The 144,179-nt window shown below is 41.4% G+C and overlaps 1 protein-coding gene, 1 long non-coding RNA gene and 1 pseudogene across 3 annotated transcripts; 1 reads left to right on the top strand and 2 right to left on the bottom strand.

Annotated features, from left to right (window-relative positions):
- Positions 1 to 52,741: 52,741 nt before the first annotated feature.
- On the bottom strand, positions 52,742 to 126,552 carry LOC149282336 (E3 ubiquitin-protein ligase RNF144A). Of its 2 annotated transcripts, none has more exons than XM_089498293.1 (8): positions 126,472 to 126,552; positions 87,216 to 87,361; positions 70,106 to 70,210; positions 69,843 to 69,903; positions 66,372 to 66,579; positions 64,923 to 65,070; positions 62,568 to 62,657; positions 52,742 to 57,522 (listed from the first exon to the last, which is right to left on the bottom strand). In XM_089498293.1, exons 2-8 carry the CDS (start codon positions 87,348 to 87,350, stop codon positions 57,391 to 57,393), a joined length of 879 nt encoding a protein of 292 aa, XP_089354419.1. In that variant the 5' UTR covers positions 87,351 to 87,361; positions 126,472 to 126,552; the 3' UTR covers positions 52,742 to 57,390. The 2 variants fall into 2 exon arrangements, with proteins under 2 accessions (XP_089354419.1, XP_089354418.1); XM_089498292.1 differs by lacking the exon at positions 126,472 to 126,552 and adding an exon at positions 88,657 to 88,858.
- Positions 99,150 to 113,345, top strand: LOC149282337 (uncharacterized). The gene is made up of 2 exons (XR_016277968.1): positions 99,150 to 99,502; positions 112,709 to 113,345. It is a non-coding gene; the product is annotated as an uncharacterized LOC149282337 (long non-coding RNA).
- A 7,095-nt stretch (positions 126,553 to 133,647) lies between the features above and the next one.
- Positions 133,648 to 139,694, bottom strand: LOC149282335 (S-adenosylmethionine-dependent nucleotide dehydratase RSAD2-like; annotated as a pseudogene).
- Positions 139,695 to 144,179: the final 4,485 nt, after the last annotated feature.

The raw sequence follows: 144,179 nt of genomic DNA, 5'->3' as shown, positions 1-144,179 counted from the left end.
CAATATGGCAAGTTGGATCCTTGTACGGAATATCTTTTAAAGGTGTTTTTGGCACAGAGTTCAGGAGTCAGACTGTCTTGACCAACACTTTCCCAGATGTGCAGGATTAGGGGATCTATCTGCTGGAGCCTCTCACCATAGCAATTTACATTCACAGCCACACCTGGTTTGAATATTGCAATCAGCTCTATTTTCTCTTTATTTTTTTATCCTCTCCATACCATTTTCCTAATTCATTCATTTTCATTTCTCCAGCAATCCTCTTCCCCCACCCCAGCTTTTTATCACTTAATACGTTTTTCTCATTATTGGCATCTGGGCGACATGCTCCATCACAAACACCAAAAGACCAAATCAAGATTAGAAACAACAACAACAAAAAGAGCAAAAAAATTATATAATTCCCATTTCAGATGGAAGAGCAGATGGCGCTCTTGGCACTTCAGAGGATTTAAACTGACCCTCTGCACCAAGCTGGGGAAAGACAGACTGTCACCACTGACTGGGAAACACTAAAGGGACCTCATTTTCCCATGCAATGTACAGTAACCATTTTCTGGTTTCTTCTGTTCTCATTTGTGCAGTGTGTGTGTGTGTGTGTGTGTTTAGAGGGGGAAAACTTTCTGTTTTTAAAAAAAATCCAGATCATGCTACTTTGCAATGTCCTGATATCACTTTCAGTCTTTGCTCACAAAAAAGCAGAACCACAATTTGAAATCCTATGTATAGTTAACATCAGAATATTATTAGGAAGCCTATATGTTAAGAATTTGGCAGGTACTACAATGATGTTTTTTGCTACCAAAGTTATTGATTTTTTTTTTATACTAATGGCATACTGGCTAGAGTTTTACAGTATTTGCTGTAACACTGTAAGGACAGCTCTAGTTTGTCAGCATACCAAATACTGGCAGACTAAAAAAAAAAAGTGTGATTCTGTGCACAGTTACCTGGGAGTAAGTACCATTCAACTCAGTACATCTGAGGGGACAGATGTAGGCTTGCTTGTAAGTTCTGAAATTTCAAATAAACTGAAATAGATAAATAGATAAATAACCAAACAGATATTCTTTCATTTTCAAGAATTAATGTCTTAATTGTTTGTTGTTTCTAGCCCATTTTGTACTCCAGTGTCTTAGTACCTCTGTTCATTGCTGCCTACTGCAGCAGCCCCTCCACACCGGGTGACACCAAGAGTAGTGACACAACTAATTGTGACACATAGTTTGTCTTCTCTGCAGATTACATTAGGGTCCATTTATATTATTAACAAAGTGTTTGGCTAAATTAGCAGACATCTCTTCATACTGTTTAGATTGCAATGGTTATTTTATAATACACTAGTTTATAGATGTATATGGTTTTCTCTGGGGACAGTTAGGGCTTGACTTTTTACTGCTTTTTGTCAGAACTGGAGATAACTGAAGTAAGTGAAAATAACCCATATCCTAAAAGGGGCAGGAAGATAGTAATGCAAAGTAGAAGTAACGGGCCCTACATGAGCTACCTTGCAGACTGCAATATTTTCCAGGTCCCTCCATAATGTTTAAATCACACATTGTTCAGCTTGACCTTGAGCAGAGGGACACTCTAATCCAACTAAGCATAGGGCTGTGTAAAAGAGGCTGGGCCAGAGCCATTATTCTAGGCTTCAACTCACCACTTTCATTTTAGTTAGAGATACCATTAAGCTTGTTGCTGTTGTTAAACAAATAAAGCCATGACCTGTTCGACCTTCAGTTTGGACATCTGGCTTTTTCTTGGTGGTATACAAAACAGGATTCATAAAGAGAATCTTCGACCCGTTACAAACGGGCCTTTGCAGCACCCCTGTCATGTGCTAGGGGTTGGCCGAGGACCTAGCGTCCATACCGGCCTCACCCCTAGCACGTGACAGGGGCATAATAATGGCGGCGCCCTATACACACGGGCGCCACCATTTTGACGTATTGGACGCATAGCGTCCGTACGTTGCGCCCCGGATGTGATGCCACGAGTGCGCGAGTAGCGCTTCAAGGTGTCCCATCCAGGGCGCAAGAAGAAGTGTCATTTTGGCGCTTCTTCTTCGCTGGGTCCGGGAACCACGTGGTTTGGCTGCTGCGGTTCCCGGATGCAGCAACCGGTGGTGGCAGCAGAGCGCCGCTTTTCGGCGGTCTGTAACCCGCCTTTGAATCATAGAATCGTAAAATCATAGAGTTGGAAGAGACCACAAGGGCCATCCGGTCCAACCCCCTACCATGCAGGAAATCTCGACATCCCCGACAGATGGCCATCAAGCCTCTGTTTAAAGACCTCCAGGGAAGGAGAAGGACCACTTCCAACAACATGAAGAATTTAGTACTTCACGCTATAGTGATAACTAAAACAGATCCCTTCGCGCATCACCTGGATAACATAGGAGCTGCTTTTCCGTTATTAGCTCTCATATGGCTGTGTAATGTTTAAATGAGTCCTAACAAGTATAGAACCAATACTCTACCAAGAGGTGGGTTCTTAACTCTCTTGGAATAAACTACAGCAGACTCTCCACATTCACTGGGGCTAGGGGCACAGGACCCCCTGAAAGTGGAAAAACTGCAAATAAAAAAACGCTTTATTATTACCTGAGAGAACATCTCTCTAGGCATCTCTAGGTCCTCCAGTGCAAATCTATGATCTGTTTCTGCCAGAAGATGACTATAGAATCAAGCTGGAGGACCTATAAATGCCTAAAGAAGTGTTCTGCCTAGGAATCTCTAGGTCCTCCAGCATTACTCTATGACCACCTTTCAGTGGACAATGACCATAGTTGACTGGAGGTCCTATACATTTCTAGGGCGATCATAGTAATCAAATCCGCAAAAATGAAAGTCACAAATGTGGAGGGCTGACTGTACCTCTTTGCTCTGCAGAACTGGGTCATTTGAAAGTAATTCCCATGCTGAGGGGAGAGTGGATGCCACAAAGCTCAGTTACTACTGTATATCAAGAGCATCTGAAATAGGATTTTTTTTAACAAAATGGTAACTCAAAGAAGAGAAAGACGTTTAACTAAACAGAAGTCTTTCAATGGCTAATAGATCCGCAAGAGGGACTCTCCTCTGTATCCCACCACTGAGGACAATAAAAAGTGAGAGGACATTAGAGAGGACTTTCTCAGTTGTGGCACCCTGGTTCCAGAATCTGCACCAATATTGGTTTCCAGCACCAAGCCAAACCATGGCTTTTTATTAAGGCCTTTGGAGACTAGTTACTTCAAAGTATACCTGTACGTGGTATTAAATTGTAGCTTTTCAAGTGGTTTTAACTGTGGCTGTGTTCGGAAGTGTCACTGGGGTGTGGGGTGCAGAGCACACCAGGTGACAGCCTAAGTGGAGGGTGACACCACTGCTCCAAAAACATCCACCTTTTGACAAAAATGGACTGTGGTGTTCACATGCTTCCCTTTAAAATGCTTAAGAGATGGTGTTAGTGGGGCAAGGCTCACTGGGAAGAGAAAGGTCTTAGGTTTAATTTTTTAATTTTTATTTTGAATTAAAACATTTTTTAATTTTTAAAAATTCTTTTAAATTTTTATTTAAAAACATCACATCTTACCAAATGTTCACTTTAACCACATAAAACAATTTACATGCGAATACATTTAGGCCATGCATGATATGCTAATTTAAAGGTATAATTTAAATTTTGTAAGTTGTTCATGTCACCACTTTTGCAATTACATTCAGTGATATACAGAAATTACAATTTATAAGTAACATTAGTACTAGAAACATTACTAAAGATTCTATATGGTGTAGTATGGGAAGAGGTCAACGAAGTGGTTTACACCATGAGTTACCACACTGGGTGATGCCAATCCTAGTGATGCCAAGGTAACCCTGTGATAGGCTTGCCATAAGTTGAATATAACTTGAAAGCATACAACAACACAAACTTTTGTACTGGAACACGCGTGCGTGCACGCACGCACACACATACACACACACAGCATAAAAGTAGATTTGAACCAATATATAGTTCATAAAAGTTTACTCCTTTATCTATGTTTCTTCCTATGTCTTCACAGTAAAAGACTTTGGGAAACTACACTTAGTGTAATATAGGTGGTTGGGTCCAACATTTTCTCTACCAATGGGTTTTCTTCTGCTTGAGGGGCTTGACAGACCAACCCAAAGGGGCGGTCTGGAGCCACGCATTTTCCCTATGGAGGGAGCCCACAGCAACCAAACCGCGCGGGCTCCCTCCACAACAAAAAGAACCTGCTAAAAGCGGGTTCTTTTTGACACGCATGAGCACCACCATCAGTGCACCACTGCGCACTGTGTCACGTCAATTATGCAAGCATGGCACCCGCTTGTGTCATCATGGTGGCCCTTGTATGGACAAGAGGCCGCCATGATGGCAGCATCCATACGGACTAGAGTTCGGGAGTGTGTGGTTGCTGCACACTCCCGAACCTTAGAATTGGTTCAGACACACCTGTTCCTGTCCATCTGTCTCAGGCCCGTGTTGAGTTCTGCTCAGGATGCTGGAGCTAATTCTGGCTGAGCAATGGTCAGCTGTTTCAACATCTGTACCCAGTATGGCTATAGTGCTCTGACTATGCCTTATATTGCAAAAGTTCGTGTTTGGGATATATTGGTCACCACAATGTCTTTTTAAGAAAGGTGATTTAAATCAGCAAATTGTTGGAGATGTAATACCACTAATGCTTCCTTAATGCCTATGTTTTGGAGCTGCTCTGCAGTTGCCTCATTCTGTGCAGAAGTAATTAGATGGATAAACTTGGAAACCTGGTGGCCCCATGGTTAAATGCCAGTACTGCAGCCACTCACTCGCAATCTACAAGGTTGTGACTTCAATACCAGCCAGGGGCTCCAGGTCAACTCAACCTTGAATCCTTCCGTAGGTCGCTAAAATGAGTACCCAGTTTTTTTGGAGGCAATTAGCTTATACTTTGGAAACCACTTAGAGACTGCCCAGTGTTGTATGAAGTGGTATATAAATAAAGCTAATATTGCTATTAGTACATCAGTAAGAGGTATAGAAATGTATTTGCTACTTGCTATAAAGTTGGCATTGGAAAGTTCATTAATATTTAGGGGATGTTCATGTTCTTTTGAATTACTTATCTGTATCTTGAAAACTAACAATGTGCCAGTGGAAGTGGATTCTACACACTCTTTTTACTGCAGAAAGATTGATACTTTGATATTGGAAAGATAATCCCTGCCCCCACACTTGTGCTCCAATAGATATAAGATTTAACAAAACTTGCAACATTTGAAAGAATGATGCATAGACAAAACCTACAAATGGACCTATATTTGGATATTTGGTCAGCTTTTATAGAAACCTATCACCAGTATGGCTTTCTTTTTCTTCCTGTACTTTTATTTTTTGTCTTTATTATATTGGATATATCATAGTAATATTAACGGATGCTGAAGTTGATGAGATGAGAGGGGATCTAGGTTTAACCCTCCCCTTGTAGTAACCACACAGCTGTGGAGGATCCCCCAACTTTCCAGAACAGATTATTTCATTCCACCTTTAGAAAAACTCCACTGGATCAAAGGCCTTCCATGAGGAAAAGGAGCCCTTCCAAATAGTGAAGGTTGGTTCTGGATTCAAGCAAAGTACATGAAGATTTTTAAAACTGTATTGCTTTACAATCTTCTCTAAAATAAGAGGAGTCTCTAAGATCAGGATATTTCAAACAGTTGCCCCCTTTAAGAAACATTATAAACTTCACTCACACTCCAACTCATTTCTGACTTAGTCTCATGCCATGTTTTGGCAAAGTAATATGAAATTTCACAAAGAATGTTCTTAAAATGCCAACAATTGTTTCCCTCTTTGTTTGATGGATGGAAATACTTTTTTTTCTCTTTCTCTGGCTTCTTCCCACCTTTTTTTTCCTTTTTTGCTTATTGCCATTCACACCAGCTGCTATAAAACTGCTATAAAAATACTCCCAGTACAGATCTTGACCGTAGATCACTGCACCTAGACCCAGCTGCAGATGGATGGAGCAGCTGGTCCAAAGAGGTGCTGTTTCTGTCACACACATGCGCACGCACACACACAGACATATACACACTCGCTTGTGATGCATGAAGCAGCACAGTTGCTCCCTAGCCTCAATTCCTGTTCAGGCACAGATTTATGAAGTAATGAGCCACCTACCAGAAGGGGAGAAGAGAAAGGGAGGGGGAGTTAAAGCTCTCTGGCATACTTTCAGTAAACATGCATGAATATTCTTTGACGGTACAGAACGGTTGTTTGGACTTCAAAAGTGTAGCTAACACTTCTTACAAGAATAAAGCTGACCAACAAGTGAGAGCCAATATTATTAACTGGCAAGACTTCCAAGAAAAAAGAGGATAACGTGTTCTGTTCTTCAACTGATGCTTTTACTCCCCTTCCTTCCCTCCTCACCACAGTTACAGAGACACAGACACACTGGTTTGGTCCCTCTTTTTAAGTCATCCGTTAAGAATTTTATTCAAATCCACCATTTCCCCTCCAGTAACATGAAAGTATTTGCAGTGGTTGCTTTTAATGAGCTACAATCCATTTCTGGACTTTTTAATGTATGAGGTAATAAGGCTTACAGATTCTCGCAGATTACTCATGAGACGCACTCGAGTTCTGGCAGCAGGAACTGGCCAGACTTGGTGGCTTCCATTTCAAAAGCCATCAAGCCAGGCAGAGTTGTTGGAGAAAGGACCCACAGCTGGCCTCTGGCATTTTGGCACATGAGAAAGTGGGTCCTATGAGTTCCAGGACCCGCAGCTTTTCATCACACATCCCTCTCAAATTTGCCATTTGCCACGCACCAAAAGGGCTTTGGCCAGTCCATACTTTCCTCGCACATCTATGGTTTTCATCCCTATGATAATACAGTCTCATTTATATAGCCATTAGCTGTTTATATATATTATAGTGAAAAAGAAATCTAAATATTAAAAGAAAACACCATCATCCCTATCAGTTCAGGTTTCAAAGTAGGTTTCAATGGAATGGCACACTGTGACTTTATATTTTTAAAAAGCTTTAAATGGGTATGTAAACACTGCAAATATTAGATAAAATATGCTGCTGTAAGAATACCTGACCCACTCCAGACAAATGTGTGTGCTTCTTTTCGACTGATTTATATATCTTATTAAGTTTATAGCTATCATCTATAAAACAGCTTTATATTATTTTCTTTCAAGTCCTGATACAAAGTCATTTTGGGTTTTTTTCCATTGAATTTTCCCACTGTTCCAGTGTTATGGTATCATCAATATCTAATGGCCATTTAACCATAGTGTCACTCGCAACATCTTTCTCAAGATCTAGTGATAAAATAATTTTATATAATTTTGCAGTTTCATGTCTTTTCTGTCAGGATTTTATCAATTTCTTTCTCTTCAATCTCAAAATCCTCAAGTTTCAGATGTGTGTGCTTCTGTAGGTCAGGATGGGGAAAGTACAGCCACTGAAGCCCACTTTTCAAGTTCTTCAAGTGTTCAAGCCCCTCACCCAAAACAATTCATGCAGTTTTCTGAAGAATTTATCAATGGAAAATATACTAAAATTGCCCTAATACATGATGGTCTGTGTCTTTCTCTCCAATATCTTTTAAAATGGCCACAAAGTGTCCAAAATAGTGATTTCATATCTACTATGTGAACTGATGTGCTCCATTCTTATTCAGTTGCCAACCTCTCCTGACCACATTAATGAGTGGCATTGGAGGGAGAATTTTTTTAATGAAGTCCAACATTTTGAGTTTCCCAGAAATAAAAAATCAACTCCAAGCAGAGCTTGAGTAAAACAAAGTGGATGCTGCTCCAGATCTCTCACTATCCTCTGCCAAAACGGGTTTTTCCCATCCCAGGAAAAAATGCACAAATAAAACATCCATTTTTGAGGTGGGTAAAACAGTAGAGATATATTCCTGGTCAATTTTACATGGGCCTAGTTGTACCTCCATTGGGCCCTTGGTATTTGCAGGGGTTTGGTTCCAGGAGCCTCCATGGATACAATATGTTGTGGATACTCAAAGTCCATCATAAAAAACAAAGTAGTAAAATGGTGTCCCTGATATAAAATGGCAAAACCAAAGTTTGCTTTTTGATTTTTTAAAAATATATTTTCAAGCTTCGGTTGGTGGGATCTGTGAATGAAGAATCCAACTCTATTACTGAAAATCCAACTTGAAGCATTGAATGATGCATATCAATGGATGGATGGCCCAAAAAAATCAATTTAAGAAAATAGGTGAAGGTGGGATCTGGAAAAAAGATAATAACAGCCTCATTAATACTAAGACAAGTGTCTGAAGTTACTGTTTAGGTAGCTTTTTTTTGCAATTGAAGAATCTTAGGATTTTAGCATGATGAAACAACACATTGCACAGCTGTCTTTTCCTACTTTTCATTTAAGAAGAAAATATTTTTTGTTAAGAAAAAGACAGAAGTAGTGGTAGAGAGACACAGAATAGCTACAAATTGACGATGATATTTGAACACATTGAAAGGGACCTCTGCAAATTTGCATGAGTGAGGCAAGGTGATTGTAGGCAAAAGTACTGTTTGGTAAAACTTCCAGTCTTTGTAGGAAATGTCAGGGATTACCAGCTGCAGATCTGCTACACAGGTTTGGTTATATCCAATAGTGACATATGCTTAGAAATGCATATAAGAGAAGATTTGAAAATAGAACTGGATATGTGTTGCCCTGTAGAATGAAGTCACTGCTTCTTTATTATCTTAAAATGTTTCTTTTTGATAAAATCCATGATTGAATTACTTTTTTAAAAGGAAAACCTTAAAATTGCATGGCAGATACTTGAAAATCATCTAGTACTCTGATGAACTAGTGCTCACCAATTTAGATGATTGCTAGAATCTGATTCTGTACCCACTCAGTTGAGAGCAAGCTTCTTTGCTATCACTTATTTTTTAGCATGCATGCACAAGATTACAGAGCACAAAACAAAGAACTTCCTCAGAAAACCTTACTGAACAATGGGGTTTATTTATTAATTGTTGAAATACTGAATTTGCACTCAAGAAAAGGAAGACCAAGATACTACTGATCTCGGCTTAAAAATCTGGCCACAACTTTAACAATTGGGGTTACAATAATTAAAGAGAGGAAAGCGCCTGTAGGCCACTTCACTCTAAAATGTTTGTGTCAGGGGAGCTAGCCTGCTTTCCCATACAGTACCAATTCATCTTAACTGCTAAGACTAGTTTAGTTGTCAGGTTAGACCAGGTTAATTCACTTTGTCAATTGTCCCAAATTATCTGTGTAGCTCTCAAGCTACTCTTGCTGTTCTCATTGTTATAAACTGCTCTGTTAATCGTTGGTCCTCAGGTTAATACCTACCTTATGAAGAGGTCAACTTTCGCCACCTATTTCATCCCACAGGTCCTTCATGGAAGGAGAGTCTTCCAGTGAATCCCTCTCCTCCGCCAAAGTTTGGTGTCCACTGGAGAGAAGGATGCACAACTTCAAGCTGAACCTTTAGTGTGTCTCCCAGCTCAGACAGTGGTACTGTGACCACAGATCCATTCTACTATAAGAGAGATATCTATAAAAAGAAGAAGATAAGGAGAGGAATATTTATTGTTAATCTTGGGAAAGGGCTCCACAGAATGGGCAGTTGTTCCTTCCCCTCCAGATTCACAGCTCTCCAATCTTGCTGCTATTTGCTCTGGAAACCCTCAATTTCCATCTGCTTTCTTTCCTGGAAGCGAATGCTGGAAATGAAAATGAAAAGGAGTAGAATCTGCCTACCTTCCAAGGCTTCATAAATCCTGTAGATCCTCACCAGAACTGATACTAAATCATGTGAAACTGAAAGTGGGATAAGGCATTTACTGCCACGAGATTCCAGATCACTAGTACATGATGAACTATGTATAAAATATTAAAATACAGCAGTCAAGATAGGCCAGCACAAACCTCCATGCCAAAGTCATACTCCGAAGCAACTCAGATATTTACATTTTTACAATGTGCACTACCTCATTGCATTCATTATTACACAGAAAGAATAATGTCTAGTTCAGGAATCCTGCATATGCCCCACATATAGATCTCATATATATATCTGTCATTACCCAGCCCACCAGTATGGCTTCTGTATGCCATTCCGCTATCCAAAATATGCTCAAACTTTGCTCTTATCCTACTTTAGAGTGAAGCTGCACACCTATCTTGCCTACCAGACACTTTCTCCCAAAAGATATTTCTTTGTGTTTCCATAGGCTGTTTGAATGTAGTGATGCTGGGCAGTTGTGTTCCTGGTGATCTTGTGGAAACACAAAGTACTCTAGGGCCATTAAGTATCTTAACTCAGGAGCAAGGCTTGCTGTTCTAAATCTACACCCTCTATGCAGATTCATTGCATGTCCCAATCATTCTGATAATGGCATCAGACAATGCTTAAAATTGCTAAAGGAAACAAATGTGTTGATAACAGCGAATTCAAATATACTGGTAAACATACAGTCTTATTTAGATATAGTGGGCCCTTGGTATCCGCTAGGGTTTGGTTGCAGGACCCATCATGGATGACAAAATCCATGGATAACATGCAGGGGTAGCTGTATTAGCCATTTAACAAATCTATGGGTACTCAAGTCCCATTAAATGCAGTGGCATAGTAAAATGGTGTCCCTTATATAAAATGGCAAATTAAGATTTGCTTTTTGGAATTTATATATTTTAAAAATATTTTCAAGCCATGGATAGTTGAGTCCATGTTTACTTTACTGCTACAATAAAATGCTATAGAATCTTGGGTTTTGCCATTTTGTGAGATATTTACACTTCACTGTCAGGAACCTCTGGTGCCACCACAGTTTGCAAATCTCGGGATTCCATAACATTGAGCTGTGCAGTGCAGATGCAGCTATAGTGGTACAGAAAAGACATGGATATGCCAGAATGGGCAGCATTGATTCTACCACTGTGTAAGTTCAAGTCCTTTCCTATTTATTGCAATCTTCAGGCAAATTGACCATAGGGGTTTCTCTTAAGTCTTTTTCAGAAGGAGTTTGCCATTGCTTTTCTCTAAGGCTGAGAGTGTGTAACTTGCCAAAAGACACCCAGTGGTTTTCCATGCCCAAGTGGGGATTTAAGCCCTGGTCTCCCACAGTCCTAGTCAAACACTCAAAACATTGTAATATTCTGCCTCTCACACTTCAAATATCTGGGAAAGCTATGGTTTTTATGCAGCTTGCAAGTTTTCTTCTACTCAGCTTTTTATGCAGCTTGCAAGTTTTCTTCTACTCAGCTACTGGTGGAGTTACTAGTCTGGGATTACTGTGGCTCAGCTATCTTTCTCCTGACATTAGCTTGCTTTGACCAGTGAAAGATTTAGTCAAAGGCTATGGAGGCTGGAGCACTTTAGGCCTATGCCTGCAGCAGTTGCTAAACACTTATTTCCACATCCTTTGACAAGTATTCTCTTCCTCTGGCTCCAGAGAAGTCTTTTCCCAAGTAGATCACCACCAAATGCTTTCCAGCATGGGAATGCTCAGGCATGGTGGGAGTTATAGTCAAAAGCATCTGGAGCGGAACAGTTTAGGGATGGCTGTCATAGAATGCCTCTATGAACCATGCAGGAGCACCTGCACTATAAAGTAAATCCCCTCATAATTAACTAATGAATATTTTAGATGTAGTTATATCTAAGAAATCTTCCAGGCAATGTGGGGAAATGCAGTTGGGTCAATATCCATAAGAATGGCAAAGCAGAGGTTTTAGTCAGTTCCCTATACAGCATTCTAAGTAGGCATATTTTATTGATCATATAAATTTTAGCATGTTTTTAATGTAAATAGAAATGCAATAGCTTTCCAGTCATACTGGCATTTCTGCATATATATATATTTTTGCATGTTGTTCCTGTTACACTGAAAGGGCTAACAATACTTATCTGTGGTAGCTGAAGGCACCTAAGTTTTCTCTGTATGTACTGCTTATTTCAGCATCCTTATTTTGTCTGTGTACAGTACATAAACTGTCACCTTACTTTATAGCATTGTGGTTTTGTTTCATCTTGGTCTTTTCTGATCCATGCTTGGCTGGGACCAGCGGCAGAAATAAAGCACTTTGGCACCACCTTATCTCTTATGGCTCCATCCTGTAGAATCCTGGGATTTGTAGTTTGGTGAGGGATTCAGCCTAGCCTGTCAGAGAGCTCTGGTGCTTCACCCAACTACAAATCCCAGGATTTTGTAGGACAGAGTCATGGCAGTTAAAGTGGTGCCAAACTGCTTTATTTCTGCAGTGTGGATACACCCTTGTTCTCATGACACGGTATAGATTGGTTTCCAGTAATTAATGAAAAAGAGATACTCAGTCATAATATACCATCTAACTCAAACCTACAACCACTACAAACATGCACACAAATCTACAATCCACTCTATTTTTTTCTGCCTGGCTGGCAATTTCTTTATCACCCATCAAAGTACTGGATGTTGGAGGCTGCAACTGCCTGGAATTCATTTTGAAAACAAAATAGCAGCCATCAGAAACAGGAAGAAAGTGGGACAGCCCCACAATGCAATTGGTGCAATTGTCCCCTAAAGGCATGTGAAGTGTTTTACAGTTAGGAAAGAGCTTGGAAAAGAAGCAACACAATTTTAGCAGCTTCAGAGGAAGGTGACAACAAAGAATTTGGTTGCTTCTTTTAAAAAAAAAGGAATAGTAGAATAAGTCTAACTACTATGTATACATTTATAGTCAAGACAAATTTTCTGTCTATTCTGATAGGTAGCAGTTCTCTATGTTCAAACACATCCTAAAAGCAAGTGTTGCTCAAAAGTGGAACAGTCCAACTTGCGGGATGATGGTCTCTACCTCTTTCTCAGTTTTGGGAAGAAAAGATAGCATCAACTGCATTTATGTGGTAGCTCTGCCTTATCTTAGCTGCCAAGTGCCATCAGAATCATGCTGTCAGAGAAAGCCAGAAGGAGGAGAAATGGTCATGCTGTGATTGAAGTCCAGGAACAAAAAGAGAATAATGTTATGTGTAGGAAGATTTGGTGTTTATCTTACCCAAAGTGCAGCAAGACCAATGCAATACAAGTTTATGGTTGAAACAGGAGTAATTACCTAGTGTGCTCCAGTAAGGTTGAAAGCAAAACCTAATGTTTATTGTCTCAGGAAATCCATTTTGGGAGAAGAAAGGAGGTAGACAAGAGTTGACCAATACTTAGCTACAAGAATTCCCTTGTGTAAGGGTAAGCTAACAATGTCATGGTTGCTCCCTCACCAAACAAAGGAAACAAAGAAACTAACTTCTTGAAGAAGGGCTCATGATCTCAGCATTAAGACAAAATCAGAAGGATAAATAATATATATTTCCCCCATTGCCTCCTCCCAAGGATTATTTATGCAAGCATCTTTCTTTCCAACATGAGAGAGGACCAGGAGAAAAAGAGTACATGATGGAAGAGAGAATGGGGGACAAGTTTGGAAGGAGAAGGGAGAGAAGAAATGTAGTGGGATACATGGGGAAAGAGATCTAGGAGAGGGGAAAGCATACTGTGAAAGAGGATCAAGGACATACTTTGAGGGTGAACTAGGATATGGGGAAGGCATCATCTGAAGATAGCAGAGGAAGGCACAATGTGAAGAATGGTTGGAAGTGGGAATGGGCATGTTGTTGAGAGATCCAGGACAGTGTGCCAGCAGGAAAGGTTCACAGGAAATGGAGCATACTGTGAAAGAGAACCAAAGAAAGGACTACTGTGAAGGAGTCACATACATTCGGCCTTTCTTATACACAAATTTTTAATACATGGATTCAAGCATCCACGGTTTGAAAATGTTCAAAAAAAGTATAAATTTCAAATATCAAACCTTGGTTTTCCATTTTTTATAAGGGACACCATTTTGCTATGTCATTATATTTAATGGGACTTGAGCATCCACGGATTTTGTTATCCACAGGGGATCTTGGAACCAAACCCCAGTGTATAACAAGAGTCCACTGTACTGTTTCTTAGAGACAAGAGGGACATCCATGATGGTGGGCACACAGAGTTGCAGCAAGGAACAGAATCTGCCTTCAGATCTTTCTCCTCAAAATTGGAGAAAGGTTGGTAGCTGAGGAAGCAGGGACATTGAGAGTGTAATCTGGCTACTTATTCACATAACCTCCACACTTTTAGCTCTGGCGTGAGCAGGACAAATGCCTGTATGGGTCTGTGACCACAACAGCTGAGTGTGAACAGATCCTCCTGAAACACAGCAGTGGTGAAGCCTCTAGTTGTTTTCTGTGCAGAAAATGGAGCCAGCATGGTGTAGTGATTTAAGGACAATGTATCTGTGCCGAAAATCATACCTTCTGCACAGAAAATAGAATTTTCCACACAGAAAATCATGTGTGTTTTTCACAGAACAAACCCTGAACTGCAAATAGTCCTAGAAATGTCAGGAGAAAAATTGTAAAATTATTCATTCTTGCCTGGAAGAACCATCTTTAAAAAAGATTAACATGCCTAGTTATTAGCCTTGTCTACCTGCCAGGAGGAGCTTGTACTTCACAGTCAGAAGGTATGTCTCTGAGCCAAGGGAAAATGCAGTAAAGTACTGAAAATAAAAATAAAAGGGATTTCACAAAAATAGACACCTAATTCTGAGTGATAAGGCAATATTTCACTTAACCTGAAATGAACTTCATAGGCCTCAAATAATTCCTTTTTAAATATAGGGCATGCATCTCCATCCATTCTACATTCCCCAGTCACCCAAAAGTCTCCTGACCCCCTACCAGCAGCTCACCCATTTACCTTCAAAAGAAAGTCTGAAGAAAGTCTTGTAAACCAAGACGTATATGGCTTCTTTCAGAGCATAAGTGGGAATCAAGCAGCCTTGCACATCCTGCTGGATTACAGCACCCGCCATTTCTTACCATTAAGCATGCTAGCTGGACTCCTGGAACAAGCAGTTCAACAACTTTAGTATGTTTTGTACTTTGGTATGCTATAGACACTCAGTAGGAACTGCATTCTACAGAACAGGGTGGGAATTGTGAAGTTGAAGGCTTTTACGGCCAGCATTCATAGTTTTGTGTGAGCTTTCTGGCTATGAGGCTGTGTTCTAGAAGAGTTTATTCCTGACATTTTGCCAGCAGCTGTGGCTGGCATCTTCAGAGAATGCTGGCATGAACGTGAATGGGGTTATACTGTTGCCTGAGAGGAAGCGATTTCCATGTTAATCTGTGTGTTGTTCTGTTGTTGAATGGCAAGGCATCAGGGTGTCTATTTAATTAATGATCCATTGTCTGCTGGGAAACCCCCTCACCTTGGGTGGTTTTCATTTAGATGTCCTGGTCATCCTCAAACTGAACCAACGGTTGGGACACACACTATACAGAAAACTTTCTTTTAGGTACTTTGACCTTTGCCCAATTGCAGGCTATTTGCTGTGTTTACATGGCTTAATTTACTGTAACTAGTCTGTTCAGGACATCTCTGTGTACTGTACATATATTTATGCACTTACAAAGCAAAAGAACACAGCTTTACCTGGTTTAAAACCCTTAGGCCAGTACAGTCTCTTCATTTTTTCTTTTCTACCAAAACCATTTCTATTTTTTATTTATTTTTTGAGCTGGTCTTTATCTGTCTCCAACAGGTATTTCCTTAGCTTGTACCAGTTCTGCAGGGTTATTACTCCCTTCTCTCCTTCACCCCACTGCTGTCCCTTTTCACTCCTGCTTCAGTCTTTTCTGCGTCTTATCACTGAACTTTCCCTTCTCTCCTGGTTTTATTTTCCATTGCTTAACTATCCTCCTCTCAAAAAAGACCCTCTTAAGCCTGAAACAAGGTTGCAGGTGACCAAAAAATTTGGAAAGCCTGTATGAAGGTGGTCTCCACAAGGCAAATGTCATCCTCTTGATGTTGGGAAGCTACCTCTCTCTGTTTTAGCCCTTCTTTTGCTGGGCGTACAGGTAAAGGGGGATGAGTAAGATATTTTGTTCAGTTTACACTTCAAGTTCACATTTCATTGAAAACTGACTAAATTTGCACTTTTCAAAGTGAAACATGAACCAGAATGCATCTACTGTAGGTCTAAGTGGTTTTCTAAAGTTTCCAAAACAGTATTTGATGTTAGAAATGTGTACACAGATCTGAATACATGTATTCTATATTAGTTTACATAAAACATATACTTTTGACAAGTACATGCCTAAAACCTTATATTTGGGGGAGTTGGTAGAGATAGGCACAAAATGCACATTTGGAAAAGTAAGCACAAGAACATATACTTCTAAAAAATGCACCAAAAATGAATATTTTTGATGTGTAATTTGGGATTTTATTAAAATAAACTTATGCCCTCTACAGAATGCAAACAAGGGTTTTCCCCCCAATAAAACACATAAAAACAGGAATGAATTTTGGACCCCTGAAAACTGTTTGCAATCTGATACAGAAACAGGATGGAATGAACTTAGCATTGAAAGTCCTTCTGAAAGTCCTTCCCATGATCGTACAGGAAGGATGGGAAAGGGCCGGGACAAAGATGCCAATATAACAATAGATGGACAAATAATCCATCCTGCCATAATGAAGCCACCCCTCAAAGACTCAAGCTTGACAGATTCATTCATTCATTCACTGAAAACCCACAAAGAACTGTTGCTGAGTCAGAGGAGATTATCACACAGAGATTGCTCCCCCATCCTTATTCCATCCATAGCAACAATTATGCAGAAGCCTTTCATAATGTAGAGCTGATCCTGTCATTATCCTGTCATTCAAGTGGCATTGCATTAATGTGAACTCCTGTTAATGCAAAATGCCAGGCAATGCCACTTCAGTGACGGGACACTGACAGGATTAGCATGATGGCATATGAAAAGCTTTTGTGCAATCACTGTCACTCACATTTTCTGGATTGGATAATGTCTGGATAAGTGCAACGTCATCTGAAAGTCCTTCCCATGATCGTGCGGGAAGGATGGGAAAGGGACGGGACAAAGATGCCCCCCATGTGATAATCTCCAGAGTCAACAATATAACAATAGTTGGACAAATAATCCATCCTGCCATAATGAAGCCATCCCACAGTCCTCAAAGACTCAAGTTTGGAGCAGCCAGCCAGTGGTAGGGGAGGCCCTCCCTCCATTTACACTGAGGGGAGTATTGTCTTCCAATCTTTCCTCCTACTGCTTCCCTTCTCTTCCCCTGCTGCTGCTGCTGCTGCTACTGCTGCTGCTGTGCTTTCTCATCTCCCCTCTTCCCCTTGCTTATCAATCTTGGACACTCCTTGCATGGAAAGAAGCACTGGAGAGGCCAGGATATCTTTATGGAAAGAACTGGATCTGCATAAAGATGTTGCAGCAGCTACTTTCAAGGAGGGCATTCAATCAGTTACTAGGAATGCAAGCAGGAATATGAATGGCAGTGTGGGGAGGAAGAAGGACTGCAATAAGGCCATGCTAGCTGAAAAATGAGAAACAAAGCAGAGAGGAAAGTGATGTGCTATCAGTTATGGAGCCTCCAAGTGTGGAGGTGCATTTGCCATTCCTCTTGCTCTGTCTCTTTAGGCAGCTTCTTCAGCTTATTGTCGTAACCAATGCTGCTGCCACAGGATACCACAGTATTTTATTTACATAGGGAATAAGTATTCTGGGAAGCAGGCAAAAGCAATGGCAATCTCTGCCCCTTCCTTCTGAAGCATCTGTCCCAATTCACCTGTAGTTCAGTTCTTGATGGTGCAGAGCTCAGTTGGTCACAGCCGGATACAAGCAATCAAATGATCTAGAATTGCAGAGTTGGGAGCTTATCGCACAGGTTTTATAACGCGATTTACCACTCCAAAACTGAAGCCTAATTTGGGCTGCATCCTGGTCCTATCACATTTTGTCTCCAAATCTGCCATCTGAGTACAGACAGGATTCGAATCCCAGTTTGGCCACCGAAATCCACTGTGTGACCTTGGGCAAGTCACACACTCTCAGCCTCAGAGGAAGGCAATGGCAAACCTTATCTGAAGAAACTTGCCAAGAAAACATCATGATAGGATTGCCTTAGGGTTGCCATAAGTTGGAAATGACTTGAAGGTACACAACAGACAGACAGACAGACAGACAGACAGACAGGATGACATTGGGGAAGTGTAGCCCACTAAGCTGGAAGTTGCTCATTCCTTCATAATGGCCTTCTTGTTTCTCTGCCAGAACAACAACATAGCATCATTTCTGGTTTCTTCATAGATTCTTTTAGAATATTTTCAAAGTTTTAATTACATTTTCTTTTCATTTACAGACACATATATTACTGTGTACCTAGGATGCAGAAAACATAAGCCACAAGATTATTTTAAGGCCACTTCATTTTGATTCCATACTCCAAGAGGTACTCAACCATCAAAGTTCACTATTACAGGAAACTTATGCTGGTCTGTGGCAATTGTCTTTCCCTTTCCACACTTGGATCAAGGGGCCTTGAAGATTGTCAAGAAGCAGCCATGAGTACAAGTCTATGCCTCAATAATGCAAGCTTGAGATTAGTAGCACGCATGTGTACAGTTTTCATTTACTCATGTATTTAAGGCAACCCTTACATTTTCAGCCATAAGACATTGGTTGGGGAGCTGGAGACTGCATGCACACAGGCACAAATATGCATGAGATTGCATACATGAACACAAGCAAGCACACACACACTCTTCTCCTCACAAGTAGATATCTCAATGCACTGTCATCCCACAGAAGTCACCAACACGATTGCTCTTATATACTACTGGTTAGTATATAATAAAATTTCCCCCCTGTAGCCCAGGTGAGTATCTGGACTGTGGAGAAAAGAAAATTGTTTCCTGCTCATGGGCAGGTGTAGCCAACTGCAATGAAGATTACAGATTGTGTTCCCCTAATCTAACTATGTCATCATAGTATATGTCCAGGATTTGAAACAACTCCATATATATAATAATATATTTCAGAAGAAATGGTGGGTAGAGTCCAAGGAATTAACAAGAATGCAAGCATCCTTTTATTCTTTTATTCTTTCTACAGTTTCCAAAAAAATATGCAGAAGAAAGTGCTGTACCTCCATCTTCTGGCAAATCTGCACAATTACATGGTTAGTGTTGTCACAGTGTTTTGTAGACTGCCATATTAAATCTAAGTACTTCTATTATCAGATGCAGATTAAAGGATCCTATCATCCTTTGTGGACATGGAGACCAATAATCCAAAAACCCCTACTAAGGATAAATTCTTTATCTTCCCTTGTTATGGTAAACAGGACTCTGACTATAAACCCTATATCAAACTCCACACTCAGTTTTCTTATCCATTATAAGCTAGTTTATTTTTATCTGTCATCCACTAACAACCATTTTATAAGCAATGTTCAAACTGTACTGGGGGGGGGGGGTAATTTGACAGAACAATTGTACAGAAGTCAGAGTGGGGAAGAGTACAGCATGAAGAATCCCATCTCCTATGTTCCCATTTCTACTGTGTTCACGCTGGCCAGAACAGAAGATAAGAAAGTCAGTTTCTACCCTGCCCTCCTTTCCCCACTTCTTTTTTTCCTTTTCCCATTACTTTTTAAAATACTTCTTCCCTATTTCTTTTTGGTGTAGCCAAAGCCTCCCTTGAACTGCCCATAGTATGCCCCTGGAATGCCCACCTTTTGTTCATACTACCTAAGGTAGACACAGTAGGACAATCATGGCATCCGAGCTTCTCTCTGTGCCCAATAGAGGACTTCCACTCAGTAGATACTCCTTTTTCAGGGTGGACTTCCATGTCCATCTGCGAAGGTGAAAGTCCTATGCCTCTGAGAAGCTCTCCTAAGTGTTGGGGGGTCTGCATTCTAAAGTTACATATATAAAAATTTGCACAGCACACTAAGAAGTAATAATTTTAATTTAGAAACAAAGCCTAAACATCCTGAGAAGCAGCTATTAATACAAGACACAGTTGCATAGAGTTTAACAACAGTATCAAAGCACAGCATACTAATAAGAGATTTGCAACATGTTGTTATTTAAGGACCATTCTTGAGGATGAGGGCAAACAATGGGCTGTCTTGTAAAAGGAGGGGATTTAGGTAATTGTGGCAGACAAGAACATTATGTGACCCACAAAATCTCACACAGCATTGTATGTAGGGCCCAGTGTAGGAGTAACCTCCTGGTTTCACTGTTTGAGACTGCAAAAAACAAAGAGATTGTCAAGCTGCCACACATATGGTTGATGGGTTGGCCCCTATTTAATGAAAAATTTTATTTACTTGTTATATATTTCATTGTGTTGTACAGAAGCAGCTGAGCGCATTTTATGACATTTTAAAGACTCCCCCTCCCCTTTTCTGATTATTTTAAAATATAAACTGTTTTGTTTTGAAGCTTTAAGGAACATTTTAAAGCTATTTAGGGCTCCTCCCATGGGACAAATGTGTTGGGAGGTATTGGTATTTGTTTCTGTGATTCTCAGTTTTTGTTTTGTTTTTTAAAATCTAAACAATGTTCTAATGGACTATTTTTGACAATTTCTGGCACAAGCGGTAACATTTTCCCACCCTTAAATATGTTTCTTTTTTGTTCCAAAGCATATTAGAATAAATCCTTCTCTTCTCCACCTTCCTTTCTCTCTCTTTTTTTTTTCTTTTAAGATTTATCATGCTACAGTGCATTAGTGTAGTGGAAGTTTTGCAGTATAGTTCTTTCCAGTTCTAAGAGGAAAAAAATTAGCGAGGAGAAAACTTGCCATTCAGAACCATAGGACTACCTCAGCAAATCATTTCCTAAAACTTTTGGAAGAGCTTCAGTGTAGATCCAAGAAATCACTACAGTCTGGTCCCCAAAAGAATGGAATGAATGGACTACTGACAGAAATATGAACAAAACCTAGTGAAAGACATGAAGTTATATTGCAAGAAATCATGCTTTGTTAGACCAGTTTAGAAGAGACTTTAAAACATTCCAATGTCCATCTTTAATACTTTCACTCCATCTAGAAAGCTTTTTCCTCCACAACACAAAACTCCCATCCATTCTATGCTTCCGATCCCAACCAATGTCTAAGCCCTTCTCTTAATTTTTTTATTGCTTGACCAGCCTTACCTATATTTCTATACATTATAGGTTCGTGTTTCTCAGGCTACCTGATATGAGGGGACTGGCAGCTATTTTTTCCCCTGGTGTGCCTGCCCTTTGGATACAAATATTTCTTTCTTAGAAACTTGCCATAAACTACCAGCCAATGACTCGAGGGCTGGCACTGGTCCAGAAACCACCACTTTGGGAAGGACAAAAAGCTCACAAAACTACAAATCCCCAAATTCCATAGCATTGAACCATGGATGTTAAACTGGTTTGACACGCATTATTTCAGCTGCCTAAGAAGGAGGGAGATGCAGGGAGGGGGGGTGATAAGATGAAAGATAGAGCAGAGGAAAACGAGACTATGGACATCAAAGAAAAGCAGTGACAAATACTCACATGGGCAATACAAGAATTAGTTGAGATGACAGAAGAAACTGAAAGAAGAGAGAGAACAAGAGAGAAATTAAACAGCTGGGAAGAAAGAGGTAATAGCAGGGGTTGTAGGTAGTATCATAGATTTTCAATATTTTACTATTTCTAAAACTGGGCAGAATTAGAGAGTCGTATATTAAACTATCTTTAGAGTTGTCTGATTTAGGAAGACCATCCAGTGCAGTTGCTTTCAAGAATTTGTTAAAAATCTATTTTTTAAAAATTTGATGATAACACAATGTAATCTTTTGTGGGTTTTTCGGGCTGTGTGGCCATGTTCTAGCAGAGTTTCTTTCTGCTGTTTCTCTAGCATTTAGAGAATGCTTTGCCTGGAAAAAGTTGGGTGTATATATACTGTGTGAGCTTGGGAATGCAGGAGTGATTTGCATGTGTGTTGTTCTGTGCTGATGGCTGGCCTCAGGCTGGGATGCTAATGCAAAAGAGGATTAATGTCTGCTAATTGGTGATCATTATCTGCTGGGAAAGTCTCTGACTCTGAATGGTTTCCCATTTGCATTTGCTGAGTCCTTATTTTGTTATTCCTCAGGACTGGTAGCCAAATTTTGTTCACTTTAAGGGTTTCTTCTTTCCAGTTGAAATTGTCCAGGTGTTTGTGAATTTCACTGGTTTCCCTGTTCATCCTGACATGGTAGTGGTTGGCATGGTCCAGAATTTCAGTGTTTCCAAACAGTATTTTATGCCCAGGATGGTTTGTAACATGTTCTGCTACTGCTGATTTTTCTGGCTGGCCCAGTCTGCAGTGCCTCTCGTGTTCCTTGATTCTTGTTTGCACACTGCGTTTGGTGGTCCCTATGTAGACTTGTCCGCAGCTGCATGGTATGCGGTAAACTCCTGCGACTGTGAGAGGGTCTCTCTGGTCCTTGGCTGAGTGAAGCATTTGCTGGATTTTCTTCATGGGTTTGTAAATCATTTGAAGGTTGTGCCTATTCTGTCTGTGACTCCTTTGATGTATGGTAAAAATACCTTCCTTTTGGGTGGCTGCTTGTCTTCACTTCTCTGGGTTTTCCTGGGCCTGGCAGCCTTTCTGATGTCTGAGCTGGAATAACCATTAGCCTGTAGAGCCCGGTCCAAGTGCTTCAGTTCATCTTCCAAGAAGTGGGATTCGCAGATGCGTTTTGCTCGGTCTACCAGTGTTTTGATTGTGCTTCTTTTTTGTCCTGGGTGATGGTTGGAGTTCTTGTGCAGGTAAAGGTCTGTATGTGTGGGTTTTCAGTATACTGTGTGACCCGAACATAGGTTTGGTTTGCGGATGACAAAGAAATCCAAAAATGGCAGTGTTCCTTCCTTTTCTTTTTCCATAGTGAATTGGATGTTGGGGTGGATGTTGTTCAGATGATTCAGGATGGTTCAGGCGAAATGTCCGAAAGAAACTCTGCTAGAACATGGCCACATAGCCCGAAAAACCCACAAAAAACTATGGATGCCGGCCATGAAAGCCTTCGACTTTACAACACAATGTAAATTTGTTTAATGTAAATTTAAACACCAGTGTAAAATTAATTGAAGGGTTATAAACATCCCCTTTTCTACATAATGCAAATGAAAGCACTTTTTAAGGTTTTTAGTGATTAACAGATTGTAAATCTATCTGCCACTAACTTTCCAGTTTCTAAGGACCATTAAGTTAACACATTCTATTTTTTACAATTTTCTGAAGAGCAAGATTGTGATATTCTACTACTCCATCTTATATCATAGGTCACTCGATGGTTAGCTATAAGCTGAAATAGAGGTAATCATGTACATATCTGGATACTTTTGTGGCTAGCTAGTATTCTATTTAGCTTGAACTGAGTTGATTTAGAAATTTACGTCTGTGGTTTTCTTATATTACAGCAGGGAAAATTTTAAAAATCAGCCATGGCACTGAGGCTGTAATTCTATTAACAGAGCCTGAGAGCAAAGTACAAACAGGTTTACTTCTGTATCAATGTGCATAAGATTGCATAATGTGTTCTGCAGCTATTACCTCAAAAGGAGATTGTTTGAAGAGACCTTACTAATTCTAATTCTACAAAGACCAAATGAAATCATGTCTCAATGAAATGTAGTACTACATCTCTTAAGAAAAAAGATTAACTTCAAGAATATGTCATATGCACAAAAAGTCTTCCTATTTCTAGCCTGTGAATACTTTCATTAGGTTAGAAAACACCTGGTAAAAGGGAACAAAGCATTACAGAACCAGAACTGCAACATCACCATGACTAATTGCAATTCACGCGTCTGTACAGTTGTAGATTGTGCTTTAGATGGTTTTCTGTCAAAATTCCAGTGCAAAGAATTTGTCAGCCCCTGCACGTTTTATATATCAAAACCACCTGGACAGATGTTCCTTCAACTGTTGCCATTACCTCATGACAACCAAAATTGCATCCTGTAAATCTCTCTAATACCCATCATGGAGGTAATGAATTATGTCTGAATGCACATCCTCCTGAAGTGCAAGATACAGAAGGTAGAAACTGTCCCTTTGGATTTATGGTTGATTGGCGCTTAGCCACAGTACTCCCATAAAATCCAGAAAGAGCCTTCAGAGATAGAAACAGGGATTTCACAATGGCTTGTAGTTTACATGCCTCTTCATTTCTCCCACACCCCTTAATCTAGTACTTTACTTTCAATATAGTGTTAGAGTTGGCTTTAATACCTGGCAAAAATACATAAATAAGAACAGTTATCCTTCCCAGTAAAGTACATGTGTAACAGATTATTTGCATACATATTTTGCTACCACAGAAATGTGCATGGCTACATATAAAACACATTTATAACGTCTGACCTATCCTGATGTTACTATGAGCCATACAAGACATTATCACAAGACACTGCGGCTTGTATCTCTCCAAGATCGTCATCATTTGGCAGCTGCTTCATATTAGGACATGGAATCTCAATCTAACATTTTTTTGTAATATTGTGCAATAACAACAGTATATGTATTGTAACAGTTTCTTTTGTATGGTTCTAGTGTCATTCTATAAACAGTTGTAAAGTAGAAAAAGATGGATATGTCAGTGTGTGCATTACTGTGGTCACAGGAGAAGGCAAAATGTTTATCTTGTGTTTACGAGGGTCATCTCTTGATACATACACACACACATCCTCTGGTGAAAGGCAAGAGTTTAATCTGCCCTGGAAGCATTGACCCCCTTCTACTCTCTCATCCATCTAGCCTTTAGTATGAGTACAAAAAGATTTGCCAGCTGTAATTTTGTAAGTTCTTTGGCATTGTTTTCCTTTACTTCAACCTTTACATCTTTCATTACATGCCCCTAAGTTTTACCCTTGACTTATCCATGGGTCATATCAAAATCTATAATTTTGGCCCAAACCCTGCTCTCGACATATACATGAGGTTGACTTATAGTCAAGTATATACAGTACATACATACTTATATTCTGCCCTATACCAAAATATCTCAGTGACCAGCACAGACAACAGCAACATTTGACTAATGTAAAACCAGAGCAACACTTTAATGTTAATTAAAATTTCCTGTTGCTCCTTGAGGTGAGGATTAAAAAGAAACCAGTATTAATTAATTTTTAATGAATTTATCCAATAGGTGATCTGTAAGACTATTATTTAGAGCATCCAGATATTTAGGGCTTGCCCTCATCAGGGAAAAAAAAAAACACGTGTGAGCTGCAGATCTGCTCCCATATCACACAATTTTTTTGAATTATATACAAAAAGAAGGGTATCATTGCAACTGCTTATCTTTGGAAAATATTAACAACATAATTTAGTTTTATATACAGAGAAAAAGAGAAATGCATTAGAAAATGCATACATTTGAAAATGTCTGTACCAAAATACACATGATATGACAAGTGATTTCCAGCCTAATATGGGAAGGACTGGAAGAAAATGCAGGTAGGATACAAAGAAATAAAATAAAGATTAAGAGATATTCACATCATTGCCTTATGGAGTGAAACTATTGGCATCTGAATACATTCACCAGAATCCTATATAACCTATTACATATGGTAACTTTATACCTAGCTATGTAGCAAGGGCAACTATGACACCCTTTTTCCTGAATTGCAGAGATTCATAGATGGGACACTAGCAATGCCTTCTGCTGGATATGGACATTATGCAACTGCACAATTCTAATTCCTTCAAACATAAATCTACTTACAAAGATGTAAAACCCCAACAGGACTCTTGACTTGGACATATTTATTTTAAAGATCGCTATATGTGCCCATGCTGTATGATTACTTGGGCTATGGTTATAACTAATATGTGCACACTTCCTATCAAGAAAAATCCAATGAGTATCCTGTGATCCTCCATGTCTTCTTTTCACATTTCCACTTGTGCTGCCAGTCTTCTGTAGTTTTGAATGTAGGAAAGACAAGACTCTTAAGGCTGCAGTATATGTAAAACTGCAGGACCATGTGTGAACCAGATGTAAGTATTATGAGGACCTATGTGTTTCAGAAATCTTGTCTGTTATATACTTCTCCACCCCCTGCCATTTTCTGTAATATGTGTATATATGTCTATGACAGTATAAAACACCAGAAAAGTAATGAATTATGCAGACCTGGGTTTTTCTTTTTTAAAAAATGTAAAATATCATATGCTAAAGATTATAATAAATTTAGTTTATGGACTTGTTCATACACACACACACAAATATTCTCCCTTACTCACTCATGCTCTATTGTGGAAAATGACAGGTCTGTGACAGCTCAAATACTGATAAACAAGCTGCATTTAACAGATATCTGCCTCCCTGGAGGTTAAATCAGCCCATTGCTTTTCCATGGCCTTATTTTAGCAAGGAAAGCCTTAGTAATATTATTTGAACTAACAGGTGCTTGCAGTTTACATGGCAAGAGGGTTCAAATAATTAAATGTAATCTTCTTCCTGTTGATAACCAAGGGTGAGAAGGGGAATGCATTCCTATGTTCCCCAAAAGTTGGACATGATCGTGATGTGCAGATACCAGAACAGTTATATGCAAAGCCCACAGGAGGAATTCCATTGTTTGACTAAACAATGCATTTCCATGGAAAATCCACACGTTAGTTCAAAGGAAATGAAGTTCCATGTCAAATCCAGTCCTTTCTTTCTTTCTTTCTTTCTTTCTTTCTTTCTTTCTTTCTTTCTCTGTGTATAGGCCACAGATGTTGACATATAAGCTTGTTTTAGTGGAGCATGTCCAGAGGAGGGTGACCAAAATGGTGAAAGGTCTGGAAACTATGCCCTGTGAGGAGCAACTTAGCGAGCTCAGTATGTTTAGCCTGGAGAAGAGAAGGTTAAGAGGTGATATGATAGCCCTTTAAATATTTGAAAGGCTTTCACATTCAGGATGGAGGAAGCTTGTTTTCTGCTGCTCCAGAGTCCAGAGAATGGAAGAATCAATGCAAGCCACAGGGAAACAGATTCCACCTAAACATTAGGAGGAACTTCCTGACAGTAAAAACTGCTTGACAGTGGAACACATTCCCTCGGAGTGTGGTAGAATCTCCTTCTTTAGGGAATTTTAAACAGAGGTTGGATAGCAATCTGCCGGGGGTGCTTTGATTGTGTATTCCTGCATGGCAGGGGGGTTGGACTGGATGGCCCTTGAGGTCTCCTCCAGCTCTATGATTCTAGGATTCTATGGTTCCATTCTATGAAATCCTGGGATTTGTAGGAGTGGCACCAGAGTTTTTTGATTGAGAAGGCTACATACTGTATCTCACAAAACTTCAAATCCCATAATTCCATAGCATTGAGCCAGGGCAGTTAAAGCCATGTCGAACTGCATTAATTTTGCAGTGTAGTCTCAAAGTTTCAAGGTCCCTTTGCACACTGATATTCCAGACTAACAGGGCTGTGTCTCTGAATTCTACACATTGTAGGTGCTTGCCCTTTCTCTTCCTCTCCTTCCTGCCCATCTCCTAGGCTGCTGGCAAAGGAGCAGCTGACTCTTGCAGAGGCCTGCATTGTTCATTTCCAGAGGTGTTTTAAAACTTTGGCTGAGAGCCACTGCATATCATGTCCAGGACTTCATATGGCCCTAAGCCCATGGTTGCTCACCCAGTTTCACATAATGGAGCCACCCTTTATTTCTATTATGTGACTATAACATGAAATACACTTTCCAACTGATCTGAGAAGAATGGAGAACATGGTTGGAAGGGGAAAGTTTGAACAAATGTAGGTGATCTGGAATACACACTTTAAAAAGATTTCAAGAAAATATACTGCTTGCTAAGAGACGTGTAAAAACAACACCTTTTTTGATACCAGAGAACATGTGGGAAATTCACTGAAAGTACAGAGGATATTAGTATGACAACCCAAAGGTTCAGAGTATATTTAACATACAAAACTGTGTGAGTTGTTATTTCTGCTTACAAATGTTGGTGTTCAGAATATTGCAGTTAAGTAATTTTAGAGGTGAAACAGATGGTGCCAAAGGGGTGGCATGGAGACACCCCATTTAAGGCTGGATTGGGGCCATGGCAACTGCACGCCCCAATACAGCCAGCTTCCACCCCAAATACAAGAAGAAAAAAATCTGCTCCTATTTGGGCAGAAAAAAGCCACCCCTTTGCTTCTAGAGCTGGCTTTTTACCAACTCCGGGTGCATGGCATATAAACACCATGTCCCCAAGTCACCCAGAAGCCACCTGGCGTGTAATCGCTGGTGCAACTTTCAAGTGACTTGGGGACATGGCGCATGTAAACGCCATTCCTCCAAGCCGGCTTGAACCTGGCTAAAGCTGCTGGTCTGTTCCGGCCCTTAGACACCTGACTTCTTGATCTCACTAGGACCATTTCTTTCTCCTAGTATTAGTTGCCATATTTCAAAATAGGATAATCACACTATTCCATTTCCACCTGCTTTTTCTGCTTGTAAGGGCCTTGGATTTCTATCCAAAGCTCAGCCTTGATGCCTCTACCAGGTGCTATACCTGCACTGGAGATAGTGTTGAGAACTTATTTGAAGAGGTACAAATGCCATACAGTTGTTCAGCTTTGCAAGAATGCAGGAGACTCCTCTAACAATCAGCTAAATGAGAATACTGAAAAGATGAATCTTCATTCTCATTTCTTCTACTCTTTCAGTTTCCAAACACCAGCTCTGGGCAAGATTCCTTCAGTGGCAACTTCCCCCCACCCCAGCAACCCAACCATTGTACAATATACTTATTCACAAGCCTATGACATCTGGATATATAAGTTCAAATCAGGTCACAGATGGGGCCGAATGAATGGGAAGTATTCAGGGTTTCTTTTCTGCTCCCCTGTACCTTCAGGATAGCACAAAGGACCTAAGTGGATTTGCTCTCCCAGCTTTCTCACATTCTCTGATCTTAAGTGCTGAACTACATGTTGTGTTAAATATTTAGCATACAATTTCTGATCACTGCTCGTCTGCTTTCAGGAGAGCATGTGGCAACCCTATCCCAGACAAAACCATTGAACAAGGAAGGAGGGTATCTGAATTCCCCCTCGACCATTTTCCTTCAAATTTCAGTCCAATCCACCCCTGCAGGGGAGCCAAAATCAGGAATCCCATTGACCCCATTAATCTTTCTAACCCCCAAGATGTTGGACTACATTTTCTATCATCCTATGTTGGCTGGGGTGATGGGAATTGTAGTCCAAAGCAAACTTTGGCAGCAGATTGAGGAAGACTGACCTACCGCATCACTCAAAGGAAATCAAGTAAGAATGGTCCTGAAATAGTAGGAAGAGAGTTTAAGCACTAACAACCAGGGAACAGAAGCAAAAATGTGCTGGGTCTTCTCACAGAATGAAATAGATTAAAGAACATAATTTGGGGTGAAATGATTGGATTTTTCTCCTAGATGAGGGAGGAAGCATTTCAGGCAGTCCAAAGGCTGGAGTAAGGAAAGGGGGAGCGACCGGAGGGGTTCAGGGAGAGAAGAGAGATAATGTTCTCATGAACGACACTTGTTGTGCAGCTGGATAGCACCTGCCTAACATTTACACCGGATAGCTTTTATTCATTTCATGGGATAGTCATCAAAAACATGGTTGAGAGATGGAGAAAATTCCAAGTATGTGTCATCACTTTCCTGGCTGGTGCAGCTGTTTCCTAAGGCACACAATGATGTTGTGTCATTAAGGAAATACACTGTCACTGTGCTGGACAAATAACACATTTGGTTTTATTGAGCATCTCTATGATAATGAAGGGAAATAATAGTGCTAAATATACTGTTTATTCAGTGGCAATGAGCTTTATCTTTAGTATCTCCCAAAAAGGGGGAAAAAAAGGAAGCAAAATGAAAAAGAGAGAGAGGTAATAATCCCCAATCACTTTCCCACTCTTATCATTGCCTGTACAACCTGTTTGCTAAAGCTCTTCTTGAATATTTGCTGATCTAGCCAATGATAATTCCAAGATTTGCAGCTGGCCTCAGTAACAGAATTCCACAAAGGTGTCACTGTCTCTCTTCACAGATTGTAGGTTATGCAGGGCTAAAGTGGGACTTCCAGCTAAAAAATAAGCAGATACATTTAGGCATCCTAAATATTTTGGGTTAAGAAGAAATCAGTAGGGGTTCCTGGTGGTTATCAGTACAGTCTTACACAAGTATACTGAGAAGTCATTCCCACTGGTATAAGTGGATGTAGAATGACAGGCTAAGCAGGGTTTGGAAACGTTTGTTTGTTTGCCTACCGGCCATTGTTTACTACCATGGCTGCCTTCTATGGAATCCTGGGGCAGTGGCATTCCCATTGGCACCTATTGGCTGCTGGGAAGGCGACAGCAGCCAAAAGGGTCCACTCGGCCCTCTGCTTTGCCATGGTAGCCATAGTGTCCTCATGAGGAGACCTACATCACTATGGCAAGCTGGCAGACAGGCACTCAGCCTTCACCTTTGCCACAGCAGCAGGTGACTCCTCATGAGGAAGCTGCACCACAACAGCAAAGTTGGGAGAGGGGCTCTTAGCCCTCATCTTTGCTGTGGCAGGAAAGGTTTCCTTGTGAGGAGGTTAGCACCACCACAGCAAAGCCAGGAAAGATGTGCTCAGCACTTTCCTGTGTTGTAGCAACAGAGATTTCATTGTAAATAGATCTGCATCACCACAGCAAAGCCAGGAAAGGGGACTCGGCCCTCCCTTTTGCTGCTGTGGTGGAGGTGTCTTCATCAGGAGGACTGCACTGCCATGACAAGCTAGGAGAGGGCAGCTTGGTCCTCTCGTTTGCCACAGTGGTGGAGGGGGTCTCCTTGTGAAGAGGCCTGTGTCTCTGTTGCAAGCCAGTAGGGCTTCTTCGGGGGTGTCACCTAGTGCAGACTGCACTCCCTTCACTCTGCTAATGATACCACTATCCTGGGATTTTTAATTTGATCCAAGACACCAGAGCATCTCTCTGGCTGAGAATTCAAAATGCTCCTCCCTCCAGTCCCAATTCCAGGATCCCAGAGGAGGTTTCTAGGGCAGCTCTATGTGGAATCAGTGCTGTAGCTGTGGGATATGAAAGGGCCCTACAACTTCTGGAAGAACCCTAACATATGTGGATCCTGGGAGCTGTTTTCTCATAAAGGAACATCTAGACTGCAATGCATAATGCTGCATTATTTATCAGAGGAAGGTATACAGCTGCATGAGATTAACATCTGAAAAAACATGCATGAGATGACATTTCACCTATGTTAAATATTCTAACATGGAAAAAGCTGAAACTGGAAGAAAAATGTGATTTCCATGATTGGAGTTATGTGAAAATGAGAGAGTATGCCTTTAGTGTTGGCCTCCTTCCTTTCTTTCTTGTTGGGAAGCAAAATTAATGGCAGGGTTATTATTTGCTTCCTAGGCAACGTGAACCAATTTGCTTCATAACTTTATAGAAGTTTTTGACTCACTTGTAAGCAAAGTTGTATGTAAGATGACTGAAGACCCATGGTGCACACTGACAAACATACCCTGTACTCTCCCTGTCCCTTTTCCTTTAGAGGACTGTTTGGGATCCTTATCACATTAGGCTTTTCTCCTGCGAAATAGCACTGTTTTCAAAGGAGCAATCAAATTGGGATTGCTGTCTTCCCTGTTGCACATTCAGTATTTTCTCTGGCATTGTAGCTTTCATTCACACTAAAAACCTTATTGCACCAGCATTTGGCACTGCTCACCAAGTACTGTCTCTTTTCCTAGTTTGGAACACATGCACACATACAGAGATTCCCTCCCCAAAATATAAATCAAAAGGCAGTCTTACATTTAAAAATACCATTTCCCTTTACATTTCCAGGTGTGTGTGTGTGTGTTTGCTGCCCCCCCCCCGCCCAATTGTGATAGATCAGACTTCTCAGCAGCCGAAGCGAATCAGCTACTGATCTATCTATCTGATCTATCCCTGTGCAATGGTTAGTATGTCTGAAGAAACAGCCAGAAAGAGACATCAGATATAAATTATTTTATTAAACAGTAAGACTGTTTTGGTTTTTTCTTACATGTCCAGGTGTGCATGTGTTTGTGTATGTAAGTATGAGTGGTATTATAGTGTTGTAGCAACAGAATGAGACTGAGAAAGGACATGTGGTAGGGGAGGAGTAAACAATGTTTTGGCTTCTGACACCTCCCAGGGGGGAAGGGTCATTTGGAAAAGAGTTTGGTTTTGGGGGGGGGGGTTGCTATAGAGAAAAAAAAGTTTCTCTCAGTTAGTTTGACAACTAAAATGTCTACTCTTCTCTTCCTTCTCCCCAATCACATTTCTTCACTCACAGCACACCTAACTACACTTGACCACCAAAAATCACAACTAAAGCAGAATTTAACTGCGCTACAAATGAAACCTCTGCAAATCATAGCAGGACAGTTGTGGGAATTACAGGTAAAAACTGGAATTTTTGAGTCACTGAAAAGAAATGCTTTCCAGACGGTCTTGCACAGGAGAGTAATAGGAGAGCAACATGTATAAGCTCCAAGTGAAGGTGCACTTATTCTGCTCTAGTTTTGATTTACCTGGCTTGTGTGATAAGGCCCTGGATATTGGGGTGGGGGGACACTTATTGTAGTAAAATAGAAGACAGAAGGTGAATATAGGAATAAGTGTTTAATTTCTATTAATTTTTTTCTAAGAATTTATCAGATTTCATGTATTTATTCATATCTGGAATTTCAATAACCTGAGATTTTAAAAAAAGGAATCGGAGAGAAAATAAAACTGACAGATTCATCCGTCCATCCAGGCCAAGGGATTTGAGTGCTTCACTCATGACTCTGGCTTTGAATCCTTATGCATTTGACCATCTGAGTTCCTAGTTAGGATTGTTACCTCATTTTCCCCCCTGACATCATCTTTAACACCTTTATGGCAGGGAGGTATAACACAAGCTTTTCCAGAAAAAAGCTTTATTTATTTTATTTGGCCAGTGCAACTGAGTGAGAATTTTGTTTCTGGACTGGTTGTAGCCTGGTTGTTGTTGTTGTGTGCCTTCAATACATTTCCAATTTATGGTAATCCTGATGTGAACATGTCATGGCGTTTTCTTGGGACGATTTGTTCAGAGAGGGTTTGCCTTTGCTTTCCTCTGAGTCTGAGAGAGTGTGACTTGCCCAAGATCACCAAGTGGGTTTCTACTGCCAGGCAGAGATTTGAACCCTGGTCTTCAGAGTTGTCAGCCAATGCTTAAGCCACCACACCAAACTGGATCTCCATTGTAGCCTGGGTTGTACCATATTGTGGCCTTGGCATCTTCCCTGTACAGCTCCATGCTCCATCCTAACAAGTCCAGAAAATTAACACATTCCTGGCTCCTTTTTATCTTCTTCACAGTGGTATAATGAATAGTTGGTTGTTATGTGACAAGTTAATTCAATTTTATTTTTTATAAATAATCAAGGAAAGCAAGTATGCAAGATTTTTTTTTAAAAAAAGATAGAAATGTTGAAGGACGCAGTCTTTCACTAATCCTTCAGGGCTACATTATTGTGATTATCTTTTTTAAAAAATTCAGTATAACATGAACATCTTTTCTGCTGTCCATTGAATTTGGTGACAGGACACCTCCACTTTTGTTCCTCCAAGCTTTTCTGGTTTCCATCATTATAATATAACCTTGCACTTCAGCTCAGCAATGGTCACTATTTTGGCAGGTAGAATTGCCAATTCTGGAAACTAAAAACCATTTGTTTCTGAACAGGGTGTAGGAACAGATCCCAGTGCAGTTAATGTGGAAGATCTGGGAGGAAGAGCCTAGTAATTCATGTCAGTTCTGGAAGTCACAACCTAACATGTTCATTCTTTCACTGATTATGGAAGAGAGCCTAGTGTTTTCAGTACAGTTGGCCCTCCTTAGCCACGGATTTTTTAAACACGGATTCAAGCATCCACAGCTTGAAAATATTTTTAAAAGTATAAATTTCAAGAATCAAACCTTGATTTTCTCATTTTATATAAAGGACACCATTTTGCTATGCCATTGTATTTAATGGGACTAGAGCATACACAGATTTTGTTATTCACGGGGGTTCCTGGAACCAAAACCCAGTGGATAACAAGAGTCCACTGTATGTACTGAGAGAGAAATAGGAGAGCTTCTGAATTATCTTGAGAGGCATGCTGAGTGCATTGTAATAGTCAAATTGGGAAGTTACAAGTGCTTGGAGTACTGTAGCTAAATTATTGACCCTTAATAGAATACTTTGCTTCTATCTGAACTCATTCAAGAGCTGAAATAGGACTGGAAGCATAATCTTTCTTTACGTTAACGCTCCTAGAATTCCCTGGCCCTCGTTGCCACTGGAAGTTGTAGCAAAAAAACTCAGATTTTCAAGCTTCCACCTATTCTTCCAAACTTCACTGAAATTCTGAAAATATTGCCATCTGTTGGGTTTCTCATTTAGATTTTTCCCTTAGAGGAGCTTCAAAACCAAAGATTTCTGTTTGACTTTTTCCAAGCATACTCACTGTTCTATACAACAGGGATTTGCAAGTGTATGCTTTAAAATAAATCCCTGGTTTGTTTGTTGATTTTTTTTAAAGGCATCACAACTTCTGGGGGAAATGAAACATATAAAGGATAGAGTGCACTTGTCAAAGATCATAATGGACCTTTGTGGCAAAGCTGGGAAGCAAAGCCAGATGTCCATAGTCTTGGATTTCCTGTACATCAACGAACACATTGAGGTTTAAAAATAAGGCGATGGAGAAGGGAAAGCTGCCATCTCTTGTCCCTTAGGGGGACAACGATGTAGGCTTTAATATACTGCATTATGTTTATGGATAGAACAGATATCTCTGTTGTAAAGCAGCCTAACTCACATCTTGGACACAGATCATTTTTGAATCCAACATGCAAGAAGTAATAGACAGAAAACAATCAATATAAAGTCACCTATATTCACTTAAGCTTGCAAGATAATTTTGCCAATTCCAGCCAGTCCTGTGCCATGATTTGTGTGTGCATGCTTGTACTGTATGTGTTGTGTGTGTTTGAAAGAAAGACTGAAAGAAAATGGGAGCAGGGACAGAAAAGATTGTATGAGGATTCTTTCTGCAGTAATATTTTCAGAAGTCATAGTGCTGTAATCAAAACTTATGGGATGCATTTATTTAACAAATCAGGACATGAAGAATGGAACTACATATTACCTAAAACATGAGCCAATCATGCACTCACCCTTTTCACTCTCTTGCATGTTGCACAACGTACCTCATGGACATTTCTCTGCCCTTGTTCCGTGCAACTGTGTGCCAAGAAATGCACACCTTGGTTTTTCTTAGTCTATATATCTGGTTGTACATTTGAGGTCATGGCCATTTAAGATAAGCACGTTTAATGTGCTAATTCCACATGCTGAGATTTATGTGACACAGTCCCAGTATAGGATCTCAGGGCTTGTCCATATGGACTGAAAGAAATGGCTCCACTCCATTTCAGACCTGTACAGATGTGCATGGCTGAAATACCGGGGAAAGAGTCCCAAGCTATACTCTGGGGCTTAACATCAGAGCAAAATAAATCCTGATCGCTCTAGTTCAAGCCATAAAAAATAAACTATTGCGTCAGCATGTGGACTGTGAGGACGGTGGAAGCAGTCAGAAGCAGGCCATAATTTTTTTGGGTCACTCATCCACAAATTGATTGCACAAGCACACAAGTAGTCAGCAACACCATCGACCTATCACATGCCCTGTGGAAAAAAATAACAACAAGCACATCAGGTTAGCAACAATAAAATCTATTTAATAAAAACATTAACAAACTGGCCAGTCCAGCAGGGAGGTCATAGGCGGAATGGGGGTGGGGTATATACAGTGGGAACATAATGGCTAGACAGGCACTCATTTTTCCAGGAGAGACTGGATGCTGACTTGGAACTTCCTGAGCTGGCCCTCTGTGGTGGCAACCCTCTGCTCCAGTTGGTGGACTTCAGGAGAAGAGCAAAATAAAGGGAGGCCTCCATGATCACTCCTCCTTCTTCTAAGTTATCTGTCTATATACACATAAATATACATGCATATAGAGAAAGAGAGATACATGTGTATTCAATTTTTTTCAGTTTGCAGTTTTAATAATCAAATTAGAATCCTATACATATATGTATATATTTCAACATATTTTGGTTTTTTTAAGTGTCTTTATATAAAACAATAATTCTGATACAGCAAAATATTTACCGTTTTCGAGTTTCTTTGGGGTACAATTTTTTTTAAAAAAGATAAAATAACCTGAACTGAATAATAACTTCCTTGTTTTGAAAAATTATTTTAATTGATTTTTTTTTTAAAAAATCCACAAGTCCATTAATGAGTAAATATTGTTCTGGTTTATTAACCCCCCCCCCAAAAAAAAAAACCAGCTCAAAACAAAATAATTTAATTGTGGTTGGATTGTAATCGTGCAGTTCTTAATATTGTGGTCTACCTTTGAAAAAAGTTTTTTAAAAGATATATATATATATATATATATATATATATATATATTAAAAGCAGTTTAAATAATAAATAGATAAATCATTTATTTAAGATGATTTGGGTTGTTCTTTTCAACAAATGTGTGAAATTCCTTTTGTCCCCCTCTATGTTAATTTAGCTATTGACAATAAAACATGAAAAGTGCCATAAAAATGAAAATGCAGCTGATGCTTTCTTTGTTTGTGTGTCTCTTTCTCTCTCAGTCTCTCTCCTGGACCCTCAGTTTTAAATTAGCACGGTCCTGTTTCATTCCTTTGTCAGCAAAACTTTAGGTCCAGCTGGTTCATAAAGCCAGTAGAGCAGTGAGCATGTTGTGGAGGGGATACGATTTGCATAAGTCTTTGTTGCCCCTGGCTACTGGTCCTCAAGAGTGTTCATTGTTCTGTTGTATAATTGTCTAGCTTGCGCACAGCTCCAAGGAACCAGAAGAGAATAGAACACACACCTGGAAAAAAGTGGTGTGCCAGTATACCCGTATGGATGCCATTTTCCCTTTGATCTTATCCCTGCCATAAGGAGGAAGCACTCTTTCAGCTCAGCTTCCAAAGCATCACACTGTGAAGGGATTTTAAGAGCTTCTCCTCCCTCAACCACCCCCTTGCTTGAGATGGCAAACTGAATACAGATTTACTCCTTTCCCCCAAATCAGTCAAGTGATTGACATGCTGATGTTTCCAATCCTGGGACAGGAAAAGATAAAAAAGAATGCCTTAATTCTGACATTAAGGAAGACAGTGTTCTTGTGTATGATCACAAGAATAAATAGATCTTGTTTCATTTCCGTTGGTGCAATATCTGTGTGTGTGCCAACCAAGCTGCCTCTTGCTGCATGGCATCACACCAGCCCAGCTTATTGTGTATTGTTGCAACATTGCTATATTGTCCTTCTTCAGTAAAAAGGTCCCAGATGGCATACAATAAAGTAATAAAAGCAGTCAATGGAGATTATCACATGGGGAAAAGGACATCCTTGTCCCATCCTTATCACATGATCATATGAAGGACTTTCATACAATGTCATGCTTATCTGGCCATTATCCCGACAATGAAGTGCGATTGACCATGATCGCATGAAAGACTTTCTGACAATGTCGCACTGATCCCGTCATTGTCCCATCAGTGAGGTAGAATGGTCCTGTCATTTCCCTTCATTTGTCATTAACAGAATAACCCATCAATACTAGTGACAGGACAATTCCACTTCACTGACAGGATAAGCACAATGTGTATGACAAAGGCAAACCCCTTCTGAAGAAACTTGCCAAGAAAACCCTGTGATAGGTTTGCCTTAGAGTTGCCATAGGTCAGAAATGACTTGAGGGCACACAACAACAACAAGCAACAACAAGTTTTGTTTGAAGTAAAAGAAATGTGCCTGCTTGTTTTGAACACACACACATGCACATACCTTTGCTATTGACTGAGGCATTGTGGTATCAGTGTCACCTGAAGGTCAGGTGGAAAAAAGTACCTGTCCTGTCAGCCATTTGGAGTGATTTTCATCACAATTACTTTAGCTGGATAGTGGTACACTTTAAAATTAATCTAACTAGACAGAGAAGGTGCTGTATTCTGGGAATAATGACGATGGGAGAGGATGGAATGAAATGAGGAGGTCCAAATTTGAGATGTGTCAGAATAAATCTTTCAGCATAGTTTTCCTCTGAGTTTTGCCTTTTTCATTACATTCTATGTCCTCCACTATACCATCTTGCTGTCAAAGATAATTAATAGCTAGATGAATTTTCTGAGCTGGTTCCAGCATTACGCTCCTGCTACCCATATCTTCAAGTACAATAAGATACAGAACTGGATGAAGAACAGCCTACTGAAGGCTTTCATCATGAGAGAACAGTCAGATATAAGTCTGGTGCATGAATCTTGCAGAGCGTCTTAAACAGAGCCAGGAGATCCATCTGTGAAGCTCACGTTTAACTTTTTAAACTTATATACTTGATCAGCTGTTTTTCATTTACTTCTGTACCTGCAGCATTACAGTGTGTTTGATATATGGATACAGAAGGAAACCATGCCCTATGAGGAGAGACTTAGGGAGCTGGGTATGTTTAGTCTGGAGAAGAGATGGTTAAGAGCCCTGTTTAAATATTTGAAGGGATGTAATATGGAAGATGGAGCAAGCTTATACTAATAAATAAAATGTATTTATATCCAGCCCTTCTACGAAATGCAATCGGAGCGGCATGTTTTCTGCTGTCCTAGAGAATAGGATCTGGAATAATGGGTTCAAACTAGAGGGAAAGAGTTTCCACCTAAACTTTAGGAGGAACTTCCTGATGGTAAGAGCTGTTCAACAGTGGAATGCACTCCCTTGGAGAGTGATGGCGTCTCCTTCTTTGGAGGCTTTTAAACAGAGGCTGGATGGCCATCTGTCGGGGATGCTTTGATTGTGAGTTCCTGCATGGCAGGGGTTGGACTAGATAGCCCTTGGGGTATCTTCAATCTCTATGATTCTAAGACAAAAGGACATGAAAAATACACTTCTGTTGGCCATTTGTTAATTTCAAAGAAACAGGTAAATCATACAAAAACATATGCATGTCCCTGAATATCAAGGAACTTTTGAAAACCAAATTTCCTTGTGTGATTACTTCCTCCCAGGTATTGAGTGTTGATGGAGAGTTTCCAGGTCTCTGGATTCTCTCCCTTTTGCTTATAGTTCTTGATCTTTGAACCAGACTTGACAGTTTGTCAGAGGACATCTTTTAAGAGACGACTGTCCTCCATAAAATGTTACACATGGCCATGCTAACATTGCCTTAAAAGGCAGTTAAAATGATGCAGAGTAAGGAAGAGAGTTCTAAATTGAACTCTTTTATACATATGAACCCCTATATCAAGGAGTTTTCCACATTTGGGGATTCCATACTGCATGAGTGGAGCATTATTCAGCACAGGATAATTCCGGCATTGCCTGCACAGGAGGAACCCCTTATTTGCATCTCAGCCCTATAGAGCTTGGATCATGTCCAATTCTTAATTTATTTTAATTTACATTATTTTCCCTTGGGTTCTTCCTAGTTCGCATAGCTTTCACTGTGAAGAGTTTGTCAATTTAGCAGTTTACATTTCAGACAAAAGCAGAAACTGAAAGACAAGAATAAACTGAGGATTTAGCCAGAAATACCTTGGAGATCAAGCGCTTGCCAAAAACATGTTCATGCTGACAGTGTGATCATCCCCTCCCTGTATGCTAATAAAACACCAACTCAGTCTGTGGAAATGTTCAGGAAGAGATAAGTGCCGGTGATAATTTTTACCCAGAGACATCTGAGAGAGAATTATGATCAGGCGCAACTTGGAATACAGGGCTATCATCTAAGCACTCATTCTGGTGCTTGAATTTCATGCACTATTTTACATTTAATATGATTAATTGTTTGAAAAATAATAATGATCCTCCAAAGCCATAAGAATAAAAGATTGCCAGAGTGCTAATCAATATTCAAAATCTACAGACGTATGGTTTCTTTTTATAGTCCTTCTTAGGAAGATTGGCATTCATCCATGGGTATGAAACATTAGGCAGGAGGTGTATTTCTATCACATATTGTTGATTTAAACTTTACAGAGGCCTAAAATGTGCGTATTTTGCAGATTTGAATGTCATCTATACATTCTGAATTGAGGAGTAGAAATGCATGATATCCGTATCTGATGCAGATGGGAGAGGAAGAGATTGAAGAATGAAAGTACTTCTCTTTGCTTAGAGGAAGCAAAGGATTCAGAAGAGAAAAGGCCAGGGGTGTTTCTGAATGGGAAGGACACACCCTGACTGTAGAAATGTTAACAGTAAAGGACTTCAGAGTTGTTTCTTAGTTGGGGGAATAGTGCAACATTGGTGGTTGTTGTTGCTTGTTGTGCCTACTTGTGAGTACATGTCTGGCAGTCAGTGAAAATGCAGAATGCATTGCATTAAAAATTGTCCTCATCAGAGTGCAATAGGGAACAATCTACGTACAGTGCTAACAATGGCAAAATAATAAACAATATATTGCCAAAATTGTGTAAAATGAATAAATAAATACAATGAATAGATCAGAGAAAGAAAGAAAAATAAGAACCTATTCAATGGATACAAATCTGCCTCTAAGGTCTTCTAAGATATATGACGCCTCCAGTACATTACTTTAAGAGCAAAGGCTCTGGAGATTAGAACATACAGGCTTGCAGGCAAAGAAAATCCAAAGCATGCATAGTTACAAGCTTCAGATGTATAGAAACTCATGATGCAACACCAAGAATTAGGAATGCATAATGAAGTCAGCACATTTGCTAATGGTAATAAATTATTTAGAGCAATGAGAAGAAAAAACAGATTTTATAGAGTTCCAAAGGGATCTCTCTAAACTGGGAGAATGAGCTTTAAAATGGTAAAGGGAAAATTCAGTGAAGACAACTGTAAAGTGATGTATATTGGAGTAAAAAAAAAATCCAAACTCTGTACACACTGGCAGATATGAGCTGACAGTAACTGACCATCGTATCTGGAGGCCACAGTTCATATTTTCATATGAAAATGTCCACTCAGTGTGTGGCTGCTGTAAGAAAAGGGCAAATTCCAAGTTGGGTATAATTAGAAAAGGAGTTAGTATAGTTGCCAATGTCATCCTGCACTTATAAAAATCCATGATATAGCCACATCTGGAATACTATACCCTGTTTTGGTTGCTGAATTTGAAAATGAGATGCAAAAGGTGCAGAAAGAAGTAAGCAAAATGGGCAAGGGACTAAAACAACTTGCCCGTGACAAATTATGTTGCCGTTTATAGTATAAACATTGGGGCTATTTATATTAGGAAACAACCAAGTAAATGCAACAAAACAGAGATATATACATTTTTCTGCATGTGAGAGAAGGTTTTTGTTTTCCTTGTTTTTGTTATATTTCTGTTGTTCTAAACCTGAATACGTCAGAACAGCCCTCCCCAAACATGGACCCATTCACCCTGCACAATTATAGTACTATTATTCCATTTTAATTCCCATAACTCCATACTATGGAATCCTAGGATCTGTAGCCTAGTGAGGCATTGGAGATTTCTGGCCAAGGATTCTTCAAAAAACCTCGGCAAATCCCACAATTCCATGTGATGGAAACATGGCAGTTAAAGTGGAATAATTGCACTACAATTCTGTGATGTGAATAGGCCCCTTGTCTTAGCCAGATGTCTTGGACTTCAATCCATGTCAACCATTTCGTGTACCTTGGTAAAGATGTCCAGAGCTTGGAAGTTACTGGTTAAAAATAATGAGTTACCTACAGCTATATCTATTGGGGGGGATCCCAAGGAACAACTAATTACATATGATTAGAGTATGATAAGTAGTGATAACTTCACTCCTTTTGTAATGCAGCTCTTAAATGATTTCACTTATGTTATATAAGCCTTGTCTGCAAAGACCAGGATAACCCAGGCTGGCCCTAGAGTATCCTGGCCCCTGAGCTATTCCATTCCCACCACCCTGTATCTGTCAATGTCAAACATGTGCACCCTATTGTGTTGCTCGCCATCACCATCATGACCATGAGTTGCATCCTTTGAGGGCCAAAGGCGTTGCCAAGCTTTGGTCACATGGCTGGGCACCTCCTTCTGACCTCAGAGGACATGAATTGACCAGCAACAGCAGCAGTTGGTAATGCAACAGGGTGCACATGCAAAATTGCCCACCACCGCTGCATAGTGCTCTAAGTTTTCCTGGAAAACCTGGAGCAAATGATACGTTTATTTAAATCATTTTAAGGCATGGAAGGGTCAGGTTTGTTATGGGACTGCTTTCAAGGCATGTAAACGGCCTGTACTGGAGTTTTGGCCATGCATAATCTGAACAAGATGCCACCAGAGTGGCAGGGGAAAATGGGCCTTTTGGCCTGTGGAAACAAGGTTCTAGTTACATCTCTACCAATGGTCTTGGTGACACCTGCTGTGGGGGCAGTGGTGCTTCCCTCCAGAAGGGACAGGACTTCTAGAAGGAAGGGGTGTGCCTTGGCCCTACTTGCTGCAGCCAGGCTGTGGGAAGGAGCCAGCCTGGCACCTCCACACCCCTCCTTCCCGCAGCCCGGTTCTTCCCCAGGAGAGAACTGGGCTGTGGGAAGGAGGGGCATGGATGTCTGATCAGCCAGCCTGGCTCCTTCCCATGGCCTGGTTCTCCCAGGAAAATTGAGGCATGGCAAGGAAAGGTCGGGGCATACCCCTTCTGGCTGGAAGTCTCTCCCCTTTGGGCCGGAAGCCTCAGCCTTCTGACCAGAAGTTCCTGTCCCTTCTGGCCAGAAGCACTGGGGGTGGGCCGAAGGAGCGTCCAGGTGTTATACCCCTGTGGGGTGTCACCCAGTGTGGTCTACCTCCCACACACACTTCAGTGATGCTACTGAGCTCTACAAAGTTGTTTCTCTATTTTAGTTTGTTTTGAATAGCAAGAAAATGGTGAGCATCTTAGCTGTAATGGTAACTACATTATCATACTTCAAAATACAGTGTCAAAATTTTTATTAAAAAATAACTTCACTTCATCAATGCCTCATTATTTAGTTCTTTGAAGAATGTCTACTATCCATAGATAGCACACATCAACACTGTTGTAGATATCACTGAACTGAACAAAAGTTAGAAAAAGGCAAACAAAAGAATCAAAGAGCTGAAGTGACTGCGCTTTTGAATAATAGTTTTATGTGGCCATGTTCTCTTCTAGAACATGGCCACATAGCCCGAAAAACCCACAAAAAACTATGGATGCCAGCCACTGAAAGCCTTCGACTTCACCTTTGAAAAATGTTTGTTCCTCATTTGCTCAAACACAGAGGGAAGCCATAACAAACCACCTCTGACCAAATCTTGCCAAGAAAAACCTGTGATGGGTTCACCTTAGGGTTGCTATACATTGGAAACAACTTGAAGGCGCACAACAACAAAATTAAATGTGGTTTGGGGACAGTGGATGGGTAAAGATTCTCAGGGGTAGTTACTGGGGATCATGAAGAGTGTGCTATTGTGCTCATACCCTGCTTTAGTCAGTTGGGGATCTGGATTAGATAAGGCGGGATCAATGCGTAATATCTATCCCTCCTTCCTTCCACTCTCCTAGCCAAAGAGATCTGTGGGTCAATCCAACTGTACCACAAACCCTGTCTCTGCTCCTGTGCAATGCCAGGTATGTAAAGAACAAGTCCCACATTATGTATGATCTATTAGAGGAGAAATGCTGTGACCTGGCATGCATTACTGAGACCTGGCTTGGGCCTGGAAGTGAGGTGGTGTGGGCTCAGGCCCTCCCTGCCGGGTACTCAGTGAAGGACCAGTGCAGGTTAGGTGGGCGACGGGGGGGTGGGGGGTGGGGGGTTGCCATGATCTATAAGAACACTCTTTCCTTGACCAGGAACCATTTGCGTCGGACTGACTACATTGAGTGTATTTACCTGACCCTGAAGGCAAGGGACAGTTCAGGGATTCTGTTGGTCTATCAGCCACCCCGTGCGCTAACAGACTCCCTGGCCGAGCTGACACAACTGGTCTCGGAGCTGGTGTTGGAGTCCCCCAGGCTCCTTGTCCTCGGGGACCTCAACATCCCCTTTGGGGCCAGTCATGGTCCAACAGGTGCAGCTCGGGAGTTCGTGGCTACCATGACAGCCATGGGCCTGTCCCAAATAGTCTCAGGGCTCACACATTCGGCTGGTAATACACTCGATGTTCTCTTTTGTACGGATATGGAGACTCCGTGGGCAGAGGTTACTAATGTCTCTCCCTTGTCATGGATGGACCATTTCCTGGTCGAGGCTAGTATCAAGGCTTCTACCTTGGCGGGCCTATTCGGATGGTCCACCCTCGAAGGCTGATGGAACCCAAAAGTTTCCAAGAAGCCCTAGAGGGGTTTATGGTTGGATCTGACGGCGATTCTGTTCATGCCCTGACCAACATCTGGAACACTGATCTCTCCAGGGCTATACACAGTATCGCTCCCAAGCGTCCTCTCAGACCTGCTTCCAAAAAACGGCCATGGTATACGGAAGATCTTTGGGCCAGGAAGCGGATTCTGCGACGGCTAGAGCGCAAATGGCGGAGACATCAGGACTTAGCCGACAAGGCACTCCTAGACTCTCTTTTTGAGGACTACGGAGTGGCGATAATGGCAGCAAAGAATTCGTTCTTTTCTGCACGTATCGCGTCTGCGGAGTTGCGTCCGGCAGAGCTGTTCAGGGTAGTGAGGGAGCTCACGCAACTCCCTCCTCCCCTGAACCCTATTTTAGAACCATCTAAAGCCTGCTGCGACGACTTTAACAACTTCTTCGTGGATAAAACCTCTCGGATAAGGGCTGATCTTGACTCCATTATTAGTTCAGAATCTAAAATAGAGGCATCCAGAGCTTCCGTGGACTCAGTTAAACTGGATCACTTTGAGTCTGTAAATACCGAGGATGTGGACAAGATTCTTCGAAGTGTTAGGAGGACAACTTGCTCACTCGATCCCTGTCCTTCATGGCTGACAGCTCAAGGGGGACCGGTTGTAACTAACTTGCTACACCGTATCATTAATACATCGTTCAGGGATGGGCAGTTTCCATCTACTTTGAAGACGGCCATTGTTAAACCTTTGTTGAAAAAGCCCTCCCTTGACCCCCTAATTCGGAACAATTATCGGCCTGTCTCGCTGCTGCCATTTTTAGGGAAGGTGATCGAGAGGGCAGTTGCCTTTCAGCTTCTTGGATGAGATGGATTATCTGGACCCATTTCAAACCGGCTTCCGGGCGGGCTATGGAGTTGAGACTGCTATGGTCGCCTTAGTTGATGATCTCCGTCTGGGTATGGACAGGAGGAGCGTGTCCCTGTTAGTACTCTTGGACATGTCAGCGGCCTTCGATACCATCGATCATGGTATCCTTCTGGAACGCCTGAGAGAGTTGGGGATTGGGGGCTCTGCTTTGCAGTGGTTCCGTTCCTACCTCTCGGGCAGATTCCAGATGGTGGAGCTGGGGGGCTGTCACTCCGATAGGAGGTCCCTTACATCTGGGGTCCCTCAGGGAATGATTTTGTCCCCTATGCTATTTAACATTTCCATGAAGCCGCTGGGAGAGATCATCCGGGGACACGGGGCGCGGTGTTATCAGTACGCTGATGACACCCAAATAGTCTTATCTGTGTCTCCGACTGATGCAGTAACTAGGGATGGCATCTCTCCTCTAAATGCCTGCTTGGAGTCGGTAATGGGCTGGATGAGGAAAAACAGACTCAGCCTGAATCCAGAGAAAACGGAAGTACTGGTGATTGGCTCTCCTGGCCTGGGTAAGGAAATTGTTCCACCTGTCCTAAATGGGGTCACGCTCCCTGTGAAGGACTTGGTTCGCAGTTTGGGGGTGCTTCTGGACTCGTCGCTTCACCTTACTGCTCAGGTGGATGCAACGGTCAGGAGCACTTGTTATCAGCTTCGGCTGATACGCCAACTGCGACCCTTCCTGGGCCGGGGGGACCTTGAAACCGTTGTACATGCTCTGGTAACCTCTCGATTAGATTTCTGCAATGCGCTTTACATGGGGCAACCCTTGTACCAAACCTGGAAGCTTCAATTACTGCAGAATATGGCTGCTAGGCTGGTTACTGGATGTTCCAGGGCCAGCCATATAACACCAGTTTTAAAAGATCTTCATTGGCTGCCTATTCGCTTCCGGGCCCAATACAAGGTGTTGGTTATCACCTATAAAGCCCTAAATGGCTTGGGCCCAGAGTACTTGGAGGACAGCCTCTCCCCATACAATCCGCCCCGCACTCTCAGATCGGGTGAGAGACATCTTTTAAGAGTTCCAGATGCTAGATATGCTTCATCCCAGAGGGCCTTTTCTGTTGCAGCCCCACAGCTCTGGAACTCCCTCCCCAATGAGCTCCGTACTAGCACCTCCCTTAATACTTTTAAGAAGGATCTGAAGACCTTCTTATTCCGCCAGGCTTTTCCCCCGTGAGCCTTGTCTGTTATTCTTTTCCCCTTGGCGATGTTTACAATGTATTCCACTCTACACAGCCATTTGCTTGGGGTGCTGTTGGTTTTTTATTGTTGTTGACTGCTAATTGTTGTTAACTGTTGTAATTCTGTTGGGGGGGTTGGGGCTTGTGTTGTTTTAACTGTTTTATCTTTCATTGTTCACCACTGTGATCTTTGGAATAGCGGTATATAAATAAATTTTATTATTATTATTATTATTATTATTATTATTATTATTATTATTATTAAGGCTTTTGAGCTGATCCCAGGTCCCTTTCACACAACACAGTTCTGATTCCACTTTAACTGCCATGGCTTTGTGCTACAGAATCCTGGGGTTTGTAGTTTGTTGAGGCATCAAAGGATCTTTCAGGCCAAGAGTCTTAAATGCCTCTCCCTAAACTGCCAGTCCCAGGATTCAATACAATGAAACCATGATAGTTAAAGTGGAGTCACAATGCTTTAATTGTGTAACACGAAAGGGCCTCAGGCCTGGTCTTCTTACACTTTTTGTCTCAGCTGAATTGACTATGCTCTCTTTGGGCTGCTGGAGAGTAAGCAGTAGTTGAGGAAAAGTTTTACTTGTGTGTGAACTTTAATATCAAATTTAAATTTAATTTAATATTAAAGTATATGTTCGATGAATGGGAAGGGAATAATGTACTCCCTCCCCGGGTTGTTGAACTGTAATTCCCAGCATTCCTGGCCACTGGCTATGTTGGTGCAGAGGTGGCAGGTCAACATCTGGAGAGCCATAGGCCACCCCTTGGGCATCTGTGAATGATCTGCTATCTTCTTTTGTAGTGTAATCCAGACCTGGTGCTCCGTATTCAGAAGGTGCTCTGCCCTTCCTCAGTCTCCCATTGTTAATGGTTAAATGTGTTGTCTTAGTAGGCTTAAGAACAACAAAAATTTCTGTATGGTTCTGATGGCTCTGTGCCAGTTTTATTATCATGCCCCCCCCCCCAGATTGTATCCCCCTTGAAATATAATATTTAATTTAATTGTTGGTTTCTCCTAAGAGGGTATCCAAGGCAGCTAGATGGTGCTGTTTCTCCTATGCAGATGGTTCAACTGAATGTTTGCTTATCTTTGGACAGTTCCAGCTTAAGAAAAAAACATTAGTTTGCCTGGCTATAATTGTTATATCCTTATATCTGTGTTTTGGATTGATGCCTTTTTCATAAGGTAGAACACATATCTTGCTAATAGGCAGGAAAGGACATTAAGTAACTATTTTTAGTGACATACTCATGTTTTATTATCAGCCCAAATTATCAGTAATCATTTAGTAATAATGTTTATTCCATTAAAATAATGTTTAGTGCATCAGCACTGTGAGCAGATGATACATTTATTTCTGGGTGATGCATGAGGAATACTTGAGCAAGGGTAGCCATGCTTTAATGTTGTGTGCAAACACTGCACCCTGCTGGTTTTCAACAAAATAAGTGGAAATATAAGATACTTGTAAAACAATACACCACCATTGCCTATGAAGCCTACAGACAGGACTAAATAGTTAAAAGTCAAATTCAGCGGAGTCTTCCGCAATTCTATATAAGCAGCATTGACCAAGGCTAACGTAGATACATGGGCCTGATGCCATTGCTAGTCCCCACTGAGAATAACAGCATTCCTCATCATTGACTATGATGGCCAGGGCTTCAAGAATTTGCAGTGAACAGCAGCCTAGCAGGTCTGTGTCTCTCCCAACCTGACCCAAATGCAAGTACTAGTCAAATTACAGTAGACCCACAGAAGCAATGGTTTTTATTAGTACTGACTCCATATTCAATCACTGATTTACTGAATCTATTGTAGTTGGAACCACCAATAGGATTTAAGTAACAATATTCCTTGCCTTTGCAAGAAATGCTTCCCCACCACCTGTATGTTTGCATTCAGGAAAGGACTCTTTTCCTGGGACGATAGACACATGGTGAGCTTTTCCCATGAAGGAAGTACTCTGGCACAATCAGGATCTCCCACCTCCTTCAGAAGTCTAGGCTGTTACAACAGAACGTGTAGAGAGACTTTTCCTACACTATTCAGTGCTGAACTTTTTATTTGTTGAGACACTGTTGTCATAGCAAGCTCAAGCCAAGATATAGCCATGGCCCTCAGATTATGAGGGAGGAGAACCACTAAACAGATGGAGACAGACAGATACAGCCAAGATCAGAAGTGACTGGTGACATCTCTGATTCAGGGGACAGTGAATCAGTGCTGAAGTTTATAGGTGCTAATTTGGGTTCAGTGAGGTGTTTTGCAAGAGTTATCTAAAGGGCTGACTCTATTTTAAGAACACAGTCAGCCCTCCAGATTTGTGGCTTTGACTTTTGAGGATTTGATTATTCACAGATTTGATAAATATGTTCTCTCTAGGAATCTCTAGGCCCTCCAGCTTGATTCTATGGCCAACATTCACCCGACATCATGCTGGAGGACCTAGAGGTTCTTAGAAAAAACACTTCTCTGGGCATTTGTAGGTCTTCCAGTGCAATTCTGTGGTCAGCTTCCAGCAGATGTTGACTACAGACTTGCTCTGGAAGACCTAGAGATTGCAACAGAAGTGTTCTCTCAGATTAAAAAAAAACCCTAGTGTTTTATTATTTGCAGTTTTTCCACTTTCACAGGGGCCCTATGCCCTTAACCCTAGCAAATGTGGAGGGCCCACTCTACAGTTCAGCCCTCAGGAGAGCTCCCATAATATGCTTCACCAAACCCAGCGCAGCTCCTTTAAAATCCAGTGTTAATTCACTGAACCAAAGTAAAGGAGCCACTAGCTACATTTGGTTGGAATAACCCATTTCCCTCCTCTCCCCCCACACCACTTCTCTCTTTTGGTGATGACAGGAGTCCTATTAAACTTGGTACCTATCAGCATGTTTTAATCCAGCTCTGGGGCATGATGACAGATGTTGTGTTAGTGGGGTGGGTGAGTGAGTGAGGCTGACATATTCTTTCATGAGCGTGTCAGAAAAACCTCCTGATTGTCAAGGTTAACTAGACATCATATTCCACACCATGACAACATGATACCTGCACTAATTGTTGCAATAATAATGGCAAGGGAATTAAGACATCTCTTTTTACCACCCATAAATTTTCCAAGCAATCCTAAGAGAGATTGATATTGATCAATGTCATTCTCATGGGAAACAATTTTTTTTTTCTCCTTGCTGGGAGGAAGTCATAAAAAATACTCAGTTTTTGAAAAGCATTTGCAGTTTAGGGGTTATTCTATTAGAAAGAAATCAGTTTTTATGCAAAAAAAAATAAATAGAAATTTTTGGGCAGAAAACAAAATTCTCTGTACAGAAATTTTATTTTTGTGTAGATGTTTTTTTTCCTGGGCATAAAATGCCTTTTTCAATGCAATCCCATGCCCCCCCCCCAAAAAAAAAAAAACCTTGTGGATTTTTCAGAAGAAATTCTGAACTTCAAAGATTCTCACCCATTTAGAATTCTCCTTTACAGGTTTTCCCAACATTCAAGAAATCTGTTTTTAGCCACTTCATTATATATTTTCTATTTTCCCCTTCTGTAGAGACTAGATTTGTTGTTGTGTGCCTTCGAATCATTTCTGACTTTTGACAACACTAAGATGATCATATCATAGGGGTTTATATTGGAAGACAGTCATTGAAAAGTGAGGAATCAGAAAGCTGGGGGTTCCTATATCATGTGTAATTATTAATAAGTATGGTCTCTCTCACTACAAAATGCTTTTGGACTTTTGCTTTGTTTTGTTTGTTTCCCTGCTTGCTCTGTTTGTGGGTGAGGGATATCATCATTCCTTCAGTCTGGAATGGGCATTTCCAACCAGAGTTCTTCTGTTCAGAAACAGGCTCTTGCATTTGAAAAAAATTAGTCAATTGCATATGCGGTATTTGTAAGTCTATGCTGGCATCCTATTGGATAGTCCTAACTAGAGTCAACCCATTCAATTGTTAAATGGTGGGTCAACATATAGGCAAATCCCACAGATTCAATGGATCTACTCTGCTCAGGACTAACAACTATGGTCTAAAACACCCTGTAGAAATAATCTACCATGAGACCACTTTAACTGCCCTGGTTCAATGGAAGGGAATTCTGGGAACTGTAGTTTTGTGAGGCATTTAGTCTTCTCTGTCAGCGAGCTTTGGGGCCACAATAAATTAAAATTCCCAGGATTCCCTAGCACTGAGCCAGGGCAGTTATACTGGTCTCAAGATTATTTCAGCAGTGTGTTTTGGACCTAAGATTTGGGTCTCCATGTATATGCTCTGATGGTCAGAGCTGTTTGACGGTGGAACATGCTTCCTCAAGAGTGTGGAGTCTCCATTTTTTGGAGTTTTAAAAACTAATGCTGGGTGGCCATCTGTTGGGGAGGCTTTGTTTGTGAGTTCTTGCATGGCAGGGGGTTGGACTGGATGGCCCCTGTGCTCTCTTCCAACTCTATGATTCTATTTCTATTCTGAAATGCATATTTGGGGGGTTATGTTTAGATTGATGTCTGTTGCAAATTTTGAATTTGATGCTGCAAGCAGAATGTCAAGCTTCTTGGGATCCCCATTCCCTGGATAGCTATCCATTTGGAATATCCATATATTTACAGCTGTGATGAGTTATCTCCTGCAGGAAATTGATACAGACTGGATGCTGATTTGGATTACATCTGCTAAATTTAAGCTCTGAATGTGTAAATAATGGGTTCTGGTGATAGATAAAATATAAATCCAAAATAGGAAGTGGAAAATTTCAACATGGCAACCTAAAAGAGGTGGGAAGAAATAGGATGGGTCTTCTGTATCTGGTAAGCATGCATGTGTGTTGTGGGAAGACTTGCTGTGGTAGAAGGGGGAAGACAAACAAGAAAGAAAAAGATGCATTTGAGAAAGAACAGGAAAACCTGAAGGGTGTCACTCCAGTCAAACTGGTACAAGATGGCTGAGGACTAGAGGGAAAGTTCTCTGAGAAAATGGTGGTGGGGTCAAAAGTGGAGATGGACTAACAGGTTTCTCACCCAGGCAATATTCAGTACTTTGGCAAATGTAAAACAATATGTGCATTGTGTTGGCTTCTCCCCATAGAGATGTGTAAACAGAAGAGCAGACTGATATGCTACAAGAACAGGAGGGCAAGGAAAACAACAACAAGGGGAAACAAATTCATTTAAAATATCTATTGAAATTACAAATAAAACTCTTCAATATGATTCAAAGTACAAAACAACATTCAAAGGCATTCAACAGCTCTTTTATACATCACAGTGTTAGTGGCACAAAAATGTAGTTACATTTCAGATACAGAAACATTTTTACACTAATCAAATATCTCATTTATTGTACATCTGCATGACTCCTCCATGCTTCTCCACACAATGATAAAAATACATCCATGGAAAGGGATCAAGGAAGGTTCAGTTATAGGCAACATACCTGTACCTAACATTCCTGCATTCTGTTAAGAAAGAATCAGATACATAACAAAAGAAAAGAGAACCACCACGGGACTTGAAACGCAAATGACACACCATCACATAATGACAGTGCATCAGCAAGTCTGCATGGTTGTGGAGTAATATTTCATGCCACTGTCACCCACAGCTATTTCTATTACAGTTCCATCTACTTTGGATTTCATGGGAGAACCCGCTTTTTAAAACTAACCTGTATGTTGTAGCCCTCTAAAGATTGTGGGAATACATCTCATAGTCATCAGGAATGACAGAAGATGAAGTTCAACAACATCTAGAGGGCCACCTGTCCTAGCATTAGTTAGCCTCTTCTTCAGTTTCCTCCCAGTTGCTTGTTTTTCATGGGTTGGCTGTATCCTGCATTTCCTCAGCCTGTTTCCTGTTTAACTTGGAAAAATATTTACAATTATTTTTGGAACTAGAGTATGGAAAACTGCAGGAGTTTCCAGTTCACCTTTCTCTAGTGGTTCTCAGCCTTGGTTTCACCAGATGTTTGGGATTTTAGTTCCTACAGCCAGCATGGCCAATGGTCAGAAATTCTGGGAGGGGAAGTCCCAAACTTCTGGGGGAACAAAGGTTGAGAGCAACTGTCTACACCACACCATAAGTTACCAGTGTGCATAAATGTATTTACATATTGAGGAAAACAAGGCCTCCAAAAGATTTTAATACGATCACAGCACTGCATGAGCTGTGACCATTTTTGTGCTGAAGCAGTGGGATAACAGGCATACACACTCACATTCATCAGCAGTTAGTAAGAGGGGAGGAAAGAACTGAAGAATGCAACAAATCTTGCATGCATAGTAGTTGGAACAGAGTCCGGAATTCTTTTTTTTTTTTTTTAAATGGAAGAATGCAGGATCAGTAATCCATGTGTGCTAGTCTGGAAATAAGATCAAGTAGTTCAGAAACCCAAATCTTTTGGGGGAGGGATCAGTAGATGTGAACTTTGCAAACATCTCTAAAAATATCTTAATCATTCCCCCTCTGCCATATTTTTCAACTCATACACAAGATATGTTTGTATTTCTCCTTTGGTCCATTTCTAATTCTGTTGCTCTGCTTGCAGGAAGAAAGATAATTGTGCTAACTACTATCCCATTCATTGTACAGTGCCCCTGCATTATAGGCGGTTGGGCTATACGTGGCTTTTAGTGTACATGCTCAAGCCACACGAGGTGCAAGGGGCAGCGCATACCATTCAGGTGAATGGGGCATGCACCCGCGCCGCCATGCACACGAGCCCCATTCAAATGAATGGGATTCCAGCATAGGAGGAATTTGACTTAAGCGGGGGGGGGGGAGGTCCGGAACGGATCCCCCGCATAAGGCAAGTTTCCACTGTACAACAAAGAACTAGTCCTATTTTGTGCAGTCTAAAGGAATACATGCAATACAAGTTTTTTGAAAAAATTGGAATACCCAGCATTTTTCAGGTGGATGAAAATGACAGCTTTGTTTGGTACAGGGATGCAAGTTCAAAACAAGGGAAATAATATCTCAATGCAGGCATATAGAACCTTTTGCCCTCCAGATGTTTTTCGGACACCAGATTCCAGAAACTTGAGCCAGATGGATTATGGATCCAAAACATCTGAAGGACCCAAGACAAATGCTTCCAAAACCTTGCCATAGTCACAACACACCTGAAAAGTGGGATTTGTTTATAGCTGGGAAAACAAAGAGGATGTCAAAATGATTTGACCAAACTTCCATTGATCAGTTCTTTTCTACACATTAAACATAACAAGACCTGCTTTCATGTCAAGGAGAAGAGATACAGCAAGGGTCAACTGGAGATGGAGTGTATGAGTCAAAAATTGTTCAGGCTAAGGGATAAGTTGATATTTATCCTAACAGAAAATTCAAAGTATATTAACTTCCATTAAAAGTAGACTTAAGGCAATGAACTCAAAAGTAAGCAAAAGTTAAAAATTTTAAAAAATGCAAGCAATATCTAGAGATGAAATTCAATTTCATTTGAAAACATTTAGGAATTATGCAAATACATGAATATTTGGTGTTCCCATACTGAAGCTTCACATTTAACATTTCAGTAAGTACATATTACCCTCTGCTATCAGGATAATACTGTCAAACTGGAGAATGTAGCCATTGGTTTATTGCCAGCAAATAATAACTATCCGATTCAAGACAAGGCTCCAAAGGTAAGATACAGAATCGTGTGTCTGATATGCAGAATATTTCAAAGCGTGGCACACTGTAAAAACATTTTCCTAATAAAAGTTTCATTTTTCTTTTTTTTTTAAAGGGATCATCATGTAATATCTTCATATGCTTCCAAAAGATAGGGCCAAAGCTACAATCCAATGGCAAATGAATATTACACTAACTCCACATGTTTCTATGTGACACAAAATTTAGGTATTTGTTGTAATCAAATAGACAAAATATCTCTGGAGGTTCTGTGGGCATAAGCATCCACACACACCTATAGACATTTAAAGCTAACAGGTCAAAGTAGACTTCATGATCCAAGACGTTCTGTTGGTCCTGATCACCACCTCCAAGACCCACCAGTCAGAGAATGGTTGTTCAGGAGGACTATTGCAGCAAAACTGTGAGTTGGGACTTTGGCTCTTTGGAGGACAGAAGCGAATGCCAACTTCCACAACAATCAGAAAAAGACATACAAGCATAAGGTGGACAGTATATACTTGTATTAGGTCGTATGCAGTACAAGGAAGGTTTAATGCATTCTTCTTCCCCTACAATCCTGACACAGATTTCCCCTCCTTTTCCTGTGCCCCAATTAGGAAAGAAGTTCCCATTGGCACCAGCCAAAAATGAAAACAGAAATGAGTGCCTTGCATTGGCAGGTCTCACTGATCCTTGCTGATTGAGCTAGTCTTCACTTGAAGGCTGAGAAACAGGATTGCTGAGTGGAATGACTTTGCTACTACTAGTAGTTAGAACACCTGGAAACATGGCCTAAATGCTGTATGTATGCTTTTGTAAATGGTAGATATTCTAGCTGGGCATACTTTTCATGCTGCTGGCACCAAAACAAAGGAATTAAAATAATGTACAAATATGGATGTCAACAACAACTTAATTTATCCTTGTCTGGGTTATCAGAATAAAACCAAAGGTACTAAAATGAATGAAGCAGGTTTCCTTTCTTCCCACAGTGCAAATGGTAGTGAATGGATTAATTCTTCATGATGTGGGAATGACAGGTGCTAGCTGTGCATTAAATATATGTCCAACCTCCCCACACACAATCTGAACTGCTGCTCTGAATCAGCTTGTTTCACTGGGGTTGTACATATGTCTGAAGCAAGGTTGGGCAAATAGGAATCTGCCAGATGTTGCTGGACTGCAAGTCCCATCAGGACTAGCAAGCATAGCCAATGGTGAGGAATGCTGAGCTTTGCAGTCCAACAACATTTTCAGGACTTTGCCCACCCCACCTTAAAGAAAATGATTTCTGAAACAGGTTACATGTGGCATTACATTTTCAGCGAAAACTGTTCTCATATGGAAATATACATTTGGTGGGGAGCTGCTTACAGTTTTCACCCAAAATAATACCAAACAGTAATATCAAAAATCCATAGTGTGTTGATGTCCTTCTTATACTCCCTTGTGGGGAAAATGTAGCATTTCATTTACACAAGAATCAAGAAAATAATAAAGCAGCAAAATGATAAGGGGAAAAAACGGAGAAATTGATATTTCATAAACAAACTCTGTTGTCAAAGTTTCATACAGTATAAAATATAATTATTTTTACAATGGATTAAATACTTTTGATTTTTAGCAGACTTTACACATTAGCATTGCAGGCAATTTTCATTAACTGAAGTAAAATAAGATAGGGGGGAATCCTCACAACTCACTTGAATTTGCATACTTTATGGCACCCTTCCCCACCTGGCACAGTATAGATGTGCAAAATCCACAAAACTGTTCAGGTATCACTGTTTTATTAATTTTGGATATTACCAAATATGAATGTGGTGAGACTACAACCCACACCATCCCCAATCAATATGAACACACTAGTTGGGGATGATGGAAGTTTTAGCCCAGCATATCTGAAGGATGCCAAGTTGGGGAACATTGCTTTGTAGGACGAAATTGCTGGCTGCTGTTATCAACAAATCCAGAACAGTGGGACATTAGCCTTCTGTATATCTGTGCACTGGGATGAACAGGCATAAGGGCACTCCATTCTCTACTTCTTCTTCTAGTCCTAGTATCTGGAACATACTAGCTATTACAAGTAATAGGAGATCTATTTGCATGCACATCAGTTACACCCCTCTAAAAAACCCTGGAGGCTTAAGTAATGTGAATGAAAGCACCAAGGAAGGAATGGCATGCATTTTAGGCATCCTATTTTGAGCAGTAGTCAGTATGTGCACCAAAGGATGTCTATTAACTTATAAGGATGGGGAAAATGATGTGGGAACCTGGGTCCCATGGAGTCCAAGGCCTGTTCCTTTTCATTCACAGAGTAGTGCCCATGTCATTAGTGACCACGATAATAATTTCTTCTCTGCTATAACAACAGATGAGTCATGCACCCCCAATATTCACAATATTTAAGAGAACACCTATTTGCACATTTGGTTTTAAAAGAATTCTATCCAGATTTATATATGTACATAAAAAGATACCTGATTGGAGGTAGCCCTATTAACATAGCAGATAGTTAATAAACAGGTAAAACAAGACCGGGGAGTGGGGAACCAGAATATGTTCAAGGAATAATGGTTTCAAATAAAGCCTTGATTTAGGCAGGCCAGGTGTGGCTCACACACTTCAACTTCAAATCTCTGGGAAAAAATGAAACAAAAGTCCTCCCCCAAATCAAAATCAAATGTGCATCCAAACACATAACGCAACCACTTTCCAAAATGTAAGCAGCAATGGCATCTGTCTTTGAAGTATCAAAGGAATAGAGTGGCCTACTTGTATCTTACCAAATCTGCAATTATTTTAAATTTGGGAGAGGCAGGTGCAACATAGGGAAGATGCTCAGATATTTTCTTACAGCAAATATGAACCGAAACCTTGTTTTTAATAAACATATATTTACCGTCATACCTAAAAGGGGAAGGTTTTAAATTGGTACACTGTCCTTAAAACACATGTTTAGCAGTAAAACACCTCAATTTAATGCAGATAGATGTGTAAAAAAAAAATCATTCTGATGGTGGTAATATGTCAGTTCCAAGTCGATCCATGTAGCCTTTAAATGAAAAAGGAAGAAGCCTCGTGTTATTGACATACATTTCTGATTTTCAGCTTGCTTTATATCAGGATGCCTTGTTCCCCATAATACCACTCAGTGGATCAGAAGTGGTGGTAAAAGTAATTCCTGGCATTCATGGCACCTTGGGTCTTGCTTGAAGTCAGGCTTAGGGCAAGTAAGGCTATGACAATGTTAAGTGCAAAAGGAGAGCAGGGAGGTCATGAAATGTACTGTGATGCAGAGCCAAGTCCTATCCTGTCCCGACTCCATCTTAAGTAGGGAGAGGGTCATCATCTCCTTTATTACACTTGCATTTGCAGCAAAGAACAAAAGGGGTAGCGAGTAGAAGAAAAGGTGAAGCCACTAACAATAACAGACCAAAGCCTGCAAAGATCCCCACGACCTGGATTTAAAAATAAAACACAAAACAAATTTTTAAAAATTAGAACAGAATGAGTGGCAACGGCTTAATTATTTTATTTAATAAGCTCAAGGTATCACTAGATTTCAAAACAAGTACAAACTACACAAATACCTGCAGAACACTAGTGAATTCATAAAAGCAAATAATTTTAGCCGTTACATTAACTTTTGCTTCCTGGAGAACTGGAGACAAATTTGCTTATCTTTATTAAATTTCTATTTCAGTGCCAAGGAGATGTCCAGCCTTCTCCTTTCCCTTTTTCCTGAAGAACTCACCTGAAAATGGGCTAATTGGAAGGACTTTTGTCAAAACTGCCAACTGACATTTTGTAGCTCCCTCCCTGTCCATCATTCTCTTATGAAAATCTCTTGGAAGTTGGCCTTTGCCTGGTTGAATAACAATTGTGCCAGGAATGTAGGCACAAACTCAGCATGGGAACGAGGGCAAGAGAACAGACAACAAGACACAAGGACTGTGTTGTGTTTCCCTAGAAAGGAAAAGCCAAGAAGAAAGAAGAGCCTTGGCTGATGGATCTGTTCGCTCCTCCTTTTTTCTTAAGCTACATGCAAGAGGGATGATCATCCTAATGCCTACTTGCCAAGTACCTTGAATAGTGGAGATTCTGATGATGAACAAGATGGGTTTGTGAATCCTCCCCAAACTGAGAGTCTAACTGACCCTCCAAGTACTTAAGCAGCTAATGAATGACAGAGTAACTTGTGACACACAGAAGAAATGAAAGCAACCCTGTCACTTGCCACACTAAATCACAGGAGAGACTGTGTATCAGAGCAGAGGACTTGTGACTCCTTCAGCTGCTCTTAGAAACCATGCTTATGAAGCTGCCTGGTTACAAGACTCTTCTACAACAAATGTGAAACAAAAGCACTAGCATGTTAGAAAAGTTTATAGACCATAATTCCTAAAATCCTCCACCAGCAGTGCCATTGACTTTTGCAAGCTCTTGTTCTTTCGGTCACAGAATGGCCATCCCACCCCCCCTCCACGCCGGAGGCTGTGGAGCTGGGATGGGCTTTTTGCTGCCCTCCTACTGGTGGAGACCAGGGCAGTTAAAATCATGCCATGGCTTGTTGCCATGGCATGAGGCTTTAGGGGGTGTGGTTAAGGACATGCTTTGCCTGTCATCCCCTGGGTGTCTCATTCCTGGATTAACCATCGACCCACCCACCCACCGCTGGTATAGTGTGAAGTTTCACTTGGTCGCCTAGGGGCCGTGTAGGAATTTTTCCCCTTTTCCATGGGGTTTTTCGCCTACCCCATACTGTTTCCAGTGGCATAAGGGAGATTGGCTGAGGTGGAGTCACAATAATACATGATTTGGTTTGAAATTTGTTGATTCTAATTGGACGTATTTATTTATACTTTGCATAAATCCTTGGATTTGATCTCGGCGAGCACCTTGGACACCCTACTGGGTGTTAGGAAAATTTCTGGAAGCACCTCTACGGGCCTTGCGACCTGGGGGGGTGGATGAAAGGAATGGACCTTGGGTCTGGCTGGAAGGTATACCCTGACTTTAATCTTCGCAGATTGGGAAGGGGGACTTCTTGCTGGGCTTCCTTATGCGAGCTGTCCAACGGCAACCCAACTTATGGACTGTCGTTGAGGGCCCAGGTGTTATCGTCCTTGATAAGCTGCAGAGGTAGTCTGCGGTAAGACACCGGTATGCAGCTTTCCCTGTCTCCCACATTTGTTTTGGTTATGATACTAGTTGCAGTTCCATTAAGAACTTAATAAATAGGTCAATAAATGGCCCTGTTTTTAACCCATACAACTTGTGTCTGGTCTCTTTATTCCAGGGGTAGGGTAGCAATGGGGAATTAAAGTACTACCACATGATCCCACAAACCACTTTATCAGTCCAAGGACTCAAGCTCCAGAGGTTTCTGGGAACAAATCACCCATTTTGATCCCTATGGACAAAGATTTTTGGAAATCAGGAATGTAACACCTCACAGAATGAGTGTTCACATGGCACCAACACTCTTTGGCAAATATGGCAAAGGCTTGTAAAACTACAAATCCCAGGATTCCATAGGATGGGGCTACAACATTTAAAGTGGAATGAAATTCTAAAAGAGCTAAATATTTATTTTATTTTATTTGCTACATAAATTAACATGGGGTGGGGAGGAACCCATAACTCTTGAAGTTATAAACCTATATATTTCACAGCAACTTGGTGAACCTTTCAGTAGAGGACAGAACAAGTGAGAGAGTGGGGTGAGAAGATTACACACACCTTCCTTTACATATTATCCTGCATGTGGTAGATAGGAGGAAAACTAAAGGACTGAGCAATGAGATCCAGCAACTGACTTCATATTAAACATGGATGCCATGTTCAGTCTAAACCACCTTGAGTTACATTTGAGGAAGAACAAACATAGACTCAATAAATGAATGAGAACTTAGTTTAATAAATGATTAAAAATCTTTAACTTGCTCAGATTGCCAATAGCTACCTGTGTAGAGGGTACTAAAAGGTAGGATTCCACTAATTTAATAACTGCCCTGCCTAATAGACAGGTAAGGAGTTTTCTATAGTTCATGCTTGGCTTTTGGCATAATGTACATAAAATGTTTGGGTCTGGGTCCCCATTAAAACAATAAATGAAGGGGTGGGGGAATCCAATGTTAACTACAGCCAAATCATCATGAACCCCTTTCTTTCTTTTTCTTTATGTTTTCTTCATGTTTATTACAGTGGGTCCTTGGGGTTTGGACTCAGGACCCCTGTGGATACCAAAATCCATGGATGCTCACATCCCATTATATACATTGTGCTAGTAAAATGGTGTCCCTTATATATAATGGCAAATTCAAGGTTCTTTGGAATTTATATTGTTTGGAATATTTTCAAGCTGTGGATGACTGAATCTGTGGCTAAACTATCCATGGATATAGAGAGAGCCTGAAATGAATTTTCTTCTACCTGGTATTGAAAAATCCACTTTTTATCAGCAGGTGGCACTGTTGAACAACATTCATGCTGAATGGTGCAGCACAAGTTATTTTATTATGTAATAGAATACATGGTGGTCTTTATTGGATGTTTTTAAAAGGCTATAATATCTTTTTAAAAAACAGGAGGAGAGATAGTGAAGTTATGATCGTGTTTAACATATGCTTCAATGCACATACAAAAAATATGACTGCTTCTCTCTTCACAATTTCACCTGTGAAGTGCAAGAAAGCTTTACACTGCAATGCTATGACCTTTAGAACAATTATTATCCCATTCCTCTTTAATATTATTCTACTGATTTTGGATCATTTTTGCTATCAAGATGAAGACTATTTGAATTGGCTAGCAATTTGTCCTCTGGCCTCTTAATGTTTATTACAGTGCTATTTTGGGTTTGAGACACATATCTATAAATCATGTGATCATTCTTTCCACTCCCCACCATCCTTCCAAAGAAAAGCCCAGCAATGCACCCTGACAGCTAGCTGGAATAAAGATGCCAGTTTTTTTCTTTCCACCTAACTCCAAGTCAGGTATTTTCCCTGCAGTAATTCAATGATGTAATCAGTCAGAATGGTAATTAATAAGAATGTAGACCACAGTCAAGAAATCAGAAAAAAGCTAGGACTTGGAAGGGCAGCTATGGAGGAACTGTTAAGATCCTAAAGAATAAAGATATAACACTGAATACTGAAGTTAGGGTGGTCCATGCCACCGTACTTCCAATTTTTATGTATGGCTGTGAAAGTTGAACAGGAAGAAAACCCCATTTGAAACGTAGTGCTGGAGAAAAGTTCTACGGATACCATGGACTGCTAAAAAACCAAATGAATGGATCCTAGAGAAAATCAGGTCTGAGCTCTTTCTAAAAGTCAAAATGATTAAACTGAGATTGTCATACTTTGGTCATATCATGAGAAGACATTATTCATTAGAAAAGACAATAATGCTTGGTAAGATAGATGACAATAGGAAAAGAGGAATGGATGGACTCAGTCAGGGAAGCTATGGCACTGAATATGCAGGGCTGAGCAGGGCTGTTGTTGGTAGGGTGACATGGTGAGCTCTTCATGGGGTCACCATAAGTTGATATCAATGTGATGTCTGTCAGTTAACAACGACAATTCAAGGAATATCCAGAAGACTCTGTATTTTCTTTACAAAGCAAGAGTTGGATGTTGATAAGGAACATCAACACCAGTAATGAGATGCTCTTTTTGTTTCTTTTTTGTTGGTAGTCTGTGGAAAACCTTGTACCACTGCCTTCCAGAGAAGAGTGGGCTTTGGATCCACTGAATTCAAAGCTGGACAGGCCCAATCCTGGCCCACCACCTCCATCAGATCTTGAACTGGAGGAGCTTACTCATCTGTGTTGGCCTATTACAAGGCATGATGAGGAAGTGGCAGATTCTCCTCTTTTGGGGGACAGAGATCTCTGTGCCACACAAGTTTCCTGGGACTTCTAAACTAGCCTGGTACGCTCAGATGTGGCAAAGGTGCCATCCATCTACCAGCACTGAGGTAAGATTCAACTGCCATTTTATTTACCTCCTATATATGGATCAGAAGGAAAGCCATGTTGTCCTTCACTGTCTCTTGGGCCAACCTGGCTAATTTCTTTCTATTGCTGTCAAAGGAGGGTGAGGAGACTGTGAATGCAAAGAGTTGCTTAAAAGACCACCAAAACCATCTTCCCACACATTCTGCAGGGGGTTGTATAAGGCAGCAGGGCTTGAGTTGAAATAAGAGATCTGCCATTCTCCTTTTCCCGATTCCATTTAGGAGTATTCTGTAAGAGATTATTCTCCCTATACCTTAGAACTACTTATGCAGAGCTTGACAAAACAGCATTTCCAAGTTGTTTGCTTTCATCAGTAATACTTATAAGCAAATCAAACCTGTAACATAATTTATTTTAAAAATCCTTCCCATTTCTTTGTACCATTCCTTTTCTAATTCACAGTTCTCCCAGTTCACTTTAAAGATAAGCAACAAGAAAGACAGCAAATATGCTAATAAGCAAACTGACACCTACCTGTGTTCTGTGCCAAATAACTGAAGCCCTAGAATGACCTAGCTTGTTTCGGCAAGGTCCTTTGTCATAGTGTATAAGAAGGAAGTCATCCTTTAAAACAGTAAGAGGAGAGGGAAAAGTACATATTTCAGTGGGAGTACGAACTGATACTAGCCAACAATAAAAATTGTATGCAGAAGGGCAGAACCTCAATCCATGTTTATGCAGAAGTAAATTGCACTAAGTTCCTCAAGTTCTGTGCAGGCCCAGGGTAGCCCTCTCTGGGCAAGTCTCCTTGGGGACAGTGTTAAACAGCTGGGGTGCTAAAGAAGACCATATCTCAGGTTGTTTCCCTCTTCATCATGAGGGAAATGAATTTACACCAATGATGGGAGTGGTCTGAATTTTATCCTGGTCAGGGATATGGTTGAGTGCTTGGGAGAGCTTTGGATTCTGCAAATCACCACCAAGCACCTGATTCTTCCTTTTTCTAATTTAGAACTATGATGCTGGAGTGATGAAGGGCATGGAGATTTCTACAGGAAATCTGAGATTGGCTCTTGGTCGCCTTGGTCGATGATCTCCGTCTGGGCATTGACAGGGGAAGTGTGTCCCTGTTAGTGCTCTTGGACATCTCAGCGGCTTTCGATACCATAGACCATGGTATCCTTCTGGAGCGCCTGGCAGAGGTGGGAATCGGGGGCACTGCGCTCCTGTGGTTCCGATCCTACCTCTCTGGGAGGTTCCAGATGGTGCAGCTGGGTGACGTGTGCTCCAATAAGAGGGCCCTTACATCTGGGGTCCCTCAAGGAGCCATTCTGTCTCCCATGCTTTTTAACATTGACATGAAACCACTGGGAGAGATCATCCGGAGACATGGGGCGCGGGGTTATCAGTACGCTGATGACACCCAAATAGTCTTCTCTATGTCTCCGACTGATGCAGTGACTGGGGATGGCATCTCTCCTCTTGTGGCCTGTCTGGAGTCGGTAATGGGCTGGATGAGGGAAAACCGACTCAGCCTGAATCCAGAGAAAACAGAGGTGCTTGTGATAGGTTCCCCTGGCCTGGGGATGGCGGTGATTCCACCAGTCCTGAACGGGATCACGCTTCCTGTGAAGGACTCTGTACGCAGTCTGGGGGTGCTCCTTGACTCGTCGTTCCACCTTACATCACAGGTGGATGTGACGGTCAAGAGTACCTGTTACCAGCTTCGGCTGATACGCCAGCTGCGTCCCTACCTGGGCCAGAGGGACCTTGAAACTGTAGTACATGCTCTGGTAACCTCTCGCTTGGACTTCTGCAATGCGCTCTACATGGGGCAACCCTTGTACCATACCCGGAAGCTACAATTAGTACAGAATATGGCAGCCAGACTGGTTACTGGTACACCCAGAGCCAGTCATATAACACCAGTGCTTAAAGAACTGCACTGGCTGCCTATTCGCTTCCGGGCGCAATACAAGGTGTTGGTTATTACCTATAAAGCCCTAAATGGCTTGGGCCCAGGATACCTCGAGGACCGCCTCTCCCCATACAAACCGCCCCGCACCCTCAGAACATCTGGGCAGCAGTTATTGAGGGTTCCAGGGGCCAGATTAGTCTCCACGTCCAGGAGATCTTTCACCATCTCGGCCCCGACCCTCTGGAATTCTCTGCCCAACGAGCTCCGCTCGGCCACCTCCCTAGCCCAGTTCAAAAAGGGGCTGAAGACCTTTCTGTTTAAGCTCGCATTCCCGGATATAGGCCCCAACTAGCTTTCCCCCTCTCTGCGTCAGCAGTGGCAAGCTGGCCAGAATTGTTTTAATTGTTTCTAATTTTATCTGTATTTGTTTGTGTATTGTAACCTGGTATTTTTAAGATGTTGTACACCGCCCTGATTATATAGAAGGGCGGTATATAAATAAAATTTTTATTTTATTATTTATTTATTTGTTCTCCGAGATCAGAACTCAATGGAGATCTATCCCTTGGCTACTGGGGTGCTGCTGAGTGAACCAAAGTAATAACCCATTGCAGTGGATATGGCCTCCAGTGTGGATATCAGCCACATGTCCTCCCAGTATGGCTCCTATAACCATTCCCATTGCCTGAAAGGACCCCCCCCCCCTCAAAATTGAAAATTATGTCACCAGAAGCCTCCAAGAAGTCCAACTTTCCATTTTAAGGCTCTTCCCTTACTACTGGGGTCCACCTTGGGCAGCAATCATCCACTCATTCAATATTAGTAAAATCAGTGAGTGCAGCACATGGGATCAGAGCGCACTGGATGCCAGTTCCCCATTATTCCCTGTAGCAGTTCACTCATGCAACACAGGGACAACCTCAATGAATTATACTCCCCTAAACTTTGAACTGAATATACAGCATACTTACATCAAGTGATTCCAAACAATACCAGCAAAAGGCATGTTTACAGTTTTTACACATCATTTGGGCACACCCTTCATCCCGTTCAATATAAACTTTGCATTTTGGGCAGCGTTTGATTGGCGCATCATCTTCTTCCATTTTATAAATGGAGCTAGAAGAGACATTTTGTTTTAAACAGTATAAGAAATGTTTCATGTTATTTAAAGCAACAGTTCTTAAGCGCTTGGACACTGTTGAGACTGGAGTTATTTTTACATCTATGTGAATCTGTGATGTAACTGTATACAAATATAGAATTTTGTTTTCCACTAAGAATATCCATATTTTCATATTTGCCATTAAGTCCAAATTCAAATATATCCAATCCAGTAGCAATAAACATGTTCACCACTTCCTGATTTCTACCTAATGCATCCAGACAGAAAAGCAGTACATTGAAGGGTTGGGTTTCCCCCCCAACTATAGGCCTCAGAATCCCCAGTCAATGTAGCATTGTAGCCCCTCAGGGTAATTTTTATAAGCTTTGGTAAACTGTGAAAAACATTATGGGTTCCTCCTAAAATTTCATGTGGTGGTGCTCTGTTATAAGGCTTCATAGCATTGGCACAACTGAAAAGTCTATATTAGGTTACCTTTGTAAGCTATCTGACCTTTCTGGAAACTAAGGCCCCATACAGACAGGCCAAAATAAAGCTGCTTTGGGTCACTTAGGAGGTATGTTGTTTAAATTATGCATGCGTCCTAAGAGCCCAGAAGCCACACCAAAGCCACGATCCAGTCCTAAGGACTGGAGCGCAGCTTGCTTCCACACTCTTAGGATGCATGCATCATTTAAACAGCATACCTCCAAAGTGACCCGAAGCAGCTTTATTTTGCCCTGTCTGTATGGGGCCAAAGTAACATTAAATATGGGATGGATACCTGGTATGGAGTATTTTAATGATACCATGAACCTTCACTCTTAGGCAGGTCATGTAAAAGAGCCATATTGCTACAGGTATCCACACTGACAAGAACATAAGGCTTCATAACTCAACATTTTGTTCACATCATGGCAAATCAACAGTCTCTAGGAAGCCCACCTGAAGGACAGAAAGTGCCACTGAACCCTCTATCTCATACTCTGTGGCAACTGATATAGAGGCTTACTGCCTCTGACATGGAAGAAGATCTGTAGCTATTATGACTAAAGTATTACTTTTCAAACTGTTATGGGAATCTCCTTGAGTATATTTCTAGTTTGAAAAGTAGGACAATTTATCTGCATAAGGTTGGACTTTTTTGCTCATATATGATGATGGAAGGGGAAAAATGGCTTTAAATAGCAGCTGTCTCATAAGACACTTGAGGCAACAACAGTGAATATCAGTCTTTTTTTGTGCTGAGTGAAGGCATAGCTATTAATGTATTAAGAATTATGCCAGCCCTGTTTAGTTATGCATAGCCTTGTACCTTGTCTCTCCTGGAAGAAAGTTGATTGGCATATTTTCCTGACAGCCTTGTCCTGGATGCCAATTGGATTTGCATGCTGAGCAAAATTCTATGTCACAAGCTTTGCATTGTACCAGCTGGGCATTCTGAGGTCCCGATTCCTGAAGCTGACAAACTGCTTGACAAGAAGATGATGGGCACCAAGTCCGACAAGGATCCAGAAGTACTTCTATAGAAAAATAAGGTACCATTGGAAATGGATGTAAGCTCAGTGACAGAACATAGGCTTTGTGTGCCAATGGCCTCAGGATGAAGCACTTGAATCTTGAACTGCAGCTGACAAAGACTGCTGTCTGGAACCCCAGGGACTGACTGTCAGTCAGTGCAGATAACATTGAATTAGGCCCTATACTGACTGGTCTAAAAGGTGGGCCTGTGGGTGAACTCAGGGTACAGCATCCTGTTGACGCATGTCCTGGCTCTGCCCCCAGGGTGCCATAATGCTGTGTGCCACTCCAGACAGCACATAGCATTATGACACACCTCCAACACTGCGTCCAAATGACACAGCGCTGAAGGGGCACCAGACAGCCGTGCCACGGCTATGGTACTCTTTGGAGGGCACAAAAAGGAGCCGCTTTTTGTGGCTCCTTTTTGCGCCCTCCAAAGACAGGATCAGGGCCTCAACATGAGGTTGCCGCAGCCCCAATCCTGCCAGGAAAGAGGTGGTGCCACGCCGCCCCTTAGGGATGGGGTCTGTATAGCCCCTTAGATCGACAAGTAATCTTGACTTACTACAAATCAACTTCCACTGGCAAAATTATAGCTGCAGAATTGACCTTGAATCATGAGGTACCCAAGAGGAATGTCCAAATCACAATTAGACTAAATATTGTATTCTAAAGTGCATTGAAAATTAAATGGATAAGAGACCACCTTTTGGGTAAAGTGCACAAATCCATTTGGACAAAATGGGGAAAAAAACAGGGTGCAGGAGACATGAGTTAATTCTGCTCCTTGTCCCCTCTTTGAAACAATTAATAATGGTTTGCTTACAATGCCATGCTCAAAACAATTTGTTGTGTGAAATACATACCAACTCAGTGCATTTAGTTTAGCTGGTCTCTGAGGGTTTCTACAAGTGACATGAAGGTGGCAAACCTCTGCATGTTTACTTGGGAGTAAGCTCCACTGAACAGAAAGTAATTTATTTTTGAGGAAATATGTACAAGATTGTTCTGTAAGAATGGAATTGGTATCCATCCATCCATCCGTTCTCAGTGTTCAGAACATAACACAGAATTCAGTGGGAAAGACCCATTTTAATTCAATGGCATATGGTAATCAATGCAATTTTTTCCATTTGGACAAATGGGGGACTTCACATACTCCTCTTAGCATGATCTGTGCTTTGAGATGGAAGAAGTATTTAGTTTAAAGAGATTCATGATAAGGACCATGGCTAGCATCCTCTATTTCAATTATGAACTGGTAATCTAGAGTATGCTACAAATTCATTATCATGGCACTATGGCCATGATTGTAAATACCCATCATAACCCACCTTAAACTCAAGGGAGTGGCTCTGAATGATGGATGTCTGCAGTGGAGCTGAATGGGGTGTTTTAGGATGACACAGTCAGCCCTGAGCCATGGTGCAATGAGAAGTAGCTTCATCTTGTTGCCATGCAGCTTTGGGGCAGGAGCGGGCTAACCACATCATTCTGAAGTGCCTCACTTCTCCACACCTCAGACCTCTACTGCTTGAAGCAGTTTCCTTGAGTTTAAGATGGGTTCTGGGGGTCACATCTGGGAATTCCTTGGCGATATAGGCTCTTGGCCAGAATTTTAATTAGATGTTTTTGTTCACTTTCAGACTATTGAAATGTTTTTTTCTAGAAAATGAAGGAAGTATCTTAAATGCACATGTTGTTATTTTAATAATCCTAACTAATGCATGCACACCTGAATGTAAATCCTACTGAAGAATTAGTTTTTAGGTAGCTAGGTACAGGATTGCACTATAAATCTCATTCTTTTTGTAATTAGCTTTGGCTGGATTGGGTCATAAAGTACATACAGTATTTTGTGATCTTGTGGAAACACTTCACTCAAGATCCTCATTAAAAAATCTCTGACAGTAATAAACTAGTAAGAAGATACGGTCCTAGGAATAAGTCTTTGATGTTTTGTTTATAGAGCAGCCTTTTAGAGAAGTCTTCTCCAGGCGTGGGCAAATGTGTGAAAGAGTGGAACTGTGCCTCCTAGCTTCAATTCCAGAACATATGCCTGTTGAAGCAGTGCCTGGGAAAGTTACCTTTTTAGACTCTAACTCCCAGAATTTCCAGCCAGTTTTTTTTAAAAAAAAAATCAAGCTGTGGCATTGGACATGGACTGCTGAAAGTGAACCCTATGCATAGGTTTTGCCTTTGTGTAAGTTTGCTTTTGTGGCTAGAATATTCTGAAAAGAGTTACTATGTGTGTCTATGTAGGTATTTCCACACCATGTTTGGTGCACTTCACTGTAGAGATTTTCAGTCAATTAAACATGGTTAACTTTGTGCATGATTGTGCCCCATGCCTGCAAGAACAGAAATGATGCAGAAATAAAGTTGTAAACATTGGCGGGATACAAACCGCCGCTTTGCGGCGCTTCCCCGCCGCCGCCGTTTGCTCCGCGCGGGAGCTGCAGCAGCCAAACCGCGCGGCTCCCGCACGGAGCAAAAAAGAAGCTCCAAAATGGAGCTTCTTTTGGAGTCGCGTTTGCGACGTAGCGAGGCGCCAGGGGCGCACTCACTACGTCACAAAGGACGCGACACGTCTGGATGCTATGCGTCCAGTACGTAAAGATGGCAGCGCCCATGTGGAAGGGGCGCCACCATCTTGTACGTATAGGATACGTACTAGGGTTAGGGGGGTGCGGAAGCACCACCCCTTCCTAACCCTAGTACGTATCCTATACGTACTATATGGCGGTTTGTATCCCGCCTATGTCCCTCCACCTCACCAGAGGCTATAATAGGATTCAATGATACACTTTAAAAATAACTCTCAAAACTTACCCTGCACTTGCAAAGAAGGCCTATGTACAGATTTAGGACATAAATGTGTATGAGAGATAGCACGAGCAAGCACACTAGCTGGCTCTCTGGGACACTTATCTACTCACTCATATAGCTTTATGAATACATCATGAATGCATATTCTAATGCCTATTAAATACAAATATCTTCAAATATATGGACTAAACATATCACTACATAGTTTGAGTCTACTTGTGGTGGTGTATCTACACAGGCAGAAAAACTCACCCAACTATGGGTCATGTGATTACTGTCATCTTTCAGATTACTCCAATCTCACCACATTGAGTGTGGTGTTATCAGAGTCACCATGGACTGGGAAACTGCTGTGGGGTGAGTACAGATTTTCCTGCCATTGTAAACAAGACCTAGGTTTTGGAGCCAAGACTGCTGCTGCAGTGTACTATACCTCTTTCAAACTGTAGTTTCTTATACCTCTGCATGATTTCCGATGCAACCATATGCTCAATCTGTTGGGAGAAAAGAGAGAAGCAAACAGCTGATTAATGACTGCTGTAACGGAAGTAATGTTAGGCAAACAGAGATACAACAAAGATATTGTACAATAGTTATATATTGGTAACACATATGGGTACACTCCAAGTGTCCCTAACACTAATAATAGAACAAAATTTAAGGTAAATAAAGAGGGTTATGTTCTCAGAAACATACTTCATTTTCTTGCAGATGACCTCGTTTTGGGCAGGCAGCATCAGGGCAACTAATTGCTGTTTCTAGGCCTTCCTTAATCAACAGCTCCACATACTGTTTCAGGCACTGCAAAGAAGTCAAAGAAGGAATAATAAATATACAGTGACAAACACTCACACAAAACATTCAACAAACTTCTTCAGATGCTGTTAAAACAGGTTGAGTATTCCTTATCTGGAATTCAAAAACTGAAATATTCCAAAATCCAAAATTGTCCACAAGGGTGGCTGAGATAGTGGCACCTTTGCTTCCTGGTGGTTCGATATACACAAACTTTGTTTCATGCACACAATTATTTAAAATATTGCATATAAAAGTGCCCTCAAGCTATGTGCATAAGGTATATATGAAACATAAATGGATTTCATATTTAGACTTGGATCACATCTGCATGATATCTCATTATATATATGCAAATATTCCAAAATCTGAAAAACTCTGAAATCCAAAACACATCTGGTCCCAAGCATTTTGGATAAGGGAGAATCAACCTGTATCCTCTTTCAGTGGAGCTTCTTCAATGCTGTGAATACCTCAGCCAATATTACACACAGCTCACAAAAATCAGGGTGGAAACATCTGGCAGTTTCACTTTCTTCCACATGAGAATTCCTCAAACACTCAAGTTATCCTCATCCCATTCAGAAAGGAATTTGCAAATCCTGGTAAGTGCTTAGCAAAAATAAACCAAACAAATTCCTCAACTGTTTGTGATGCAAATGTTCAATAGCCATAGCTATTCTCATCATGGAGAGAACCAATTTCTTTCTGCCCTTCATGCAGCTGTTAAATATGATGGATGTCATAAAAAGTAGCTATGCTAATTTAGTCCCACACATGTGGCTGAACAAACCAGCATAGACCTAAGCAACCTAATTCCTCTGTCAGGAGGGATAAATTTGTCAATTTTTGTTTCCCCAACATATTCATTTTCCCATTTCAGGTTCTTTTCATTGCATTTATGAAAAATTTGCAAATTTTGAAAAGATTTTGTTAAAGAATGGACAAACAAAAATCCTCACCCACAACTCCAGAAAACCAGTCTCCTTATGCAAGTATGCATTTAGTCCCCATCAGATAACTCCAGCGACATCTGACCTGCCCATGGTCCAGTTCATACATTACAAATGAACCATAGTTTCAATATCAGGAAAATGCTCGTGGCATCCACTCAGCCCATACTGATCCACTCTTGTCCTTTCTGGTTCAGAGACACTGCTATGACAGCAAAGGTAACTACAGATATCTGTAAATGGAGCTTGTGTTCAATGCAGGTTCAAAAGATCAAGAGAAGTCATAGTTCACCCAATCTGAGTAGCATGATAATCAAAGTCTGCAGTGAAGTAACATTTGCAAACAGAAATCAGAAAATACACAGACAAGTAGGCACACACATATACACAGAGAGATTTTCTTTTAGTTGTAGCAAGTATAGTTAACTTTTAGTACAGTATGTATGCAATGACACATACACAAACACACGCAAAAACACTTAAGAGTCAGCGTGGTGTAGTAGTTTGAGCACTGGAGTACAACTCTGGATATCAGGGTTTGATTCCCCCCTCAACCATGGAAACCTACTCGGTGACATTGGGTGACTCACACACTCATCCTCAGAAAATTCCACAATAAGTTTGCCTCAGGGTTGTCAGAAACAACTTGAGGGCACACAACAACAACAACAACAACAACATATATGCAAATGTAGCTACATATAAAATATATGCCTACATAAACTATAAAATATATTTAGCATATTTCAAATTGTGATTTGATATATAGCTGTTGGCTAAACCATGGCTTGGTAGAAATGGTTCAACCAGGTTTAAAGTGGGGAAGATTTTTAATTATTTAATTTTATTTATTGAATTTATATCCCACCTTTCAAGCAAAATGGGATTCAAGGTGGGTCAAGGCAATGACAGTATAAATATCAATTTACTACTTTAGACTAGCCTAGAGTTTTGCTCATCCAGTAGCGGTGTGATGTTTTTTTGTTTTTGGAGGGAAGTGGATTCTTTTCAACTGCAAACCACCACAAGACATATCACAAACTACTATCAGCCTGCAAAGGAGCTCATGTGGCACTGTAGCTTCTGATCAAGAAACCCATCCAATCTGTTCACTTCTTTGCTTCCTTCATGGCCGCTGTTCTGGGTTCACAATAGGCAAGGGTCTATAGACAGTTAATTGGGGGGGGGGGGGGAGAGGACTGCTGTTGCTTTGTTTCATAAGAGCAATGAAGTGTTCCCTTCCTGATGTGAACTGCCCACTCCCACAGACCTCCCCAGGATGCTCTTAGCAACCATTAAGCCGTTCCCAACCTCAAGCGTACAATGCCAGAGCATTTTGTTATAATCGTTTTTATTTATATATAGCTCTTTCCACCCACAGTGCTTTATATAAGAACACAAATGAGCCAGGCTTTTGAATAGGCCTGCCAGTGGAATACCCAGGTGGCATTTATTCAGAGCATTGGATAATCCACCAATCTGAAAGGTCGCCATCATTCAGGGTTCTTTCATACAGCACAGAGTATTTATAAAAACAACAACCAAAAACAGAGAATTCAGGATGATTGGATATTAATGGTTATATAGAAGAAATGAACAGTCCGAAAGTAAAAAAAAATGTATAAAACCATTTTCTCCTTTGACTCAGCTCTCTGACTCTATAAACACCATCTTAAAACCAGTGAAAAATATGCATGTATGTCTGGCTATCACAGTATGGAAATCAACAGACTCTCTGTGTACTTTCAATACTTTGCAGTCTCTTGAGGAAGATATCTTTTCCTTTTGATATGTGTGTTTATTACATGAAAGTTAGGTAAAGATAAAGTTTTCCCCTTTGACAAAATTGTCAAGTTGTGTTCAGCTGCAGGGAGCGGTGCTCATCTCTTTTACTAAGCCAAAGAGCCAGCATTGTCAAAGACAACTCTGTGATCATGTGGTCAGCATGATTGAACAGAATGCTGTTACCTTCCCGCTGAAGTAGTACGTATTTATCTACTTGCACTTTTACATGCTTTTGAACTGCTAGTTTGGCAGAAGCTGGGACTAGTGATGGGAGCTCACTCCATCCCACAGTGCGTCTGTCTCAAACTGCTGAACTTGCCATCATCAGTGTCAGCATCTTAACCACTGAGCAACCACATGTATACCACATCAATTCTAGTGTTAACTAATGCAATGTGCCTGCGTCATACGCAGGTGCACTTTACGCGGCTTTCAGCATATGCTGAAAGCCATGCACGAGCCCCATTCATTTAAATGGAGCTCAAGCATAGGCAGAATTCCCTTTACGCTGGTCTGGAACGGATCCCCCATGTAAAGGAAGGGCAGACAGTATGTTAACTAATATATGTCAACAAATATAGAAAACAAAACAGTGGCCAACAGACTGGAAATTATCAATATACATCCCCATCCATAAAAAGGAGACACAAAAGACTTTCCCATGGAAGCAAAATTCTGCTCAAAATATTGAGCAGTAGTAATACAGACTCCAACCATACAAGAGAAGAGAAATTCCAGCGGTTCAAGTGAGTTCAGAAAAGGAAGAGGCATTAAGAACTGAACTGCAAACATATGATGGCTAATGGAGTGCACCAAGGAATTCCAGAAAAAAAATCATCATGCTCTTTATAGAGTATAGCAAAGCTTTTGACTGCATAGATCAGGGGTCGGCAACCTCCAGCCCGCGGGCCGGATGCGGCCCGCGGAGGCCTGGCGACCGGCCCCTGCCTCCCCTTGCCGCTGCCGCCGCCGCCGCGGCGGCCGCCCGTCGCGGCGTTTCGCCGCTCTGGGCGCCGCCATTTTGGGCGGCAAAATGGCGGCGAAGTCTCGCGCGACCTCCCTCGAGGTCGCGCGAGACTTCGCGGCCATTTTAGCTGAAAAAATGGCGGCGCCCAGAGCGGCCTCTGGGGCTATGGGCGCCGCCATTTTTTCACCCAAAATGGCGGCGAAATCTCGCGCGACCTTGGGGGAGGTCGCGCGAGACTTCGCCGCCATTTTGCCGCCCAAAATGGCGGCGCCCAGAGCGGCGAAAAGCCGCGATGGGCAGCCGCGGCGGCAGCGGCGGCGGGCCTTTGAGAGGCCCGCTGCCGTCCCTGGGGCCCTCCAGGAGGGCTCCGAGGGCGGCAGCGGGCCTCTGGGGGGCCCGCTGCCGTCCCTGGGGCCCTCCAGGAGGGCTCCAAGGGCAGCAGGGGGCCTCTGGGGGGCCCGCTGCCGTCCCTGGGGCCCTCCAGGAGGGCTCCAAGGGCAGCAGGGGGCCTCTGGGTGGCCCGCTGCCGTCCCTGGGGCCCTCCAGGAGGGCTCCGAGGGCGGCAGGGGGCCTCTGGGTGGCCCGCTGCCGTCCCTGGGGCCCTCCAGGTGGGCTCCGAGGGCGGCAGGGGGCCTGCTGCCGTCCCTGGGGCCCTCCAGGAGGGCTCCGAGGGCGGCAGGGGGCCTCTGGGGGACCCTTTTCCGTCCCTGGGGCCCTCCAGGAGGGCTCCGAGGGCGGCAGGGGGCCTGCTGCCGTCCCTGGGGCCCTCCAGGAGGGCTCCGAGGGCGGCAGGGGGCCTCTGGGGGGCCCTTTGCCGTCCCTGGGGCCCTCCAGGAGGGCTCCGAGGGCGGCAGGGGGCCTCTGGGGGACCCTTTTCCGTCCCTGGGGCCCTCCAGGAGGGCTCCGAGGGCGGCAGGGGGCCTGCTGCCGTCCCTGGGGCCCTCCAGGAGGGCTCCGAGGGCGGCAGGGGGCCTCTGGGGGACCCTTTGCCGTCCCTGGGGCCCTGCAGGAGGGCTCCGAGGGCGGCAGGGGGTCTCTGGGGGACCCTTTGCAGTCCCTGGGGCCCTCCAGGAGGGCTCCGAGGGCGGCAGGGGGCCTGCTGCCGTCCCTGGGGCCCTCCAGGAGGGCTCCGAGGGCGGCAGGGGGCCTCTGGGGGACCCTTTTCCGTCCCTGGGGCCCTCCAGGAGGGCTCCGAGGGCGGCAGGGGGCCTGCTGCCGTCCCTGGGGCCCTCCAGGAGGGCTCCGAGGGCGGCAGGGGGCCTCTGGGGGACCCTTTGCCGTCCCTGGGGCCCTCCAGGAGGGCTCCGAGGGCGGCAGGGGGTCTCTGGGGGACCCTTTGCAGTCCCTGGGGCCCTCCAGGAGGGCTCCGAGGGCGGCAGGGGGCCTGCTGCCATCCCTGGAGCCCTCCAGGAGGGCTCCGAGGGCGGCAGGGGGCCTCTGGGGGGCCCTTTGCCGTCCCTGGGGCCCTCCAGGAGGGCTCCGAGGGCGGCAGGGGGTCTCTGGGGGACCCTTTGCAGTCCCTGGGGCCCTCCAGGAGGGCTCCGAGGGCGCCAGGGGGCCTGCTGCCATCCCTGGGGCCCTCCAGGAGGGCTCCGAGGGCGGCAGGGGGCCTCTGGGGGGCCCTTTGCCGTCTCTGGGACCCTCCAGGAGGGCTCCGAGGGCGGCAGGGGGCCTCTGGGGGGCCCTTTGCCGTCCCTGGGGCCCTCCAGGAGGGCTCCGAGGGCGGCAGGGGGCCTGCTGCCGTCCCTGGGGCCCTCCAGGAGGGCTCCGAGGGCGGCAGGGGGCCTCTGGGGGAACCCTTTGCCGTCCTTCAGGCCCTCCAGGAGGGCTCCGAGGGCGGCAGGGGGCGTCTGGGGGGCCCGCTGCCGTCCCTGGGGCCCTCCAGGAGGGCTCCGAGGGCGGCAGAGGGCGTCTGGGGGGCCCGCTGCCGTCCCTGGGGCCCTCCAGGAGGGCTCCGAGGGTGGCAGGGGGCCTCTGGGGGGCCTGCTGCCGTCCCTGGGGCCCTCCAGGAGGGCTCCGAGGGTGGCAGGGGGCCTCTGGGGGGCCCTTTGCCATCCCTGGGGCCCTCCAGTAGGGCTCCGAGGGCGGCAGGTCGCCTCTGGGGGGCCCTTTGCCATCCCTGGGGCCCTCCAGGAGGGCTCCGAGGGACGGCAGGGGGCCTCTGGGAGGCCCGGTGCTGTCGCTGGGGCCCTCCAGGGGGCCCTCCAGCGCTGGTGGCCCCCACCAGCTTTTTTGCCGGTCTCTGACGGGGCCTGGGGCCCCGTCAGGGGCCAGCAAAGGTGGGGAGGCCTGGCCCCCGGAGGGTGGAAGCTCCGCCCCGGTACGCAGCCCCGCCCCGGAGGGTGGAAGCTCCGCCCCCGGCACACGGCCCCGCCCCGGAGGGTGGAAGCTCCACCCCCCGCATGTGGCCCCGCCCCGGAGGGTTGAAGCTCCACCCCCCGGCTTCGGCCCCCCAGTCGCCTGAGGGACACCAACCCGGCCCCCGGCTCAAAAAGGTTGCCTACCCCTGGCATAGATCAAAGAAATAGGAGTGCCTATGACAGCATACTACTAGCAGAAAACATCACTGACTTGGAACCATTATTAAAGAAGATCAAAGAAGAAAGTGCACAGGCAGATTTAATGTTGAACATAAAGAAAACAAAAATAATGACCACGGAGGACCAAAATACATTTAACCTAGACAATGAAGAAATCAAAATAGTAAAAGAGTTCCCATACCTTAAATCAAATATTGAGCAGGAAGGAGAGTGTAGCCAAGAAATCAGAAGAAGACTAGGAATGGGAAGGGCAGCCATGAAAGAGGTAGAAAATATTCTGAAGTATAAAGATATATAACTGAGCACTAAATTCAGAATCATCCAAGCCACAGTATTCCCCACCACTATGTATGGATGTGAGAGTTGGACAGTTAAGAAAACAGATAAGAAGAAAATCAATTCATTTGGGATGTGGTGCTGGAGAAGAGTGCTGGACGACCAAAAAGACAAACAAGTCCTTAAGCAGATCAAGGTGAAATCTCCCTGGAAGCCAAGATGGTCAAACTGAGGCTGTCATACTTTGGGCACAGCATGACAAGGAATGACTCATTAGAAAAGGCAATAATGCTGGGAAAGGTGGAGGGAAGTGGAAACAGAGGCAGACTTCATGCCAGATGGGTGGTCTTAATTAGGAAGAACATGGACCTAAGCAAAGAAGTGGAGGACAGGGAGTCTTGTCGGTGCTACATCCACAGGGTTGCCATGGGTGGGGGAATGACTCGAAGGAAGTTAACAACAACAAAACTCAGGCTTCTTTCTTCCAAAAAGCTCAAGGTTCACCCCTCGCTCCCATCCTCATCACCAATCATCCTCACAAGAACTTTCCACTTTAACTAGAATGGCATTGGCCAAAGTTCACTCTTTAGTATTTTCCATTACTAGGGACTAGTAATGTAATTAATGTAAGGGACTAGATATGTAAGTATATTATGCAAACTACTGCCAATGTTTGCACATTCACGTTAATGCTCAATAGTCTTCACTTTCCTGAACAAATTTGCATCCATTTTCCCTTTCTCTGCTGAAAACGTGCAGCTATGCAAGTCCACACAAAGTGGGCCGACAACCACATGTTCGATAATGCATAATCACATGGACAATCCCGAAGTAAGAAATTTCAAGCGAGGTTTCCCTAGTCCCACTCCAGCCATGCAGCACACCAATGTCTGTTCTTTGAATACCGTTGTCCTGATCACCAGCTGCCCCAGTTACATACTGCCCCTTAGTCCTTCTCTCTGTTTTTCCTTCATCTTTGTTTCTGCTTCCCTTCCCTTCTTTTTTGAAAAGTAGTGGGGGATAGGCTTTACATATAAGATTTGGAAAAGGGATCCTGTAACTGTAATCCTTAACAGATCTTGGACCAGGATGAGATTACCTAGATTACCATCAAGTTGGACAATGATGGTGATATCTTTCCTGGTGGAGGTTAGGAAGATGGCACAGAAGAGTTGGCAACAGGAACAGAGGTTTGCCTTTGCCCCCCACCCTGCTCTCCATTCGCATGGTGACAGCTGGGTGCGAAGGGATGGCTGTGGTTTTACCATACTGCATCCTGCTCAAAGACCTGTGAAGGATTATAGTTGCAGGAATCCCTTCCTGAATCCAATCTGGCAGTTCTAGAGGTGGGTGATTTCCAAACAGCTGAACTGGATCCTGTTAGCCTCCCTCAATTTGAACTCCAGAACAAATCAAGCACAGTGTCAAGAAAAAAAGACCATCACCTTACCTATGGGAGAGCTCTATTTGCCAACCAACTTTCCTGTTTGGCCTTTAGAAAGAGATATATTTTTGTTTTCTTTAATATCATAGTGTGCTGTAATGCTGTTTTTTTGTTGTTGTTGTTTTTGTTTTGTTTGATTTTTTTGCTGGTTTTTTATTTCTTATTTCTTGTTCTGTTTTAATATGCTATTTATATTGTCTTAAGGTCAGTTGGTTCAAAAATCAGCTGCCTCATGAAACAAACAGAATACTAATATTACAAAAAATACATGAATACATGAGAATAACTCAATATCATTTACCCACACACTATACCTGAAGAGTTTCACTGAATCATTTCTATAGCAACAGGGACTCTATTGTTTGGCAAGCATCTGTTAAATCTCCCACTCTGGTTCCCCCTCTACCACGTTTTTCTTCCAAGACAATAACTAGAAACTGACAACTGATTTATTGAACATATACCCAGCATTTTTCTATATTAGGATGGGAATCATGCAGCCCTCCAGATGTTGCTCAACTGCAACTCCCAGCAGTCCTTGCCAGCATGGCCAATGGTGAGGAACGCTGGTACTTGCAATCCAACAACTTGAGAAAGTTTGTATAATTCTCACCCTATTCTACATATTAGTGCAGGAATAGTAGATCTTGTTGGAAGAGTAGAAGCTACCTTTAAAAAAAAAAAAAAAAAGCTAGATAGTTAATTCCTCCAAGACTCCCATATATTCCAGTTAAGAAGCCTATCTGTGTAGCCCTGTGTTAAAAATTTCTCCCATCTCTACTTCATGCCTCAGATTGATGGGAGGTTTTGGCACACTGTGGAGGATATAAAATGGTGACCAGATTGACCATGCAGTTACTGTTGCTCCCACTAGCAACGGCACAACAATTTTAAGAGAGAAGGAAGGAGAGAAAGCTACAGTATGCTACAGCTACTACTAACGGTTAACCCAGAGATTAAAAACTTTCCTTTTGATTGTAACTCCAAGAAACCTTCCCCACCCAGCCAGCAAACATGCCCATGGTACTCTGGAAGTTGCAATCCAAAAAAGTTTAGACTGAACCCCACCTGAGAAACTGCTATGGAATTATTCTTCCTTCCTAGCGAAATTTGGTGACACTGGCCTAAATCAAGGACAGGAATCTTGTGGAAAGTTGCTGAAATGTAACTCCCAGCATTCCTCATCTTGGTGATGCTGACTATGGCTGTTGGAAGTTTCAGTCCAACAACTAGAGGACTGTACAATTACCAACCCTGATCTAAATGCAACCACTGGTCACAATTAAACTAGACATGATGAAACAATGGGATTTCCGTATGTATTGACTTATCATTCAGCAAGTGATTCAGTGGATTTGCTCAATGGGACTAGCAACTGGATTTAGAGCACTGTCTCCACAATTTTTCTGTCTAGAGATATAATGAAATCTTTTGAGAGGTCATTTGCACACAGGTACAGTACAGTACCTAAGTGGACCTTATTATGAATGGGATCCCTTATTCTCTTTCACAGAGTGTAGGATTCTGTGCACCGATTGCCATTCCAGTGAAATAAAGATGGAAGCCTTTATTATTGGCAGGTGAGTTCTCTGCACATCACAGATCTATATCTTGACAAGAGAGATTGGAAAGAAGCACCTTTCCCCTTTAAAGTAAGCACTATTAATTCTCATTTGACATACTATCCAGTACTTGGGCCTGAATGGAGAGAAAGGACAGTCATTTTATTGCAAGGCCTCAGCAAGATGGATCTAGGCTGCAAGAATACTTTCCCTCCTTCTCTTTTGGAAATAATGAATGTGAATTAAAATGGAAAGGAATACATTTTTAATGACAACATTTAGCTTTCACAGAACACTTTTAGAGATGAGTGCACTTTGCAATTATGAATGATTAAATAAAAACAAAAAGGCTCCCGCCTCACCCTGATTGGAAATTTTGTCAAGGTTAGTCAGAGTTTTCATCCCCTTTCCTGACACCTTCAGGTAAAAGTCAGCCATTTGGCACTCAGGTTTCATTAATAGGATCACAGGGCCAATTAAAGAATCTGGAACCCACTGGGAGACCTTGGGCATGTCACACTCTCTCAGCCTCAAGGGAAGGCAATGGCAAACCTCCTTGGAGCCAAGAAAACCCCATTAGAGATAACAACAACAACACAGTAGATAACAATGCCTCTTCCCCAAGTCATGGCCACTTTCATCAAGGTTTTTGTCTTGTCAGTGGACTGACAAGTAGAAGAGGATACAAATCATTACACAAAATGTAAAATACTGTGCTGTCATTATACATAAAAAGTCTGAGAGCAGAGTCTCTTTGATCACATACAGTACTAAAACAAATCTATTGCAACAGAAGAAAGACATTATTTTGCCCTCCCTCCTCCCACAGGTTCTCATGATGAAAAATCTCACTTGCTTTTCTTTATTAAATACCATTAATGAAATTTAGGGGTGCTGAAGAGTTTCAAAACCAAGCATCACTCAACACCATCTACATAGCAATACTGTATGCTGAACATCTTTGCCCTGTTGTTGTATGCCTTCAAGTTGTTTCCAACATATGGTGACTTTAAGGTGAACCTATTGTGTGGTTTTACTGGCAAGATTTGTTCAGAGGGGATTTGCCATTCCCTTCCCCTGAGGCTGAGAGCATGTGACTTGTCCAAGGTCACCCAGTGTGTTTTATGGTTGAGCGAGAATTGAACCCTGGTCTCCAGAGTCCTAGCCCAACACTCAAACCACTACACCATGCTGGCTCATTACTAGAAGCCAAATCTCCAGATATAGGTTGAGTCTCCCTTATCCAGAATTCTGAACTCTAAAAGGCTCTAAAAGAAATACGTTTTTTTCATGGGTCACTGAGATAGTGACACCCACACTTTTTGATGCTTCAAGGTACCAAGTTTATTTAATGCACAAAATTGTTAAATTGTTGTATAAAATTATCTTCAGGCTATATGTATAAGGTGTATATGCACATAAGTGAATTTTGTGTTTAGTATTGCGTACCATCTCCAAGATATTTGTACATATATGCAAATACTGATACAGTAGGCATTCACTATCCACGGGCTTCCCATCCAGGGATTTGAACTTCTACAGACAGCAAGCGCCATTGTTCTTAATAAAAGTGCGTGCACACAGCCACACTAGAAGTCACATAGGGAATAATGGGACTTTTCTTCTCTGCGAGGGTGGGGAGTCTAAAATGGATCTCCCATGGATACGAAGGGATGACTGTATTCCAAAATCCATAGCAACTGTGGTCCCAAGCAATTTGGTTAAAGGAGACTCAACTTGCATAGGCCTCGTAGGCATAAGGTGAGCATTAGCTCTGTAATTTGGAGAAATAGGGCAATGCCAGTAGCACTAACCTTCCTTTGTGTTCTGAAAGTGATTGAGGAGCATAGCAAGCTTTCCTTACAGCCCTGTTCTGAGGTGGAAATGCTGAGAAGGAGAAGGAACACTGTGAAGGGCAAAGAAGACTGAGGAAATGGACCAGAGAGTAAATGACCTCCTTAATGACTTGCACATAATTAAGTACCAAATGATTAGCTGCCAAATTAAAAGTCTGAAGAAGGTAATCATGAGTTTAAATCCCCCTACATTCTGCCCAGCTTTCTTTTACAATAAAGGCTGGCCAGAATGCTAAGCTACCATTCTGCTGCCTCTTTCATACATACACCAGAAGAGAACAGCTTGACATCCTTGGAAAGCTCTAATATTTTTCCCACCCCCACAACAGACAACTGTAGGCTTTAAAATGTGCCCATTTCTGGCACCCTTATTACCACACTAATCCGACTCAGCTGGCTAGAAGCAATTCCCTGCAAAACATCAGTGCGTTTTTAATCATGGTTGCAATTTGTCCTGGCCTCTGAGGGCGGTGACATCTACACTACAGAAATAATGCAGTTTGATACCACTTTAAGTGTTATATCATCATCCTAGGATTCCTGGGATTTGCAATTTTACAAGGTCCTTAGCCTTCTCTGGCAAAGAGTGCTGGTGCCTCACAAAACTACAAAACCCTATCATTCTGTAGAAGGAGCCATGATCTTAAAGTGGTGTCAAACTGCATTATTTATATAGTACAGATGCAGCCAGAGACACAAGGGGTGTTTCCTTATATTGTCATGGGGCTATAAGCCGAATTCTAGGAATACAGGCACTCTCCCCAACTTCCCCCACTCCATCATTCATCCTTGTTTCAAAGTCTGGTGCAACAGACACAAGCATGCCCCATCCTTCCTCTGCCATCAGATCACAATGTTTTCCACAAAACCAGGTCACAAAGACCATTAATATAAATATATGGCACATACAGTAAATCCATGTTCTTATAGGCAGTCAGAAAATCAAAACAAGGAAGTAAAACCTGGCTGTCTCTCTCTTGTCTTCCTGTGGATTGTTGTGTTGCACTTTAATTTCTATTCTAATGAATTTTGTACATGACCTTAGAATGTTAATAACAAAGTACATTTCAAGTAAATAAACATAATATAAACACAAATAATGGAGGGCAGTACAATACATTCTCCCACAAAACAGCACTTTGAATAAAGCAGCCAGGATCTTTTCATCCAAAAATGGTCAAGTTATTCTAATGTGTCAAAGAAATTAGCCCTTACGAACTCTTTTTCAACAAGATTTCAGGAAATGCCAAGGGAACTAGAATCAGTCAGTTCTACACATCTCTGTCAGCACACACTTGAGCATAGGTATAGGAGCTGATTTCATTCTATGAAATACCACTTTCTAAATAATACAGTTGGCTCCATGCACAGGGATTTAGAAAAAGAAAATCAATCTAAATTGATGTAACACTACCAGATAAAAAGGAAATAAAAAGATGTTCCAGTAGTTCTAGCCAATGCACTACAACAAACCTCAGCTCACTGCAATGCTTGTTTTGTTAAGTAACTTGTTCAGGGCTGCAAATAGTATATAAAGTTGGTTGTGGAGGACCCAATGATCTCAGACTTTGTGTTTATGGTTTTGTTTTGTTTTTTTAAAAAGAGTCCAACAAGAAGAAGCTTTCACACAGCTATGTACCTAGGTTAATACTCTTCACACACATCACCTTAAAGGCCACTATTGGGTAATCAGCATCTGATCAACAAGAGTACTCTCAAAACATTTTGTCAGATTCAAACAGGACTGGAGATTGTTGGTCTGGTTTGTTCAGTTCTGTTCTAATCTCCAATTAGAAATAGAGCAAGTAAGGCAATTTAGATACTTAGGAATTACATTCAGGTACCTGGACAGTACAGCGGGCAATTTCTATTCAGAACACTGCAAATAGCAGCATGGCAATTGCCTGTTTCTTCTACACTAAAGGCGGGCAACTGATACCATCTGCTCTAAAGGTCTTCAGAGCTAAGGTTCTGCCACAACTTTTGTTTAGTATCCCAGTGTGGATTTTAGGTTTTACATCATCTGTAGAAACAGTCTTTTCTGGAAAATCTTTTCCATGCCGAACTGCATTCCAACAGCAGCCCTACGTCTTGAGGTTGGGTGTTCATCAGTGGAATGCCTCATGTGGAAAAGGACCTTAGGTTACTTCCTGAAACTTATTTTTGCAGGACCTGAGACTGGATACACCTATTTCATATTGAGAGACACATACACGACCGATCTGAGTAAATTGGTGACAGAAAAATTCCAGTAATTGGGTGTCCCGCACAACTTTTTAGGCACTCTGAACTGGCCTAAGGCAATACAGATTCTTATATAATGCATTAAAGGCACTGATATGCAATACTCAGCATCTGCCACAGGCTCTACCTGCTGCCCAAATGGTCTGGGACTGTGCTTCAACCCAAAGGGGGCAAAATATTTGGAAAATTTAACAATCTCCAAATATCGATTGGCATTCAGGAAAAGCCAGTTCAATGTAATTCCTTCAGCTATGCTAGAGGGACATTTCCATCGAATTGAATATAAGGATAGAATTTGTCCACATGGAGAGTGCCACCCAGAATCCATATCTCACATTCTTCTTTACTGTATATTTTATAAGGATGATAGACTACGATTAATTACCCCTTTATTAAATAGACATCCAGGCAGAACCTCTGAATGGTACCTGAAGTTTTTATTGGCAAATGAGGGCAAAAAGATCACAGAGAAAGTCGCACAGTTTATTTTCTCTGCTTTAAAAATTCGTAAAGTCATATGCTATAAAGGCGAGTAGCGATGTTCTCTCCCGGCTAAAACACTTATGGAAAACTGGGGTGGGTGGGATTATGAAGTGGCGAGTCTGTTAACAAAATCCTTGTTATAATGTATTTTACATGTTTGTTTATATGCTGTATATGTACTACTCTTGCTGTTATTTAATTTGTTGTTGTTGTTTATACTCCCTATGGTATGTTAACTGAAATAAAGGCATTCATTCATTCATTTTTCCTATGGCATAGTACTGGACTACGACTCTGGAGACCAGGATTCAATTCCCAGCATGACCCAGCTAGGTAAACCTGGGCAAGTCACATTCTCTCAGCCTCAGGCAAAGGCAAACCTCCTCTGAGCAAATCTTGCCAAGAAACCCCCATGATAGGGTTGCCTTAGGGTCCCCATAAGCCAGAAATGACTTGAAGTCACACAACAACAACAAATAATGAATTGCTATACAGTAGTTATCTAGAGCCAAGGGTCAATATTAGTCTGTGATTTGCTTGAATAAGAAATCAGGAGAAACTATGTCCCGTGTCATTATTCTCTGTAATGTCCATATTGGAAAGCTCTTCGGGATGGTTTATGGACAGAGTGGGGAGAAACTCATCCTAAAGTTGGAAGGGGATCTAGTTAGAAGCTGATTATACAGCTTGCCTAGAAATTCTTCTTTCTCTTGCTGTGCTGTGCTGCAGAGCTCAGCATCTAAGAATACAGAAGAAGTTCCACATTTCCCCAGGCAAAATAGCAAAAATCATCATGGCTGCCAACAACCACAGAAGAAGAAAGCTGGTTTGGATTCTGCCCTTCCCACTACCACCACAAGAACATTCAGCACATCCAAATTTCACATAAAACTTTCTGTTGGGCATTCCTTCCACTCAACCTTACTGTAGATTTTTTTTAAAATAACAACATACACCCCAGGCAATTTAGTATGGCTTTTTTCAATGAGGGTTTGTGTCTATGGTTTGTCAGACATCAGCTGCACATTATTCATCTGCCCTATGCTCTGTGAACATATACAGAGGCAATGTTACTTGGTTATTGTTTTTAAAAAAGTGATGGATGCAGCTGACCTCTCACATTAAATTATGCTCCTTTTTGTGGTAAAACACATGGATGAAAGAAGGAACTAGGGCAGTCATGGGGCTACCCTTATAATACATTAGCAATGCTACTCTTCTGACCTTTAACAGATGGTTTTTCCTTTCCATGGCACAATGCCTTCTAAAACTTAGGTGTTTGACTTTTATGACATTGTTGCTTTTTCTTTGCTTTTCTGAGATAATGTACTTGATTTAATTGATATGATTTAATTAACATTGTCTATAACACAAAAGATATTAATCATACCAAATGCACCTGAATAAGCTCCAGGTGACAGTTTGTTGAAGAATGTAGAATGGGCACAATTCATCACCGCTTTTGTATTCCTTGTATCTCTCTTTTCTTTTATTTAAAGAGTTCCAGTAGGTTCATATGGGCATTAAACTGAAGACCAAACATGGCACAGGTCAGGCAGCAAGTCTCATAGCTAAGCAGGGAACTGAACTCAGGTCTTTATCTACCACTCTGTATTTTTTTTATTGGGGGGATGTTACATTTTTGCACTGCTCTTCCTGAGGATGGCATTTTTCTTTCTATTATCATCATCAGTCTCACTCCACCCTACCCAATTTTATCCTCAAAACAACTTTGTAAATCAGATTGGGTTGACAGAAATAGGGAACATCTCACCCAACAAACATGATCAGTGAGTAGAATGATAAACTCACACATCCCAGCCCATGGCCCCTTTTACACTACGTAGCTATAGCACTATGATTTGATTTTAGCTGCCAATATAACACACTATAGAATCTGGGGATTTGCCATTTAGGGAGAGGCATTTCAAACTGTCAGCCAAAGTTCCTCTAGTTCTTCTGACCAAACTACAAGCTCCAGGATTTTATAGGATACAGCCACAGAAGTTAAAGTGGAATATACTCTCATTGGCCCCATACAGACTGCCAAAATAAAGCTGCTTCGGGTCACTTTGGAGGTATGCTGTTTAAATGATGCATGCATCCTAAGAGTCTGGAATCTGTGCCAAAGCTGCGCTCCAGTCCTTAGGACTGGGTTGTGGCTTTGGCGCGGCTTCCGGCCTCTTAGGACTCATGCAGCATTTAAACAGCATACTTCCAGAGTGACCCGAAGCAGCTTTATTTTGGCCTGTCTGTATGGGACCATTGTTTAATGTCAAAGGGCACATAGCCTGACATTCTAATGTCTGTTTCATGGGATTTGTTCTCTGAACTCCAGGAGGTTTAACTGTACCACACTTTTTACTATCACCCATACTTATAAAGGCTAACAGCAGAGACACCAGTGTGGGGGGGAATACTTTTTTTTTAATGATTTGAACTCAGATATATCACTGGTTTCTGTTCAAGTGCTCCAGGGGTGTTATATCTACCAAATCTGACAAAGCACAATGCTTAGAACATTCCTCAAGCAGCCTAGAACATTTAGGTTAAAGAGGAAGGCAGAAGAATCACAGTAGCCCCATGCTAAACATGACATTTGCCACATGTTGACGAAATAATATTTATGATGTAGACATCACATAATTCACAGGTGAAAGAAGGTAGAATCCTCATATCTATAGATATTTGGGTGGTGTATGTTAGCCTCAACATTCCTCTGTTACTTTGGGCACTCCACTGCAAAGCCAGGTGATTGTCAATTCATACTGGGGATTGGGCCCTGCGTCTTCCAAACTGTTTGCCAGGAGGAGGACGTATTATTTGGCTTGTGCGGACACAGCAGTGAGATTTAAGAGGGGTGTGTGGCCACAGGAGGGATTGCAGTGAAAGTACTCTTACCAGTGTACAGAAGATGCATTGGCATTGTGCTATCGTTGTCATCTGCTCCACTGGATACTCCCCAAGGCAGAGCTTACATGACACCAGGGGGTCAAGCACCAAGTCCCAGGTAGGTCTATATCGTGCTGTAGTCATTGCAGAATAATCTGAAAAGAAAAACAGGAATGCATGAATAAAACTGAAAAACTGAAATATCAGAAATTTCATTCATTTATTTAGTTCAGTTACAAATTTCACACAGCTCCCAAGTTGGTGGATGAGGTGAACCATGTTTCCTTCAATGTTTAGAAATGTATGGCGTATGAAAGATGGAGATGGAGACTTTCCACAGGATGTACACACTTAACTGGGTTTACAGAAAGAGACAAGGCAATCTTAATCATCAAGTGTGTCCTGGCTCGTTTATAAGATCAAGGCACTAATAGGCTCTAGGCTCAATCATATTTCCTTTCAAATTGCAATGCACAGATGGGAAACCTGTGGCCCTTCACATGGCAATGGATACCAACTTCTGTGGAACCCAACTAGTATTGCCAATGGTTAGGAATTATAACAGTTCCCATCTGACATGTACCATGTGCCACAGATTCCCACACTTGTGATAATGATGCATACAGGGCACACAGCAGCCAATAGATGGCTTTACATCTCCAAATAATTTACCTCTAGTGAACAAATAAATGTTTATAAGAGTGATGATCAACTTTGCTTGCACATGCACTACAACAAGTGAAGTCCAAATTTCAGGCCAATAATCATGGCCAAAATCCATTTGTTAGTGTTGATTAGACTGAATAGGAACTTTGTAAGTCAACACTTCTTTAAATTCCAAAATGAGTATTTTTTGTTCTGTTGTTGCTGTGTGCCTTCAACTGGTTTCTGATTTAAGGCACCATAAGGCAAACCTATCAGAGTTTTCTGAGGCTAAGAACCTAGTAAGTTCCCATGGCTGAATCAACTGTTCTGTTGTGGCTAATTTATCACAACATACAAGCTAAATATTGAATATTAGAAGCTCTACAATTTTCCATCTTTAGCTTTTATCAATTGCTCTTGTTACAAAACCTATTAATTCCTTTGATGCCACTTGTATTATTTTTCCTCCAAACAGCTTTAAATAGCCCCAGTGCTTGTTTGACATGTATAATGTATAAATTATATTTTCTACAAATTGTAAAACAAAATTATTTTTAAAAGTCACAATGCACATATACTCTAAAAATAGCAAAAGAACATATAAGCCAAACAAAAATAATAATCTAATTAGATGATCTGTCATTTCAAAGAGGTATTTTATAGCACTTTTTAAACAGTTTTAAACAGTTTAATATTTTAGCTTTAAAAGAGTGTCTTCTACAATAACACTTGAGAAGAAAGAGAAGGAGTTATAAGGGCTAAAAATAATTTTAAAAAACACTTTAAATTTTGGCATTCGGCTCACCAAGAAAACAAGAAAAACCTTTTATTTCTTGGCTGCTGTGTAGCATTGTGTTAAGGTTGGTGTTTTTTCTTCTTCTTCTTCTTCTTCCTTTTTACAGCTGGCACAGAACTGGCACAAATTGGGTCAGAGAAAGAAATGGGGGAATTAAACAATTCTATTTTCAGGATGTGTTCTGGGTCATTTCTTTGGGGAAAGCAAAACCATGAACTTTGTTCTGAAGAAAGGGGAAAAGAATAAATCACATAACAGGGTATTCACTCCTAATCACAGCTCATAATGGAGATGCGGGAGACCTGGAATAATCTATTTTCCCCTGTGTGAAGTTCTCAGGGTGTGAGAGCATGAAAGTACCGGCACCAAAAGAGAGATAATTGTGAGTATACCAAACCACAAATATTCTTGGCTGTGGTTTATTAGTGTCTCCTCTCTCCTTGGCAGCCCCTGAATTTAGTGCTGGTTTATGCAGACATTAAAGTCTGTCTATACAAGTGCATAAAAGAGCAGAATGCAAAAATAAGAATGATAAAATGCATAAACCCAACCAACTGCATTAGGGCCAGCCGTAACATTTGGTGTGGTGAGGCAACTAACTGGGGCAACAGATTTTGTAGTTACAATAATATTTTGACTGACCACCATGGAGAGAAGTGCTCCTTCAAGGAACATTTTCTGCCTCATGCACCAAAGTAACTTCCATGGCCTGAGAACCGAAGATGCCATGTGCCTCAGGGAACAAAATAGCTGGAGCTGGTCCTGAGCAGCATCCTAATTAGGGTTAAGCAGGCCAGATTCAAACCCTGAAACCCCTTACTTATACTAAGATGTTAAAACAAATGACACCCAAACAGAAGGATCTGAAAGTATGACAGAATTACAGGCGAGGTGATGTAAAATGAAAGACATCTTATAGTCACTGGTGCTACTACAGTTGGCCCAGTTGAAATATACAGTTGGTTCCAAAAAAGCAAACCTTGATTTTGCCATTTTATATAAGAGGCAACATTTTACTACATCACTGTATTTAATGGGACTTGAGCACCCATGAATTCTGATATCTACAGGGGCTCATGGAACCAAACCTCAGTAGATACCTATAATCCAGTGTACAGCTGTAATGCAGAAGGAAGGGTAGATGCAGAACCTTTGGCACCAGAATAGGGTCTTCTTTTTGAGCCTGCAAACTGTTTAAAACACATCACAATGTATGCAGGAAAAGTGTAGAGCTGCAATAAAATGTTGAACTGCATCCCTAGACACTAAGAGGAGCATTTATGTCTAGAACAACCAGCTTTGAACAGAAGCCTCACAGAAGTATTCTTAGCTTGGGGTGGGGTAACATTTTAAAAAAGAGACCCTTTTCTTCTTTCCAGCTTTTCATCACCTTCCCTCAATATGCTCTATAATGAATGCTTAAAAGAGTGCAAGTTTGGAAGTGGCTGTCAGTCCCAAAGCTCAACACTTTATAGCCATATATGGTTTATATATGGTCTGAAACCATTTCTGGAAAGTACAAAAGAGAAAAGGTGCCCCTTTCTCTTCTTCCCCTTTCTTCTGAAGCTTCCCTGTATAAACTATTTAATTCATTCCACATATTCCTCCTACTAAATCTAATATCCACTGCAAAAACATTTACTCTTGAGGCCTTAAATAGATCAATTCTTTCTCAGTGCCACAGTTTTCCTTCTTGCAACCAAGAGGGCCCTCAGCATTATATGCAATTTTCAGCATTTAAAATTTGATCTTCAAATATCACTGCAGGTTAAATGAGAGCCAGAGGTTACTTTGTATTTCTGGTCTTATTCCATTATTCCCATTTTGAAGGCTGAAGTGTTGCGGGGGGGGGGGGGAGCTCATAACTGAGAAAAAGTGGCTAAAAAAGTCTTGCACTATACTCCACTATGAATACTACAGGGTAGACGTCTGACCTTACTTTGTGTTTCTAGCCAAAAATCACCCCCACTGAGAACTTTACTCTGGTTACATCAAAGGTCAGTTTGCTAAATTTGCTACCCAATACTCCTTCACAAGCCAATTCCAGTGCTCAGTTGCATTCAGAAGCTCTGTGCTCTGCTGACATGTATGCAGTCATGCTCCATTTTTAATTTATAAAATCCATTTGTAATTACATTGTCATGCTTAAATTGGAGGGAATAGAATTCCTCTATTCACTGCTCCTTTTGGGATTCAGACACCGCTGCCAATGAAATCCTTGCTAAAAACCAAACAAAAATTTCTAGTTTGTCTTCTATAAAACATTTGCCGGGGGGGGGGGGGGATTAAAAGGAACTAGATAGTTGTATTTCTACAAACTACAGTGAACCCCTCTCGACTTCTTAGTGCTATAAGTTCCACTGCCATCAACATTCAGGGTGGGGAAATTGTGATCTCTGGAACCCCTTTTTCTGGCCTGTGCTGCCTCCAAAACACCCATACAAGCCTTCAGTCCCTACAACTAAAAACAAAATCTAGAAGCTTTTGTTGGGCAATTAAAAAATCGGCCAGTATGTTGCACAATGCAGCATCCCCACACCTCCCACTCAAAGCAGCCAAAATTGAAAATGGACACCATTCCGCTTCTGGTTTTGGCATGATGATGTATACAAAGTATATATATACCTGGCATTGCCCATTTCCAGCCCAGTCTTTGTTGGGAGTTTTAATTTCTGTTAAAAATGAATCTTTTTCCTTTTAATTCACAAATTTGCATACTTCTATGTTCCCACGAAGTCCCTAAATGTATAGGAATGTAGAGGAACAACCACCTTATTTTGAGATTGGATTTGGACTACACTCAGCCCTCCATATCCAGAGACTTTTTACCCATGGATTCACGCATCCTCGGATTGAAAATATTTTTAAAATATATAAACTCCAAATGGCAAATCTGGATATTGTCATTCTATATAAGGAACACAATTTTACTACCCCATTGTACTGTGCTTTGTTTTCATACTGATAGGACCTGATCAGTATTCCAGACTAGAAAATAAAATATGCTCCTTGCTTTATCATTCCTTATTGACTTCTACAAAGTAATGGATATGCAATTTATTTATTATTCTGATCTTCACTTATATGAAAGTAGGAACATTGGAAATGTGTCTCATCTATTCCTGTTCAAATCACCAATCTGTCTAGGTTTCAACCATGCTCTGACAGGGGCCTACTCTGCTACTTTTCTTCTAGGTTACACAGTAGTAGTCAACAGATCCTTCCTAACTTGCCAGGTCTATAAAGGTTTAGTTTCCCTTATTCAAAATACTTGAGAGCAGAAATGTTTTTTGATTTCAGAGTTTTTTTCATTTTGGAATATTTGTACATACATAATGAGATATCCTGGAGATGGGACCCAAGTCTAAACATGAAATTCATTTATGTATTTTTATTATTATTGTATTGTATTTTGTGTTTGTTGTTATGTTGTACACCGCCCTGATTGATAGAAGGGCGGTATAAAAATAAAGCTTTTATTATTATATTATTATTTTTCATATATACCTCACACACATAGCCTGAAGGTAATTTTATACATGATATTTCAAATAATTGTGTGCATGAAATGAAGCAGAAAGCAAAATTGGCCCTATCTCAACCACTTACATAGACAACTTTGGATTCTGGAGGATTTTGGAATTCCAGATAAGGGATAACTAGTATATCTAAAAGGGGAAGGGGCTTTTTTTTTAATACTCATGAGCTCCATCCCTCACAATTGATGTGGAGCCTAACTCTGCTTTAATAGATCTGCATCTAAACAAAATCTGTATCTAATCCAAAAGTGCAGCACGTCAAGCTTAGAAATGAAATTTGTCCTCAGTTGCTGGGGGGAGGGGGCAGCTTTAGTTGGTGCAGCCCAGAGAACAAAAGAAGCTTGTTTACTTGTCAGTAGCCAAGTGGGAGTTGAACACTTAATGTTTTGAAATCCAGGGTTGTGTTATTTCCTGTTTAGAAAGGCAATGGAGCTAGGCTGTCTGCACTTCCACAAGAAGCAAAGTAAAAGCAGGGCAGGAAAATATCAAACCTCAGGGAGAAAAACAACAGGCAGAACCTGGAAAAGTTACGTTTTGGACTCCATCTCACAGAATCCCCTGTCATCATGGCTGAAGTAACTTTCCAAAACTGACGAAAGCTTATGGGTTTCTACTTTTAAGTAATTTTATATCAGAATCTATTGGTGCAACATGTCTTTCCACTGCCCCACCAAGATCTCATCTTTCTTTGACTTCACTCCTGAAGTCTCATTCTCCCAACCTTGTACAGCTGGCCCTCCTTATTCACAGATTCCTTATCCACAAATTCTTTATCCACAGCTTGAAAATCTTCAAAAAATATATAAATTCCAAAAAGCAAATCTTGACATTACTGTGGCGCGTTACAGACAGCCCAGAAGGGTCCGTCTTGCGCCGCTGCTGGTTGCAGCGACCGGGAACCGCAGCAGCCAAACGGCGCGGTTCCCGGACGCTGCCAAGAAGGAGTGCAAAAATCACGCTCCTTCTTGCTCCCCGGAAGAGACGCCGCAAGGCGCTAGTCGCACACTCGCGGCGTCATTTCCGGGGCGCAACGTGCGGACGCAGAGCGTCCGTTATGTCAAGATGGCAGCGGCCGTGTGGAACGGCCGCCGCCATTTGTTAAGGACTCAGTCCGTGCTAGGGTTAGGGGCGTCTGGAAGAGACTCCCCTTTCTAACCCTAGCACGGACTGAGTCCGTCCTAGGGTGCCCATTTGTAACGGGCCCATGTATTTTATATAGGGGACACCATTTTACTATGCCAATGTATATAATAGGAATTGATCACACACAGATTCTGGTATCCATGGAGAGTCCGGGAACCAAACCCCAGTGGATATTAATGGCCCCTTGTATTTGCTATCTGCTCTCTGGTTTACTTGATCCTTGCATTGAAGAACAAAGAACTCCAAAAAATTGTCTTTTCCCTAAGATCATGACATTTTTTTTGGTCCATTTTAGGGGCTTTGTGTGAAAACAATGATTTCTAAATAAAAATGTTGGTTCATGTAAAAAAAGAGAAGTTTTTCACCAAATCATTGTTTCTTAGTGTGATTGACAACTTTTCCAGTGGGATATCCTGATCCAGTTGATGCAAACACCCTTTTTGGTAGTGAATAAACAAATTTGTGAGTCTTCTTTACACCCCTCCTCCAATATTACTGGAAAAGCTTTACAAGCATGAATATCGCAAGTGCACTATCTGCCATTGGTAGGGCTACAAATATCTCACAGATACTGGGGCAGCCCAAAACCAGGTAGCTGAGAGGCGATCTAAACATTAGATGTGATGTGATGTTAGTCTTCCAGCAGGCCTAGCCAGATGGTTTTTAAAGTGTAAGTTTTAAACTATTTTAAATTATTACTTTAATTGATTGCTTTTGATTTGCATGCTTTTAAAACTGATGTCATGCTCTTTTAACTGATTATGTAATTTTAATAGGTTTTTGCATTTTTAACTTTGTTATGTGTCTATTTGTGTTATGTGTCTATTTGTTACTAGGTTTTAAATCTGCTATTCCCCACCTCAATCCATATAGAGAGGTGGGTAATAAATAAATACAAAGACTGACCTGAAATCACACCAGGGACAAAAGAGAAAGCATTTTGGGGTGATGGCTAGAAATGAAAGAATTAAAGCCTGTCCCTTCTGTACTAGCAATTTCTCCCTAACAAAAGTATTTTGCAAGAAGCAGACCTCAGATTAATACTGCAAGAGGTTCTGTGTGGTAATGTTTCCTTTGGCTTTTAGTCTTAAAACAGAGTTGGGACGTTAACCTCTAAGCTTCACAAAAAGCAGCAACAAGATTTCCAGGCTGTACTTTTTGACTGCACATTGGTTGTGTGGTTGTTGTTGTTTTTTTAGAGCACTCTATATATAAATAATCCCACCATCTAAGTGGAATGAGATTCAGGGAGGAATACAAACAAGGAGTGGACCTCCATACTAGTATTTTGTGGCCATCACAGCATTCCCTGCTCCTCCCATGGCCAGGATCACTAGACACCTTGTCATAAACAGGATGGCTATAAGCACTTGCTGCTTATAGTATGTGAATAAAATATTCATGTTCCATTCCGCAATGTGTAACTTGCTGCACAATAAATATTCATTAAGAACTATTCATAAACTCATCAAACTATATACAGTTTGTAGAGCTTAAAAAAGTTATTTTGTGGACTACAACAGCAGGAATCCAAAGAAGTAACTTTTCAAAACTCTGGTACTTTTTTGCAACCAGAAATGAAGCAATGACAAAAATTTCATGAGGTATGGCTTAAAATTGGTGAAAGTTGCCCAAAACAATTAACTACAAGCTTTCTACGCTTTCTAGGGGTTATTTTACTTTGCACATAATAATTCACAATATGTGAGTGTCCACTCAAAATAAACATAGTATCTGAGGGGCATATTTGAGATGTTATATTGACTAAGTTGTAGTTATTGGGGGGAAAGTTCTCAGCTGGTGATACTGGTTTGGTATTGTCTGCAAAAGTCAAACATAAGATTTTCTTCATCCCAAAGAAAGGTCTTTAATGCCACAGAATTTGCCATCTATATCCATTTTAGTCAAACCATTCTTCCCTGTTGCCTACAAGAACTTTTTTAAAAATATGGCAAGAATAAAATGTCCAAATACCTTCCAGAAGCCTCTTGGAGCCTGATTGATCACTTTAGGCCATTTTGGGAATAGGCAGCCCTGTTTTAGGCCTGGGAACTCTTATTTCATAACTTGAAGTGATTGGAGACTAAGGTCCAATCAAATTTCAAATGAATTCTCAGAAACTTCTGGGACTATCGCTGGCCAATTTGGCCCTCTAAAATTGGGGGATGAGGGTGAAAATGATAGTTTGAGTCATGCAAGCTCCCAGAGAGTACTCAAGTGTGGAGTTGTTATTATTGGTGGGTTACAGACGGGCAAAAAGGGGTGTGTTCATGACGTCATGAAGGTGTAGCCTTTAGACGGGCCTTACCTGAATGCCGCCATGAACGCGCCACCCGCACGCCCCAAGCGGGAAGAAGCGGCATTAAAAAGGTGCCGCTTTTTCCCGCTTCTTTTTGATAAGCGGCGTACGTGCGCATCTCCGTATGTAAGCTGCTGCACCGATACGCCAGAATTGTTACGCCGCTAATTTAAGTTGCCCATTTAAAAGCTTCGTGTCTGCTGCGTCGCATAATGAGTCGGGGTCCCGGGACATGCGCAGTTTGCAGTCAGGCTTTAATTGCAGCGTCAGATGCCAGGCAGCTGTGGAAGCTGTGGCACAGCTGCACTTTATTTTAATGTTCGTAACCCTAACCCTAGAGCAACATGTACGCATGCACTGCTAGAATTGTGGAAAGTTTTGAATTTAAAGTGAACCCCTACACACATTCCTGTGCCATTTTCACCTAACAATAAAAAAACACTAAAACTTTAAATATTTACATGTGTACAAGGGAGGCGATGGGGGATGGCAGGGGGACAGCAGTGGCAGCAGTGGCAGCGGCGACAGCTGTGGCTGTGCATTGCAGATTCAGCAAGAGCACAGGGACCAAAGGAGAGGAGGCATCCATGATGCCAGTGAGACTGGCAACGTGCAAGCGGACAAGGATGCCATCACCAGCTGGCAGGAGGCCACCTTTGTTCTTGGGTAGGGCGGGGGAAAAAGTTTAAAGGGGCCTGGGCGCTTTAAATGTGCACATACGCTTTCTGCCGCCGGTGCTGACTGCCGCAGCTGCGCAGCTGCGCATCCGCCAGCCGGCAAAAGGAAAAAAAAGCCATGTTTTTGGCTGCCCGTGCGGAAGCTGCCTCTCTCTTTGCAGCGTCCTGCAAGGTGGCGGTATGGAAGCTGCGGGTAAGAAACGGCCCCAGGTGAGGCGTCTTCACTACCCCCAGTGTGGAAGCCCCATCCACCTTAGCCACGCCCCCGGGGCAGGCGGTCTGGAGGCTCCGTATTCAGGTGAAGACACCTTCAAGACGTCTTCCCCTGCCCGTCTGTAGCCCGCCATTGTTTTTATTTTATTAATTTATATCCCACCTTTCTCTAAATACACATGTACACTTCCTCGGAGAGTAGTGGAGGTCTTTAAGCAGAGGCTGGATGGCCATCGGTTGGGGATGCTTTGACTGAGAGTTCCTGCATGGCAGGGGGTTGGACTGGATGTGGTCTCTTCCAACTCTATGATTCTATGTTTTATGCAAAACATTGTCCTCTTTAATACTAATGCAACTTCCTTCCTTCCTTCCTTCCTTCCTTCCTTCCTTCCTTCCTTCCAAAGAAAGAAAGAAAGAAAGAAAGAAAGAAAGAAAGAAAGACCACATCAAGTACATCAGACAGTTTAAAGAAAAGCGAACAGCACAACTGGATTTCCTCCAAAAGAAAATGCCAGTTGTTCTTTACAGCCAAATTCTTAATTTCCATGGTTTGCACCAATCAGCTAATAGTAAGGAAGTGTGTGTGCAGGCATTAAACAAACACAAAGTAATATTTTTAGCCACTGCACTACTGTCTTAAAGTCAGAAACTAAATGGCGGGCTGAATCTTAATCAGATAGAGGAATGAAAAGACATTCCCAGCATCTCTACCAGAAATGTTTTACTGCACATTTCTATGCTAGGCATAACCCATGTCTCTCTGCAATTTGTTCTGCCTCAGGGAGCTTATCCTCTTCCCATACAGGCCATAAAGCCACTACACACATTAAAAGCATTAAAACATTAAAAGCAAGAAAGACCCCAGTTGTCTGCCTTAAACTGACCAGAGTACCTTATCACACACATTTTTGCCTGTTATGGGCATGGGAAGGGTACTCTCGGGGCCATGCAAGGCTGAAAAAAATGCATTTTACTGCACACCAAAGCGTCCTCAAAATGGCCCCATTCAAGTTCAAGCCAAAGGATGCATCTCAGCACTGTATGGGAACAACTTGGTGCCGGGTGATGGAATGGGGCCATTTTGAGAACACTTTGGTGTGTGGTAAAATGCACTTTTTTCTCGGCCTCATGCATCCCCTTCCCGTGCCCATAACGGGGGAAAATGTGTGCAATAAGGTCCAGAGAGCCATACTGGACAGCTCCATAGGGAATTATGACACAGAGGAACTTACTGTCGGTAAAACATTGGCAAAAGGGTCACCATAAGTTGGAAATTACTTGAAGGCACAGAGCAGCAACAGGATTGTTAATACCATTATTTCTCTTTCAGAATCCCACATATACAATACAATAAACATGTGAAGTAAACTTGTCTGGACTTTCCACAAAAAAGTGATCAGAGTGTTCCTGAAGTGTGAAGGTGTGATAGTGCGGCATGCTTCTAAAATGTCATTGAGCCATCCCATTCTTTCCCGTTGACGAAGTGTTCACCGAGTAGCCATTTTCTGAATAATGGGATCTTCGGTTATTCAAAAAATGGCTGCTCTGCAAACACTTCATCGACAGGAGAAACAAGATGCCTCAATGACATTTTAGAAGCACGACACGCTATCACACCTTCATGCTTCAGGAACACTCTGATCACTTTTTTGTGGAAAATCCGACAAGTTTACTTCCCAAGTTTATTGTATTGTATATGTGGGATTCTGAAAGAGAAATAATGATATTAACAATCCTGTTGTTGCTCTGTGCCTTCAAGTCATTTCCGACTTATGGTGATCCTATCATGGGATTTTCGTGGCAAGGTTTGGTTGGAGAGGTTTTGCCATTGCCTTTCTCTGAAAGAGTGTGACTTGTCCAAGATCACCAGTCTGTTTTCACAGCTGAGTGGGAATTCGAACCCTGGTCTCCAGAGTCAAAGTCCAACATTCAAACCACTACACTATGCAGGCTCACACATTAACAATCCTACCGTGGCCCCATCCTAGTGATGGTCGAGGATCAACAGAGGGATATCAGGGTTTTTAGTTTTAGCTTTTTTTTAAGGTTTTTTTTAGTGTTTTTTTTAATTGCTGTTTTTATGCTTGATATTGTGTTTTTAATATGTTATATTGTTTAATATTGTCTTAAGGGGGGGAGGGATAAAGTGTTTTTAACTGTTATATTTTACTGTTGTCAACCGCCCGGATTGGTTTGCCACAGGGCGGTATATAAATAAATATTATTAATTATTATTATTATTATTATTTAAACATATGTCCTCTGATAATCCATTTATACTGTGCATCTATGCTTCGAATGCACCCCTTTTCCATTTAAATGGCCTTGGATTGGCCAAGATCCATAGTCCAGACTGCAAGACCAGTAAGGGGTCCTCTTGTACTGCCTATGTGTATTTAGGATTAAAACAATCTACTGGCAGAGTTAGAGCTAACAGGCTTTATGCAGATACAGTAGCTATGAAAACACAGCAGTCTTCCAAGAGCCACATACTTTATCAAAGCCCATAAATCACACCTACACTCACTTCTTGCACATCACAGAAACTTATAGCATTTCCATTCATTTGCACAAACTTTCCAGAGGATTGTGTGTCCACTGGATCTGTGACCAGATACACCAAGCCGGAGACAACACATGTCATATTGTGCTGACCATGTGCTCTATGAAGAAGTACAGATTGTCCTGCCAAGAAGCTATTCTGGGAGGAATTTTCCTTTCAGGCTATTTTACCTTTGCAAGTCTACCTATGTAAATGTTAATAATATTAAGAGCTCCGTGAAGGGCACAAACATAGCAACTTCCTGAGTAAATCCTGGTGCTCCTTACAAAGCATCTGCTTGTGTGTTTCAGAGCTGTGCATTCCAAGCAGTACAGTGGTTTTGGTAGAACATCAAGCAAAATCTTCTTTCAACTGTCCTGGAGTGACATCCAAGATGCAGCCATTAGAGCAGAAGCTGCTATCCATGGATGATCTCAGGAAGGTAGATTACTTTTATTTTAGGATTCCATCAGAATTCCCAGTAAGTGCATATAGGACCACAGTATTTAAGACTGAAGCTGGGGGAAAAATTCACCACTTCTGTAATGGGTCTTGTGCCTACAATTCTAGGAATTTGCTGTTTCCCTAGTCCTGGTCAAAACATTACAGATATATATGAATGTGTCTATTTTCCAAGGTTGTCTCTTCTGCAGCTTTTTATTTCTGTTATTACTTAAATTGAACTCTGAATTTCCCTGTATTTTTAGCAGGGCATATGGTGTGTGTCTGTGTGTGTGTGTGTTTTTTAAAAAAAGCTAGTCAAAGTAATAATTAAGAATGTTAAAACCAAGAAGGAAAAAATAGAAAAATATTTTCTATGTTCAATTATTTCCTTTGAGATGCTGCTAGAAACAGGTACTGCAAAAGTATCTATGTATTAGGACCATAACTGCTTGCTTTGTCTTTTGTGTGCTGCCATCCATGGAAGAGGAAAATGAAGGCTTGCATGAACACTGTTGCTGCAAGAATTTGAAAAACCACTTAGTAGGGCAGTACCCTAAAAGCACAGTTGTCCTGAGAGCCAAATGTGGAATTCTAGCAGTGACTTTTCTGGCATGTCATGACATAACTGCAAGTCATAGTGGTCTAAACAAAGCAAGCCATACCTAGAGTGTATGGAAAGGTCAGCCCTGAAGCAGATAAGCAAAATAGGTGCAGTACAAGTTCAGGGGCTGCTGCACTATACACTCACTTGGATCTACACTGCAGAATTAATGCAGTTTGATACCACTTGAACTACTGTGGCTTAATGCTATAGAACCATGGAATTTACAGTTTTGTCAGAGAGCTCTGGTGTCATGACAAACTACAAAACCCAGGATTCCATCGGATGAAGCCATGGCATTTAAAGGGGTGTCAAACTGCATTAATTCTGCAGTGTAGCATCAGCCTAGGAGTTCTATCACTGAAACAAGTCAGAAGTGAGACTTGAATCAAATATGCAGATTTGACAATTCAAAATACTGCCCTACAATCTTATCAAAAGTCAAGCTCTTGGCAAAGCTAAATATAATAATATAATAATAATAGCATTTTATTTATATTTCCTGACTCTCCCTTCGGATCGAGTTACATCAGTTAAAATAACAATACTCAATAAAATCACAACAATATTGCATTATTACTAAAATACTGACTCATCCGTCCATGCATAAGTCAGATATTTCCCACCCACCCACACAATATATCCATCAGTAATCTGTCCATATGCTCAAGTATCTGTATCGTTGAAATATTCTTTTGCTAGGAAGCTTAAACCAGTAAAATTACACACTGGGTTTTCTGGGGCTACTGAACTTCTAAAAGACTGTCCCAGAGCTTGAAAAAGTTACCTTTTTGGATAACAGTCAGAATCCCATAGTCAATATGGCTCTTAACCAGCCTGGAGGCATTCTGGACATCATAACCCAAAAAAGGAATTTTTCCAACCTCTGCTGTTCTCTAGAAAAGTTCCTACTGGGACTTAAATTGTTTGCTTTTTCCTGAGATGCACAATGCATAAATTCATAAATAGGAATTGACCTTCAATCACCTCATTGCAAATCAAAAACAAAAATAAACTCCTTCAAATAAGTTATTCACTGGAAACCAAGTTATTATTAAAAGACTGTGGTTGAGTGTAAAACCAAAGAGAAAGTGCTTATTCCAGATTTCCAGCCAAGTTTTTAAATGGTGAGAATCTTTCAAAAATTCAGGTTGAGATGCTCGAGATCAACCCAATCCAAAAGCCACAGGGCCCTGTCCTCAGTTCAAATTTCTGGGAAGATTACAGATGAACTCCATCCTCGGAGACCCAGCTGAGTCATGTGGTAAAACAAAATCAGCTTTTGGGACATACACACCTATTTAAAGTAACCCCACTATGCCAACAGTGAATCTTTTTCTGGGGCACACTCTTTCATTATTGTTCTTTCCTATTTACTTTAATGACCACTCTTTCCTTAAGGGCAGCCTTATATCCCAAAATGATCATCTGAAATGTAAAAATAGGACCTGAATTCCAAGAGGGGCATTACCTCGGGTTTTTCTTGTAGACAAAAAATGCACTACTTAATTTAGATCTGAATGCTTAAATTAGCTTGTCCAAGCTGTTTTCAGATATTTCCAGTACCAAAGTAATTTAGAGGTTTAAACTTTCTCCCAGTTTTCAAGGATGGTTTTCTTCTTCTTTTCTTCACACACTATTAGGAATGTCTATGCGCTTGCACAGAATATAGGATATTTCCAATTTCTTAAAATAAAATCTATATTAAAGCAATCATGGCTCTCCAGTATTTAAAAAATGCAAGCAGAAAATACTTGGGAGCTAATTCTTGGATTTGGATGAAGAGTAAACCAATGGGATTAATTGCAAATTGTTTGATACTGCTTGTTCACAGCATATAGAGATGCTGTCTGAACTGACAACAAGAGACAAAGGAAAGAAATGAACTGGCTGAGGAAAGAACATTTCCTAAGGCAAGGAACATATGAGTGAAAATGTCCATATGACAGAATAAAATGGAGTTCTCTCATTGTGGTTTGTGTGGATGTAAGCATGTGCATGTCACAAGAAATCAGGCTGGCCCATATGACTATAGCTAAAGTTTAATGATGTCACTAAATCCCAACAAAATCTAAGAAACAAATATTAACTGTATCTAATTCTTATTGGCTGGATTCAGCATTGTATTTCCAGTCCTAATCTGAAGGATCAGGAACAAGCCCTGTTCCATCTTCTCTTATTGTTTAGTACATTATGGTCTACAAATAATTTCCAGGCTAGGTAGCTGAAAAGCATTTCTGCTAGTCAGCAAGAGAATAGTAAAAATGCCTCTGAACACTGCCCTTTGCCCTTCCACCCAACAAAGAGTAACATGAACTAAGGGAACTAACAGTGCTGGTGGCATTGCTCTCTGCAAGCATCAGTTGTCTGCACTACTCTTTCTGAAAATTAAATATTGCCCATACTTTTCTTGCAATTCCTACCCCAGGACAGCATGGCACACATCTAGTTTCAAAAGCAGAGTTACAGAAACTTGAGGAGAAAGTAATTCCCTTTCTTCCTCCTCAAATCCACTCTAGGTATTTCTTTCTTCTCTGTAGTATTCCTGGAAATGTAAGAGGCAAGAGAAAGAGAAATAGCAAACACTCATGGTTACCATAGAGATTTAGAGAAGAGGCTCATTTTTTAAAAAAATGATTCCAGGTTTCCATGAAGACCTAGTTTGGTCTGATGTGTCGCTGAGTATATTTTCCCCCTTCTGGAAGAAAGAAACTATTGCTTTTGTTATAAAAGTGTTTTTATAACATCTTATTATATTTTCTGACAGGTTTACAAAAGGAATAAAACCATTAAAATGTACATCACTTACTTCTCAGTATGATCAAAGGCTACAGTTTAGATTCTAAGCTATTGTTTCAGCAAACCCTCCAAACCAGAATTACAAATCAGGATCAAATCCTGGCTTAGGAAGGCATTCATCATAACCTACACCATTTTTTAAATTTTTTTGGCCAAGATATAATAGTAAACTATATGCTTAACACAGGAAGACTGCAAGGTATACATTTGCTATGTATAGCAAATATAGAGGGGGCCCTTTATCCACAGACCTGCCAGAGGGTCCCAGGAGGAAAAAATGGCCCAAATCTATCACACTTGTGTAGACCTATGACAGCCATGCTTCCAAACAAAGAAAAACCAAATAGGGGTAAATCAAAAAAAGAACATCTTCCTAACTGGAAATGAAGTTACTGTGTACCATTCTGATGCTGCCCAAACAACACCCCCTCCCCATTTTTATCAGTGGGAGACCTGCTGTGGATGTTTCTAAATCGGTTCATTCCATACCACACAAGACAATTAAAATGTACTTTAGCTTTCACCACTTTCCGATGACAGAGCACTTCCTTTCCTTTGGAGGCAGTTTAAAGAAAAGAAAACAACCATTTGACCTGTGTAGGCACAGTTATGTCCATACTTGGCAAAAATTATTGTTATAGTGGTCCTCTCCCCAGTTAAGAGAAAGAGCTTCATCCTCCCCAAACATAGCTTCAACAAAGTAACAACATGCCTGGATGTGACACAACCTTTCCTCATAAGAACCTGGAATTGTCAAAGAAATAAATATTTTATATTTTATTTTATTAAAGAAAATGGAGTAAACATTGTGCATACAATAGCTCCCTGCTTTCCACTGTTGTCCTGGGCTGCATCTGCACTGCAAAAACAATCCAGGCTGACACCACCTTAACTGCCATTGCTCAATACTATTGAATCTTGGGAATTGTAATTTTTTGAGACATTGAGCCTTCTTAGTGAGAGGGTTCTGGTGCTACAACAAAGTACAATTTCTAGAATTCCACAGCATTGAGTCATGGCAGTTAAAGTGGTGTCAAAGTGGATTATTTCTGCAGTGTGGACACAGCCCTGAATGTCCTTTACCAGAGGGCAAGTTTCTACTGTGTTGGTCTCCTGTATAATTTGAAATACCTGAAAATCAGGGTCTTATATCATGTGGGGAGTCTATTCATGAGTAGACTGGTCTCCTTGCCACAGTCACTACCCCCAAAATTGAAACTGGACATAGGAATGGCAGCAGAGTGGCAGTACTAGCATACTCACCCCCAGTATCCTGAACTGCATGAGGAATTTAGAAGGCTTAAATTGGCTTTCTTTATTGGAAGAACCATGGAAAATTCATACGGCTGTGTGCTAAACTCAAGTGATCCACTCAGCTCAGATTCTTAATGCATAAATCTGCTCAAAGAGGAAGAACAGAAACACAGAATCCATCAGCATGCTGGGTTGCAAGGTGGAACCATCCCTGTAACCAGAACCTTAGTCTAAAACTGGAGTGGAGAAACTTGGCTCTGCAGATCAGGTTCCTTCAGATGTTTTGGAGTTTAGCTGTTGGAATCCATGACCACTGAGCAGGTAGCTGGTGCTTCTGGGAGCTGAGGTCCAAAATACCTGGAGGGCCAAGATTTGAGAGCCACTGCTCCAGATGACATGAAACATTCCTGTAATTCCTTTCTACTAGCCAAGCTACCTAGGGCTTATGCAAGCAGAAGTCCACATCATCTGGAGTGCCAGAGGTTTTCCAATCCTGGATTACAGAATAGCATTTCATCTCATAACATGACTCAAAACATGTCACAGTTAATATGAAGTAGCCACATAAAACATTTCCATATATCTCAGAGTATTTTCATTAAAGTTAGCTTTCTATGTAACAGAAATTAGCAATTTAATTCAGCTGGCACATTTATTCTATTAGCTAAAGCACACCACACATGTAGAAGGAACTGTGTATAATTTGAAATGCCACTCAGAAAGCATCCAAAATGATGGACAAAGGTACGGAAATAGTCAGGGGCTCACAAAGAACAGAGTTTAAAAGCTGCTGCTGCTTAGGTCAGGAACAAATGACAACACACCACCATCATTCCCACTTTATCTTTTTCTTATTTAAGGTTATATACTGTACAAAGCCTCTCTTACTTGCTACAGGAAATGTGGCATTTTGCTCCATTAATTCCCTCTTTGGTTATCAGCAGTTTTAGTGGTATTTAAAACAGTTCTTTTGCACTGGAACTTCTTACTAAATGTTTAACTAAGTGCTCACATCATCTTCATATATATTTTTATGGCTTTTTTTTAATACACACACACAAAACCACATCATTTTTAACGTCAGAAGGGAAATGGAAACACAGTATGTATTTTAATTCATACATCTAAGTTCCTTTTAAAAATGTAACAAATATATTTTTAAGGCACAGTAAAATCCATGTTCTGTTTGGCACAAGTTGCTTAATAAAAGGATAAAAAGAGAAAACTGTGTGCAGGCCAAGCGTTGTCAAGACAGCTAATGCAAGCTTCCAGCACAACAAACTCCCCTTTGTTCACAGTGCCTATCCTATGAAAAAGCAGCAAACACTTCAGATATTTGGGTCAATTTCCTAATAAAGAATGGAGTAGCCAAACTTTATGTATAGACTGCCACCAAAAAAAAAAAAAAAAAAAAAAAAAAAAAAAAAAAAAAACCCTACTGCTATTTGTTTTCAAAGGACCAGTCTTCATACCAAGGCTTTTTATTAGGCTGGTAACTGAACTGCTAAATGAGCTGCTGCAGATTTTTTTTTTCAACAGAAAGCTGCCTTTGCATCTGAAGAAAGACAATGTTTGGCACTGCATATCCATCAACTGTAAATGGACTGGGCATGTCACTGGGATGGGCATGCTGCATGTCAGCCTCACAGTAGCTGTAAAATCTCTACCATCTAGGCACAGGGACAACTGTTGTCTCGATGTCTCCTTTTATAATTGGTTCTAAGGGATTAATATTAATGTGATGCTGTGTACATTTATTTTACCCTTCTGCTGTATCACTTATGATCCAAAAGTCACTCAGTTCTCTGAACAGTAGAAGCTGTTGATGAAACAATAGACTGGGGATCCAAAAGAGTGACTTTGTGGATCCTTTCCCCTCCTGCCTTACATTCATGATCTTAGGTTTCCCCTTTCTGTGGTCTAGTCCACCGTTTCTTATGCTGCACCTGCAGGGTCTAGTCCACTGCTTCTGATGTGCTGCACCTGCAGGGTTTTTTTTTCTCAATATGGCAGGGACTGGTATCATATTTATACCCACTGATTACAGTTGTTCCCTCCTCCTTTTCCTGGAAGCTCTCAGGGGATTGCCAGCAGATGTCTTCTGGATCGGTACTGGTTCATGAATCGCTACACTGAGTAACACTGGTTTAATCTGATATGGGTTAAAAATATTGCTTCATCTCTGGTGACCTGTTGGCTCAACCCCATCAGCCACCACTGTATCTCCACTTCTAACATGCCTTAACTAGTATACTAGTGTCCATTCAAGCTTGCGAAGTAACTGGTTGTGGATCACCAGGCTTATTATGTGCATTTCCAATTTTTCTTCTCACTTGCTCTCATCTGTGTGACAAACTGAATTTACTGAGCCTTGCAGGTTGTGAATGCCATTTTAAAAACCATAGAGGGACCCAGTTTTTACTATGACAATGTGACTTTCTGGTGTCAAACACAGGGAAAGACAAATGTTATCTAAGTTGTAGGCCCTTATCACACGGGGGACTGTGCAGCTCAGGACTGACGCAACTGTGCATCTAACAATTCAAATTCACGTTAAAACACAATGTTTTATCCTACCTGGTTGCCTTTCCTAATAGAGGGGGAAGCGGAGTGAGTGCAAATTGTATTACCACACCAGTGTGGATTCAACTATTCAAACTGGCACCCTTGCACATGCTCAGTGGGGGTCTGAGCAGGCAGGGGATGATGGGATAGGTGGCAGGGTGAAGAAGGGGAGCAGATCAGGGTGTAGGAGCAGGCAGGGGATGATGGGATAGGTGGCAGGGTGAAGGAGGGGAGAAGATCAGGGTGCAGGAGCAGGCAGGGGATGATGGGATAGGTGGCAGGGTGAAGGAGGGGAGAAGATCAGGGTGCAGGAGCAGGCAGGGGATGATGGGATACGTGGCAGGGTGAAGGAGGGGAGCAGATTGGGGTGCAGGAGCAGGCAGGGGATGATGGGATAAGTGACAGGGTGAAGAAGGGGACAAATCAGGGCATAGGAGCAGGCAAGTGATGATGGGATAGGTAGCAGGGTGAAGGAGGGGTGAGATGGGGTGAAGAAGGAGGAGGGGAATGAAGGAGCAGGATGCAGGGGGCGGGGGGGGGGGGAAGACATCGGAATGATCTTCCACACCAGACCAATTCAAAGTGAAACCGAAGTGAGCTTAGAAGCAAATTTTGGTGAATTTGCTTGTTTCCAAATTCACCAAAATGAAGAGTCAGTGCGGATTGAATGCGGAAGTGCCCCATAAGAGCCCCCCGTAGAAAGCAATCACGTGAGATAACACATCATGTTTTAGCGTGAATTCGCATTGTTGGACCTGCAGTCACTGAGCTGAAAAAAAGCTGCAAAAATCTCAGTGTGATAAACACCACAGTCTTGGCCCTGCCATTCGGCATTTTTATTTTTAACCACTCGTCTTTCTTTGGGGCTTTTCTATTTTTATGCATATCAAGTCCTTGCATCTTAAATAAAGCCCATAGGTTTTCACCATGCATTAGATGCCAAAATTCCTGTTTGTCTTGAGAGAGATTACCCTGAAGCCACTGCTTCTGAATTTTTGTAGCTTCCATATATGATGCATTTGCAGAAAGGGGAAAGATGCCTGCAGATATATACCACGCACCAAGAACAAAAGCCCTGTGTCAACAGTCTTCTTTACTTAGGGTAGATTAGGGAGAAAACAAGCTTTAGAGAAAGTGTGCATGTGTGTTAGGCAGTTCTGTTTCAAGAATTTGATCAACACTGTTCATCAGTCTTTTCCATGCTTTCTGATTCCCATGGAGTCTAGAAAAGTACGCCACACTTTATAAAAGTTTGCAAAGTTGCAACAAAGACATTTTGAAGGAAAAGTAGTGATAGCTATAGTGACATTTTCAGCAGAATGTAAGAGGATGACAAGGTGCCAAACAGAAGATTGTGTGTGTGTGTAAAAATCACCTAGTACTTTGGTGATTTCCTTTCCTTGGAAAAGGAAGGAAAACTTGCAGAAATCTTGGCAGTTTCTGATTACTCAATGGATACATTTTTTTTAATGGAGATGTGACTATCCTGGATGTTGAACCAATTAGTTCGGCAAGAAGATAGTCTTTTGTGTGATGGTAAATGATATGAATGCGATTAACATGTATTTTAAGAGCTGCCCAACCAATAGGCTGGGTGAGGTGGAGTGAGGTGAACACCTCAGGTTACTGATTTGACATGATATGGAAAAGTAGTAAATTGTTATCTACTTAATATATTTCAGTACTTTCAAAATTCCCTTACAAAAGTAATCAGCTTTTGAAGCATTCAAAGGTTCATAAAGGCAATTCTTTACTATTACAGTTGTATAAGTAATTTCCCATCAAATGACCTGTTGTGGTCTTGCTAAGGCTTTGCTCATGATGCAAATAGTAGACAAGGATGGGGCAACGATTTTGATTAAACACATTGCAGTCTGCTTCTCTACACCGTGCAGTCCAAGGGGTACAGCATCTCCCCCAGGATTGCCCTTTGTACAGTGGAACTGTGCATGTTGATTGCATTCTGTCAAATAACATCAGGTTTAGTTTGGCCCTTCAAACATAAGGGGTAGGTGAGCAATATGGAGCACAATGTGACTGTATTTTTAATAACAGAAGACAGTGAAGAAGGAGCTCCATGTGTTCTAGGATAGAATCATAAAATCATAGAGTCCAACCCCCTGCCATGCAGGAAATCACAATCAAAGCATCCTTGACAGATGGCCATCCAGCCTCTGTTTGAAGACCTCTAAGGAAGGAGACTCCACTACACTCTGAGGCTGTTTGTTCCACTGTCGAACAGCCCTTACTGTCAAGAAATTTTAAAAGGAATAAACAAGTTGACCATCCTAGCTCATGTAGATCTTGTCTCCTCACTGTTTTCTGCTTTTAACATGCTTTTCAGCATTTTTAATTGCACACACTTGAGCAGTTGTTCATGTTTACATTTTTAAAAGCTTTCTAGCAAGTGAAAAACTGAGACACTAACCAACTTAGAGAACAGAGCTTGCATTGCTCTATGACAAGGGAAAGAGCCTTTTTCTCTGATGGCCAACCAGATTTGGAATGCCCTCTTTTCAAAAGCATGAATGGAACCCATATTACCAGCATTTTAGGACCGCATCAAGTTTTCTTTGTTTGCCCAGAAATCTTTAAAATTGGTTATAATTTTATTCCTTCCTGTTCTTTTTAGCTCCTCTTTTTTTAAAAAATAATGGTTTATTGTGTGTTATACTTGCATTTTTACTACATCTCCCAGCTTTGGGACTATAACTCCAAGAATACCCCATGCAGTTGAGGTATTATGGGAACTGTAGCACAAACAAATAACTCTGCCAACGTCTTTAATCAACTTAATGCAGCTTGTCATCTCCAACAAGGGACACAATAATCTAAGGATATCCCAGTTATGTTACTCAATAAATCCTACAGAATTTGATGGATTTATTTACTAGCCACTGTTTTCTTAACTGAGGTCCAAAACACACCAATCTGAGTCCACATTAACTGCCCTGGCTCAGTGCTAGAGAATCCTGGGAGTTGTAGTTTATTGTGGCACCATAGCTCTATGACAGAGAAAGCTACATGTCTCACAAAACTACAGTTCCCAGAATTCCCTAGCACTGAGCCAGGGCAGTTAAAGTAGTCTCAAAATAGATTGTTTCTTAATTGTGTTTTGGACCTGTGACTCAGGATTAAACTAGATGAAATGAGATACACATTATCACATTTCCATACATTTAAATCATTTGAGAAAAATGAACCCAAGGCAATGAGGAGGCATTCTGGATCAGGACCATGGCCTGCGTAGAATTCTAACTTCTCTTTCCATTTCCCCCAGAAAAATCATATTTTTAAAAAAGCAGTTTAAAGATAAATCCTACCACCTTATTTCATCTCTATTTTGATTGCTAGACTTCCAAGTGCTCTCCGAATCACTATCTGAAGGCTAAAATATTACAAATTATACTTCCACCATGTTCCCTATCAATAATCTCTTTCTGTGTCATTGCTTTTCCTCCCTTAATTCACCACCCACCTTGACTATCCACCCATACAAAACTGTGAAACTAGCTTCAATGCCTTGTGATTTTTAGTTGGTCGTCCAAATAAATTCATTTTGATATGTTGATAGCCCTTGTTAGAGATTGACACATTAGTTTTCAATGGAAAGAGACAAGCTATCCCATTCACAAATTCTACATGTAGTTGCCACTGTCCCAACAAGACAGAAAATGCCTGTGGTGGCTCTCAGCAACAACTGGAGAATGCTAGAGCTTGTAAACTGGAAATCAGTTTTGGAGCACAAACATCCTTAGTAAAGGATTGACTCGATAGATAAAAAAGGAGAGGCAACAATGCTGCACTGAAAGGATAGTCTGGTAGGTACAAGCAACATTTAAAGAAAATATGAATTTGTGTGTGTACAGAATTTTGTGCAATGATACAACGCCTAAGACATGATCAAAAGAGAGAAACAAGACAGAAGTGTTAAGCTTTATTCAAAACTGTGAACTGAAACTGTTTGATGATTTAATTGAAATGTGAAACGGCTGGTGAAAATATTTAGCACCCGCTGACAGTCTGCAAAGAGACATTCAAGCAGTTTGATCTACAAGTCTTTGAGGTATTTTGTCAAAGCTTCATTTTGAACTAAACCTCTAACATGAACTGCAGTTAGAATTCATTCTGCATCTCTGTGAAATCTGCCTTTTGCATACAGTTTGGGGGGAAAACCCTGAAGTATCTAAAGATGAATGGTGGTATACTTACAGACTTTTATGGACCACCACATCACAAATGAGGTCTGCCTCAAAGGGAGAAGAAATAAAATTCATGTGGACTAATTAATGTTAATGCTATATATTATACAGAGCATGGACTGCTGCATAACTTTGGGGGGGGGGGGGGCAAGGGCGGGGTTGGACTACAGTTCGCAGAGTTTCTTAGCCAGCATGATCAATACATTTTTCCAAGCTCTGATAACATGTTATTACTATTATTACAGGTTCTGGTACAAGCAGATAAAAACCCTGAGAATGTAAAGGTTATGAAGACAAACAGTGCATTGAGGGGAAAATAGGGGAGGATTGGCAGCCACAATCCTTTACCATTACCTAAGGACAAGTCCTACTGAACTCTGTAGGACTTACTCTTGAACAGACATGCATAGGATTGCATTGTCAAATGAAGGAATAGATCACCTCTCCCTACTACCACCTCTTAAAACAAGAGCAACCAGCCTTCAAAGGACGGGGGGGGGGGGGGGATTCCTTTCTCTTTACTACACAGTTGCATGAATGAATCGCACATTTAGGAAGCAAACACTGTGCTACTCAACAGATCTTCATCTTGTGCACATGAAATCTTGCGTGCATTTGCAAACATACAGGATGCCTGCTAGACAAATGTAGCAACCATAGGCATAAATATAAGCTATTTGCTTAGAAACAGGAGCAGTCACAGCAAAAGGTGAGGTACAAATTCCCATCTATTTTGGAAGGTGTCAGGAAATGTACACCTGTGCTCCTCCCAACTGCCTGAGATGCCTATGTTCAGCAGAGGAAAGTTTTCTAGGCCTAAAAATGTAGTCACTGGGAAAGCTTCTCTTTTAAATTTCTAAGCGTCAGACAGTTATTAAAGGCACAGAATGTCTGCCAGGAAACATCTGGCAAGTGTAATAGAGAAGGGGATGAGTAGAAAAACAACTTCATTTCTCTAGCTTTTGGCTGGATATAGCTTAAACAATAACCACAACCAAAACCTAATGAATAATTAGTAATGTGTGAAAATAACCAACAAAAATGACAAATAGTGATGTCTGTGCAACCCAGGATTTGGGAGTTAAAATTAGATAAATCAAACAGGCTGAACTAACAAAAAGAAGAGAAAACAAACACCCAACATGGTGACATTCCAGCTGGAAATAATGGACTTCAAGCTGTTATTTAGGTATAGTGTATTTGTCTGGTTCTTGATCTCAGGGCAAGGGGAACACACTGCTTGATTTCCCAGCCTGTTTCACAATGCCAGAAACCTCATCTAAAGAAAGAGTAAATCTAAGCCCATGATAAACATGTGTAGGCAAATTCAGGGTCCCTCCCCCATACCTAAAATTAACTGGTTGAAAATCATCACTCACAACAACAAACTATAGGGCTGCCAGGTAACACATGGCTAAGTTATTAACTTTTCAAGCCTTCAGATCCTTTGGCATGTCTTTAGAAAGAGAATGACTTGCACAAGATGAATGCTGATCCACCTGTAGAAAAATGTTTTACCTATAGATCAAAAGCTTCCTCTTTTCACACCACAGTGTTCTTAAAGCTGCCAGGGCAGTTTAAGAGGGAGGATTCAGTGGCAAGGCACATGATTTGCTTTCAGAAAGTCCCTGGTTCAATTTTCAGTATATCCTTGTAGGCTAGCAAAGCATTTGGCCTAAAACCCTACGGTGGCCATCAGTGTGGGACAATCAAAAGGGCAAATCTGTGTGAAGTAGATGGACCAATGATCTGATACCTGCCTCTCTTCCATTCCTCTCTGCAGCAAACTGAGTCTGGACTTTTCCCAGGATGGTGTAACAGTTTGAGCATTGGTCTATAACTCTGGAATCAAGAGTTTAAATCTTGGTTCAAACATGGAAACCCACAGAGTGACCTTGGACAAATCACACGCTCTCAGCCTCAGAAGAAAGCAAAGACAACCCCCACTCTGAACAGCTCTTGTCAAGAAAACCCCTGATAGCTTCACCTTAGGGAGACAATAAACGATAAACTACTTAAAGGCAGAATACAACAAGAGGTTAGATCTGATGGAGCAACAGGGGGGGAGCCAAAACTGCATGATCCTCTTCTCTCTCCAGTGACATGAAGAGATCCGTCTTACTACCTCCCTGGAAACCTTCAGGAGGGCAGTTAATACAGAGCTCTTCTGGCAAGCATACCCTCTTGATTTTATGTAAGACACAGATCCACCTCCAGTATAGGAGTACATCCTCACTCCATATTCCAATGTCACTTTGGGATATCCTGTTTGTAACTGCTAATTGTTATGCTTTTTAGTGATTCTCTGTGTTTTATCTGTATTGTATTTTAAACTAGGTTGTGATCCTGCCTCGATCCACCAGGGAGAGGTGAAAAAATACAAATACATATTATTATTATTATTATTATTATTATTATTATTATTATTATTAAAAATAAAATGGATTGGGGTGGGGGAATATTGTTCCTTGGCCAAAATCAGATCATGGAACAGGGATTCAGTTTGTGCTGGATGGGCTCACATTACCCTTAAAGATACAGGTTCACAGCCTGGGATGTATTCCTGGATTCAGCCCTGAAACTAGATGCCCAGGTTTCGCAGGCTGTCACAAATACATTTGCTTAGCTTACTGCATTTATTCCCAGAGAGATCTGCTCCAACCATGGTAACACATGCTGTATTTAAATGCCTCTGGATTACTAGAGCAAGCTCTGTGTGAGGCTGCTCTGAAGAAATGCTTGGGAATTCCAGGTCTCCCAGAATGCTGACCTGGGCAGTTATAAGAAGTCTGTGAGAGTCCTTTGTTACAACAGATTAATTGGCTACCAGTCTGTTTCTGAGAAAAATTCAAAGTGTTTGTTATGACCTTTGAAGCCCTACTCCAAGCTGTACTCCTTCACAATGTATGTTTTACTGAGAAGTAAGTCCCAATGAATTCAATGGGCTTTATAACCACTGAAGCAGGGCAGAAACATTAAAGGACCAGGTAAGAACTTTGGCTTGGGACCTGATAACCTTGACTCTGGCTTCACCTGTATAGGTCTGGCTGTCTACTGAGAATATAATCCAAACAGTGTGTTATCAATACAGTTATAGAAATTTGATTGCACTTCGACTGCCATGGCACCATTTTAGGACTCTTGGGATTAGCAGTTTCGTGAAGCACTTTGGTTTCTTTGCTCAAGAATAACTGGCTCCTTTGAACAATTGCACTAGGGCCTTCTAGCAAATATTTTTATGTCTCTTACCAAACTACAAATCACAGTGTTCCATAGCAATGAAAGAAGAAGTTTGGGGAAATAACAAAACACAGAAAAGCATTTTCCTATCAGAGTATCTGTATGGTGGGATTTCCTCTTATCATACAACTCTTAAAAGTGGAAGTGTCTTAGTAAACAAAATGTAGCAACTCTAGAAGAGCCCTTCCTTATGTGACATAAGAAAACCTACAAAAACATAATCAGAGGGTAACAGGAGCAAGAGCAGGAAGCACAAAATTACTTTCTGAAGGAGGAGGCCATACAAATATACATCACCTTTCTTTCAGTTAGTATCTTGTAAGCCTGGCCACTGCTTCTCATCTGCAAGCTGGGGGCCAGAAAGACACGTGTAATGAAAAAATGGGAGGCAGGATACAGCTTTTATTTATTTCTTTTGCCTCCTGTCTCTTATTTTAATTCCATAGTTTACACACTTCCAAATGTTTTTTGCTCATACTGCAGGCTGGTGTTTGAGACAGAAAATGGCTTGGATTGGGGCTGCAAGGAAAGAGGGTTAGGGAGAGAATCATAAAGGGAAAACCTGTAGGTGTTAGAAGGCCACATTTCAAAGTGTTGAATCCTTCCTCTCACCTAGCTCCTCTTATAAGACATTTCAAGACCTGACTTAAAGAGATAAAAATGTAGCTGGCTGCTGAATGCATGAAGCTGAGGCAGAACATGTACTTTGGCTTTGAGATGACAGTCTTAATTTGGCAAGAAAGATGAAATGACTCAGACAAGTAAACTGTATCCCAAGATTTTTTTTTTAAATGTAGGCTTTCCTGCCAAATCCCATCTACAGTAAGAAAAACCCTGCTGATTTTTTAATATGGTGATCAGCTGAACATTGACCATGTGAACGGAAACTTTCTAGCAATGGTAGATTTCCCTGTACACTGTTCCAACTGGTAACTCCATCAACCATGATGCCAGGTGGGAAAAGGCAATCCATGTCAAACAATACAGTTTATTTGTTGGCCAGAGAAGGAAAACGGACTTTCTGTTCATGCAACAATAACAACAAAAACAAAAACAAGTGGATAATCACATTTAAGGCAAGTTTAGAAACCCTGCAGCTTCATCAGGCCTGGCCTAGATTAAGAAGCAGAACCCTCCCTCCAGTCCATCTGCCTTGGTCCAAGTCTCAGAGGGAGAGAAGAACTGCTGGACCTGATCCCCTTCCCCACCACCATTCCCTTCTCCTTTTGTGTCATGCCTTTTTAGATTGTTAGCCTGAGGGCCAGGAACCATCTAATTAATAATTATTATTATTATTATTATTATTATTATTATTATTATTATTCTAAGATGCTCTGAGAGCTTTTGTGGCTGAAGAGTGGAGTATAAATACTCTAAATAATAAATAAATAATACAATCAAGTGCAAAAATGTATCATTGAATAATCATTTATGCCATAGTATTTCCAATTTATATCCATGATTGTGGAAGCTGCATAGTGAAGAACAATGATAGAAAAAAATTAAACTCATTTGAAATGTAGTGCTGGAGGAGGGTTCTACAGATACCATGGTCTGCCAAATGGACAAAGAAATAGGTCCATGGCAAATCAAGCCTGACCTCTCATTAGAAGTGAAGACAACTAAGCTGAGGATGTCATAATTTGGACATATCATGAGACAACACAACCCACTGGAAAATATGATAATACTTGGCAAAATAGAAGGCAATAGGAAAAGAGGGAGCCCACATCGCAGGTAGACAGGTTCAGTCATGGAAGCCATAGCCCTATGTTTGCAAGATTTGAGCAGACTTATTGATGACTGGTACTCTTGGACGGCTCTCATTCATAGGGTCACCATATGTCACTGTGAATCTGAGAGCACATAAAAACACAAGAAAAGTTTAGTGCCAAACAAATGTAGCTAAAATTGACCAGTACCCTACAGATAAAAGTCAGGATGTAGGGGATCAGATGCTACTTTCAGATCTTCATCTATAGGAAAAAGGCACTTTGATGCCAAATATTTTTGTACTGCTATACACACATATCTTTGGTCTGTTTTCAGTGAAGACTGCAGCTGGTCCCTGGACAGGATGTTTCAGAACTGAAGGTTCTAAAGACGAACAGGAATTCATTCATCTCATTGTGATAACAGTGAAATCTACAAGTGGGCTACTCAATAAAACAAGCCCTGAGAAAACACTGCTGCTTATCTTGACTTTTCCAAGTGTTTTTTTTTAAATACAGTACTACCTTTGTAACACCTAGAGAACTTAAGAAGTTTGTAGCACAGAAGGCCTTAAGAGGTTTGTAACAGAGAAGCAAAAAGAGATGCAAGAAAGTAAAAACAACAGAAAGTAGCAAAGCAAAGTAGGCATCAGAGCTGTGCTGAGGCACTACGGAGTATGCATCAAGACTATGTGAATACCCTGAATTTATAAATTAGATACTCCTTGCCTGCTTCTGTCTGTCTTGGTCTCAACTAACTTGATATTTTTTTTACTAGTACTGAACTTCCTCAGGATAAAAGGGGGAAATATATTACATTAGGCATACAAGGGAACTTGGGAGAGAAAGATAACTTCCAGTGAATCAGTCAACAGAGCAGAAAACCATCTTGAAGTTGAACTTCTGCTTTGATCAGGGCTTCTGCTTTGGATAGACCTCACCTGGAATATTGCCTTGGCACTGTTAATGACTACCACTGCCTTCCTCCCTTTGCTTAACCTAGCATGAGTTTATATGAACAAGGAAAGGCATCACATGAGTTAGTGGTGATACAGCTGCCTGAAGCATAAGCAAGGACTCCATATTGCATGTCTTCTGTACTCTGAGGTACCTATTATATGTCATCTGTCCTCTGAGGTCAAAACAAAATTACCACACAGGGCAGCTACACACAGAGCTAAGGATTTAATTCCAATAGGTCCTGATTTCATGATGGTTGAGGAAAATCCAGACTAAGTATGTCCATAAACCTCTTCCTTGACAACAACAACAAAAAGATATCCATAGGCAGGTGCCCTACATTCTGGTGGGGATCTGTTAGGCACTGGTGATATCTGGCAATAACATAATTGACACTTTTCTAAATGCTAGAGAAGAGCTAACTATGCAAGGATTTCCCATAACTGTTCATTTATTCCTGTCCCCCAAGAGATGAATGCACCTAGTTCACACATTGACATTCATCAAATGACTGCAATGTTCAGCAACAGCTTACATGGGACATGACTAGAGATAGGAAAGTTCTATCACCACTTTATATGCTACATTTATCTGGGAAGGAATTCATATATTTAACTGTCAATCAAACGGGAGAGGAATCTTGGGATGTTCAGATTGTACACCACTGGCAGGTTTTATATTGTTTTGATCACTCTGTAAAGTGTCATGCAAAACTTACAGTGCTATATAAATAAACACTAATAATACTACTAATAATAATCTACAGTCAACCCTCAAAATCCATGGATTCAACCATCCACAGCTTGAAAATATTTCTTTTAAAATTCCATAAAAAAGTTTGATTTTGCCATTTTATATAAGGGATATAATTTTACTACAGCATTGAATATAATGGGACTTGAACATCCAGATTTTGATATCACAGGAGGTCCTGGAACCAAACTGCACCAGATACCAATGGGCTACAGTATGTAAAATGGGTCCCACATCTTGTCTGGCTTATAATAGAGACAATAGTGAAAGAAGCTTCAGGCGAGAGAGTTTTCCAGCTTCAGTTTGGAGAGGTCCAACACACTGTCCAAGAGATGAGGTCATTTAGCTATCTAAATATTGGAGCAAAGGCTGACTGGAAAGGCTCTTCTTTCTCTCCCCTCTCTCTTTTTACTGTAGTTTTCTGGTAGTAGCTCAAGCCTCCTACATTCCAAATGCTGTACTAACTGGAGGCTGGTTTCCAAACATGATTTAATCTGTAAAGATTCACCCAGGCTGGAACTTTTATTTCCAAAAGCCTGGACCCAAAAAGACACAGTGTTCTACTGTAGTTTAGTGGAACCAGGAAGTCATGCCTGCTGCTTGCTAATATTGGCTCTTCTTCAGACGCTAACTCCTTCTGGGGAGGACAGCAAGGATGATTACATAGCCAGAGCCAGAGAAAGACATACTAGTGGTTTTGATGTCAAAACCATTTATGGCTACAGTTGTTGTAAAGGTGCCGAGAACATACTGTACCAGAATGCCTAAAAGGATGAAAGGGACCCTAGCTTTATTTTAATTTTTTTTCCTATAAAGAGATGGAGGTTGTATTATACCGTAAGGCATGCCAATGGGTGCAGTTTTAAAACTGGTTATGTTTGGACAAAGCAAGAATAGTTTTGCTGGACTTGGTGGTAGTAGTGCTGGTGTAGTTCTTCAACAAGTACTGCAAAACTAAGAGTTTGGTAGATCCTTTTTTAAAAAAAAAAGACAAAAAGACAAACACAGTCACAGGATATACAAATGCAAAATATACAGCAGCATTTACAAAATACTACACTTGCAATCAAAGCCTTAGGTTAGTCTCCCTATTAAAATGACTTTGGAATAACTGGCTTTTGCATTTAATGATCAAGCCACAAGTAGACACAGCTAATACAAAGACAGATGGCTGTTTTTTTATTATGCAAGATGACAACTGCCTCATAAATAACCAAAGACGACTAGACATTCATTTGAGGTGGAAAGGGGTAAGCAGAGGCTATTAGACTAAAAAAAAAAAATGCCCCTTCCAAAAATAAAGGCTGGAGTCTGTTGTGGGCTGAGGGTGCATGTATTATTTACATCCAGATGGCCATTTAACTCACTACCAAAAGCATTCTGCAAGCCACACTTTAGTCCAGATACCAAAACCAAGTGGCTGTGGAAATCATGCACCTTCCGTGTCTGTTTATGTGGTTCCCCTAGGTCATCTGGCTGCTTTATAATTTTAACCAATGGTTACCAAAAAAGGAAAAAAGTGGGAGGAAACTGGATTTTTTCCTAAAATAAAGGACATGGGGAATATGCATGTTATTTAGGAGGAGGTAAATGCTTGGAAGCATTAAACCATTTGTAAACAAGGCATGCTCTCTCCATGCACCTTGCTTTTAGAGAAAAAAGAACAGCCACTGCATTTGCCATAATGTTTTGAAATGGCAAATGCCAGCCCTCCCACCCATGGAAGTTACCCAAACCAGTTTAGTTACAACAAAATGTGCAAGGAGTTTATGACACAAGGCCAGCCTGCTCAAGTGACACCAACAGGCAGAAGTCACTGGCAACCGCTACTCCCATGCTGGGGATGCTCACAATGTGCCAATATTTTAGAAGCATGCATCATCCTGACATTATCTGCTTATCTGTCTATCCTCACAGGACAAGATAGAAATACGTGACAAGGCATTCATTATCCAAATACTTGATTATATAAGTTTGCTTTGGTTTCCATTATGTTGGTGTTACCCAAATGGCACTTAGCTTCTCGTTCCAAATTATTTATGAATTCAGGTAAATAGCCTGGGTCCCACTTCTTGTTTCCCTCAGTCACATAAATCAAACTGCAATTCTTCTGTCAGTACTGAGTTCTAGCTGAGCTCAGCGTCTCCAAAGAGTCCCCTGGAGAGTACCTCTGGGAGTTGGTGTCAACTAAGGCCAGAGAAGCATGCAAACATCCAGTTTCAGTAATGGTGGTGAAGAAGTAATAATGATACTCAAGGAGGGAAACCCACTGAGGGGTTTTTATTCAAGACTGCCTATACATGTCCATTCTTCAAAAATCCAGCACAAAATTACAGTTTATAAATTCATTCAGTTCTATCACTTTTGGCTTGGAATAGAGACAATACCACGCTGCACCTGTTAAATAAAAACACAACAAATATAAGAGGATTACTGTTCTCTCCAGCAGCCATCTGATGACCTCTCCCCCAAGTGTCACCCAGATGTCACTCTGCCAGGCTGAGCTACGCACACAACATTAAGAATTTGTGGGTTTCCTTTTCCTTTTTCTCCCCCAACTTCTTTTACCTCTGTGTTGTGTGCAGGGACTTTTTGTCAATGACAATAATCTTTCTTACAGTCAGCAGACCAGTAGGCACATGTTAAATGCGTAGACATGTTAAAATAACACTGCAAAACATAAAATGCCATTTCCAAACATATTACATGTTACAAAACAGCATGATAAGAAAAAGGGCAGACATTTGTATGACTTCCTGGAAAGTAAGAAAGTATCACTTTTATTATTGTCACATGAGCTACAATCATGCATAATATGAAGTATAAAAGTATTAATTAAGAAACTACAAAACCACCAGGAAGACTTTTTGTCTTTGCAAAACTTTAGCTATGAAAGAGCCTTTGCTGAGGCTGCATCTGCACTACAGAAATAATCCAGTTTGACACCACTTTAACTGTCCTGGCTCAATGCTGTGAGATTCTGGCAACTGTAGTTTTGTGAGACATTTGCCTTCTCTATCAGAGAGCTCTGGTGCCACAACAAACTACAATTCCCAGAATTTCATAACATTGAGCCATGGCAGTTAAAGCAGTGTCAAACTGGATTATTTCTCTATTGTGGGTGCAGCCTGAGTGGAACTATCCATTCTGTCTGACTATGTGATGAGGGGGTGAAAACAAATATGTCCACTGATCCACACCTTCCCCTTGTGTTTTTGTTGCTTGTCCTGCAAATCCTCCCCTGCTGAGGACTGAGTAACTACATCAGGGAACCTCCTCTATAAACGTGCAGGTTCTTTGCATGATTTACAGCCTAGTTTCAACTCCTACGCTTCCCTACCAACTGATTACACAAAAATGATTCAATTGCTTTATGCCTACTCTCTCTGCTTATTTTGGTGACCAAACAGTGGCCCCAACATGAAGCAAGTAACTACCATAATGGAAGCGCATACTGTGGTTCACCTAAACGACTCAAAAAAAGAAGCAATTTTCGCCTTGCAATTTAAGACTATGCAATTGAGGACTAGTGACAAAAATGCACTAAGACTAAGGATACAATTAACAAAACCAAAGTGAGTTGGAAAAGGGGAGTATATCAGTGTGAACAATTAGTGTATCAGCAGCCCTATGAAGAAAAAATAAGTATGACTTTTTTTTTTCAAAAGGTGGCCGAACTTTTTTCTGGCAGGCTCCTGTGCATTTTCCTGGCCATGCAGAAATTTAGCAGGCACATTTTCAGCATTTGGTTCATCCTCATTCCAGAATCTGTGATGTTTCTGCCTATTAAGAAAGGAAAAAACTTGTCACAGCAAAAAAAAAAAAAAAAAAGGGGGGGGGATGAGGGAGTTGACAATCTTTTCATTAATTTTCAGGGTGCTCTTCTTTTCACTATTTTTCTCTCTCCTCTTCATCCCCTCTACTGCAATGGATAACAATGCTTACATTATTCTGAAATGTCGGAGTCCATTCTGTATCTCAATAGATCATGAAACAGCCTTTGGAGAGTTTCCTTCTTAAAGATGGAAGCAAAAGTATTTCCAAAACTGTACCTTATATCTGTAACTTTTTTTAAAAAAATATCAAAATTCTTTCTATATTTGATATGGTTAATTAAGAGAAACCCTGGGTAGACACCTCTTTTAAAAAGAAGATTACAAGTAAAGAAAGGTGGGGAGAAGCATTTGTTTTATGCAGTAAAGAGAAACCATAAGACCTAAGGCTAGGCATGCTACAAAGAGTGAATGGCAGGAACTCAGAAGAAAATGAGAATTTTAAAGGACGTCAAAGGGCAAACACCAGTAACAGAAGCTCATATAGCTAGAAATGAAGTGTTGCAAGGAAGGGAAAAAACAGATTCTTATTGTAGAATGAGATCTGGAACAGCTTGGGGTGACACATGACATTAACCAAATATACCCCCCAAAACACAACAAGATGAAAAAGACAGAAGCCTTCAGCATTTTGGGACAGAGGTCTCTAGCCAATACATGGCAAATGTACATTAAACAGCTGCACCTCAAGGGGATTCTACACAGACAGGCTTGTTAAAGGACAGTATGATATGCCATTCAACTAACAGCACAATCCTACACAGGTTTACTCAGTAGCAAGGATAATGGGATACAGTTCCAAACAAGCATGCACAGAATTGCCACCTAATCCACCCACTGTAATGATTCAGATATTCATACTCACAGTTTCATGTAGCCTAGGCATGACATAACATTGAAAGAGATAAGCCAACATCACACTTAAGTCCTTTTAAACCAATGAGTTTGAGGATGTTTAAATATGTGATGCAGTCTGGCCATTGTTTTTATTTCAATGATGATATTGTTGTTGTTGCTGTTATTAGTGTCAGCACCTATATTGATAGAAACGTATGTAACTTGGCAGTTTGAACAGAGCAATTTGGAATGTGCATTGACTTGGTATTCATCACTGCCTTGCTTTCTCTATGTGTATGTGCCAATTTCTTATTCTGTTATTCTCACTATTAGCCTCTTTATGTAAAACAAGGATAACAGCCCAAGGCTCCTACTACAGCACATCACATGAAAGCATACGTGAGGGTATCATTTTAATCCTCCCTGCCCCCATCTATCTCCTTCCCAGTTTCCCTGCAGCAAAGGATAAGTGTTCTTGGTTGATTTGTGTGGGTTTCCTGCTAGCAGTCTCAAGGAAAGCTTGCTTTAAAACATATACCAAGAATAGCATATGAGCCTATCCATGCAGCAAAGTTAAGAGGGAGTGGGGAACAGTCATCCTCAGCAGGCATTTGGATCTGGTGACCAGAGTGTCTTCGGAGAACACAGGAGGGACTGCTGTGATGTTTGTGTGACCTTGAGGAGGTGGGATCTAACATACAGTGCCCCTCCCACACTTATTCTTACAAAATTCACCCCTCCTATTCCTCCTACTGCTGCTTCCTAGGCTAATTTTAGACACTCATCAGCCATTTTGGTAGACACAAAACTTCAGGGAAAAACTAAAAACTGGAACATCCTCTACTATTGACTAGGAGGTAGGGATGGGGGCTTATCATTCACATAATCACAGTGCTCTGGAGGTTGATAAATATAAAGATGGGTGTGTGTGTGCTTCACTGTAAGCCTAATCTCTTCGCTCTGATGCTAACCATATGCAGCATTTTGGAAGCCACTCTTTGGGAGGTAGACAAAAATGTCCTTCAGCTCTGTCCCACTAAGACTGATGGGAGATACAATCCAAGAGCATCTGGTAGACCAGACTTTTCCCACTTGGCCTACTGCAAAAGAAAAAGAGGGAGATCTGTATGCCCACCTCCATATATAAGCTATGCAATTGTGTTCTCGGTAGATGCATAAGTCATGAATCTGGTACTATTGTAAATAAACCAAATTACTCTCTATTAATGGATCCAGATAAGCTCTCATGGCTTGGTTCCTTGGAAACACAAAGGACTGTTTCACATATGTAGTCCCCTCACCTCCAAACCACCCCTAAACGGGCAACTGAGATAAGGCAGAAATATCCAGCAATAACTTCATGGCTTTTTTTTGTCACAGCTAGCAGAGGGATCCATAAAAAATAATAATAAAAGAAAGTACATGCTACATGATCATGTAACAAAATACAGGCACATGGGGTCACAAGGGGTGTGGGGAAAACATGTTGCTGTCACCTGTGAATTGATCCCAACACAAGACAGCAGAATCTCCATCTACCTGACAACAGCTTTCACAGACACACATTTGGAAACCTGTATAACTCAGACCCTTCTAAAACACACAATAGCTTCATCTCAGTAAAATCAGAGAACCAACAAGGAACCATATCCCATCTTTATAAAGATCCCTCTACCCCTTGCTTAGATCTCCCCAAAGCCTCTAAAACACTCTCCCAAGGCTATCCTCCTCTGTTTTCCTAGTCCTCCTCAAAATGCTCAACAAATCTTCAAGTATGGTCAAGTATCGTCAGATCTTGTCCCCCTCCCTTTCCCCTCCTTTTGCCTGCAAAAAATCTGTCAGCGGAAAGGATTAAACTAGGAGACTGCTCTCCCTGCCACTTCCTCAGTTCAAGAGATGCCAAAACTGCTCTGGTATTAAAGCCAGGGAGGTTGTAGATATTGGCTGCATCCTCTGCTTCTTTTGTCCATCTCTACAATCTCCTTCCAACCTTGGCGGTGGGGCGGAAGCTCCGAGCAGGTAGTACCAATGCCAAAACAGTTTCATTAAAAAGGAATGCAATGCCACGACAGATGCCAAATGGGACTATACTGAAAGATCCAAAATTAGTTCATATACTCTCTGTGCATAAATACACATTTACATCTGAAGAGACTCACATCACTATGGTGGGATGAGATATCTGTCCTGTTCGGAGTAGAGCAAGTGATTTAAACAGCTAGATACAACCACACACATCCTATGCCATTCAAGTATTTTCACAGCCTTCCCTCCCTGTCTTGGACTGACAGTCCAGCAACAAATGTGGGGGTCAGCCCAGCTTTCACAGTGAACAGGTGAGGTTATAATCCATGTTACACTTACCTGGGAGGAAGCCCTTCTGAACAGGAATTATACCAATAGATAATATGCTTAACCACCATGAAGGGAGATTTTCATATATCTATGCCCACGCACACCTTCAAGTGGCAAGTATGACCATGAGACCTCCCTATGATTAACAATATCTGGAGGGAGGAGCATGAGGTTATATTTATTTTTCTTTCCCCATTTTGTTTCTTTTCTGTTTTTCTTTCTGTTTGGGAAAGAAAGAGCTGCATGGGGCCTCCAATCCAACTTCGATGCCTTAATTTCTCTGGCATCCCTCCAACCTCATGCCCTGGACTGTACCTTATTTATTGCTCCAGGGACAGCAGCCAAATACTCATGTCTCTCCAAACCAGGCTTCATCCAGCACACCCCACAAAACAAGACATTCAAGACACACCCCAATCCCTGGCATAAAATCCCCATTCCTACCATGGCCTTTCATCCTACCCTGCAACCCAGAATGAATATGACCCAGCCCCATTGTGTGCACCCAAATCTCCCAGCGGACAAAAATCTTTGCTGCTGCTGCTGTTGTTGGGTGCCTTAGGCCATTTCCAATTTATAGGGATCCTAAGGTGAATCTATCATGGGGTTTTCTTGGTAAGTTTTTCCAAAGGGGGTTTGCCACTGCCATCCTCTCAGGCCGAGAGAGTGTGACCTGAAACACTAGGTCACCCTGTGGAAATCCCATATTCTTCCGTGAAACCCTGCATTCTTCAAAAGACCTTGAGCCTGAAGATCCAATGGCAAAATAAAACAAATAAATAAGCCACCTCTCATCTCTGACTGGCTACCCAGGGAATGAAAAACTGGTTTAAGCAGCCACACATTAACTCCTGCCTCCTCTCCCCAGGAAAGCCAGTGTGATGTAGTGGTTTGAGTGTTGGACTACAACTCTGGAGACCAGGGTTCGAATCGCACTTCGGTCCTGGACACCCACTGGGTGATCTTGGGCAAGTCTCATTCTCTCAGCCTCAGAGGAAAGCGATGGCAACACTCCCCTGCAGCTGAGAGCATGGGATTTGACTAGGGTCACCTAGTGGGTTTCATGGCTGAGTGAGGAATCAAACCATGGCATCTGGTGGCTTTCCTTTAAAGGAGGATTAGACAGATGGAGGGAGGTGAGCCAACACTCTAACCATGATGCCAGGCTAGGTTAGGGTTAGCAATAGCAACAGCAAGTGCACTTAAGCCCTCCCTAAGCAATGTGTAAACCAATTGCCCACTGAACCAACCTACGGAAGGATGCCAGACTGAGTTGACCCTGGAGCCCCTGTCTGGGATTGAACCCACAGCCTTATGGCTTGTGAGTGACTGGCCCCAGTACCAGTATTTAACCCCGGCGCCACAAGGGCAAGGCACACCCTCTCAGCCTCAGGGGAAGGCAGTGGCCAACCCCCTCCGAACCCACCTGGCCAAGAAAAGCCCAGGAGAGGGTCGCCTCGGTTGGAAATGACTTGAAGGCACCCACCCTCTGGGCAATGTGTAGATGGGTGGGTGAGTGGTTTTGGGTGCTGGCCTCAACCTTAGGGTGTCCAGATGTCCTCACCCCAAAGGAGGAGGACGAGGCACCACCAAAGGGAGGACATGACCCAATAAAAGCTCTCCATCAATACATATCAACCCAAATGGAGGACTTGGGGGGGGGTCCTCCTGTGGAGGGCAGAAAGGGAGAAGGAGGACAGGGTCCTGGGAAAGAAAGAAGGAGGATCCCTGGGCTTTCATCCCAGAGAGAGGAGACCTGGGCCAGCCTCAGCCCCAGAGGATGCTGCCTCAGCAGGAGCAGAAATGCAGAAGCTGAGACAAAGGGGCTGCGGATGCCGCCTCCTTTCCCGCCTTACCTTCCTCTGGACCAGCTCGCCTCCTTCTCCTCCTTTTTCTCCTTCTCCTCTTCCTCTCCTTGGCTGAGGGTCTCCCCTTCCTTGGATTCAGCCTCCCATGCAGAAGCTTCTCCTCCCTGGGCTTGCTGCCTGGCGCATTGTGGATGGAGACTCCTTCCCTCCCTGCCTGCTTCCTTTCCTTTCTTCCTTCCTCCCTCCTTTCCCTCCTTCTCCCTTTTAGGAAGGGAAAAAAGGAGGGGTGAAGGGGGAGAAGGAGGAGGAGGGAAGGCGAAGCCCTACTCAGAGCCCAAGGACGCCATTAAGCTGAAGCAGGGGCTTGGAATGAAGCGGCCACTGGGTCCGGAGCCAGTCCGCGCAGCGCCCCCTCCTGGCCGACAGAGGCAGCAAGGGCTCCAGCACCAGGCCTCCCCCTCAACCCTCTCCCTCAGGGTTAGCTCCAAAGAGCCATGACCAAGAGGAATGCATTTCTATTGGGATTAATGTGGGGATTTTTTTAAGGAGGCTCTTATTTTGTCCAATTTTCTTACATGCCTTAGCTTTGTCCTCCTTTGTGGTGAGGACCCATCTGGTCACCCTCCCCAAGCACAGAGTGGCCTGAGGTCCTCCTTTCTCAGGACATGTCCTCCATTTCATCTCCAAATAACCATGACTAAGAAGCATACATTTATATTTACACTCGCCCCTCCACATTTAGGGGCACAGGACGCCCGGGAATGTGGGAAAACTGCAAATAGCAAAAACGCTATGTTTTTATCTGACAGAACACCTCTCTAGGAATCTCTAGGTCCTCCAGCGCAACTCTGTGGCCAATGTCTAACAGACACTGACTATACAACTGCACTGGAGGAGCTACAAATGCCTAGTAGCTTGTTCTCTCTAGGAATGTCTAGGTCCTTCAGTGCGACTTTTTGGTGAAAGTTGACCACAGAGTTGTGTCGGAAGACCTAGATACTCCTAGAGAGAACATATTAATCAAATCCGCAAAAGGCAAAGCCACAAATGTGGAGGGATGAGTGTATATTAATGTTTGGTGGTTTGTTTGTTTATTTGGCTTTTCTTTGGTCATGTCCTACAATTTTCTTGCATGCCTTACATTTTGGGGTTCCTTGTCCTCCTTTGTGGTGAGGACCCATCTGCTTGTCCTGCCCACACACAGGGTGACTAGAGGTCCTCCTTTTCCAGAACCTGTCCTCTGTTTCAGCCCTTTCCAGGAAGAATTCCATAATGTCCTCCATTTTGAGCAGGACTGAGAAGACCATTGAACAGAGGTGTTACTAGGGATGTGTGGGAGGGGTGCAGACAGCACCAGGTGACACCTTAAAGTGGGATGATACCAATTGCTTTCCTTTGGACATGTCACAGTTTATGTTGCAGTTATTGCCATGGCATTCAATGATATTATGAGTAACCTTAGTACAAAAAACATACTAGGGATTCTATATGGTGTGGTATGGGAGGAGGTCAATGTGGAGGTGGCACCATCAGTTACAGCACCGGGTGATGCCAACCATAGTGATGCCACTGAGTAGCACCACATTTGCTGTTCCCCTTCAAGAAATTTATCTACTTGGCAACCTGTCCTTGCTACAAATAGGGAGATAGGATGGGTCTTTCTACAGTTCTTTTTTCCCCCTAGGAGCAGCAGCAGTGAACAAGACCTGCCCCCGGAGCTTGGGATGCATTTGTTTCTCAGAGGGGAAAAGGACAGCAAACATGTTAAGCAATAGGTTGCTTAAGGACACAACACAAATGTTGAAAGGGACAAATGAAAGCGATAATTTAAATGTAGATTTAGTCGAGGGTTTGTGGCTAGTAAAGTACCATTTTAAGCATTTGTCTTGCTCAGAGTTCTATAAATATCTTGCAAGCCAAAAAGGCATTTTAACAAAGATAGATTCACCAGAAAAATATGGTTGAGTACATAATAAAAAAAAAGGTATGTAGAGAGATCTTGTAGCACCTTGGAGCAAGATCTCTCTACATACTGATTCCACAGACTGCTACGGCTGCATCTTTGAATAATAAAAAACAGTATATGTAATAGCTGCAAATAGCTGTGAATAAAACATATGAAATGTGTTTTTATCTTTTATTTTGTAATGGCCTACATTTTTCTTGATTGTCCTACATTTTTCAGTTCCATGTCCTCCTTTGTGGTTATGGCATCCAGTCATCCTGGCTCTTGCTTGGTAGCTCTGTACTGTATCTGTTCGGGTGTTTGGTTCCCACATGTCAGGAGTGGAATCATCCAGCTTGCCTTGTTTGTAATGGTCTAACTATATCCGTATGTACCAGTTTATCTTTAAGATCAAAGATCCTCTGAAATCCTCTTTTTAGGAGGAATTCTTCAGCCTTCAATACTAGAAAGAATGTACCAATGTTTCTGAACAATGGACTTAATTCTGTAAGTTGCAAAAATAAATGTAAAAGAATAAGAGTTGTCACTATGGACAGCTCTTTGTAATTCAGACTGAAACCAGAATGGATTCTCTGATCCATGGACATCAGAGGCAATAGCCTGTCGCTTACTGGATACAATTTAAAATGGATTTGAGGAGGTAGAGGAGATAGAGAAAATCTCACACATTAACATATTTTTGTTTGGACCATCTGTTGCCATCTCATAAATCTCGTGCTAGTGTGCCATGACTAAAACTTGACATTTTCTGGGGAAAAATACATATTGCCAGAAAATGCCTTATGTAGAGACAAAGGCGGGTTACAGACCGCCTGTTTGGGCGGGCTGCACCTGCCCCTTTCCCCAGTGTATCGGGGCCTCAGTGGCTAGACCGGCAGCCGCTGAGGCCCCGATCCGCCGCTTTCCAGGCTGCGGGGAAGCGGCAAAAGGCCGCTTCCCCGCAGCCTGAAAAGGGTTATCCCTGGGGCTTCAAGCCCCAAGGACACCCCGCGGCAGCGGGGAGGAGGAGAAAGGGGCTGCTTGGCCCCTTTCTCCTTTGGTCCGCTGGGCGCAGCTGTGTGAAGGCTGCGCCCAGCGGACCAAACCAGGAAGGAGCTCCGAAACGGAGCTCCTTCCTGCTCTGCGCTAAGGGCGCACTAAGCGCCCTGGTGCAGAGCAAGGACATCACGTCCGCGCCACCCCGTATAGAGGCGACGCGGTCATGACGTCCTCATGGCGGCGGCCGTGTGGAACGGCCGCTGCCATTTTGTGCGCGCAGAGCGCGCTCCGTGCATACTTTCCTGCCCGTTTGTAACAGGCCAAAGGTTGTGGTCTCCAGGACCACCTGCTTTCACAGGAGGTTTGACTAGACCAGGACAGACTGCTTCTGGTCCTCTGGATGTTGCTGGAATGCAACTCTGATTATCTTATTAACTGTACTGGCTAGGGTTGGTAAGAGTTGCTGTCTAAAGAATATTTGAAAGACCACAGGTTGCCCATGTCCCTAGATCACTAAGCTTATTATCTTTCCATTTGAAAGACTAAATATATCCCAAGTGTCCTTTTTGCACTACACAACTACACAGAAATAATGCAGTGTAAATTTTTTATTGTGATAGGTATTTAAAGTGTTTTTATTTGTGAGCCACCTTGGGTCCCTTTCTGGGAGAAAGCTGGCATAGAAATTAAATCAATAGTACCAGTAACTGGAGCACTAATTCCATTTTAACTGCCATGGCTGCAGCCTTTGGAATGCTTCAGTCCATTCACAGCAGACAAATATAGCACTATTTTGCCTTGGTTCCATCCTACGGAATCCCGAGACTGACATTTGGAGAAGTTCTCAGTCAGAGTGCTTCAGTGCCTCACCAAACTCCAGATACAAGGATCCATAGAAAGGAACCATGGCAAATAAAGTGGATTCAAAATTCTATAATTGTGTAGTGTGGATGGGCTGGAGTTTGTAGTTTCATCAGAGGCACTAGAGGAGTTCTCTGGCTAATCACAGGATTCCAGTTAAAGTGGAATTATAGTAATATAATTCTACAGTGTGAAAGGGCCTTCAACTGCTAAGTAGATGACTGTGTATATGTTTTCAGGTCACCTATCAACTTACGGTGACCCCATGAATTTTATAGTTCTCTTAGGTAAGGAATACTCAGAGGTGGTTTTGCCAGTTCCTTCCTCTGAAATATAGCCTATAGCACCTGGTATTGTTGGTCTCTCCTCCAAGTACTTACCAAGACTGACCCTACTTAGCTTCCAATATTAGATGGGATCTGGTGGCTTTAGAGTATATCCTTGGTTTAACGTTGGGAGTAGCATTGGTTGCCAATGTGATAGCTGATATAACAGCTACCGTAACACCTGTTCCAGTATATATGTCTGTTGACAGCACTGAGGTTCTAAAGCATGGATCAGTTCATAAAGGAAAATCCATAGCTTTGGGTGCTGGCGTTCAGGCTTTATTTGGGCAACAGTCCAAGTAAAAGCAGGGCATTTTTATTTTTACTGAACTGCTATGCAATCAATCCCCATAATTGTTTCTGTGGTATCTTACATATTTTCAAGAGACAAGAGAAGGAAAGACTCATATGCAGCATCTATATAAAGTAAATACAAGGATGGAAGAATTCCACAATTTGCTCCCACTGGAGTTCTATATGATTATGGTTATAGCAATAAAAATAGTGATTAAGAGAACTGCCAGTTTGAGAAGTATTTTCACTTTTCCCTCATGGTGTACAATATTCTGTTTTTAATATAGCCCTTGTGGCTTTGGTCTAAATTTATGTCTGGCAGATGTACAAGGGTCATCATAACCTTCACTTAAAAGCCATCTCCAAAAATATTATCATGCTGTTGCTAAAAAAGATGAAATAAAATTACTGTCATGAAGACTCGAGGAGAATCATTCTGGATCTAAGAAAAAGCCTATCTGGTCCAATCTTTTTTTCTCCCACACGGACTGATCCTATGAAGTTCACAAACACAAGAAAAATACAACAGTACACTCTTATCCACTTTGCCAGCAACTGGAATTCAGAGCCACCCTGCTTCTGATACTGGGAATTGCTTACCAGCTATTTCAAGAGCCTATCAAATCTAAAAACTGTTGCTCACGGCTTTGTTTGTGAGCTTGTATTGTTCAGTTAATTGCCATTTGGAAAATCTGCCCCTAAAAATATTGAATTGGCCCAATCAAATCTACTAAGAATTGAGAATTATTAGGGAAAAATGCATATCTAGGCCCACTTGCCAAGATCATGGGATTACATTTATAGTGAAGACTTCTGGGAGGGAGACAACCTGTTCATTTCTCTTGAAAAAAAACTTTCAAAGGCTGGTGTTAAACACACATACACCTGGGGGAAATGAAATGAAAAACAAATTAATAACAGGAGATAACATTTGCAGGGGGGGGGGGGGTTTGATTTGGACAGAGTAAAGTTAAGCAAACCCAGCCTATGCACCAATGCTCTCTCATTAATGCTCCTTTCCCATTATCATTACAAAACACACTGGGACTTTGTACCTTAAAATTCTGCTCTGCATAAAGTTACTTGCAACCTTTCTTTCAGGCTGAAAATTTAGTGCGGAAAGATGAGGGTCAAAATATCACAGTACAAGTGTGAGGACCATTGCATGTAAGGCCCTGAAGGTCAGTGGGAGAATTAAAGGTACAATTAAATTAAACTAAAGTGATTATTACTTGTCTCCAAATGTATCAGTACCAGTAATAAAATCACAAATTTTCAGTAACACAGGATGGGCCCTGCAGGTGTCGCTGGACTGCAAGTCCCATTAGCCTTAGTTCAGACAATTCAGGAATGATAAAATCTGCAATCAAACAACACCTGGATGGTCAAACATTCCCCACCCTTGCTATAAGTGAAGTTAATAAACATGTTGAAAATCTGTGGATTCTAATTTCAAAGTGTTGTCAAAAAGGGAACGATATTTTTTAATAACACTTTTTAATGATATTTATTTTTGTTTATTTTGTTCTTAAAATTCTGCATTAAAACACACATGTAAAATGCCATATGTCATCGCCTATTCTAGTCCACTGTTGTTGTTGTTGTTTTGTAAAGGAAAAACAGAAACAGTTGCCAGTTTCTCAAGCTTTCTGGCCATATAGAGCAGTTCATATTTTAAAACATAATCCCGGTAAATACCATGCAGCTTAATTCTCCTAAATGTAAAGCCAAGTAGCCAATTGGGACACACTTCTAAGAAAATGCACATGGTCTTGCAGTTTCCATCTGAATATATTCCAAGACGGGACCTGAAACAAAACATGTCAACATATCAAATACACCAATAAACATAAAAGAATAATAACCTAAAGTAAGTGAAGAAGAGAAGGTTTCTGAGTATGTTAAAACCAAAACTAGTCACCTTAGCAGTGAGATTTCACTGTCATTTAAAGCTGTGCTGCTCTGAAGGCCATCGGTTTCCAGTCTGCAATGAGTTTCTTATGAACACACATTTCTAGATAATATAGACCAAAAATATAGTAATAATATAGACCATACATACCAAAATGAGCTATGCCATTTTATTTCTTCCAAAAGCTTTTCTACAGGTAGCAGGCCATTAGCCAAACACCTATTGGCTATTGCTATGCCATTTGCCAGTTTGGAATTTTCTCCCCAGACCTCCTTTTTAATTATGGTTATGAATGCAGTTCTATGTATTGGCCACAGATCTTTGCTGAAGATTGTCATATATTATTCATATTTCCTTAATGTGCTTCTGCTGTTGAGTACTTAGTATCCCACCATACTTTTCACTTGCTTAACAAGACCTTGTATTTATGACAGTTGTCCCTTCATATGTGAGTATCTCACACTCACACATCCCTGTCAGTAACTGCATTCTCCTTTCTTATTAATACAGTTAAATCTCACTGGCATTAGATGCTGCATGCAAATTCATCTAAGCATTGAGACATAGGAAGACATGTGTGTAGTTCGAATTTTCTCTGTATAATCTGAGTGTGGTTCTTTGGGAAGGCCTTTTCCCTAAGCCAACATCTGTTCAGTTTTGTGTCTATTGCTGGTGCAACCCTTTATTTAAAATAAAGGAAAGCCAATTCCCAGTTGTGTGCAATCCTGTGTCTGTAATAAGAAACATTCACTGGAATATTGCAGTATAACTATGGCAGCAAAAATGTAGAAAGATGGTTGTTGTGAATTTCAGGTGTCTTTCCCTGTAGAGTAGATTAAAATGGCCCTTAGGGCTTCAGTGCACTTGCAGTGAATAAACAAACCTGGTCACCATTCAAGTGTCATATCTGCTTTGCTTCAGATTATATTTCCCTCCTTGCTTGAGAAACATCTTTTCATCAAATCCACTAAATTGTATAGCATCTTGTACACCCACATCCAGGAAGGCTCTTTCTGCCCATTTGAACAGTTCAGAAAACACATTTGGGGTGAAATCACAGAGAAGAAAATTATAGAACCACATAGCTAATCATGCAGGCTGGTTGACTCAGGCTGCATACGCACTGCAGAAATAATCCAGTTTGACACCACTTTAACTGTCATGGCTCAATGCTATGGAATTCTAGGATTTGTAGTTTTGTGAGACATTTAGCCTTCTTTGTCAGAGAGCTGTGGTGTCACAACAATCTACAATTCACAGAATTCCACAGCACTGAGCCATGGCAGTTAAAGTGGTGCCAAACTGCAATATTTCTGCAGCCTCAATCAAGGAAGCCAGAGTCCTGACTCTGGAAGACCTGAACAAGGCTATTGATGACAGGGTGACTTGGAAGTTTCTCATTCATAGGGTTGCCTTAAATCGAAGTCAACATGGTGACAATTAAGAACTACAACATAGGTAAGCTCTGAAACTAAATGATCTATCATTGGTATAGGCTTATTATTATTATTATTATTATTATTATTATTATTATGTTACTTTCCTAAATAACATAATGGAAACTATAAAAAGACGGGGGATCATCTTTACACTGTAAGAGATAGTTATTTCTTAACAATAAATAGGAATAAAGGTTTTCATTGTACTCAGTTGTATACCTCTTCCCAGTCGCTTTTCTGTTGTGTGCCTTCAAATAATTTCTGACTTATGGTGACCCTAAGATGAACCTGTCACAGGCTTTTCTTGGAAATATATGTTCAGAGGGTTTTTTTAAAATTGCAATCCTTTGAGACTGAGATAGTGTGACTTTCCCAAGGTCACCCAGTGGGTTTCCATGGCTGAGCTGGGATTTGAACCCTGATCTACCAGAGACTTAGTCCACTACTCCACACTGGCTCTCATCCTTGTTGCTACTCTTGCAAAAACAAACAACAAATAAACGAACAAAACCAGCTGTACATTGTGCATTTTGTTCATAGCATGTGTGTGTGTGTGTGTGTGTGTGTGTGTGTGTCTGTAATTTTACACTCTGATTAAGAAATGATACAGTATAATGTTGTGGATGCTGTTGTAACATTACTGTGGAACAAACGTATCATCATAATGGCTTACCTTTTATACTGCTAGGACCAGTCAGTCCAACCATCCACATGCGGAGTGCTCATAAACACACACATTAAACTAGCAAGGATTGTGACAAATACCTTGCCTCCCCTATATAAAGATTTCCAGTAGTCACAGAAAACAAGTTGTTATTGTTGACAAGCATTTTTCAGAATATGGAAAAAATAATTGGCAATTGAATTTCTAGCGCTAAGATCAAATATCTTGATTATCATCATCCAGTGCTAAAATCAAATATTAATCATTATAACGTTGCCTTTTGGTTGGATTGAGGCACTAAGCATGAGATATCTTTATGGCGCTGAAGGAGTTGTTTAAAATCTTCCTCTCTGATGACAAATCTTCCTGCTTCTCTCAGAACATCTTCCCCTGTATTTTCTCCTTCGATGAGAAGGCACTGAAATACCTAGGAGACACAAAGTGGCATGATTAGAGACAATGTTTGCTTGCCACAACAACCATGGCAAACAATAATTTGATGGAGAGAGCCTGGCTGTCTCTTTCTTGATGAAATATAGTATTCGAATAAACACATTCTAGTTATTGGACGTTCACTAGTTTAAAGCTGTCAGGTACAAGAAAACACACCCACAGGGTTTTGAGTTTTTCCCTCCAGAACAGTGAAAATGTTCATTATTCCTACAGCAGTGACAGAATCACTGATTCTTCTGAAAGAGACTCATTCCACTTGATGGATTCTCTAAAGATAACCTTTTCCCAAATAAACCCACAAGACACCTGGGAAACCTTAAAGCTTTGACACACTTATTATAGCAAACAACTGCTATAATAAATTTAGCATAGAGCGGATGCAAAAAAAATAAGTTTGTTAGCATTTAAGGTGCTATAAGATCCCTTGTTGTTTCTGCTGCCACAAATTAACCCGGCCACCCTTTAGGAATTTCAGAAAGGGAATGCATATTTAGTCCATTCCAGCAAAAACACTGGTGGGGATTCGCAGTTTAAAGACCGACATATTACTAAAGCCATGATAATGTCTTGGCTATTCAGGTGCTGCAGGATGCATTGCTGTATGAAAATGGAGCCCTGCTGGCAACTTGTAAGTTACATATTTTAATCCATGTATCATTCCTTACCAGTTGCTTGAACACCTCCCTGGTTTTTCAGTCTTGAAAATGTTTATCTATCCTTTGCTTTAAGTGAGTATCTTTCTTCCATTGGCAAATGACAAAAATGGCAAGCCAGACAGCTCTAGAGCTGCCTTTTCAGACTCATGGAACTCTTTTGTGCCATTATTTTTTAAGGCTTCCAGTAGCAGTGACTGCTGTCTCCCATGTCAGTGAACCACTAAATCCACTTTGGGTTTTAGTCCAAATTTTAAAGGATTTTTTCCAAGTTGCTGGAACTGTTTGGAAGTTATGGTTCAGCACCCTGGATAGCTCATTTAAACTCTTGCTTTTAAAAATTGGAACAGATTCACCTCCTGACTGACATGGATTTAGCTGATGAATCATCTGAGCTTTAGTGAATCAGTTATTTAACTAAACTTGCATTTGAGGTTGGTTTAAAAAAATAACAACTCTGAAGCAAAAATCACACCATATTTCTGCATTATTATTATTTTGGAAAGCTACTTAGAATGACTTTCTGCTGGTTTCAGCAGTGTTTCAATGTGGTCATTTCCTGCAGAATCCTGTCTACAATGTGACTGCAAATGGAACCTTAGGCAAACATTAGGAAACTCAAGAGATTCAGCACACTTAAAATGTGAGAAGATCATGGTTTTGATATGAAGGTTCATAAGAAATCATGTTTACACGTATTTGTGATGAACACTGCACAAACCTAGCATGGAAGCAAACAGTTTTTTTTTTCAAAAATCACACATTTATATCTTCACTAATTTACTGCCACCTACTGAAAAATAAAGGCATTGTGAGATAGAAAAGGTAAAACAGACTGTGTCTCTGCCAGTATGCCACAAGCAGATCCTGGAAATGGTACTTTGGGGAATATATCTCCCAGTGTCTAGTGGCCAGAGAGGGTCGACTGAAGTACAACTTCCAAAATCCCCAAAACAGTGATACCTTTATAAGACCAACCAAAACACACAAAATACATGATGTAAGCTTTCAAAGCTCCACTGGCTTCTTCATCAGGCAAAGGTGTTAAAAACCAAACAGGAGAAGAGAAGGGGTGGGGGAAATGATGTTGTTGCAGTCATGACCATTTTTTTGAGATTTAGTTATAGTTGTTCTCAGTGAAACTTGTACAAAAGGCTATTCATGTAGTTAGAGACCATTTTCCTCTTTTTGGCCATGCTGGTTCTGGTGATGTAACAAATCAATGTTTTACATATGATTCCTAAAGAACCAGGTTGATTTTTTTGTAACTCTTTCTCTCCTAAAGATCAAGGTATTTTAAGTTGCTTGTCCCTCCCTCTCAGGGAATTGCTGACAAGAGAACAAGGGAACATTTACACAAATCACCTATGTGGGTACTAGTTCAATTTGCATTATGTCTGCAGGCTAGGCTATCCATCCTCCCCTCTCTCTTGACAATTTTTCATTCAAACCAAGTGACCAAAATAAGAATCGTATGTCTCCGTCTCAGACTTTTCCAAGATGAACCATCAAACCAAACCTGAACCACCAAACTGTCTGAGGATGGAGTTCACTCGAGTGTCTGAAATCAACTACATTGATGCGGGTTGTAGTCGCATCTCCCATCAATGTAGTTGATTTCAGAGAGACTAACCAGAAAATACTAACCAGGGCTGAGTCTGCTTAACATCCAAGAGCAGCCTCTTCTGAGCCTAAAATAGCTTAGGAGACCTAAAAACCATGTTACAATTGCCCCCTAGTGTCCATGTTTCCATTTTAAAAATGGAGAATTAAAAATTCCATGGACAGAGAATACAGTGGGAGAGCACAAGGGAGACCTCCAATATTCTGCTGAGGGCCAATATAACCTCCCAAGGCCTGGCAATGGCCTACTACTAGGCTAAGGGCACAGGGCAAAGCAAAAGCAAGGTGGTTGTTGCCAAATGCTGTTCTTACCAGTTAGGTCATTTCCCCACTAAACATACAGCTCTGGCATTGTTTGACTGGGAGGGCAAAGTGCAACCTTCCAGATATTAGCATGGCTAATGGAAACTGCCATCCAACCACTTACAGAAGGCTGGACTTTGCCCATTCCTGCCGCGTGACATGACAGCATCAAGGTGTATGAGATGGGGTGGGAAAATGCATGACATAATGATGTCACTTCATCGACTGCTTGGTAATACATGCTGTAAGGCACAAAGGAGCATAAGAGTCATTGCGATGTAGCAGAAGTCTCAGGTCTCTTAAAACATCTATCCTCATCCTCAAATGAAGAAAAGTACAGAAAAGGATGACTCAATCAATTCTGTCCAATATTACTGTACAATGACTGCATCAGTGATGTTTTAATACAGCAGATGGTTTGGTCATCAATCAGGAAGGTCAACCACTTTGAACAGTTCAGGTGATAATATGGATTCCAATGACATTGTTACTGTGCATATATCCTTAAGAAAGTCACTAATTTCCATGTTCTAAAGCATTAAATACAAAAACAAAATCTACAGGATACATCTTACTAAATAGCTCAGAGGTTTTGCAAAGAAAAAGGGTCTTATCATCCGGCGGGCCAGATTTAGAGCTTTAATTTGATCATTCATATCTTCATCCATATTAAATCTGTTAATCACGGAGTTGATCTTGAATGCTACACCATACCGTTCATGCCACTCTTTCAATTTATGAAGATTTTCAACATGGTTTTCCCCCTTTGTCCATGGCCAATCAAAATAATAATAATAATAATAGGATTTATTGACTTCCTCACAGAAGCTGTCACAAGACACTGCAAGAATGTCACCTGAAATGCAGAGAATTCACTAGTGCTCAGCACCAATTGCTGATCACCAGTCAATTAGTTCTACTCAACCAAAAACATAGGCTAATTCTTAATCGATTTCCAATATTTATGTAATTTACCTTCCTAGTTTGGAAGGCAGAATCTACTTTTTTAAAACCTAAAAAGTAGAACACTTTTAACTAGAATTACCAAGCAGGGAGTGATCCAGTATTATAGAAAGGAATTGTGATTGCTTGAACATGCTAGAGATAGATGCCTGCCCTATGGTTTTCTAAATCTCATCTAACTACAATCCCCATCAGCTCTAGTCAACATAACCATAATAGCATAATAATACCAAGAGATGATGGGAGATGATGGCCAACAACATTTGAGACTATTCATCATTGGGATATCTGTGAGTATACTTTCCAGAATTTGTTTGTGTGCTATTCATCTTTTCCTGTTTTTGCTGCAAATGTTGGCGTTCCCTTAAGCCTGCTGTATATCCTAATTGCTAATAAAAGGTAAAGGTAAAGGTAGTTCCTTGACATGAATGTCTAGTTGTAACTGACTGTAGGGGGCGTTGCTCATCTCCGTTACTAAGCTAAAAAGCCAGCATTGTCCGAAGACTACTCTGGTGGTCATGTGGCCAGCATTACAGCACCAAATGATGTTACCTTCCTACCAAAGTGGTACCTATTTATCTACTTTCATTTGCATGTTTTCAAACTGCTAGGTTGGCAGAAGCTGGGACTAGTGACAGGCACTCACCCCATCATGCAATACCTGGGCCTCAAACTGCCAACCTTCCAATCTTCCAATCATCAGAATTGGCACCACCACATCCCATTCTAATAGTTGCATGCCTTGAAATAATTTCCATCTTATGGTGATTCTAAGAGGAACCTATCATAGATTTTTCTTCCCAAAATTTGTTCAGTGGGGACTTACCTAAGATCATTCAGTAGGTTTCCATGGCTGAGAGGAGATTTGAACCTTGGTTTCCCAGAGTTCTAGTCCAACACTTAAACCACTATACTATATTGGCTGCCTTATCTACCCTTATGTAGACAAAATGGCACCAATCAATGAGTTCTCAACATGCAGAACGGCAATTATGTGGATAGTTGGTAAAGTTTACTTCTTGCTTCATGTGATTTCTAGCCAGATATCCATGGAAGGCTGCTCCTGGAAAGGCTACTCCATTCCACTCACTTGTTATCCAAGGTTTGTGTCCCTCCCTGAAACAATGAGTCAGTACAATAAACACATTATAGAACATGTGCCACAGGTCCAATAATACCTGTAGGGCCTCATGCTTTCCATCCCTGTTATAGAAGAAATAGAAAAAGGAGGAGGAGGGAGCACCTAATTCTTGGTTTTCTTACCGTTCAAACCATCTTTCTTTACTCATACTGCCATTGCTAACAATGCTGTCACTTGGCAAGTTCAGCTCCTGTTTACAAAACTGAACCAGCTTCCCAACAAATTCACCTCTCTTGTGTAGAAATGGTTCCCCTCCTGAAAAATTTATTTTCTCCATGCCTAAAATGTGGCAGAAGAGAGACAGAATAAGTTAAATATATTTTTAAATATACACACTTACATATCTGAATTCAAAACCTACCGTGTTAGTCTGGAAAAGCATGCAAAGGGATCTTGTTGCACCTTTGAGACTAACTGAAAGAAAGAAGCTGGTAGCACAAGTTTTCATAGACTTGAGTCTACTTCCTTCAGTGCAAAACCTCATGAGCAAGTAGACTCAAGTCTACAAAAACTCAGGCTACCAGCGCTTTTCTTTCAGTTAGTCTCAAAGGTGCAACAAAATTCCAGCACATACATATCTGAAGTTGGACTTTTCGTCAGGAATGATAAAGAGGAAGAGTCTTTAACTGACCTTAAAGCCTAAAGGTAAAAGAGCCATGATAAAGAAAACAGTTTGCCTAGACCTAGAAAATGTTGTAAGCCGTGAGTGATTTCAAGTTACGTGAAGCATGTGCAAAACATTTTGGGCCATGTTCCAAAACATTACATGTTTTGCTGGTAAGAGCTAGTACATGTAATAAGATACAAAGGAGAAAGGTGCCATACACTGTTTGGAAATAGTGCTTGCTCCTTATCGGTGAGTTTGCATGTATGCCTTAGCCTTCTGTAACTTAATGGCTACCACAATGTGTTTTTGTAAAAACTCTGTATGTTGTTTGAATTGCTCGTTCAAGAGGAATCCTGAGCTTCCAAGCTAGAGTCCACCCTCTGTTGTGCTGCTAAATAAAGAGCTGAATTCGATTTACTATCAGGCTTCATTTATGAACCTTAAAAGTTTTAAAAAACTTCTTCAGTGGACAAAGCACAGCCCTCTAGACGTTGCTGGACTGAAAGTGCCAACAGCTCTAAGGGGGAGTTGCACTTCAACAACATTTGGAGGGCTGTATTTTGCCACTCGGGTACAGATAAGATATAGACTTCATTGATATATACAAACCTACACAGGGTCCCACAATGTTCTACTTTTTTTTTTGCACATGAGCATAGGAAACTGCTTTCAATCAAATCAGTTAGTTCATCTGTTATTAGTGACACAGCCAAATCACTGTTTTGTTATGAAAAAAGACACGTTTTTCTATCTTTTGGGAAACATCTATCCAAGATTTGGAAACATCTATCCCCATCAAGATTATGGGGATCAAACTTGGGGCCTTCCACCTTCAAGAACAATGCCCTGCCATGAAATCCTGCATCTGACCAAGCCAGACCATGTCTACAAAAGCTTATGTTACAACTGCTTTTGCATGAGCAAAGAAACTGAAATGGATCAGGAGAGTAATGGCTTTCTCCATTTCTCCCTGCATGATATTGTTGCACTTCCATTCTCTTCCCAAGAGAAATGATAATAAAACCATGCCTTTTGTCATGGTTATTATTTCTGCAGTGTGTTTTGGACCTTAGTTGTTGTTGTTTTTGTGTGCCTTCAAGTCATTTCCAACTTATGGCAACCCTATCATGGGGTTTTCTTGGCCAGATTTGTTCAGAGGAGGTTTGCCATTGCCTTCTCTTGAGGCTGAGAACATGTGACTTGCCCAAGGTCACCCAGTAGGTTTTATGGCTCAGCTGGGATTTGAACCCTGGCCTCCAGAGTCATCATTCAATGCCCAAACCACTACGCCATGTACTGCTGCTCCTGATTTTGTGTTGTCAATCTGACTCAAAGTACCATTAAATCCAGAAAATTCAAGCAGCCATAATAGACTGGAATGAATGTTACCAGTGGAAAAAGTCCAACCTCTGTGCAGACCATTTGTCTTTTTTTTTCCCCCTAAAGAAAAAGGAATAAGAGACAAAGAAAACACTAGGCTGAAGATGTTAAAAGAAGCAGTGGCAGCAAGAAAAATGTATCAAAGGTATCAATGTGACAAGAAAATGGAGGACAGTAACTGGATAACAAGGGTACTAGATAGATTATGGTGCCCAATACAAGGAGAAATAATGTATAAGGCCATGAACAAGAATCATCCATAAAATGATGTACATGGTGAAAATACTAAAAAATCTGATGCTATTTTTGATCCATGCGATGTCACATAAAGTTCAGGATTAGTTGGAGATTGCATTCTGCTCACACATTTGTGTGATCCAAAGTGGCATAGTGGTTTGAGCACTGGACTACAACTCTGAAGGCCAAGGTTCAATTCCCACTGGGCCATGAAAGCCCACTGGGTGACCTTGGGCAAGTCACATATTCTCAGCCTCAGAGGAAGGCAGTGGCAAACCTCCTCTGAACAAATCTTGCCAAGGAAACACCATTGTAGGTTTGCCTTAGGGTCACCACAAGTCAGAAACGACTTGAAAGCACACAACACACACAGTTGTCCTTTCTTTAATTTTCCTTTTCCCCTTTTCTTTCTTCTTCTCCTTCTTGCTTCTCTGTATTTTTCTGTGTTGGTTGAAAGAAAGAAGATTCCTAATTCCCTGCATTAAATAAGACATTAGGAACTGTGTTCTGAACATCCTTCCACAATGACAGGCAATTAAACATTGACGGTGGAACACAGGATTCCTCAAAACTAAATAAGCTGGAGAGAGGTTTTACTAGAAAGATGCCAGGTTTAGGATTTGTGTTCTAATTCCTTTCAACAGCTAATTTGTCTGAGCCATTCTTATACCATTTCATGGATGACTTGGCAATGCCATTCTCTGATATTGTTTGCTCACTGTTGTAATTCATTGCATTATTCTTGTGAATGAGCCATCAAGCTTATTTACATGGATTTCCCTTTCTGTATATCATGTCCAGTGTCGCAGAAGGCTAGGAACATATATCTGAACTTTGGTCAAAAGGTCAGCAAGGCATAGTGGTATGACTGTTGGATTCCAACTTTGGAGACCAGGGTTCAATGCCCAGCTTGGCCATGAAATGCACTGGGTGACCTTGGGCAAGTCACACTCTCTGAGCCTCAGGGGAAAACAATGGCAAATCTCCTCTGGCCCAGTCTTCCCAAGAAATCCATGAGTCAGAAATAACTGGACAACAACAACTAAGTACTTGAGGACCACTGGTCTAGCCTGCCCTGAAGGGGATGATATTTATCTTTGGAGTTACACAGTTGCTACTCTTATTGTACTCTAGAAAGGCCAGATCGGGGACGCTGTGCAGTTGCTGTAGCCCTGATCTGGTGAAGATGGAGGTGGCTGCAGGCCGCCCCTTAGGGGCGATCTGCACAGCGCCTAAAACCCCCAGAAGAATGTGCTTATGATTTTGATCATTTGCATTGTCTCTTTTACATCAACAGCTAATTTGAAGGAAGTAATCTGAAAACTTCTCTCAAATTAATTGCAAATACAGTCTCTTTAGTCAAATCCCTTTGCATAACGACTTGCTCATTCTTACTCACGAATTAACATAACTGGCACATAATGATTAAAATAATGATTTTTAATTTGTTCTTTTTAATGTTCTAATGCATTAGGGCAACCACTTTTATCAGATTATTTCTATGCTGGGGTGGGGTAGGCAATGTGTGAGCAAAGGGGAGGTGGGAGACAACTGCTATAGGGAAAGAACTATTTTTCAGGATGACCAGGTGTTCAAGGCCTGCAATTTTCTGGATTGGTTGGTTAAAGCATATAAGTTAAAAATACTTTAAATTAGTCAAATCTTTGTGAGTAGTTTTTTAAAAGTGTTTTTTGTTATTTAATCAATTTATTCTTCAAGAAAACATCTGGAAGGCACCTGGTTGTGGACGGCAGAATTGGAGAATAAACGAATATGGGGGAGAGAGAATTTAAAAATTGCTTCTTAGCAAGAATATAGTCTCTCATTTGAAGTTTGTTTATGTTGAGCAAACAGTTTGTGTTTGTGTAGCCTGAACAGCATGACTTAGGGCAAATGTAATGCAGGGTCATTAGCCCTAGAAACTCATTAGAGTGGGTGTGAACACATCAGGCTTTC

This window comes from Sceloporus occidentalis, unplaced genomic scaffold (assembly GCF_023333645.1).
Source record: "Sceloporus occidentalis isolate IW3139 unplaced genomic scaffold, rSceOcc1.0.p SCAF_118, whole genome shotgun sequence".
Lineage (NCBI taxonomy): Eukaryota > Metazoa > Chordata > Lepidosauria > Squamata > Phrynosomatidae > Sceloporus > Sceloporus occidentalis.
This window is presented reverse-complemented; position numbering and strand designations above follow the sequence as displayed.

Excerpts from the sequence above, each read along its gene's own strand:
- LOC149282336 (XM_089498292.1), bottom strand. The coding sequence starts at position 88,702 with ATGCTACACAGCAGCCAAGAAATAAAAGGTTTTTCTTGTTTTCTTG. Across the intron at positions 87,362-88,656 it reads AGGTTTTTCTTGTTTTCTTG|ATTATTCTGCAATGACTACA; the intron begins GTGAGCCGAATG and ends TTTTCTTTTCAG. Across the intron at positions 62,658-64,922 it reads ATTGTTTGGAATCACTTGAT|GATGACTTCCTTCTTATACA; the intron begins GTAAGTATGCTG and ends ACTGTTTTAAAG.